This window comes from Saccopteryx bilineata, chromosome 3, assembly GCF_036850765.1.
Source record: "Saccopteryx bilineata isolate mSacBil1 chromosome 3, mSacBil1_pri_phased_curated, whole genome shotgun sequence".
In the NCBI taxonomy this organism is placed as follows: domain Eukaryota; kingdom Metazoa; phylum Chordata; class Mammalia; order Chiroptera; family Emballonuridae; genus Saccopteryx; species Saccopteryx bilineata.
Window position 1 is genome coordinate 85,314,698 of NC_089492.1, and position 121,896 is coordinate 85,436,593.

A 121,896-nucleotide genomic window follows, 5' to 3' on the forward strand; every position below is an offset into this window, starting at 1 on the left:
TGGGCCAACTTTGCTCCAATGGAGCCTCAGCTGCGGGAGGGGAAGAAAGAGACAGAGAGGAAGGAGAGGGGGAAGGGTGGAGAAGCAGATGGGCGCTTCTCCTGTGTGCCCTGGCTGGGAATCGAACCCGGGACTCCTGCATGCCAGGCCGACGCTCTACCACTGAGCCAACCGGCCAGGGCTTAAATTAAATATTTTAATCTCAAATGGACACTCAGCACTTCCTGGCAGTCTTGCTTTCCCTTTCTCCCAATGACTATTCCATTGCTTTTTTGAACTCTTTGAATACCGACTCCAGACCCCTGCTCACTCTCAGCCAGTGATGACCCCTTGCCTCATGCTTCATTGAGGCAATAGAAGCCTCCAGACTTCTTACAACAGAGAAGCTAGATGTCCCCGTTCCTATCAAAAAGCCACTCCTCCTCCTACTGGGCTCTTGGTCGTATTCTTCACCTTCCCATGAGCTTATAGCTTTCTGTTGTCTTTCTCCACCTGCACTTGGAATTAAATTCAAACTCCTTACTTTGGCATTCTGCAAATGTGCTTTGCTATTTCTGATCCAAGGATAGAGGGCAGAGGTGGTTCCTTGTTTCCATAGCCACATCTCCCTCTTGCTGCCCATTTCTCTCTACTGCCCTTCATAGCTACCCTTTTTGTTTGTTTGTTTTTGTTTTTTTTTTTTGTTTTTGACAGATAGGGACAGACAGGAGGGGAGAGAGATGAGAAGCATCTATTCTTCATTGTGGCTCCTTAGTCATTCATTGATTGCTTTCTTATATGTGCCTTGACTGGGGGGAGCCTCCAGCAGAGCGAGTGACCCCTTACTCAAGCCAGCGACCTTGGGGTCATGTCTATGATCCCACTGTCAAGCCAGAGACCCCGCGCTCAAGCCGGCAACCTCGGGTTCCAAACATGGTTCCTCTGTGTCCCAGTCTGATGCCCTATCCACTGTGCCACCACTTGGTCAGGCCATAGCTACCCTTTTTAAAATAGCCAGACTTAAGTCCGCACACAAGTCTGTTGCCCATCTTCTCAGTCATCCTTCATTTCAGTCCAATTCTCCACAGCTACCCCTACCTCGAGTGCACTTGAACCACTCTTGTCAAGGTCACCAGCTACTTTGTGTTGCCAAACCCAGTGGACATGTTTGTGTTTTTATTTCCCTTCAGCTTCCACTGTACCACCCACTCTCTGCAGTTCCCACCTAGTGTTTTTTACTTTCGGGGCCACCTCTCTTTAGTCACCTGATGTTGGATTTCCTTGGTGTCCTTTTCCTTTCTTTCCCTTCCCCAGGTGGTCTCATTTCTTCCTGTGACTAACACCACTCATACGTCAGTGGCTCTCACATTTGTATTTCCAGCCCAGATCTCTCCTCTGAGCCCAGGTACCTATATCCAACTGCCTTTCTTCCTGAGTGCTCTTGAGCAGTGGTCCCCAACCTCCGGGCCGTGGACCGGTACCGGTCTGTGGGCCATTTGGTACTGGTCCGCAGAGAAAGAATAAATAACTTACATTATTTCCATTTTGTTTATATTTAAGTCTGAACGATGTTTTATTTTTTAAAAATGACCAGATTCCCTCTGTTACATCTGTCTAAGATTCACTCTTGACGCTTGTCTTGGTCACGTGATACATTTATCTGTCCCACCCTAGAGGCCGGTCTGAAAATATTTTCTGACATTAAACCCGTCCGTGGCCCAAAAAAGGTTGGGGACCGCTGCTCTTGAGTACATCAGACTAAACATCCTGAAAACTGAACTTTTTTTTTCTTTTTTAGCAAGTGAGAGAGTGACAGAAAGGGAGAGAAATGAGAAGCATAACTCATAGTTGCAGCACCTTAGTTGTTCATTAATTGCTTTCTTATGTGTTCCTTGATTGAGGGGGGGGTCTCCAGCCAAGCCATTGACCCCGTGCTCAAGCTGGTGACCTCAGGGTTTTGAACCTGGGTTCTCAGCATTCCAGGCTGATGCTCTATCCACTGCGCTATTACCTGGTCAGGCTAAAAATCAAGCTTTTGATTACTCCCCTCTTACCTCTTCATCCTCACATTTTCCCATTTAAGTAATTGGCAAACCTGGGAGAAATCTTTTTCTCTCGCCCCCATGTCCAATCCAAATGTAAGTTCAGGCAATTCTACCTCCATATTGCATCCTTAATCACTCTTCTTTTTGCCACCTCTACTCCCACCAGCCTAGTTTGAGCCACCAGCATCCTTACCCAGTCAATATTCCACTTCCAGGCATGTTCCTTTCAGTTCTTTCCTTACACAACAGGACTGGTCTTCACAATGTAAGTAGGTCACTCTGTGTTCTTCAAACTCTTCCTTCCATGGCTTCCCATTACTTTAGGATTAAATCCCAACCCAGGTCTTCCCATGATCTCTCTAATCAGCTTCTTTTGTTCTTGGGCCATGGTTTCATATCTTCCCTTACCCCTCAGAGGTTATAATGTATGTTTCTCTCAAAGTCTTCATCTCTTTTTTCTGTGAGCTCAGACTCCTCTGGTATTATTTTGTTTGTTGAGTTTGGGTCCCTCCTTTCATGATTTTGGCCTTCTTAAACTGGTGACCTTTAGGTTGTGTTCTGTGACTGCTATGTTAAGTCCTTTTTATTGAACTACTTGGTATGGATTCTCTTTATTCATTTACTCTAATGTTTCCATTAATCTGAGAGAGAGAGAAACAGAATCATCAACTCGTTATTTCATTTAGTTGTATACTCATTGATTGCTTCTCATACATACCCTGACCGGAGTCGAACACTTGGCCTCTGGCACGCCGGGTAGACGCTTTATCTACTGAACCACTCGGCCAGGACCTGGATTCTCTTTTCTTGGTTACACCTTGAATAACACTTCTGTAGCCGATTTTATCCTTCAAAATGTTTTTGTGGCCTGACCAGGCAGTGGTGCAGTAAATAGAGCATCAGACTAGAACGCAGAGGACCAGGGTTGAGACCCCAAGGTTGCTGGCTTGAGCACGGGCTCATCTGGTTTGAGCAAGGCTCACCAGCTTGAGCCCAAGGTCACTGGCTTGAGTAAACGGTCCCTCGGTCTGCTTTAGCCCCCCAGTCAAGGCACATATGAGAAAGCAATCAATGAACAACTAAGGTGCTACAACAAAGAATTGATGCTTCTCATCTCTCTCCCTTCTCTCTGTTTGTCCCTGTCTGTCCCTCTCTCTGTCTCTGTCACAAAAATAATGTTTTTGTGGTTTATTTTTATTCTTTGTTCTACTTGTTAGAGGTGTATTATTTTTATTGGTCTTTGATTTAATTTATGGAGCAGCTATACTGTTTTTATTTTACTCTTTTTTTATTAATTTATTTTATGACTCTATGTCATTAGTTTTTTTGTTTTGTCTTTTTTATAGCAAGAGAGAAAAAGACAGATAGGCAGGATGAGAGAGAGAAGAAGTATCAACTCCTAATTGTATCACTGTAGTTGTTCGTTGATTACTTCTGATACTGCCTTGACCTGAGGGCTCCAGCCAAGCCAGTGACCCTGCACTCAAGCCAGATGAACCTAAACTCAAGCCTTGTGACCTTGGGGTTTCAAACCTGGGACCTCAGCGTTCCAGGCCGGCATTCTCTCCACTGTGCTGCCGCCAATCAGGCTCTGTCTCATAAGTTTTGAGGTGTAAATATTATTTTTATTTTTTTCTAAATAGTCTCATTTCAGTTAAGTGTCCTCTTCAACACAAGAGTTAGAAAAGTTTTATTTTTTGTATTTGATTTCTACTTTTGGGAATGTTTTTAAGATTTCTTCCTTTTTATTGTTGTTGGAACTAGGCTTTGACCCAAAGGCTTTGACTCCGTAGCCCAACGGCCCAACACTGGTGCTGAGTTATGCCACTTGGGAGGTCCCACCTTGGCCACTAGTGAGCTCTGGTCACATGTCTGCACCTCTCTGGGCCTAAGGATAACCAAGACAAGGGGATTGTACTAGATACTCTCTCAGAGTCCTTCTAGCGACAAAACAAAAACAAAAAAACCCTTAAAACAAAATAAGTGGTTTTCCAATCGAGGTGGGAAAGACAGAGGGATGTACACAGCACTGTGGGGCCCAGAGGAGGGAGTGACCCATCAGTCTGGAAAGGATTGTGGGTCAGGAAAGGATGCATTTGAGAGTTGGGATTTAAGAGACTCTCCTCGGCCTGACCTGTGGTGCGCAGTGGGATAAAGCGTCGACCTGGAACACTGAGGTCGCCGGTTTGGAACCTTGGGCTTGCCTGGTCAAGGCACTTATGGGAGTTGATGCTTCCTGCTCCTCCCCCTTCTCTCTCTCTCTCTCCCCTCTCTCTAAAAATCAATAAATAAAATATATATAAAAAAAAGAGACTCTCCTCAATGGGCCATTCATTCGTTTCACAAATACTTGGCCCCTCTCTGCTGTTTTCCAGTTTCTGGAGATAGCTGCAGTGAATAAAATGGGCACAGATCCCTGCTTTTGTGGCCCTCAGCACAGTCCAGCAGTCGGGTGGTTTGTGAGGCAGCAGCTGTCTGCACTGCTCCTCACCTGTGTGGCCCGACTCTTTGCTCAGGCACGCCCTCCCGTGGACCTCGACCCTCCCGTGGACCTCGACGGCGTCCTCCGGGTCTTCTAGTTCTGAGAGAGATCCGAAAGCTTCAGAAGAGCACAAACCTATTGTTAAGGAAACTCCCCTTCAGCCGCCTGGTGAGTTCCAGGGGGCCTCCCACCTCCCCCCAGGCAGCCTCCTTTCTTTAAATTTCCCAGGTATTGGGGATCCTGTTGTCTCTTGCCCAAATGGCCAAGGGACCTCTTCTCTAACTTGGTAGGGGATTCTTCATCTTCTAAAACCATGAGTCTGCCAAGGGTACCTCCCATCTCTTCATCCCTCCCCCCCTTTGAAATTGTGTTCTTTGATTATGTAAATAGAAACCCTCTCATCCACCCACCTGCTCTCCCCTGGGAGAGTGCCTCCTCCTCTCGCCACCATCCGTAAGAGACCTAAGCTCCTGGGAGTTGGTACCTGCTGCTAATTAGGTGCTAAAATTAAGAGCCAGGAAGATACGGAAATGAAGATTGATGAAGACTCGTGGAGACAGTCTAATCTTCCCTTGAGTCTCTCTTCCTTTACTCTCTGCTCCTCCCCACCCCTCTTCTCCTTTGCCAAAGCCCATCTCCACTCCTTCACAGGCAAGAGAAATATGTGTTAAATTCACCCGTGGTGTGGACTTCTGTTGGCAAGCCCAGGCTCTATTGGCCCTACAGGAGGTAAGAAGGGGCCACGGTACAGCTGGGTGAGGGCGAGTACCGGAGGAAGGTGTTCTGGGATTCCACAGGGTTGGCCTGGAGTGTCACGCTGAATCCTGCCTCCTTGAAAAGAGCCACAAGAACACCCAGATTTGGAGGCTGGGTCTGGTGTGGCAGTAGCAGAATTCCCAGGCAGTTCAGCCTCATTCTGTGAACAGTCTTTCCTGTAGTCCTTTCAACCCTCGGAGACCAAGTTCGGCAGATCCCCGAGATAAAAGTGGCCAGTGCCCCCTCGCCTAGGTCAGTCTGCTCTGTTTCTGTCCCCAGGCTGCAGAAGCATTTCTGGTTCATCTCTTTGAGGATGCTTATCTCCTCACCCTGCACGCCGGCCGCGTTACTCTCTTCCCGAAGGACGTGCAGCTGGCCCGGAGGATCCGAGGCATCCAGGAAGGGCTCGGCTGAGGCGCTGCCTCCGTAAACCTTTCCTGCCCCGTGGAGTGGGGCCGGGGCATCTTACCTTGCCTTTGTTCTCAAGAAAATGCCTGACTTTGTTTTACCTCGAATATTTGGGTTCATGCCCTTAAGTAATGACCAGACAACTGAAATTTCTGTGAGAGTTAAGCTTCTCCATTTTACAAGGACCAGATGACTTCATTTTGATTAAGGGATGGTATCCTTACTTTTGAAAATGTCTTGTTAGTAAATGTGATTCCTTTTCAAGGATGATACCAGGGACTTTTTCCGGAGCCGGGACCAGATCCGTAGAGGCCAAGCCTTGCTATCTGAGGAGAGGATGCTGTTGCTTTTGTAATTGGTTTTTTTAAGAAGGAGCAGACTGCATGGCTTTCCTCTGCAACAGAAGTAATATATGAGAAAATCTACATGGTTCCAGAGGCCTGAGAATTTTCAGATAAAGAGACTCCAAGGTTGACTTCATGTTGTAAATTATTCATGTGACTGCTTAGTGAATTTTGAAGGAATCCAATTTGCTGATGTTTGCTTATTATTTTAGATCTTTCTATACATTTAAATTTTTACCCTGTGTGAGTTTACCTCTGTTTAACATGTGAGGGAAAAAGTAAGAGAAGAGCACGTCAGTCGATTGCACAGAAGAACCTGGCACATGTAGCCTGCGAGTCTGTCCTTCTGACTCACTTCATTAGTGGCAGCAGCGCGCGCCTTAAGTGGACAGTGCCTGTCAACAAACTAAAGCTTCTCAAAAACTCATTTATGGTGAAAATTAAGAATCTTTTAAGGTTTGATGTTCTGGTTCTTCTTATTAAATTTTTATCAGAATCATTCAGAAATTTTAACTTACAGAATTTTATTTTTCTTTTTTTTAAAGAATTTTATTTGTAAGTCACAGGAGATGAGCCAGGTTTATACTTTAGAATTTTTCATTCCAGGATTTTAAAATGTGTTTACAATGTATTGACAGTTATTTTTGCAAATTCTTGTGGAGAGATAATGAAAATAAAATAATTCTTTACTGAAAAGTTCAAATCCAAGTTGTTATAGCATACATGTATATTTTGTATGTTAACATTAAGTTCTTCTTCACCTGACTAGGCGGTGGCGCAGTGGGATAGAGTGTCGGACTGGGGTGCGGAAGACCCCAGGTTCGAGATCCCAAGGTCTCCAGCTTGAGCGCGGGCTCATCTGGTTTGAGCAAAGCTCACCAGCTTGAGCCCAAGGTCACTGGCTCGAGCAAGGGGTTACTCAGTCTGCTGAAGGCCTGCGATCAAGGCACATATGAGAAAGCAATCAATGAACAACTAAGGTGTTGCAACGCGCAATGAAAAACTAATGATTGATGCTTCTCATCTCAGGTACCTGTCTGAACCTCTCTCTGACTCTCTATCTCTGTGGAAAAAACAAACAAAAAAACCCATTGAGTTCTTCATTTGTACACTGTTTGCAAACAGCAAAAATTTAAACGAGAGAATCGAGGGGTGTGTTTTTGCCTCCAATAGAATAGCATACAAGCAGACCAAAATCTTGCTCTTCTCTGGTAACTGGAAGCACTTTAAGAGATTTCCAGACAGGTGGGAAATGCTAACCAAAGAGTTTTAGAGTCTGTGTCTGGTAGAAATGATGAATGAGGACAGACTAGTCAACTGAATTCAGAGACAGACTAAAGGGAAAGACCAAGTTCTATTGTGGTTTTTTTGTTTATTTGACCTTTTTTTTTTTTTTTTTTTTTTTTAGAGAGAGAGAGAGAGTCAGAAAGAGGGATAGATAGGGACAGACAGACAGGAACAGAGAGATGAGAAGCATCAATCAGTTTTTCGTTGCGGCACCTTAGTTGTTCATTGATTGCTTTCTCATATGTGCCTTGACCACGGGCCTTCAGCAGACCAACTAACCCCTTGCTCAAGCCAGCAACCTTGGGTCCAAGCTGGTGAGCTTTGCTCAAACCAGATGAGCCCGCGCTCAAGCCGGCGACCTCAGGGTCTCTAACCTGGGTCCTCTGCATCCCAGTCTGACGCTCTATCCACTGTGCCACCGCCTGGTCAGGCCAAGTTCAATTGTTTAATACATTTTAACCCTTTTGAAAACCTTGTTTGACCTCAACTCATACTTATGCATACATGCAAATAAAGCTTATCAATCTATGAATATATTTAAGGTTTTTGTCAGTGTGTTATTAATTGGAAGATTATCATCTTCTAGTTTTCTTCAAATTGTTCTAACTGGGACATCACTGTATCCAACACATGTCCACATGTCACATTCAGACACCAGACAGGAGGTTTGTGCCCCTACCTGTACATGGTATTTGTACCTAACATGAGAATAAGTAATTCACATCATGACAGTGTGATATAATATTGTTACAATTCACTGTAAATTTTGAGCACTTACACTGTTGGGTTTTTGTTTTTGTTTATCTTTACTTTCTGAGTGATTCCATCAACATTATCTTCTATCCTTTCCATTCAATTTTTTATTTCTGCTTTTATATTTAAAATATTTTTTGATTGATTTTTAAAGAGAGAGAAACATTGGTTTGCTGTTCCCACTCACGCATTCATTGGGTGACTCCTGCATGTACCCTGACTAGGGATTGAACCTGCAACCCTGGTGTATCAGCACGAAGCTCCAACCAATTGAGTTACCCAGCCAGGGCTCTACTTTCACATTTTTAATATCTTAAGAACTTATTTTTTGAATTTTTTTTTTTTTTTAAAGGGCATTTTAATTTTTATTTATTTAATTATTTATTACAGAGACAGAGAGTAAGTCAGAGAGAGGGATAGACAGGAACTGAGAGAGATGAGAAGCATCAATCATTAGTTTTTCATTGCGCGTTGCAGCACCTTAGTTGTTCATTGATTGCTTTCTCCTATGTGCCTTGACCGTGGGCCTTCAGCAGACCAAGTAACCCCTTGCTGGAGCCAGCGACCTTGGGTCCAAGCTGGTGGGCTTTTCCTCAAACCAGATGAGCCCACACTGAAGCTGGCGAGCTTGGGGTCTCGAACCCGGGTCCTCAGCTCTGCATCCCAGTCCGACGCCCTATCCACTGCGCCACCGCCTGGTCAGGCTGAATTTTTTTTTTTATAGTATCTCAGTCAGTGTTTACTCAGAAAACAGAAACCATCTAGATATTTCAAGCAAAGGAATTTTTTTTTTTACTTTATCTGTTCTTGTTAATTTTTATTATTATTATTCATTTTAGAGAGGGGGGGGGGGAGACAGAGAGAGAAGGGGTGGAGGAGCTGGAAGCATCAACTCCCATATGTGCCTTTACCAGGCAAGCCCAGGGTTTCGAACCGGCGACCTCAGCATTTCTAGGTTGACGCTTTATCCACTGCGCCACCACAGGTCAGGCCTCAAGCAAAGGAATTTAATAGAAGGGCTTTGGTTGCAATGGTATCAGGGGGGCTGGGAGAGCTAAAGGGAAGAGGATGCTCCTCATGGATCAGGAAGCTGCCAGTGCCTGAGGCCCAGTTCACTACTGTTCAGGAAGCACAGCCCCTGCCAGCACTGAGAACTGCACTTGTTGCTCCTGAACAGGAACTCGGGAGGGTGAGCCCCCCCACTCCCCTGACCACCACGGACACTGAGGAAACCCTTTCATCCACTACTGCTGGTGCGGCCAGAGGCACTACCAAACCATAAAAGAAAAATGTCTCTTTTTTTCCTCCCACCTTTAAGGCCTCACCAGCATTCTTCATTGGCAGAACCAAACCAGAAGTAGCTGCAAGGGAGTCTGGGAATAAAATTGACTGCCTTCTAACCTCTTGTTACAGAGAACTTCAAAGGATGAGAATGGAGCTTAGAGCCTATAGAAACAATCTGCACACATCCCAATCTTGTTTCATGGGTATAATATCATTTTAAGGATATAAATTTTTTTTTTTTTTTACAGGGACAGGGAGAGAGAAAGAGGGATAGATAGGGACAGACAGACAGGAACGGAGAGAGATGAGAAGCATCAGTTCTTCATTGCAACACCTTAGTTGTTCATTGATTGCTTTCTCATATGTGCCCTGACAGTGGGCCTTCAGCAGACCGAGTAACCCCTCACTTGAGCCAGCGACCTTGGGTCCAAGCTGGTGAGCTTTTTTTTTTTTTTTTGGCTCAAGCCAGATGAGCCCATGCTCAAGCTGGTGACCTCGGGGTCTCGAACCTGGGTCCTCGGCATCCCAGTCCTACGCTCTATCCACTGCGCCACCGCTTGGTCAGGCTATTATAATTTTTTGATACTGGTGTTTGTTTCTTTTTGCTACATAGTCTGTTTTCTCCAAGTTGACTTATTTTTCCTGTTCTGGCCTCTCACAAGGTTTTCCTTAAGAGTAGAAGACAGAAGAACTATTGGGAAGTTATAAGCATGTTAATGAGACTTGTTGACATGGAACTTCACTCTGGAATGGTCAGGTGGCTCTTCTGTTGGGGGCCCTCTATCCTCAGGCTAGTCTGGTGAGGAGGAGGGAGGCTCAGGACCCTCCAGGAAAAATGGCTAAATGTGTGTGCGTGGATGGGGTGATGCACGTGTATACACACATCCTCTGACCAGTGTTCTGGGAGCTGATGGAAAGGGGACATGACTAATCCTATCCTTATTAGTTCTTACCATTCACTGTTGATCTACAACTCCACTGCTCACCGCCAACTTCCAAGATGGCAAAGACAGCCAGCCATGGACCCAGGAGGAAACCTGAAGGAAAATAAATCTGATGAGATCATTACACTGGCAACATCTGCACAAACATTTCGATTTACTATAGATAACAATTGTATAAAGTAAGAACACATTGATAAAGAACCTTCTATCATAGGTGGTAGCGCAGTGGATAGAGCGTCGGACTGGGATGCGGAGGACCCAGGTTCAAGACCCCGGGGTCGCCAGCTTGAGCGCGGGCTCATCTGGTTTGAGCAAAGCTCACCAGCTTGGACCCAAGGTCGCTGGCTCGAGCAAGGGGTTACTCAGTCTGCTGAGGGCCCGCGGTCAAGGCACATATGAGAAAGCAATCAATGAACAACTAAGGTGTCGCAACGAAAAATTTATGATTGATGCTTCTCATTTCTCTCCCTGTCTGTCCCTGTCTATCTCTGTCTCTGTGGGGGGGGGGGGGGGAGAACCTTCTATCGTCCAAGGGCTTTCATGTGGGCTGATTCTCACCTATTCCTCCTGACAGCTCTGAGAGGCAAGTGTTAGGACTCCCACCTTCCATACGAGGTTATAGGATAACAGTAAAAAGAAACCTGTTCTTTCTTCCATGTCACAGCCCCAAGTTTGAATCCCAACTATCTGTGACCAGGGCAAGTTGCTCATTCCCTCTAAGCCCCAGCTATAGAGTCCACTGTAGACCCTGGGGTCTGGCAAATGGGATGGGAGAACCTCCTCACTGGGTTATTGTGAGGATTGAACTTGGTGACACTGGGTATGTGCCTGGCACCCAATAAGTGGTAGCCACTATTAAGTTACAGTTCCATGGTAATGCCTTCAGGGAGGCTGTGTAGCCACGTGGCAGAGGCAGATCTTGAAAACAGTGCAGACTTAAGTCACAGGAATGGACACTGTTACTAAGCAAGGAGCATGGTCACATAAACAGCATGTTGGCCCTCAAGTCACCTTCACCAGGAGTCCCAGGCCCTGTTCCAGGCTGGTTCCATGATGGCTCAGAGGGGAGCAGTCTTAAGGGTGAAGGCTTAGTAGGGCTCAGGGGTTTCAAGAGATCCTGAAAGGTTGTCACCAGCTTTAAACAAAATGGGTCACCCTCAGTTCCAAAGCAGAGGAACTAATGTACCGTGACATCTTAAAATTATTCGGTGCTCTTCTGCCAAGAAGATCAAAGCACTTCAAAAGAGTTTCCTCTAAATTTTTTTTTTTTTTTTTGCATTTTCTGAAGCTGGAAACAGGGAGAGATAGTCAGACAGACTCCCGCATGCGCCCGACCGGGATCCACCCGGCACGCCCACCAGGGGCAATGCTCTGCCCACCAGGGGGCGATGCTCTGCCCATTCTGGGCGTCGCCATGTTGCGACCAGAGCCACTCTAGCGCCTGAGGCAGAGGCCACAGAGCCATGCCCAGCGCCCGGGCCATCTTTGCTCCAATGGAGCCTTGGCTGCGGGAGGGGAAGAGAGAGACAGAGAGGAAGGCGCGGTGGAGGGGTGGAGAAGCAAATGGGTGCTTCTCCTGTGTGCCCTGGCCGGGAATCGAACCCGGGTCCTCCGCACACTAGGCCGACGCTCTACCGCTGAGCCAACCGGCCAGGGCTAAATTTTTTCAAGAAAGAAGCCTATGCGGAAAAACCCATTTCACCTGTGAGCTACACTTAATATCAGTTACCACTGTAGATATTTAATAATTCTGTATGAGGATATCGCTTTTGCACATAGCCTCAGTGGCTCTCTGGGAAGCAGACAGGTGGGGTTGACCCCATTTTACAGATGGGTAAATGGGAGCCCAGGGAGTTTAGTTTTAGTGCCTTTCTTGAGTTAGGATATTCCTACCATATTGCTGCACATTAGTATTTTCCACCAGGTGTCGAATTCCACAGGCTTCCAAGCAGGGCCAGGTCCCTGGGAGGCCTTTGTATTAAGAAGCTCATGACAATGCCACCAATGCCCCTCTCTCTGAATCTCAAGGAGCGGGTGCCTGAATACAATGAGAAGAGGAAACCAGCCGTGTGCAGTGCTGAGCAGGGTGGGGCTCTTCCAGCTGCAGACTCGGGGGCTCCAGCAAGTCCCCAGCTGTGAGGTGTCCTCTGTGCATTGTCATATTTGCTATTGCCTTCTTCCCCAGGTACCCCTAAGTTCCTCCTGTATTCCCAAACTCTTCTCTTCTCCCTTTCTCCTGGACTCACCTTCTTTAATCCTCTACATGTCATTTCTCCTCATCTACAAACATGGCCTTGTCCTCAAAGCTGGGAAAACTTCCCCCCAACCCTGCTGCCCCTCCTCTCAGTCACCCCTTCCCCCACCTGTCATCTCTCTGACAAGCTTCTCCTGGATTATGCACAGTGGGTGCTGAGTCTACAGGCTGACTTTCACCTTCACCTGGTACTGCAGCTGCTCCCGGACACCCTTCTCGATGGCCCAAGTAGTAGTAACTCCCCCACACTGAGGTCCTCCACTGCAGGCAGGCGCTCAGATGCGTACTGTCATGGATGAGGCAACTGAAGCCCTCGGTACGTGTTGGGCAGATAAAATATATTATGCTCACTTTGTTAAAGATGGCGCTGCCCACATGGAAGCCTGTTGCCCAGGTGATATTAATGTGGGTTGGGGGCGGGCTGTGGGCAGGCAAGATGCTTCTAGCCTGGGGCTTGGTTTTAGGACTAAGCCTTTCCCACCCTTTTTGATGTGGGGTGGTACACTCTCATGAGGAATCCCATTATGCCTCAGATAAGTGACTTTGTATCAGAGACTTCCCTATTTTGTACATTGGATTAAAGGTTTTGGTTTCTACACTATAAAGGGGGGCAGACCGGGAGCTTGCTCTCTCTCAGTTGCTGAGATTAGCATTAGAGAGGAGAGCAGAGAAGGCCACGTGGAGGAGGCCAGCAGAAGCAGCCAAGATGGTGGAGTGTTGAGTGAGAAGCCAGTTTGTGCAGAGTTTGTGCAGGGAGAAGGAAGGAGATGGGAAACAGAGGTGAATAAGGCTGGTGAGCTAGAAACCTTTCATTCTAGGAAACTCGGATAAGTTAGTAGCTTTGTGAGCACTGAATGAGTGGGTTTTGGAGCCCAGTGTGTGTGTGTGTGGTTTTGGTTTCTTTTGTATTTTTCTGAAGTTGGAAACGGGAGGCAGTCAGACAGACTCTTGCATGCACCTGACCGGGATCCACCCGGCATGCCCACCAGGGGGCGATGCTCCACCCATCTGGGACATTGCTCTGTTGCAACCAGAGCCATTCTAGCTCCTGAGGCAGAGGCCATAGAGCTATCCCCAGCACCCAGGCCAACTTTTGCTCTAATAGAGCCTTGGCTGTGGGAGGGGAAGAGAGAGATAGAGAGAAAGGAGAGGGGGAGGGGTGGAGAAGCAAATGGGTGCTTCTCTTGTGTGCCCTGGCCAAGAATCGAACCCGGGACTCCTGCACACCAGACCAACGCTCTACCACTGAGCCAACTGGCCAGGGCCCCAGTGTGTGTTTTTACTTGCCCGCTGGGTGCAAGATAGAATTAAAGATGATGGCCCGTTAATTTTTGGCTCCATTGTTTCTTTACCGACTGTCCCAATCCAATGTGAACCTGCATGGGCCAGGCTGCTGTGATGGTGGCCTTGGATACTGGCTTTACAGTACATGTCTGAGTCAAGCTCCCAACAGTCTGATTTTGAATCCAGTGGCCCCTGCTCTGCCACCGGCCCTCTCCTTTTTGGCTCCTACCTTGTTGCACTGACCTGAATATAGAGGTTTGCTGGCTCACAATTTTTAAATTTTTATTTATTAATTTTAGGGGGGGTGAAGAGAGAGAGAGAGGAACATCCATCTGTTACTGTATGTGCCCCGATCAGGGATCGAACTGGCAACCTCTGCACTTCAGGCAAAATTCTAACCAACAGAGCCATCCTGCCAGAGCTGGCTCACTTTTTTTTTTTGAAGAGAGAGAGAGAGGCAGGAAAGGAGCGAAATAAGAAGCCTCAACTCCTAGTTGCATCACTTTAGTTGATCATTGATTGCTTCTCACACATGCTTTGACCCCGGGGGTGGGGGTGGGGTTCAAGCTGAGCCACCAACACTGGGCTTAAGCCAGCAACCTTAGGCTTCAGGCCAGAGACCTTTGGGCTCAAACCAGTGACTTTGGGGTTTCAAACCTGAGACTTTAGCATCCCAGGTCAACTCTCTATCTACTGCAATACCACTGGTCAGATGGGCTCATAATATTGTTTCATGGTGTTTTTGTTGTTGTTGTTTTTTAACAGAGACAGAGAGGGTAGATAGGCACAGACAGACAGGAATGGAGAGAGATGAGAAGCATCAATCATCAGTTTTTCATTGCGTGTTGCAACACCTTAGCTGTTCATTGATTGCTTTCTCATATGTGCCTTGACCGCGGGCCTTCAGCAGACCAAGTGACCCCTTGCTTGAGCCAATGACCTTGGGCTCAAGCTGGTGAGCTTTTGCTCAAACCAGATGAGCCTGTGCTCAAGCTGGCGACATCGGAGTCTCGAACCTGGGTCTTCCGCATCCCAGTCCAACACTCCATCCACTGTGCCACCGCCTGGTCAAGCTAATATTGTTTCATGTTTTAAGTTGACTTCAAGCTCATCAGCAATGTTGGAAAACACATCCTTCAGAGGGCAGCTCTAGAAGGAATAGGTTGAAATGGCAAAGGAAGGACTGTCTGGGTGCTGTGACTTGGCATAGGCTCTTCCTGAATGTCACTCAAGGTCCCCAGAGTCTGTCCGCCTTCTGGAGGGACTGTGGGGAAGGATGTGCTGGTGAGGGAAGGCTCAGTTTTGCATCAAGCAGTTGGGATTAGGAAGCCTATTTCTGCTACTAAAAGCAGCGTGACTTTCCGGGCAAGTCACTCAACCTCTTTAAGTTCGATCTCTTCATCTGTAAGAAATGAGCAATGCGCCTGACCAGGAGATGGTGCAGTGGATAGAGTGTCGGACTGGGATACGGAGGAACCAGGTTCGAAACTCTGAGGTCAGCAGCTTGAGCGTGGGCTCATACTGGTGTGAGCAAGGCTCACCAGCTTGAGCACAAGGTCGTTGGCTTGAGCAAGGGGTTGGTTACTAGGTCTGCTGTAGCCGGTCAAGGCACAAATGAAAAAGCAATCAATGAACAACTAAGTTGCTGCAACAACTAAGGAGCTGAAACGAAGAATTGATGCTTCTCATCTCTCTCCCTTCCTGTCTGTCCCTCTCTCTGACTCTGTCACAAAAAAAGAAAAGAGCAACACTACCTGCCATGTGGAGTGGTAAGGCTTAAATAACACATTCTAAAAACACCTAGTCTCTCCTCCCTCCCTCTTTTATGGTAACCTTTCGCTTGCACATCATTCAGAAACTTGTTCTTAAGGCAATGTGGAACCCCAGACATTTACTCATAAAAGCCATTAGCCCTGAACTTATTGAAGTCTGGCCCCCAATACCAGCCTGCTTTGCTATCCCTTTTCTCTCCCCACCACCCCCATTCATGGACTTAATTTTCAAGCCATGGTGGTTCCTCAGCTGTCTTCCAAACACCCCTAAACTTTCCCACCCACAAGTTTTTACTTCTTTATCCTAGAATCTCAGACCTCTGCTTAGAGCCATTGGGCAAATCAATATCCAGGTGAAATCCAAATTCGGCTCCTCCATTCCCTGATGATCTGCTCAGAACTGACTTCTCTCTTGTCTGAATTTTCATCCCATCTTATGTAAACTGGTCAGAAGAACTTTACAATAAAAGTCACAACATATTGCCTTTTGTGTCTGTTATAACAGGAATGGCATATTCTTTTAAATTTTTTAGAAAATGTACTGACTTTAGAGAGAAAGAGAGAAAGCCAGAGAGAGACAGAAACATGGGCCTGCTGCTCCACCCACCCACACTTCTACCCGCTGATCCCCGCACGTGCCCTGGCCGGGACAGACCCCACAACCTTTTCGCATGGGGAGGACGCTCCAACCAACTGAGCCACCTGGCCAGGGCAAGAGTGTAATAGTCTTATATCCTTTACACTGTTCCATAACCATTTATCGTTGAAAAGGAATAGTAATAGCTTCATTCGTTGAGTGCAGGTAGTATGCTATGCCCTTTATTTGTATGCATTTCCTCATGTAATTATCACAGCAAGATTAAAAGAATGTATAATTGTCCCCTCATTCTGTGGGGGAGCTAAAACACAGATGTATTAAGTATAACTTTCCAAAGTCAAGTATCCAGAAAGTAGCACAAGGATTCCAACCTAGAAATGTATGACATCAAGTCCTGTGTTCTATTTTCCAGGAGAGAGAGACTAGGTTGTAAATAAGTATAAATAAATAAAGCTAAAATCAACTTCTGAGACATTTGCAACCTCAGGTTTGGGTGCGACTTTCATCAATGTCTCGGTAGACAGATTACTTCAAGGCAGCTCTTTTCTGACCAGAGGAGGTTGGCCCCAGAAAGTAAAGCAGGAATCCAAACGAGTGCCACTAAATGTTGCAGAAAACGTTTGTGGCCACTAGAGGGCGCTCTCCGGTTAGGCAAAAAGTGCTGCATGGAATGTGCAGACAGACGCAACTGCTGCAGTGAGGCACATCTGGACTCCACTCCACCTCTCTAAGGTTCTGTCCATTTTGCCTAAATCCCTGGGTCAGCGCAGAGCTTGGCCAGCGCCTGGAGAAATCCACAGGGAGTGCCCCAACCTGGAGCAGTGGAGAAAAGACGAGCTACTCCCCTCAAGTTTTCACAGCCACACCCCAGGCATGCCTGGGTTAGGGGTGCTATAAGGTGAGGCTTAGGCTCATTTGGGGGCTCCCTGCATCAGTTCACGATCGGGGGTGAGAATAGGGGGAGGGCAGAAAAGTAAACCATAATCCTAAGAGATGTAGAAAGTCAGTGGAGGTCATCCAAAAGTGCATCCCCCAAATGCCAGCCTGGCCCACCTCAAAGGACCGCAAGGGAAGTAGTCCATGGCCACCTCTCTTCGGCGGGTTCTGAGGGTCAGCGCCCATGCAGATTTCGCTGAGGAGGAGGGGGCACCCTCCAGAGTAGCGAAATACCATTTTGTTTGAAAGTATTCCGTTGAGGGATCGATCTCTCGGGGCTGGTCCGCTGCAGCCGAGGAACTCCCTCATCTCCACCCCTTCCCGGGCAGGGCAGCACTTGGGGTTCCTCCCAGATGGAGCTGGAAATAAGGACTCAGCTGCATTTTGACACCATCTCGATAGCAGTGCGTTTGGAATGACATTAAGTGAAAAGAGTCAAATTATTAAACTGTATCTATACTATTATCACAACTACATAAAATAACATGTGAGAAAGACTTGAAGGAGGATCAAGGAGATGGCACGAAAGCGTGATGATCTTCCCCTTTTTTAGATTTGTTGTTTTCCTCTAATTATGTGCACATTAAAAACTTGAAGATAAAAAGTGAAGCAATGTAAATTGAGTTATAAAACATTTCCAGAGGCTTTACCATCGCCTTAATAAGGGGTGTCAGAAATAGGACAGGCAGCTGGATGCGAGAGCTCTGGACAGAGAAGCCCTAGCTCAGTCCATCGAGACTGAACTCGGGTTGGAGCCAGAACAGGGGTAAGATGCGAACGTAGGTGGCCTGGAGTGACTGTCCACTTTGTACGTGAGAACATTTCCCCATAACGACTGCCCCCACCCTCTCCATTCTGGAAGCCTGTCGAGCGCCCACTTCGAAGGCATAGGGTTGGGTCTTGGCGGGAACCAGGAGGCTCTAGTCCGGCCTGCAGAAATGGTCAGGCCCTGCAGCCGCTGGGAAGAGGCACGGGGTATTGTTTCAGCCCCTCGGGTGGGGTCCTCCAGGCGGAGGGGAGGCAATCTGTCCCCGGGACCCGCCGCGTAGCGCTCCCAGGGGACCTGTGCATCAGCGCATCGGAGCGCCAGTGTTGTGTGAACTGTATGGAATCACCATGGAAACCCAGAGGAACGCAGAGAAGGTCACGAGGGGAGTCAGCGGATTCCCGGGCCGCGCCCTCTGTTCTCTCTCGGACCCCGGCCCTGCAGCAGGGCCTGTCGGGAATTGTAGTCCCAAGGCGGTGGAGCGCGGCTCAGAGGATGCAGGGCGCCGCCAGTCCCCGCCTCCTCTTAACCTGCTAGAGGCGAGGTGGAGGACAGTGGGGAGGAGCCGTCGGATCTGTGATTGGCTGAAGCCGCCTCCAGCCACCACCCTCGTCCCCTCCCCCGCTCTCGGCTGGGGACTCCAGCGCCCAGCGCGCCAAGGCTGCTACGGAGCGAGGGCGCGTGCAGCCGCCGCCGCCGCTGCCCCGATCACCCGCAGCGCCGGCACCGCGGCGAGACCTCGGAGAGAGTGACGAACCCACGGAACCTCGCAGCCGCAGCATCCTGGAATAGTGGGTGATGGCGGGACGGGCAGTGGGTTTATTATCCCTGGCATGGGACGTCCATCTGTCGACGTCTGTTTCTCGGAGAGGCGCACAAAAAGGCGGGGTTTGGTGCGCGCCTAGGGCCGGGCTGCGCGGAACGCGATGGGAGGAAGATTTGGGGTTATGGGCGGCTATCCAGGCTAACCGGGGGCCCGAACTCGGACCTCTTTGTAAGCCCCCAGAACGCCGTGCGGCGCCTTGTTCACAGTAGGCGTTTAATGTGTGCTCGTTGGATTGAGTAGAACTGGGCTAAGGAGGCGGCGTGGTTGAAAGGGTTTCACTCCTAGGATACAGTAGGCTCCCAACCTTGCTCCTCCAGGGGCAGTGAAAGGCTGGGAAGCTGGGCGGGGGCTTCTCTGGCTGCGGGCCCGCCCTGCCCGGGTCCCTAGCTCGGCGCTGTCCACAGCCCCCACCCTTCGTCCATCTTAACTCGGGCTGGGATTTGCCGAGCCCGGCCCGGTCCACCCGTCCGGCTAACGGAACGGACGCCCGAGGCGGACCGCCTGCCGTTTCCGAAGCACCTGCTCGAACCACAAAGGCCGCTGCCCAGCCCCAAAGCGGGGCGCCTAGCTGGGTCCCTTCTCTTGAGCCCCAGCGCGGGAGCCCTGCCCGCAGCATCGAGCTTGGCGGGCGAGAGACCGCGACGCCCCAGGTCTGGGTCGGGGGCAGGCTTCCGAGCTGGAGAGGAGCTGGGATGGGGAGGGTTTGGGGCGAGGCCACCGTTTGAGCAAAGATGGGGAGATGGGGAAGCTGGGTGGGAACAGGTGCCTGGGGCTGGGAGGAGGGGGAAGGGAGACTAGGGTTTGGGGAGGGAAGAGATGGGGGCGGAGGGAGGGTCTAAGGAGGGAGTTTGCTTGTTGCAGGTGGCGCGAGGAGAGGCTGAGGCTGATGAAAAATAATAAGGCTGCGAGGGGCGATGCTGGAGGGTGGAGACCGCAGGTTTCAGGAGGGTAGACGCAAGGGAGGAGGAGGTTCGTGCGGCACGGAGGAAGGAGGTCTCCGGAGAAAGGGAGGGCAGGCTCTTGGGAGGCGGGCTCGGGCCTGAGGACCGTCCGCTCTAGGCGTGGGGCCTGGAGATCCAGGTGGCCGGCTGGGCGTGGCTCTTGGACCCCGCGACCGACGCGGATCTGGGACCGGAGTGGTCTGCTCTCGAAAGGAGCTTTGTCTCCTGGCTTATCACAAGCTCGTGGGGACCCAGGGTTTTGTGATAGTCCGCAGCGCCGCAGGCACACCCTTTTCTTGGTGGAGCTTAAATGCTTGGTCCAGTGGCAGATGCTGCCAGGGAGGCGGGATGGTGGCCGTCTCCCGCCGGAGAGGCCAGGAGAACAATAGCCGGCGCTGGTCTCCGCCCGACGACGAACTACGGCCTCCCGGAACTCGTGTGCAGTTTTCTGGTGCAGAAAATGCTCCCGAAGCAATCTCAGGGCACGTGCTCACGTTGGGGTTTGTGTTGGGGAACCCAGCCCCGGCGTTAATGCCGTGTGGGAGTCAAGCGGCCCCCCAGACTGTGGGGCGGTGGGCAGACAGCCGCCGCTCCTGGCTTTTAGTGCCTTCTGGTTGCGGCGCTGCCGCCTGCCCCACGCTGTTTACCAGCGGCCGAGATGTGGCCTGGCGACTCGACTGTGACCTGGAGATCGTCTCGGTGCAAAGCGAGCTCTCTGAGCCTTTGGCTTTGTCTGCGGAGGCAGCCACGTCGAATGGCTGCTGTGTATTTATAGAGGAAGCAATCGAGGCTGGTGGGGATCGTGCTAAAATCTGGAGAAGCTGTTATGGAGATTACCCGCCAAGGGTTGGGCTCCTGGTCTTAGAGCCTGCACCCAGGGGACCAGTGTTCCTCTTTGCCAGAGACCACACCCAAGCCAGTACCTCCATCCTTTGCAGATTTCGCCTGTATTGTCTGCTGACCTAAGACAGGGACCGCTCTGTGATAGGAGGTGGCTGCTTGCCCATGGGAAAGCAGATGAACAGCAGTGGAAACACAAAACAAGGATTCAACAGAGCTTTCCATGCCCTCATAGTCTTGCTCCCTGTCTATAAGCTCCTTTCGTGTCAAGCTGCAGCATCTTGACCTGTGAAATGACAGCCAAAAGCCAGAATTCTGTTTTTATAGGTTTTCTTTGATCATCGTTTAGCTGATATTAAAGGTGACTCTTTAGCATAAAGTTTTTAATTATAAATTGTCATTTATTAAAATAGAAGGAGCAAAGCAAAAGCATTTTTATTCCAGAGTGGAGGAAGCTTGGCTAAATGACAGCAACATAGGGACTAATTGATGTGACTTATGTTTACCATTAAGTTATCTGATGAGTCTTTTGGCTCTCTTAACCTAGCTTTGAAACCTCAAAATTTTCTTTCTTAACCAGGTTGATGCATAAGGAGAGGGGCTGTGATGTGACTGTTGTCTCTTGCTTGTAATGTATGGTAGTTGGCAATGTGAAGGTCTGGGTGGCCACAGGACAGCAGCAGTAGGCTATATCTTGCTAGTTTAAAAGGATGATGCTTTGAGGAAGTGGCTCTTAGAATTTACAAAACTAGTCTGAAGGACTATCTGGAATATTGCTCACTGTATGTTTTTAACTAAATAAATCAATCTACCTATCTCCAGAGTAAGTGAAAACCAGGTATCCCAATATTAGAAAACCAGAAATCTGACGCTGAAGGTTTTTCTTGTAGAAAAGAGCAAATGAGAAATATTTTTATGTCATTGCCCAAGGAGAAAAGTTTTTTGGGGGGTGTTTTCTTGTTTTATTCATTTTGAAATAATTTTATGGATTTATTTAGGGGTGTAATCATATTAAGGCACTGTGTGTACATCCCACTCAATCTTTTCCTCATGGTGGAAGTTCATAGATGAGGATGACCAGCCCATGCCTACAGGGTAGATGAGAGAAAGCAGCATTCCCCTCCCACCTCCTGTGACAATGCTTGGGAGACCTGGCCCAGAGGGGAGAGGCAGGTGGCCTTAGAAAGGACTTCATGTGCCCAGAATTCTGGGGTGCCATTCCTAATTCCCTTCTCCAAGAACCTGGAGACATTGGTTAGATATACAGAAGATGTTCGGGGGACACGAAGGCTAGGCTGTTTCAGCATAGCCTCTCCAGGATACAGGTGTAACCAGGGTAGTTTCAATATTCTCAATGCATTGCATGTTTTCACCTCTAGAAACAGTTACCCAGCAAGGCAAGTTTACACATTGGCCAGGATTAAGTTAGGGGACTTGATGTAAGCTTCCTCTGTGGTACCCACCCCCCACTTCTCTCAGTCCTCCTTCTGCCTTGGACATCTGAGAATTTCCCTCTCCTTGATAATAGCTCCTCCAACCCAGGATTCAGTGTGATCCTGCATTAGCTTTGGGAGGCCAAAGACCATCACAGCTGTGGACAAATCCCTGGGGTAAATTAGGATTTACTGCAGATTGAGAGCCAGAGAAGTAGGTATTGTTAGAAAAGAGTGTCTAAGATCAAGTTTATCTTTCTGGGATAGAACTGGATCCTGTGCATACATTTTTGTATTCTGAACTATAAGAAAATATTTCAGAATAGTCTTCTAAGGCTTACTTCACAGGATCCCATAGGAGAACAATAATACAGAAAATCTTTGTCAGTATGAAAACCTGTATGAAGAAGTTGGTATCAATGAAATCAAATGAGAATAACAAATAAGAAGGTGTTTGATTTTGATTTTATTGCACTGCTAGCAAATAAATGAGAAATCATCTCAAGATTGCTTTGCCTTAAATTTTTTATGTGAAGATGAAAGGTTCAAATATGATGGTATGAATCTTTAATGAACTTTAATGTTTATGTATAAAAGCCAGACACATTATATACTTTAACAAAAGAAATTCATGGTGGATTATTATTTATGATTTGTTCTATTTCAATTTTTAAAACTCATTCAAAGTAAGTTAACTTAACCATAGTATTCCCTGAGCCCCTCGTGCCCTCCCATCAAACACAGCTGAGTGTGGTGCTTGTTCCTGGGCCTCCTTCCCCCTGAGCCCGCTCCTCACATCCAGGTTCAGAAGCAGTGTGCGCAGGACAGAGAAAGGGTCTGAGCTGGAAAGCCTGGGATCAGATGCCTACTCTGACACTTTCAGTCTGTTTATTCTTAGGCGAGTTACTTCTCTCTCAGAGACTGGGTTTCCTTTTCTGTACAATGGAGATTATATGAGTTAATATATGTACTGCACTGAGGGCAGCATCTGGTACTTAGTAAGTGCTCAGTTAATTTTAGTTATCACCATCAGCACCATCATCACACTCTTTCCCCAGGATGTGTGCTCACAAAAACAACATTTGGATTCCCCATTTAATCTTTCATCCCAAGGGACCAGGCAGGCCGCCCGTGTGTATCAATTGTGGGAACAGAGGGAATGATTAGGACCCCTTTCCAAAGCTCCCACTTTTGCAAATACAGTGTGTCCGTAAAGTCATGGTGCACTTTTGACCCGTCACAGGAAAGCAACAAAAGACAGTAGAAATGTGAAATCTGCACCAAATAAAAGGAAAACTCTCCCAGTTTCATACCTATTCAGTGCAGTTCAATGTGGGCTTACACACAGATTTTTTTAGGGCTCCTTAGGTAGCTATCCCGTATAGCCTCTACAGACTCGTCACTGACTGATGGCCTACCAGAACGGGGTTTCTCCACCAAACTGCCGGTTTCCTTCAACTGCTTATCCCACCAAGTAATGTTATTCCTATGTGGTGGTGCTTCATTATAGATGCGCTGATATTCATGTTGCACTTTCACGGATTCGAATTTAGCGAGCCACAGAACACACTGAACTTTCCTTTGTACCGTCCACATCTTGACTGGCATAACCGTGGGCTGCTCCGCTGTATACACGGTGTTACATCATCATCTGCGCATGCGCACATGCTGCCACATCATCCTACAGAAACTGGGAGGGTTTTCCTTATATTTGGTGCAGATTTCACATTTCTATCGTCTTTTGTTGCTTTCCTGTGACCGGTCAAAAGTGCACCATGACTTTATGGACACACTATAGTAGAAATGGCTCTCTGCTGAGTCTGAGCCTCTTAAAGCACAGCTGTTTACAGCAGCTGAGAACTTGCAGAGTTAAGAATGTTCCAGCAGTGCTCTGATCCTAGCTTTGCTGAATTATCCCCATGCTTCGAATTGGCCTGGTGTCTCACCCTGCTCCTGCATCACCTAAATGGACAGGCACCTGTGGCTGGTGAGGTGCTATTTGTTCTGAGGCTGTTCTGTTCTTGGTGTGGGAAAAAGTGATTATATTTGGTTGATGGCAAATATTTGGGAATAAAAACATCTCAAGTTTTCCAGCTGAGAAGTAAACTTGTGACCACAGAATTACTTATTTAACAAATACCTTAGAAGTACTCTGTGTGTGCTAGGTGTTGTTCTAGTTCCTATGAGTCAAGTATAGATATTATCCCCATTTTACAGATGAAGCAGAAGACACCCAGCTAGAGAAGTGGCAGAGCCAAGCTTCAAACCCAGGAGTCTGCTCAGAGTCTGTGTAAGTTAGGGTTCTCTAGAGAAGCAGCCAATAAGGGTCAGCTTGTGTGATTATGGGGCTGCCAAGTACAATCTGTGTAGGGCAGGCAGGCAGGTTGTAGATACTCAGGCAGGAGGTGATGCTGAGGTCTTTTTTTTTTTAAAGATTTTATTTATTGATTTTAGAGAGAGAAAAGGAGGGAAAGAGCAGGAAGCATCAACTCATAGTTGCTTCTTATATGTGCCTTGACCAGACCAGCCTGGGGTTTCGAACCGGCAACCTCTGCATTATGCACTGAGCAACCGCAGGTCAGGCAGCCCATATCTTGGAACATGTTTATACGACTTAGTTGTCTGGTGTCATTTTTTTTTTTTACAGAGACAGAGAGAGAGTCAGAGAGAGGGATAGATAGTAAGAGACAGACAGGAACGGAGAGAGATGAGAAGCATCAATCATCAGTTTTTCGTTGCGACACCTTAGTTGTTCATTGACTGCTTTCTCATATGTGCCTTGACCGTGGGCTTTCAGCAGACCGAGTAACTCCTTGCTGGAGCCAGCGACCTTGAGTTCAAGCTGGTGAGCTTTTTTGCTTGAGCCAGATGAGTCTGCACTCATGCTGGCGACCTCGGGGTCTCGAACCTGGGTCCTTCCACATCCTAGTCCGACGCTCTATCCACTGTGCCACCGCCTGGTCAGGCGATTCTGAGGTCTTATAAGAGAATTTTTTCTTCTGCAGGGAAACCTCAGTTTTTCTCTTATGGCCTTCCAGCTCATTGTATGAGGCCCATCCATATTATCAAGGAAAATCTCCTTTACTTAAAGTCAACTGATTGTAGATGTTAACCACATTTATAAAATACATTCACAGCAAGTTAGAGATGAGTGTTTGAATAGCTGGCTACTAGAGCTTAGTCAAGTGGATGCAGGAAAGGGTCCATGCTGTTCAACACTACCTCAGGTGAAGAACCATACATGTTGGGTATAAGATAAACTAAAGATAATGGTGCTCCTCACCTAATTTAAAATAAAATTTGAACCTCTTTTTTTTTTCTTATTCATGAAGCTTCTAGTACAAAATATTGCTCCAAGTAAGTGTTCAATAGGTAATAATGAAAGAATGAGCAATTGAATGATTTAGATGATATTTTACAAGGTTTTCCAACCATTGAGATCTCTGGCTCCCCACTTAGATTTAAAATTATTTTGCCTAAAGTGATGTACAGATTTTATGAATGACTGATTTACTTGAAAAATGGGAGACTATCTGCATTTTGAATTGAGCATTGTGTTACTCCTCACGCCCCCACATCTGTCCATTTTCATTGGCTCAGCAATGTTTTTTAGGTCTGTCACTGCCTCGACTCCTTGTGAATGTGTCTCCCACACTTTAGCAGTGCCTAGCACTCAGTCACACCATCTTTGTGTCACTTAAGTGTCCACTTACAGACAGTCCCTTTGTTGATCTCAGTCTGCCATGGGCTCGCTCTCATTTCTCAGGCCTTGGGTCTTTATTCATCCTGCTTTTGTCTGGTCCTGTCCCGCCCTTTGTCCTTCTGCAGAGCATGATCCACTATTCATGGAGCAGTCGTTCCTTTCCTATTTTTACCACTTCAACCACTTGTGTTGCTGTGGATTGATGTGTTCACTTTGTTATAAAAATTCAAACATAGCCCCTAGTTTTTTCATTTAATATCCTTTTGCTCCTGGTTCCAACACATAAAACTCAGCTTTAATGCAGTCACTTGGATTGTTCTAAATTTGCCATATTACCAATCTGTAGGCAATAGACATACATAACATGGTGACTGGGGGGGAGGATGGGTGAGAGTGTGTTTTTAAAATAGTTAGAAAAAAGTTTTTAGGGAGGGAGGACATGGGAGGGAGGGAGGGAGAGAGTTAGGGGGAGGGGGAGGGGCACAGAGAACTAGATAGAGGGTGGCGGAGGACAATCTGACTTTGGACGAGGGGTACGCAACATAATTTAATGACAAAATAACCTAGACATGTTTTCTTTGAATATATGTACCCTGATTTATTAATGTCATCCCATTACCATTAATAAAAATTTATTTAAAAAAAAAAAAGAAAAAAAAAAGAAAAAACTTTTTAGTGGTGTATAACACATACAGAGAAGTGTACAAAATATATAAATGTATAACGTAATAAATTTTTGAAAACACATCTATATGATCAGTACCAATCAAGAAACAGATTACCGTACTGAGAAACAGCACTCAGAGTCCCCTTAATTTCCCTCCCAGCCATTTCTCTTCTCCACAGTCACTAACCACTATCCTGACTTCTTACAGCATAGATCCGCTTTGCCCATTTTTGGACGTTTTATAATCATAGAATCTTTCAGAAGTGGCTTTTTTTTTTTCCTCGCAGTATTACATTTGTTGCATTTAATTTGCTCATTTTCATTGCTATATAGCGTTTCATAATGTAAATGTACCACAGTTTATTTATCCGCTATATAGCGTTTCATAATGTAAATGTACCACAATTTATTTATCCACTATGTTGTTAATGGATATTTGGGTAGTTTCCAGTTTCGGGTTATCGTAAACAGTGCTATTGTGAACATTCTGATACGTGTCTTTTGGTGAACATATGTGTGCAACTGTTGGGTATTAGTTAGAAATGGAAATGCTCAGTAAATAGTAATATTAATGTTGAAATTTTTTAAAGAAAAGACACTGCAGTGTGCGATGCAACTATTTTTAGAAACCCTAAAGGCTAGTAAAGTGTGTGGCTTTATATCAGAGGTTGGTTACCCACTCTTACTCTTAAAGGTTTTCTTTTTTTTTTTTTTTTTTTTTTAGAGGCAGAGATAGATAGGGACAGACAGACAGGAACAGAGAGAGATGAGAAGCATCAATCATCAGTTTCTCGTTGCGCCTTGCGACTTCTTAGTTGTTCATTGATTGCTTTCTCACACGTGCCTTGACCACGGGCCTTCAGCAGACCGAGTAACCCCTTGCTGGAGCCAGGGACCTTGGGTCCAAGCTGGCGAGCTCTTTGCTCAAGCCAGATGAGCCCGCGCGCGACCTCTGGGGTCTCGAACCTGGGTACTTCCGCATCCCAGTCCGACGCTCTATCCACTGCGCCACCGCCTGGTCAGGCCCCACTCTTACTCTTAAGCAAAAATATAGAACTTTAAGCTACAGCAATTTCCTTATTCCTATTTCTTAAGGAAGAGAGGAGAATCTGATTACAGTTGCAACGTGGGACTAAAGATCATTCCAGAGATGCTCTGTCAACCATGAACAGGATTAACAAGTGGTTTCTATTCTGCTAACTCTTTTGTATTTCTTATATTGGGTCAAATAGCAATATTGAATTTTATTATTTCTGTGGCCTAAAAAAGTCCTCAAACATATCAGCTTGGAATAACAAAGTTCTTATTTCATTTTTTTAAATTTATTGATTTTAGAGAGGAAGAGAGAGAGAAACATTGATTTGTGGTTCCACTTATTTATGTGTTCACTGTGGATTCTTTTATGTGCCCTGACCTGCAACCTTGGCGTATGGGGACAGTGCCCTAACCAACTGAGCTACCCGGGCAGAATAAGCTCATACTTCTTAGTTGGTAATATGAATTATAGCATACATCCCATTTTTTATTCTGTTTATTTCATTGATTTTAGAGAGAAAGAAAGGGAGAGAGAGAGACAGGAATATCTGTGTTCCTGTGTGTGCCCTGACTGGGTATCTACCTCTGCGCTTCAGGGTGGTCCTAGTCTAGCCAACCGAGCTACCTGGCCAGGGCTAGCATATGTCCCATTATTTTGTGGCTTTCTAAAAATAGACATGATTTTGCAACTGGATTAAAATAGGAAAGAGTTCTGCAGCTACTGAAAAACAATACAGATGGCACAAAGATATTCACAGTCGACTTCAGACTGGATAAGAGGCAAATCCATCTCCTCTTCATGGCTGGGCTTCACTGTTGGCCCAGGAGAGGTGGCGATGATACACATGGCCAGTGTGGGTCAAGGGCAGCCAGTTAGGTACTGTATTTTTTGCTCCATACGATACACTTTCCCCCCCCAAAAGTGGAGGGGGAAATGCCCGTGCATCTTATGTAGCAAATGTTCAATTTTTTTAAATTTATTCATTTTAGAGAGGAGAGGGAGAGAGAGAGAGAGAGAAAGAGAGAGAGAGAGAGAGAGAAGGGGGGGAGGAGCTGGAACCATCAACTCCCATATGTGCCTTGACCAGGAAAGCCCAGGGTTTCGAACCAGCGACCTCAGCATTTCCAGGTCGACGCTTTATCCACTGCGCCACCACAGGCCAGGCCGAGCGAATGTTCATTTTTTTTTAGCTGCTATGGGGCGTTGCACTGGTAAACATATGTAGAATGAGCGCCAGAGGGAGTGTAATCATACCCACCACAGCTGCGTGCGGAACCCCGGCATCTGCTGAGTGATCTCCTGGTTCTGGTTTCCACAGTTGCATGCAGCGCATAAGGGAAGGTGAGCAACGTTGTGTGGGCGCATTCATCTGGCATCATCTAGGGCAGACGTGAGAGGCGTGCTGCAGAGGTGGAGGGCTGTGCTGCAGCTGCTGGAGCTCTGTGTGAATTGCTGATGTCACTCACTTGCTGCTCTATTAGTGCTTGACCAGTTTAGAGCACATGTTAGCAAAACCACTAAAAAAAACTTTCAAGGAGTGAAGACTCATCTAGCTGTAATTCCTGGGGGTCTTACCAGCCAGTTGCAACCTCTCAATGTTTTCATCAACAAACCATTTAAAGTCTTTATGCGAGAAGAGTGGAACAAATGGATGGCTGCTGGTAATCATGATCTGACAGCAACTGGACAAATGAAGAGACCCTCTATCACTCAAGTTTGTGAATAGGTGAAAACATCATGGCAGTCAGTGAGGAATGAAACCATGGTACGGTCATTCAAAACATGTTATTAGCAATGCCTTATGGCACTGAAGACGGTATCATATATGAAAATAGCAGAGAAAGTGATACTAGTGATTGTGAGCAACTGAGCTTCTTAAATTCTGACACTAGCGATGATGAGTTCCTGGGGTTCCCAGACAACTCAAAGAGTATTTGAACATTAAAGTCTCTTCTCATTTGTTAATAACAGTACTAATGGTTGTTAATACTGCTGTTGAGTTTACATTGTTGACATATAGTTGTATATTTTATTAAATATTTTAACACACCATTTGGTTCAGAATATTTTTTCTTATTTTCCTCCTTAAAACCCTAGGTGTGTCTTATGGTCAGGTGCATCTTATGGAGCGAAAAACACGGTATAATTATAGGATGATGATAATGAAATATGTGTCACCAGGGGAACATGACAAGGCAGTCATGAATTCCTGACTTAGCTGATTTTTCCTTATGTGACCCATTCACAGCCCATGTTGTTCCTGAGAAAGATTTTTTTCCTGTCACATGTCCTTCCATGATTGATATCGGTCTTCAAACAAGCAGGCAAGATCAAGTTTATCATTGCTTTAAAACCTAAATTTATTGCTTGAACTCTGAGTTCCTTGAGCATTTAAATAGTTCATATCTTTTATAATATAGGACTTAATGTATAATATATTATAATATTTAACCAATTATAAAACTACCTAGGGACCATTTTGCTAATACAGCTTGAGTGATTTTTTGCTTTTTCCATCAAACCCATGTTCCTATGTTCAGATGATTTTTACAGATCCACTTCCAGAAACGGCTCCAGGTTTTTGGCATCCAACCTCCATTTACACTGGTTCAGTTCAGCTGCTGGCCAGGAGCAGTGGGGACAGTCTTGACACTGCTGCCCATACCTGTGTCCCAGCACCCCCCTTGGGGACCTGTTTCTTGATTTGTGGACTAGGCTGGAGTTCCCATTCTTTCCGTTTACTGCTTCTTGAAGGTGGCCCTGTGGTCTGAAGCACCCTGATGCAAGTTTGGAATGTCTTTGAAGCCTTATTAACAGCTTTATTGAGATATAATTTACATTCTATAGAGTCACCCATGTAAAGTGTTCAATTCCATGGTTTTTAGTATATTCATGCAGTTGTAGAACCATTGCCATAACTTTAATTTTAGCACATTTTCTCACCCTCAAAAGAAACCTATTACCCTTTGACAGTCACTCCTCATTTCTTCTCCACCCTCCCACCTACCCTCCAGCTCCTGGTGACAACTAATCTACTTTCTCTGTAGATCTGCATGTTCTGGACATTCATACAAAGGGAATCATATGTGGCCTTTTGTGATTGTTGAAGCCTCATTTTTTTTAAATGAATTTTTTTTCCTATTTATTTTTTATTTTTTTATTTATTTTATTTTTTTTACAGAGACAGAGAGTGAGTTAGAGAGAGGGATAGACAAGGACAGACAGTCAAGAACGGAGAGAGATGAGAAGCATCAATCATTAGTTTTTTATTGCATGTTGCAACACCTTAGTTGTTCATTGATTGCTTTCTCATATGTGCCTTGACCGTGAGCCTTCAGCAGACCAAGTAGCCCCTTGTTGGAGCCAGCAACCTTGGGTTCAAGCTGGTGGACTTTTGCTCAAACCAGATAAGCCCGCGCTCAAGCTGGCGACCTCGGAGTCTCAAACCTGGGTCCTTTGCATCCCAGTCTAACGCTCTATCCACTGCTCCACCGCTTGGTCAGGTGAAGCCTCTTTTTTTTTTTTTTTTTTTTGTATTTTTCTGAAGCTGGAAACGGGGAGAGACAGTCAGACAGACTCCCGCATGTGCCCCACGGGGATCCACCCGGCACGCCCACCAGGGGCGACGCTCTGCCCCTCTGGGGCATCGCTCTGCCGCGACCAGAGCCACTCTAGCGCCTGGGGCAGAGGCCAAGGAGCCATCCCCAGCGCCCGGGCCATCTTTGCTCCAATGGAGCCTTGGCTGCGGGAGGGGAAGAGAGAGACAGAGAGGAAGGAGGGGGGGGGTGGAGAAGCAAATGATACTTCTCCTATGTGCCCTGGCCAGGAATCGAACCCGGGTCCCCAGCACTCCAGGCCGACGCTCTACTGCTGAGCCGACTGGCCAGGGCTGCCTCATTTTTTAATATTAAAAAACTAACGCAGTGTCTACACTCTGATTCACAATTTACCCTTTTGTTTTGATACAGAGTTATAAAGAATTTAGGGAATTATATGTAGTTAAAATGTTTAACTCGCCTGACCTGTGGTGGTGCAGTGGATAAAGCGTCGACCTGGAATGCTGAGGTCGCCAGCTCAAAACCCTGGGCTTGCCTGGTCAAGGCACATATGGGAATTGAAGCTTCCTGCTCCTCTCCTCCTTCTCTCTCTCTCTCTCTCTCTCTCTCTCTTCCTCTCTCCTCTAAAATGAATGAATAAATAAAAATAATTAGAAAAAAAAATGTTTAACTCCACCAAAATGCTGCAGGAAGAGGGACCCTGTCTGCGCTCCAGGGCTAATGGTATGCCATGCTCTTTGGGCTCCAGTCTGAAAGGGCAGATCTAGACAATTCTGACAGCTTTTAGAAGTCTTTATCCAGAGCAGGTAAAAATCCAAAAGTAAGATTATTTGAATAGATGATTAAAGAGGAAGGTAATTAACATTCTCGGAGCATCTATCGCTAGCCAGGCACCCTGCTAAGTATAGTGAGAAGAAGGTGAAGGGAGGCACCAGCCTTGAAGACTGTCAGTGAGGTGGCAGGTGGGGCCACGGGGTGAGAGCCTAATCCTGGCCTTTGGGTACATCAAAGGCCTTTCCTGACAAGGTGTTCATCAGGATTGGGGAAGAGGGCATTCAGGCAGCGAGGTGGGTATAAAACTGCAGGGTGGACCAAGGATGAGGTTGACAGATGCCAGACTGGAAAGGCTTGGGCAGCAGGGGGAGAGGGACAGACTGAAGGTGGGTAGGGACAACTGAGCATTTGCCCTCCCCCCCCCATGCTACCATCTCTCCCTGGCTCTTCCCCTTTGGAGGAGGGGGTCTGTGCTCAGGGGATTAACAAGGATGGGGCCCGAGAAGGTGGAAAATGAAGAGACCTTGTCTATCTGTGGGAATTTACACACTCACTAATTCCCCCAGGGCCTCAGCAATTTTTTCTTTCCTGGTAAAAATTGGTGACAATACAGTAAAATGATCTTTCAAAATATACTGCTCACAAAAATTGGGGGATATTTCAAAATGAACATGAAGCTATAAAATGTCCCCTTGTTTTTGTGAACAGTATTTATGTAGCTTAGTGTATGTGTGTGCTTAAGAAAATCCTGTGCATAAATGCAGTATGCCTTTTCTTTTTTAAAGCTTGTATTCAGATAACGATTCTCATTCCTCCTTTCTTTGAGAACCTTTGCTTCTGTCCTTCATGCTTCAAATTGCCAGTGAATAGCACAGAAAATTCAATCTTTTCTCCTAATTGCAGAATCCTCTATTCTCAACTAAGATGTGTAGCTAGGTTTTTGTTTTAGTTTTTAAGTTTATGGTGAACTTGGAGTAATCAGAGCATATTTTATTGTATAAAAATGTATCATAATGGGTACGGCCCATGAGAAAGATTTTATAAGTATAGAGACCGTCAAGAACCTGGAATACATAGCTCAGGGCTTTTCTCTTTGTCTTTTTCAACTCCTAAGGAGTAGTCAACTAATTGAACATTCACAGGGCCCTGTGCCCAACCCAGAATGAACACAGCTGTTCACAGAATCCTCCCCCTCTGGCAGGCATGGCCTGGAATGCTAGCAGAGGGAGAGACTTGAGATTCTGAAGGCAGGGATTCTGCGGCACTTGTCTGAAGCCCCCCATCCAGGACAGTGAGGGGCACCCAGGGGAGAAGGACACATGGGTTGACTGGATAGAAGATAAATGCCCTGTGACCATAAAATGAGAGTACAGTCCAGAGGAGCAAAACCTGGGTGCAGATCTTGCCTTTCATAATACAAAAACATCTATGTAATCCTGATACGTTACCTAACCACTCTGATCCTCATTGTCCTCGTCCATCGCAGGGTTGCTTTGTAAGGGTTAGAAATAGGAACGTGCCTGACCAGGCAGTGGCGCAGTGGATAGAGCGTTGGACTGGGATGCAGAAGACCCAGGTTCGAGACCACGAGGTCGCCAGCTTGAGCGCGGGCTCATCTGGCTTGAGCAAAAAGCTCACCAGCTTGAGCCCAAGGTCGCTGGCTCAAGCAAGAGGTTACTCTATCTGCTGGGGGCCCGCGGTCAAGGCACATATGAGAAAGCAATCAATGAACAACTAAGGTGTCGCAATGAAAAACTGATGACTGATGCTTCTCATCTCTCTCTGTTCCTGTCTGCCCCTGTCTATCCCTCTCTCTGACTCTCTCTCTGTCCCTGTAAAAAAAAAAAAAAAAGAAGAAGAAAAAAAGAAATAGGAACGTGCATGGCACGTGATAAGGGCTCAGTAAGTTTGGCCTTTAAGGACGGGTAGGTACTTTTTGCCTTGGTGTTTGTTTTTTCCCCTGCCTTTGCTTTTATATTCACTGAAAAATTTAAACAATGTTAAATGTGTAAAAAAGAAAGTAAAAGTCACCTGAAATCCCACTACCCTAAGATAGCCACCATTTGTATATTTGTATTTTGGTGACCTTAGATGCATCTAATTATGCACACACACATGTGCGCACACACACAACGCGCAACTCTGTGCTGTTTTTTAATTGTTGTCATTTTTCCTTTCTTTTTAAAAAATTGGACGTTTTCCCCTTTCTCTCATTTCCTTTCCACTCTTCCAACTCTATACCACCTTCTCACCCCCAGGTTAACCATGTAAACAGGGGTGTTTTCACCCACATTTAATTTCATGTGCATTATTGTGTATAAACACACATCCACAGATGCCTTTTTGTCCTTGTTCATTTGACCAGAATGGGATCCTTGTATGTCTGTGTATAGATGTCATGAATATATGTATTGGATTTCTATTTTGGTAAAATCTATCATCTCTAAAGTTATTTTTTTATTGTACCTTGGAAGAAACTTTAAGCCAGTTGGTATAGATCTTTTAAAAAATTGTATAATATTCTATGGCATGTGATATCATGACATAATAAAAAATATATAGTCTACATTCCCAGTTCTTGGCAGAGCTCCTAAAATACTTGTAATCTCCTGAGTGATTAGGAAGAGAGGAGTGTCTTTTCTTATTCATAATAAGTTTTTTTTTTTTCATAATAAGTTTTTTTTAACCATATCTGAATTTATGCTAATAAGGTAATTCTTGGAGGATGGGAGCTGGTTACCAAAGGAACCAACTTGGTGATTAGAGGGTTGGAACTTTCAGCTCCACTCCCCACGTCCGACCCCACCTCTGGGGAGGGGCAAGGAGCTGGAGGTTGAGTTAATCACCAGTGGCCAATGATTCAATCAGCCATGCCCGTAATGGACCTCCATAAAAACTCTAAGGGGTTGGTAGCACTTCCAGGTTGGTGACCCCAGGAAGGTGCTGAGAGGGTGGTGCACCCAAAGAGGGCATAGTTCCACGTCCCTTCCCCAACCCTTGCCCTATGCATCTCTTCCATTGGGCTGTCCCTGAGTTTCATCCAGTAATAATAAGTAAAGAGTTTCTCAGCTTTGTGAGCCATTCTAGCAAATTATCAAACTCAAGGGAGGGGACAAGGGAGCCTGTGATGTATAGTTGTTTGGTAGGTCAAGTGACAACCTGGGACATGTGATTGGTACTTGCAGTGAGAGCAGTCTTGAAGACTCAGCCTTTTGGCTGGGAGGATCTGAACCAGCTCAAGGTGGTTAGTGTCGGAAGTGTTGTGAATAAACGCTTCTCCTTTAGACAGTACCACAGGGTTTTCACCCATCCCCTGTGAGGGCTACTCGGTGTGTTTCCAGTGCTTTGGGTTTTGGCCATACCAGCAGTGCTGCAGTGAACTCTGTACATGGCCTCTTATGTCCCGTTTATCAATTTTATCTTTTAGTGTTCATGCTTTTCTTGTCCTAACCCAAGGTCCTAAAGACTTTCTCCTATGTTTTCTTCTAGAAGTTGAGAGTTTAGCTTTTCTGATTAGGGCTATTATCTATTCTGAGTTCACTTTTCCCCCACATTTCCCCCACATCCATTTCCTGAAAAGATTACCCTTTTTCATTGAATGACTTTCACACTTTTATCAAAAATTAATAATATGTATAGGTCTATTTCTAGACTCTCTTTTGTATCTCCATGTGTTTGTTCTTAAATCAATACCACATTGTCTTGATTACTGTAGTTTTATAGAAAGCCATGCAATCAGGTAGTGTAAGTCTTCCAATTTTGTTCTTTTTCAAAACTGGTTTTCCTGTTCTAGGTCCTATTCATTTTTATATAAATTTTGAATCAGCTTATCAATATCTATAAAAAAGGCTATTAGGATTTTGATTGAAGTCGTGTTGAATTTCTAGATCAAGTGGGGAGAATTGACATCTTAATGTTGAGTTTTCCAACCCATGAACACTGTATTTTATTTATTTTTTCTCTAACTTCTTTCAACAATTTTGTGTAGTTTTCATTATATAGGTTTTGTACATATTTTGTTAAATTCATCATGGGTTTTAAAAATATATATTTTTATTTATTGATTTTAGTGAGAGAGAAAGGGGGGGAGAGAGAGAGAGAGAGAGAGAGAGAGAGAGAGAGAGAGAGAGAGAGATATAGGAACATAGATCTGTTTCTGTACGTGCCCTGACCAGGGATCAAACCAGCAACCTCTGTGCTTTGGGCCCATGCTCTAAGCTGTTCGGCTAGGGCAAATTCATTGTGTTTTTGATGCTGTTGTGAAATACACGTATTTTAATATTGTAAGCTGCCTCATTCTGCCAGTTCTCAGAAGAGCAATGGGTCACAGTGAACTGCAACAGAATCAGGCAGACTGGGAAGGGCTAGGACTGGGCGAGGTGAGGGGACAACTGTGTAGTCACAGGAACTGGAGGAATTCATTCCATAAGACAAAGGAACCCAGGACAGCAGACTCCAGCTGGCAGGGAACCCGGCAGGTAGAGTGCGGGACAGGGGTGTGGGCACAGGTGGTGAGAGGAGGCAGTTGACATCAGGAGAGTGTGCCGAAGGGGGAGTGGCCTCAGACCCCGATGGGCGGGCCTCAGTTCCCCAGAGAAGGCCACAGGCAGCAGCAAGGAAAGGTGTGCCAGCCCACTGAGAATGATATGGAGGGTAGGCCCTTTACCAAACGGGACTTGGGAACAGGGGATCAGGTACTGCTGTAGAATCTGGGGTCTGACCCTCAGCAGCAGAGGAGTTGGAGCATGGTCAGGGCTTGTCCGGCACCAGGCGTCCTGACCTCAGTGTGCTGGACTCTATTCTTTAGATTTGCCTCCAGGGACTGGTCCTTGGCCTGGGCTGGGGTTGGGAAGGAGGCCACCAGACACTCAAAACCAAAAGAATCTGGCCAACCCTTTTGGGAAGGAGAAAGGAATAAATTGTATTTATAACAGTAATTAGGTGTCTGTCATCAGTTCCAGCTCCACCCAGCAGGAGCAGGTGAGGGGGAAATGCTGGCATTCATGATAAATTAGATGGGCAGATAGTCAGACTTACCATTACTCCCCTTGTTTTCCAGAGGTGGAGAATTACTCATCTCTTTTGTTGACAGTTACTCAGCAGGTGCTGCACAGCCCGGCCAGGACTCTAAGGAAAGGCTCATTACCTCTTTTTATTTAAGTGAATGAAGGTATCCCCATTTTTTCAGACTTAACTGTCAAAAAAAAAGCCTTTGAACCCTATATAATTAATTGCTTCATCTTTCCAACTATTCATTCAAGGAAAGCAGCAGCCAGATGGGCCAAATTAAAGGGGGTGTTCTGCTCTTAATTTGCAGCCATTTGAGAGATGCTGCCTTGTCTGGGGCCCCGGCGAATAGAATGGAGGAAGGGGGCCCATTGCTATTGCCTGAGGAGGTGGCTCTGTCATTTGCTTTCCTCACTGAAGGTGATGTCCCTCGTGCTGGCTTGCTCCCAGGGTGGGAGGTAGGGTGCCTTCAGCTGAGGTCGGGGACACTGGAAGAGGAGCCAGGTGGAGACCAAGCTTGATGAGCTTTGTTTCTGAAGGGCCAATGAGACGTCCAAGTAGCAAGTGAGATCCAGTTGGCCATTCGATGTGCAGATTAATGGTGGAGATGTTAACCTGCTAGTGAATTACCTGTCCTGGCACAGACTTTCTCTGAGTCTGCCCTACTGCTACTGCCCCCTGGACCAGGGCAGTTGTTGATTCCACAGTTGGTTTATTATAAATTTTTTTATATATAAAAAATATTTTTACAATTAAATAGTATAGAGAGATCAAATCTTGCTATGATGCTTTTTCTGAGACAACCGCAGTTAATAATTTAGTGAATAACCTTCCCAGTGTTTTATGCAAAGAACTCGTTTATATTTCAATGAGTTTTCATAGATATATATGAATATATATATAAACACACAAATAGATACGCATACCATAGGTCCTGTTCTGTCTCACTTTATACTGTATCATGATTAGCCTCCCATGTCAGTACTTAAGAGATCTATCTATCAATACATAATCCCTTTCCATGACTGCCTGGCCTTCTGTTATGTGACTATAGCATTATTCATTTAAACAGTTCTCATCTTGACAGTCCTTAAGCTTGTTCTCAAAAATATTTGCTATTATAAACAACAATGCAACAAAATACCCACATAACACATTTGTGTGCAATGGTCCAATTATTTCCTTAGGAGAAACTCTTAGATGTGAATGCACATTTTAAGTTTTCATATATTCAATAGATTTTCAGATTTCCTTCTGGTAAGGTTGTACCAGGTCCAACTCCTGCTGACAGTGAGAGTGCATGCTTTTCTCCTTGTTCTGGGCATTGTTCCCTGTCCTCTGTGCCATTATGATAGGTGAAAAATGTAATCTCATTGTTTTCTTTCCAATTTCTTTATTAATAAAGATGAACCTCTTTTCATTTGCTTATTACCTCATTATGTCCTCTTCACCCCAAATAGAAACCCCACCCTGTGGCTTTTCTATTTGAATCCTTTGCCTATTTTTTTCTATTGAAATATTTATTTGTCTTTTAAGATGTGTAAGTACTGTATAAGTGCTCTTGCATATTACAGATACTATATTAATCCTCAGATATATGTTTCAAACACATCATAACCCATTTTTACTCATATTTTCAATTTAATTAATTGTGTTTACATAGATTCTAGGATTGCCCTGAATGCATTTTCCCTCCCCCTTATTCCCCTCAACATCTCCCTTGCCCCCCTCCTTACAGCGCCCTCCCCCCTTCCCTTCAGGTTTATCCCATCCTGTCATCCCCATTTCCTCTGTCCTCTTTTCCTCTGTTCCCTTTGATCCCTCCTCTATCTCAATTCCGTTCCTCAGTTCTCATTGTTCCTTGGGTTCCTCAAATGAGTGAGGTCATATGATATTTTTCTTTCTCTACCTGACTTATTTCACGTAACATAATAGTTTCCAGGTCCATCCATGTTGTTGCAAAAGGTAAGATTTCCTTCTTTTTCATGGCCCCATAGTATACCATTGTATATATGTACCACAGCTTTTTAATCCACTTGTCCACTGACGGACACTGGGGTGTTTCCAGATCTTCGCTATTGTGAACAATGCTGCCATAAACATGGGGGTGCACTTCTTTTTATCAGTCAGTGATATGGTGTTCTTGGGGTATATTCCTAAAAGTGGGATGGCTGGGTCAAAAGGCAGATCCGTTTATAATTTTTTGAGGAATCTCCATACTGTTTTCCACAGTGGCTGCACAAGTCTGCATTCCCACCAGCAGTGCAGGAGGGTTCCCTTTTCTCCACATCCTCGCCAGCACCTATACTGTGTTGTTTTGTTAAATGAGCGCCATTCTGACTAGTGTGAGGTGGTATCTCATTGTGGTTTAATTTGCATTTCTCTAATGATTAGTGATGTTGAACATTTTTTCATCTGTCTATTGGCCATCTGTATGTCCTCTTTGGAGACGTATCTATTCATTTCTTTTCCCCATTTTTTGATTGGATTGTTTGTCTTCCTGGTGTTGAGTTTTACAAGTTCTTTATAAATTTTGGTTATTAACCTCGTATCAGACATATTGTCGAATATGTTCTCCCAGAGTGTGGTTTGTCTTTTTATTCTGTTTATATTGTCTGTAGCTGTACAAAAGTTTTTTAGTTTGATATAGTCCCATTTGTTTATTCTGTCTTTTATTTTACTTGCCCGTGGAGATAAATCAGCAAATATATTGCTGCGAGAGATGTCGGAGACCTTACTCCCTATGTTTTCTTCTAAGATGCTTATGGTTTTAAGACTTACATTTAAGTCTTTTATCCATTTTGAGTTTATTTTTGTGAATGGTGTAAATTGGTGGTCTAGTTTCATTTTTTTGCAGGTAGTTGTCCAATTTCCCCAGCACCATTTATTAATGAGACTGTCTTTACTCCATTGTATGCTCTTACCTCCTTTGTCAAATATCAATTGGTCATAAAGAAGTGGGTTTATTTCTGTGTTTTCTGTTCTGTTCCATTGATTTATATGCCTGTTCTTATGCCAGTACCAAGCTGTTTGGAGTACAATGGCCTTGTAGTATAACTTGATATCAGAAAGTGTGATATCTCCCACTTTATTCTCCTTTTTCAAGATTTGCTGAGGCTATTCCTGTTCTTTTTGGGTTTCATATAAATTTTTGGAATATGTGTTCTCTATTTTTGAAGTATGTCATTGGTATTGCATTGAATTTATAGATTGCTTTGGTTAATATAGACATTTTAATGATGTTTATTCTTCCTAACCACTAACACGGTATATGCTTCCACTAGTTTGTATCTTCCTTGATTTTTTTATTAATGTTTTATAATTTTCTGAGTGCAAGTCTCTAACCTCCTTGGTTAAATTTACTCCTAGGTACTTTATTTTTTTTGTTGCAATAGTGAAGGGGATTGTTTCCTTAATTTCTCTTTCAGACGGTTTCATTGTTGGTGTATAAAAATGCCTCTTGGCCCTGGCCGGTTGGCTCGGTGGTAGAGCGTCGGCCTGGCGTGCAGAAGTCCCGGGTTCGATTCCTGGCCGGGGCACACAGGGGAGGTGCCCATCTGCTTCTCCACCCCTCCCCCTCTCCTTCCTCTCTGTCTCTTTCTTCCCCTCCCGCAGCCGAGGCTCCATTGGAGCAAAGATGGCACGGGCGCTGGGGATGTCTCCTTGGCCTCTGCCCCAGGCGCTAGAGTGGCTCTGGTCACAACAGAGCGACGCCCCGGAGGGGCAGAGCATCGCCCTCTGGTGGGCAGAGCGTCGCCCCCTGGTGGGCGTGCCGGGTGGATCCCGGTTGGGCGCATGCGGGAGTCTGTCTGACTTGTCTCTCCCCGTTTCCAGCTTCAGAAAAATACAAAAAAAAAAATGCCTCTGATTTCTGTGTATTAATTTTATACCCTTCCACTTTGCTGAACTCATTTATCAGATTCAGTAGTTTTTTGACTGAGACTTTAGGGTGTTCTATACGTACAGTATCATATCATCTGCAAATAATGATAGTTTTACTTCTTTTCCGGTTTGGATGCCTTTTTATTTCTTCTTCCTGTCTGATTGCTGTGGCTAGGACTTCCAGTACTATGTTGAATAAGAGTGGTGAAAGGGGGCACTCCTGCCTTGTTCCTGATCTTACGGGAATTGCTTTTAATTTTTGCCCATTGAGTATGATGTTGGCTGTGGGTTTGTCATAGATGGCCTTTATCATGTTGAGGTATGTTCCCTGTATTCCCACTTTGCTGAGAGTTTTGATCATAAATAGGTGCTGGATTTTATCAAATGCTTTTTATGCATCTATTGAAATTATCATGTTCTTTTCCTCCTTCCTTTTGTTTATGCGATGAATCACATTGATTGATTTATGAATATTCTACCATCCTTGCCTCCCCAGAATGAATCCCACTTGATCATGATGTATGGTTTTTTTCATGTATTGCTGGATCTGGTTTGCTAATATTTTGTTGAGGATTTTAGCATCTAAGTTCATCAGGGATATTGGCCTATAATTTTCTTTCTTTGTGTTGTCTTTGCCTGGTTTTGGAATCAGAATTATGCTCGCCTCATAAAAGGAGCTTGGACGTCTTCCTTCCTCTTGAATTTTTTGAAATAGCTTGAGAAGGATAGGAGTTAGTTCTTTGAATATTTGGTAGAATTCCCCTGTGAAGCCATCCAGGCCAGGGCTTTTGTTTATTGGGAGTTTTTTGATAACTATTTCGATCTCATTTGTTGTATTTGGTCTGTTTAGGTTTTCTGATTCTTCCAGATTGATTTTTAAAAGATTATATGTTTCAAGGAATTTGTCCACTTCACCTAGGTTGTCTAATTTTTTGGCATACAGTTCTTCATAGTATTTTCTTACAATATTTTGTCTTTCTGTTGTGTCAGTTGTTATTTCTCCACTCTCATTTCTAATTTTATTTATTTGAGTCCACTCTCTTTTTTTCTTGGTGAGTCTGGTTAAGGGTTCATCGACCTTGTTTACCCTTTCAACAAACCAGCTCCTGGTTTCATTGATCCTCTGTATTGTTTCTTTAGCCTCTATGTCATTTATTTCTGCTCTGATCTTTATTATTTCCTTCCTTCTACTACCTCTGGACTTTACTTGCTGTTCTTTTTCTAGTTCTTTTAGATGCAGGGTTAAGTTATTTATTTGAGCTTTTTCTAGCTTCTTAAAGTATGCCTGTAGTGCTATGAACTCCCCCCCCAGTACTGCTTTTGCTGTGTCCCATAAATTTTGAGTTGTTGTATGCTCATTATCATTCATTTCTAGGAATTTTTAAATTTCTTCTTTGATCTCATTGTTAATCCATTTATTATTTAATAACATGCTATTTAGTGTCCATGTGTTTGAGAATTTTTCAGTTTTTCTGTTATGGTTGATTTCTAGTTTCATGCCATTGTTATCAGAGAAAGTGCTTGCTATGATTTTAATCTTCTTAAATTTGTTGAGACCACTTTTGTGCCCTAACATGTGGTCTATCCTAGAGAATGTACCATGAGCACTTGAAAAAAATGTATATTCTGCTGCTTTAGGGTGAAAGGTTCTGAAGATATCTATTAAATCGAGTTGATCTAGTATGTCCTTTAAGTCTGCTGTTTCTTTGTTAATTTTCTTTCTTGAGGATCTGTTTAGTGATGTTAGTGGGGTATTGAAATCCCCTACTATTATAGTATTGCTGTTGATCTCGCCCTTTATATCCATCAAAGTCTGCTTTATATATTTAGTTGCTCCTATATTAGGTGTGTAGATATTTATAATGGTTATATCCTCCTTTTGGATTGCTCCCTTTATCATTATGTAGTGACCTTTTTTTATCTCTTACTATAGGCTTTGTTTTAAAGTCTCTTTGGTCTGATATAATTATTGCTACCTCTGCTTTTTTTTTCATTTCCATTTGCATGAAATATTTTTTTTCCATCCTTTTACCTCCAGTCTATGTGTATCTTTTGTTTTGAGGTGTGTCTCTTGTAGACAACATATGTATGGGTCCTGTTTTCTTATCCATGCAGCTACCCTATGTCTTTTGATTGGATCATTTAATCCATTTACATTTAAGGTATTATTGCTATGTAGTTATTTATTGCCATTTTATTCTTGAAATCTTTACTCCTCTTTTACTATATTCTTTTCCCTTTTTGTTCTGTTTACAACAGGCCCCTTAACATTTCTTGCAGCATTGGTTTGGTTGTAAGGAATTCCTTGAGTTTTTTGTTATTTTTTTTTTGTCTGGGAACCTTTTTATTTCTCCTTCAATTTTAAATGATAGCCTTGCTGGATAAAGAAGTCTTGGTTGTAGGCTCTTGTTCTGTATTACTTTGAATATTTCTTGCCTTTCCCTTCTGGCCTCAAGTGTTTCTGTTGAGAAGTCTGAAGTCATCCTTATGGGGGCTCCTTTGTAGGTGATGGCCTTTTTTTCTCTAGCAGCTCTTAATATTTTCTCTATATCACTTAGCTCTGGTATTTTAATTATGATGTATCTTGGTGTAGATTTCTTTGGGTTTCTCTTTAATGGAGTTTTCTGTGCTTCTTGAACTTCTGTGACTTTTCCCTGCATCAATTTAGGGAAGTTTTCAGCTCTGATTTCATTGAACAAGGTCTCTATCCCTTGTTTTTTCTCTTCTTCTTCAGGAACCCCTATGATGCGGATGTTGTTTCTCTTTAGGTTGTCACAGAGCTCTCTTAGAGTTTCCTCAGATTTTTTCAGCCTCTTTTGTTTTTGCTGCTTTGCTTCTGTGTTTTCGTTTATCTTGTCTTCTAAATTGCTGATTCGATCCTCTGTTTCATCCAGACTACACTGTTAATTGCTTCTAGTGTAGTCTTATTTCTGATATTGTATTTGTCATTTCCGACTGGTTCTTTTTTATTATTTCAATGTCCTTTTTGATGCTTGTAATCTCTTTATTTATGTGCTCATTGTGTCCATTTATTGTTGTTCTAAGATCTTTCAGAATTCTAATAATCCTTAGTTTAAACTCTGCATCTGATAGTTGGTTATTTCCATATCACTCAGTTCATTTTCTGGAGGTTTCTCTTGTTAATTCATTTGGATTGCATTTCTCTTTCTTCTCATTATGTCTGTGTGTTTGGGTGTGTTGTTTGTAGAGCTAGTTGAGTCTAGGGTTGGTGTTATCTGCCTCCAATTTTCAGTTGTATTATTTCTAGGTCTTCTTGGGTTGGCATCAGCTGTTGTTTGTAATCCACTGTTGGATTTGGTTTTTCTAGTAGAGCCACTTTGAAGTCTTGATTTGTTTGTTTTCTTTTCAGTTTTCTTAACTCAGTGGTAGTCTTGTTTACTGTTTACTCATTTTTACTAAAAGTAGCTTGTGGTATCTTTTGTTATATACCAGGGTTTTTTTTTTGTTTGTGTTTTTTTTTTTTTCTTTTTTTCTTTTTTTTTTTTTTTTCATTTTTCTGAAGCTGGAAACGGGGAGAGACAGTCAGACAGACTCCCGCATGCGCCCGACCAGGATCCACCCGGCACGCCCACCATGGGGCAACGCTCTGCCCATCCTGGGCGTCGCCATGTTGCGACCAGAGCCACTCTAGCGCCTGAGGAAGAGGCCACAGAGCCATCCCCAGCGCCCGGGCCATCTTTGCTCCAATGGAGCCTTGGCTGCGGGAGGGGAAGAGAGAGACAGAGAGGAAAGCGCGGCAGAGGGGTGGAGAAGCAAATGGGCGCTTCTCCTGTGTGCCCTGGCCGGGAATCGAACCTGGGTCCTCCGCACGCTAGGCTGACGCTCTACCGCTGAGCCAACCGGCCAGGGCCATGTGTTGTTGTTTTTTTAAGTTGAATTTTTATTTTTTTTTTTGTATTTTCGGAAGCTGGAAACGGGGAGAGACAGTCAGACAGACTCCCACATGCGCCCGACCGGGATCCACCCGGCACGCCCACCAGGAGCAACGCTCTGCCCACCAGGGGGTGATGCTCTGCCCCTCCAGGGCGTCGCTCTGCCGCGACCAGAGCCACTCTAGCGCCTGGGGCAGAGGCCAAGGAGCCATCCCCAGCGCCCGGGCCATCCTCGCTCCAATGGAGCCTCGGCTGCGGGAAGGGAAGAGAGAGACAGAGAGGAAGGGGGAGTGGAGAAGCAAATGGGCGCTTCTCCTATGTGCCCTGGCCGGGAATCGAACCCGGGACCTCTGCACGCCAGGCCAACGCTCTACCGCTGAGCCAACCGGCCAGGGCATATCACAGTTTTTCATTGTAGTATAGTCACCTCTAAATCAGTCTTCCTTTATTTCTGGTTTTGGATTATGCTAAGGATAGCTTACCCCAGCCAGAATTTATAAATGTATCTTTCTGTGTGTTTTTTGTTTTGTTTTGTACAGTAAGAGAGAAAAAGAGACAGGAAGGGACAGAGATGAGAAGCATCAACTTGTTGTAGCACTTTAGTTGTTCATTGATTGCTTTCTCATATGTGCCTTGACCCGGGGTAGCGGTTGGGGGCTCCAGCTGACCCTATGACCCCTTGCTGAAGCCAGCGACCATGGGATCATGTTTACAATCCCACACTCAAGCCAGTGACCCGGCATTCAAGCCAGCAAGCCCGTGCTCAAGCTGGGTGCGCCTACACTCAAGCCAGAACCTCAGAGTTTCAATCCTGGGTCCTCAGCATCCCAGGTCAACACTCTATCCACTGCGCCACTGCCTGGTCAGGCTCTGTGTTTACTTTTGTACTTTATACTTTCAATCTTTACCTAAAAGGCAAATCTAATGGGGTCATTTCTTTGCTTGCCCTACTAGCAAGCATTCCAGCTACACTTAGCATCTAGTCCACACTCTCAGCATGTTCCACGGGTTGTGGGTGGTTTGACCCCTACTTGCTCTCCACCCTCATATGTCAAATACACCAGCCATCCTAAATGCTCGAGGTGGATCGCACTGCTGGCTTCTGTCTAGCATACCCTCATTTGGGTTCTCCCCCACCTCCTGGTGAACTCCTAATCAACCCTCAAGACTCGCCTCAAAGGTGCTTTCTCTGAGCAGTCCTCCATCTCACTCAGTGACCAGTGCCTTCCTCCTGCTCCTCCAGGTACCCGGGTTCTGACACAGCCCTCCTCTTCACGTATATTGAAATGTTTGTTTATGCATTTCTTTCCCCTTCAAACTTGTGAGCTCCTGGTAGTTGGTGCAGCTTCTGGCTTAGTGTTAAACCTATAGGAGGTGACAAGCCTGCCTCTGTGATCTGATTTACATCTTAGCAAGCTTAATATGCTAACAGTGTAGTGGCTTGGAGACCCATTTGGAGTACCCAGGTAATAGTGATGTCATAGTTCAGGTAGAAGCTAAAGGCCTGAACAGAGGCTTTGATAAGGAACAGATTTGGTAGGTAGAATGGACAGTACCTGAGTATTTTGTTTGAAATGTCTCCTAAATGTTCAACACCTGAGTAAGGCAAAATGTTAGCCCATCAGCCTGGTCCAGACCTTCTGATTCTGATATTATTTGGTGTTTAGAATTACCCCTACTTCTGTTTTTTTCCCATAAAGCTGGGTGACATTGGGAAATCATCACCTCCATATGTCCAGTGGAAATAGCGTTATCACCTCCAAGGGCAGTTGTGCAGTAATTTCAATGAAATGCCATGTGTTAAGAGCCTTCATGGCCCCTGACACATAGGAACACTCAGTAGGTGCTCTGCGGTCACCCCCTTACGTTGGCTGATTGGGTCAGTTACCATCTTCTTACTAATCTAAAGGATTCCTGGAGAGAGAAGCTGACCTCAGGTTCTTTTTTTTTTTTTTTTTGTATTTTTTTTTTTCTGAAGCTGGAAACGGGGAGAGACAGTCAGACAGACTCCCGCATGCGCCCGACCGGGATCCACCCGACACGCCCACCAGGGGCGACGCTCTGCCCACCAGGGGGCGATGCTCTGCCCCTCCGGGGCGTCGCTCTGCCGCGACCAGAGCCACTCTAGCGCCTGGGGCAGAGGCCAAGGAGCCATCCCCAGCGCCCGGGCCATCTTTGCTCCAATGGAGCCTTGGCTGCGGGAGGGGAAGAGAGAGACAGAGAGGAAGGAGGGGGGGGTGGGGGTGGAGAAGCAAATGGCCGCTTCTCCTATGTGCCCTGGCCGGAATCGAACCCGGGTCCCCCACACGCCAGGCCGACGCTCTACCGCTGAGCCAAACCGGCCAGGGCCCTGACCTCAGTTTTATTATTGGGTTTCCACAGACCGCAGGCGCCCTGACAGCTGGCCTCCATCTGTCCACACCAGTCTCCGCTCTGCCCGGTGTGCCCATGCCGCCATTCTTCCTGCCGTCCCCAGTCTGCCTTCCTTTCCCTCCAGAGAAGCTCCAGCATTCAGTCCTTTCCCAGCTCTGCTCCTGCCTTCTAATCTAGGGCACCTTCTAATTAACCACCACATCCTCATACCTGAGTTACCGCGGTCGCTGCTCTCCTGGCCTGCAGTCAGCCTGGGCCAGGTAAAGAAGCAGGAAGACCAGCCCCCACATCATGTCTCCTCCTCCTCCTCCCCTCACTGTGAATGCTCCAGGCTGTCCCATGCCTCCGGATCTCATTCAGAGGCCTGAGCCCCTCTCTGTGCTCCTTGACTTCATACCCTGACTCTCCAAGCTGCTTCCTCATCACAGTCTGACCCTCCGCTCAAGGCCATTTATATATATATAATTAGTCTGCTGGCTGTCATTTATATATATAATTAGTTTGCTGGCTGTCCTCAACCCATACCTGCTTGCCTCTTTTTCTTGTCTTTTTTTCTCTCCCAGAGAATGCCTGCTTTGTTTCTCTGCCCCAGGCTTTGCACCAAACACTCCCCAGCCGGCTGGAGTAGCCCTCCTTCCCATTACTTCCAGCCCCTTACTGTGGCTGACACACACAGTGTTTTCACACCGCTGTCTCATTGATCAAGCCTCCTGCCTTCCTTCAGTCAACATTTAAGGAGGCCCCTCTGAGTGCCAAGCCCTCTGAAGGAGGAAATAAGGTCTGGGCTTTGCTCTCAAGGAGTTCTAGTCTAGTAGTATGAATTCCAGCCCACAGTTTCCTCAGCCATCACCTGGGATAATGATGTCTACTTCGTAAGGTTGTTGTAAGGCTTACATGAAATTGTGTGTGAGCCCAACACATAAGACTAGTGGCGAGGATATGCTGATGGCACCCGTTTTGCTCTGAGAAGTCTTGGAGTAGTTAAGGAACTTTGGTGCTCAAGGCACTGCTCTACCCATCACCCACTCGGTTTCCTCCTCAGAGCCCCCTTGCATCCTCTGTGTCCGTCCCCCCCACTCCTGCCTACCGCTCTCTCAAGCATGCCTCTGCAATGCAAACACCATCAGGTTAGTGGCAGCACTGAGCCAGTTGAGGGCACTTGGTTATTTTCACCCATAGTCCTCTCTTTAAGTCTTCTTTGAGTGCCCACTTGCTCCACTTGGCACGGTACTTTCTGCATGAGCTCAGCTGTCTCACTCATGTGAGTTCGTCTTCTGCAAGAAAATGACTGGGTCGCCTGACCAGGCGGCACAGTGAATAGAGCGTCGGACTGGGACTCGGAGGACTCAGGTTCAAGACCTCGAGGTTGCTGGCTTGAGCGTGGGCTTACCAGCTTGAGCCCAAGGTCACTGGCTCGAGCAAGGGGTCACTCGGTCTGCTGTAACCCCCCCCCCCCCATTAAGGCACATATGAGAAAGCAATCAATGAACAACTAAGGTGCCACAATGAAGAATTAATGCTTCTTATCTCTCTCCCTTCTTGTCTGTCTGTCCCTATCTGTCCCTCTGTCTGACTCTGTCTCTGTCAAAAAAAAAAGAAAATGACCGGGTCCACCGTGTCTCACCCGTGTTCTTGCTGCCCATCGCCTCGAAACTAGGTTCCCTTAATCATGTATTCCCACAGGCACTGATTGGATTTGCTTCTCAGACTCCAGGAATTCTGGATTGGAGTGAAAATACCCGTTTACCTCAGGGATGGAGGAGTGCCAGGTCCATGAGAAGCTGGCAAGAGCAGGCACAGAAGCAGGATGTCACTGATTGGGCAGAAGCACCATTGGTATAAAGTCAATGACAGATATAAGCATTGCATTTGGGAGAGAGAGCTAGAAGCACGTTTTAAGTACATAGTGGATTTTGTGGAACCTCTTTGAAGGAATCTTACATCACAGAGAAAAATGTCTGTGCCCTTCTGAAATCTATTTGAGTCAAAATAAGGAAGAAGACTGATTTGTCCTAAAGCCCAGTCCTTTTAAGAAGTCTTCCAGAAGGTAGCCGATGAAGTCATGACTTCCTAAAAAGAAGGGAAAGTTTTCACCTTATCTCAATTTTTTTTCAAACATATAAACATGTGTATGTGGTTTTAAATTACCATATCTTTTTATTATAAAATCAATGTAATCTTACATAGTAAGTTTGAATAATAGAAGGGGAAAATTTCCTATGATCCCATAACACAAACTTTCTTTGTTTTCACCTGGTCTGTTTTTTGTGTGCATATTTTTATATCATTGTAACAGTGCTTGACATATTATTTTTGTTTACTGGTATGCTGTTCTTTTTTTTTAAGATCTTATTCATTTTAGAGAGGAGAGAGAGAGAGAGAAGGGGGGAGGAAGCATCAACTCCCATATGTGCTTTGACCAGGCAAGTCCTGGATTTTTTTTTCTTTTTCTTTTTTTTTTTATATATTTTTCTGAAGCTGGATACGGGGAGGCAGTCAGACAGACGGCATGTGCCCGACCAGGATCCACCCAGCATGCCCACCAGGGGGCGATGCTCTGCCCATCTGGGGCGTCACTCTGTTGCAACCAGAGCCATTCTAGCGCCTGAAGCAGAGGCCATAGAGCCATCCTCAGTGCCCAGGCCAACTTAGCTCCAATGGAGCCTTGGCTGCGGGAGGGGAAGAGAGAGACAGAGAGGAAGGAGAGGGGGAGGAGTGGAGAAGCAGATGGGCGCTTCTCCTGTGTGCCTTGGCTGGGAATCGAACCCGGGACTCCTGCACGCCAGGCCGACGCTCTACCACTGAGCCAACCGGCCAGGGCTAAGCCCCAGATTTTGAACTGGCGACCTCAGCGTTCCAGGTCAATACTTTATCCACTGTGCCACCACAGGTTGGGCTTTTTTTAGTTGTTGTTTTTATCTTAGAAAGGGAGAGAGAGAGAAACATTGATTTGTTATTTTACTTATTTATACAGTTATTGATTGTCTCTTGTACGTGTCCTGACCAGGGATGGAGCCCACAACCTTGGCATATTGGGATGACGCTGTTAAACAACTGAGCTATCCAGCCGGGGCCTGTTTTTCTTTTTAATTTTTAAATGTTTTATGGGATACATACAGAAAAGCGCAAAAATATATATGTAGAGTATAAAGAATAATTTAAAGTTACCTGTGTAACTCAACTCCCCCTGCACCCCAGGTAAAAGACTAGATCGAGTATACGCAGCTTTCAGGAGCCTTCCCCCACGGGCACCCCTCTCAGCTCAGCCCCACCGTGCCCCCCAGTGATAACCGTATCCTGACTTTTCTGAAAATCACTGCCTTGGTTTTTCTTCCTGGTTCTACTTAAGCAGTGTAATTCGCTTTTGCCCGATTTTGAATGTTATGTGAATGGAATCAGACCGTATTTACTAATTTGTGTCCTGCTGCTTTCCCTCGGTTGTTTGCGAGATGTTGTCTATGGCTGTATGTAGTCCCTACTCATTTTCATTTTAGAAAAAAAAGTAGAAGTTTTCTTCTCCCGCTCAATTTCTTTCCTAAATCTAGAAAGAAGCCCAAGTTTACAGGCAGCCCAGGTGTGCGGTACTTCCATCCTCAGGGAAACTCATTCTTGCCCCTGGAGCTGCCTTTCCGCACCCGCTCCTGAGGATGCAGGCTGCAGGCTGAGCAGAGCCGTTGGCCGTCTTCTGGCCTGGGTGGCGTTCTAGGAAACAGCCCCTCTGGGTCACTGACAGCCCTGGAGCGGCAGCTGCTGCCCTTACAAGGGAGATGATGGAATTCCTTCTGGGCCTGGAGACAGCTGGTGGGAGGGAGAAAGCACAGCAGGCCGAGGCATCTGCCAGGGGGTCTGCTAGGGGGAGGGTCAGCCAGGGGGAGGGCAGTGATGGAGGCTGTAGTCATGAGGGCCTGGTGTTCCCTGGCTCAGGCTTCAGTCGGGAGTCACACCTCCCTCTGCCCTGCGTCAGAGCCCTAGAGCAGCTGGGCTCAGGGAAGGAGGACTGAGCTCACACTTATAGCTCTTCGCTGGTGCTCGGCTTCCCTGAGCCTCGAATGAAAAGGCTCCTGGCCTCCCTGAGTGAGTGGGCACCTAAAAGGAGCGAGGTTGTTGCCCAGATGCCAAAGACCGAGCGTGTGTGGGCTCTGTCAACACACAGAGAAGTCTGTCCACACTCTCGGCTTTGTCTTCCAACAATTACCCCGTTTCTCTTATCACTAATCTGCTTGAACAAGTGGTCTGTAGCTCCACTTCTTACCACCCTCTCCTGGCTAATCCTTTGGAATTTGGCTTTTGCCCCCTACACATGGGTGGTGTTTGCTCAGTAAGCCCAGCCACACTGGGCCAGGCCAGGTCAGATGAAGCCACGAGATTAAAGCCTCTTACTTGGTCTTAGCCTGTTAAGGACTCATTCTTGCCAGACTTACCGGTATATCACCTGCCCAGAGGCCAGGCTCATCTCTGGGCTTCACTGTGGCTGTTCCTTTGTCCTAAGCTTGTTTTCACGTTTTCTCAGAAGCAAGCCCTCGTTCACCGTGTGCGTGTTGGCGCCCATCACATGGACAGATGGACGTGTTCACCTCCTTTCCTGTAACTGTCCTGAAGACGCTGCCCAGGGCCTGGGCTGTTGCCTGTAGTCTCACCCTCTCCTGACCTGTTGGGTCTCATCCTACTTTCTCTGCTGTGAGGCAATAAAGGCTGTGAGGCCTTCCAGACTCAGATGCTTTATGGGTCTTCCACAGATAGTTCCCAATTGCAAGCACCTTGGGCCAGCCCTCACCTGGCACCCGGGGGCTCCATTCTTCCCAGCCCTGGGTGAATGGAAACAGGACCTGTGGGACATTAGAGGCCTCCTGGCTAGCCAGTTAGGTGCAGAAATAGGTTACAGCTACCAGAGGAAGGGTTCAGTATGTCTCAGGGTGAGTGTGACATCGGCCACTGCCTCTCTGCCCTCTGTGTGCTACTCCTCAGCCTGACTGGCCCTTCTTCCTGTCCTGGTTCCTAGTCTCCAGGTCCCCTCTTGTCCATGGAGATGCCCAAGCCCCAGATGAGAGATGGGCCTTCCCCAGTTCTCCTCCACAGCCAGTTTCTACTTACAGAATACTTCAAAATGTTTTGCACAAAACTTCCAGGTGACCAAAATCAGACCCACCACTTCCACCAGCCCTGCTGGACACTGACACTGACCCTGACCCAAGCTGGAGAGGAATCCAGAAGAGCTGGGACTCTGGGAATTTCTGGGTGGTTGATTGGGAAAGGTGCAGTTGGTTTGGACAGGTTGGGTGGTGAGTTCATAGGTGTTTGTATCATTCTTTATACCTTACACGTATAATATAAATATCATTAAATCTACTCAAGAGTTGATAAGCCTGACCGGGCAGTGGCGCATTGGCTAGAGCATCGGATTGGGATGCAGAGGACCCAGGTTTGAAACCCCAAGGTCACTGGCTTGAGCATAGGGTCACTGGCTTGAGCCCAAGGTTGCTGGCTTAAGCAAGGGGTCACTAGCTCTGCTGAACCGCCCCCCCCCCCCCAGTCAAGGCACATATGAGAGGAGCAATCAATGAACAACTAAGGTGCTGCAACAAAGAATTGATGCTTCTCATCTCTCTCCCTTCCTGTCTGTCTGTCCCTATCTGCCCCTCTCTCTGTCTGTCACATGCACACACACACAAAAAAAGAGTTGATAAAGCTAGTTATGAAATAATTATAAAATTATACTGTGCCTTAATATTAAGATAGTCTAGAGCTTTACTATTAAGAAAGCTATTTACTATTTTTAAAATTAAATTTATTGGCTTAAACCCTTGGTTATTTCCCTCTCACTTCAAAGTTCTCTTTTTGGCTTTTGTGTTCTGTTGAACCTTTAATGTGTTCTCATTTTTCAGCTCAGAGAGGCTCCCTCTCCCGAACCACCCCGGACACTGCAGGTGTAAGCACCGCCGCCCCTGTAGAGACTGCTCACCCATCGCTTCGCTTCTTTCCCAGGTGCTGATCTGAGGAAGAAAAGTAGCTGCCGGTTTTCATTGTCTTTGCCAAACCACCGCTGCTGCTTGCCCTTTGATCCTTTAACAAATGTCATCTGCTTGGAGCAAGAGAAAAGCCATGCCATTCAGTGTGTCCCCAGTGACCCAGGCTGGCTTCACTACCCCTCCAGTTACTACCCCAGGCTACCATTAGGATTGGCTTAAATGCCACAGGTCCTTTGTGTCACAGGGCAGTTGTGTAGCCCTCATCTTCTGCGTTCCTTGATATCAAAGTGACCACTTGTCTGTAAAATCACATTGTCTATGGATTCTACAAAAAGATGAAATGTGAGACTTAAACCAATGCCTACTAAAAAAGAGGAAATATATGTCTGAAACCAATCCCTATCAAATTAATTTGAAGGTCATTATGTAAGAAGGTCTTTATGCAAGAAGGTCTTTTGCACCATTCTGGCCCCGCATGTCTGCGCCAAGCCCCCAATTCCCCTGGCGCCTGGGCTGCTGGCAGGACAGACTGTGCGGCTCTCCTTGTCTTGCACCTCCCTGCAGGCACCGGGGAACTGTGGCAGGTGATGACAGAATCAGGCAATCCCAAAACACAGTGTTGGGGTTGTCATTTTCTTGGCAGGGCTAACACTGCGCGCCTTCTAGGACTATCGGGTGTGTGCATTTCATGAACAAGAAGCAGCAGCTGCCATAACCTTGACTCCCCTCAGCGGGATGCCCCTGTGCCGTTCTGCCTTGGGTTCTGCCTTGGGTTCTGCCTTGGAACAGCTCAGCAGCAGTAAAAAAGGCAGGAGGGTTGGGCGGTGCGGGAAATTTTCTGTTATCCAGCAGGTCAGTTATTGGATAGCAGATAGCAATAACTGTTACTTATTTAAACAGGAAGAGGCTTTCTGATGAAAGACTGCACTCCCAGGTTATAGTGTTATCCCCCACCCCCCACCCCGAAGTCTCTTTCCCCAGCTTGTACATCATCTAATGTATCACGGCTTCAGGAGCACAAGAAACCCTTGCCACAGAATCAGGAAATTGGGGGATACAGGATGTGTACATTTGGGTAAATCTTGGCATATCAAATGTATCCACCATCTTGTTATGGAAGGCATCAGTGCTTCCCTGAATAACTTGTAAAAATTTTAAGAGCTTTATATTTGCAGCATAATACCACCACCCTGTTAGTCCTAGGATGGCTCCCTTTGATTCAAGGTCACTGTTGGTGAAATCTAACAGACTGAAGGGTAGACTTGATGAAACTATATGGCTCTAGAATTCCTTATCTCTTACTTATTTTTTTCTAACAGCATTTAGTTATCTGGCATACTTTCCATTTCTGCCTGGGAGGACAGACAGGGGATTTGGATTCTTTCATTTACCTAGGCAAAATAGCTGGATGAACAAAGTTTTTGGTTAAACAAGTAGGAATGTGGGATACAGCCAGAAGTCTTTAAAGGAGGTGACATTATTTTAGGACCCAGTTATTATGATGATTTGATTATAATGTTCATTTCTGTCTAATGTGATGTCTTAGTCAGCTTAAGCTGCTATAATAATACCATAACTGTTTGGCTTGAACAACAGAAACTCATTCCTCACAATTCTGAAGGCTGGGCTGTCCAGGATCAAGGTGCCAACCAGTTTAATTCCTGGTGAGATCTTTCTTGCTTGCTTGTAGTCGGTCATCTTCTCTGTGTCCTCATATGGTGGACAGAGAAAGAGATCTCATGTCTCTTTGTATAAGGGCATTTATGGGGGCTCCACCGTCATGACTTAAATACCTCCCAAACATCCCATCTCCAAATATCATCACACTGGGATTAGGGCTTCAACATATGAATGTGAGGGGGACATAAACATTCTGTCTGTTGCATCAAGTTAGCCAGTGGACCAATATCACATTTTGGAATAAAAAGGGTAATTGGAAGCATCATAAATTAGTAAAACTGACACTGACCCTCTCTAGATCATGACCACTGACTAGAACATTCTTTGAATATGCTGTCCCAACCAGAGCAGAGGGAAAGACAGTAGCTTGCGCAGTGCTTAAGAGCAGATACTTTAACAATTGTGCTCAAGTTCTTTTCCTTTGTGGGAACTCTTTTAAGAGGTCCAAGGTATCTCCCCACCCACCTCACTCTGTTATGTTCACACACTTGGACACGCAGACAGCAGGCATGCTGTGGAAAAAGATGCCAGTAGCATCTTTCCTTTTTTTGTGTAGCAAAGATTAGCAGAGAAAATCGTAGGAATGAAGTGTGAATGAGGTTACTGGAGGAGGTGAGAAACATAATGACTGTCAACAGCAAGGGGGCTTAAACAGCAGAAATTTATTTTCTCACAGTTCCGGAGGCTGAAAGTCTGAATCAGGGTGCTGTGGTCTTGTTCTGGTGAGGATTCGTTTCCTGGCTGGTAGATGGCCATCTTGTCTTCTCTCTGTATCCACACATGGCCTTTTGTGCATGCTCATGGTGCACAGGGGTGGGAGGGGCAGGAGAGAGAGCACTCTGGTGTCTCTACTTATGAGGATACCAATCCTGTCTCATCAGGGCCTCACCCTTATGACCTTGTTTAACCTTAAAAACTTCCTTAGAAACCGCAGCTCCAAATACAGCCATACTGGACATTTGGGAGGACACAGTCAGTTCATAATAGCTTTGAAGACAACCATGTGGCTTTCAGTCCCTACTCTGTTATAAACTAGTTGTGTGACTTTGAGGAAGTTCATTAGCTTTTAAAAATATGGATACATGGGATAGATGGTGACAGAGAGACTTGACTTGGGGTGGTGAACACATAATGCAATATGATGTATTATGGAATTGTGCATCCATATAATTGGATACCTGTATAATTTTATTAACCAATGTGAACCCAGTAAATTTAATAAAAATTTTAAAATATTTTCTGGTGACCCAACCTGAACCAAATAAATCTGAATCTCTAGGGGTGGGGCTCAAGCATAGGTACTCTTCAAAAGCTCCTTAGATGAGCTTATTATGTGCACGCAGCTGAGGTAGTGGACTTTTTGAGACAAATAGAGGAGGGTAAACAGAAGCAAAATCCGTCTGAAGAATGATATGAATTAAACAGCTGTGAGGCTTGGAGGATTTGGCTCTCTGAGACACGCCCCAGGAGCCTCTGATGTCTTCAGGACCATGTGGTACGGAGGGACATTGGTCATCCAAGGCATCTGGGTTTGACTCAGCTACTTAGTAGCCATACATTCCTTACTCAGCAGTTTCAGCCTTCTCAGCTGTAAAATGCCAATCCTCAGGTTTTCTCTGGAATAAAATGAGATAGTAGATATGGAAAGGCTGTAGAACCCACATGGCATTTCAAGAAGGCAAATATTGATGTGTCCTTGGGCCCCAGCTTCACCCTGATGGCCACTGCGTCTTGGTTCCCAATAAGTCCGGCTGTGAGGTCAGCGACCCCAGCTGGCTGTAGGACCAGCGCCCTCAGGCTGTGGAGAAACTTCCTCCTCATCCCTACTCACTTAACTCTGCCCGTAGAGTGTGGGCTCTGATGGGAAAGGGTGCGAGCTTGGTGACAGTGGGAAGGGACTTTGACCTTGACCAGTGTCCCCTTCTCATCTTCCATAGGAACATGCTTGCCAATTCAGCCAGTGTGCGGATTCTCATCAAGGGAGGCAAGGTGGTGAATGATGACTGCACCCATGAGGCTGATGTCTACATTGAGAATGGCATCATCCAGCAGGTGGGCCGTGAGCTCATGATCCCCGGAGGGGCCAAGGTGATTGATGCCACTGGGAAACTGGTGATCCCCGGAGGCATCGACACCAGCACCCACTTCCACCAGACCTTCATGAACGCCACGTGTGTGGATGACTTCTACCACGGGACCAAGGTAATGATCCTCTTTGTTCAAAGTGCCTTCTGCTTTGGCTTATTCTGTTTCTGGGGCTGCTCCAGATTAGACCCCTGTGAACAAGGTGCTCCCACTGTATTGCTAATAGGAAAAGGGTGCTCTCAATGGGGTCACTGTGCCAGCTAAAACTGGAAGTTCCAGGCTAGGTGTCATGGATTTCCGTGATTATGGAAAAGGGTATATATGTATATTTAGGCCTGTTTTGCTGATTACATTGCTTATCGATGTACCCAAGCTGGGAACTGGCTTTATATTTTTATGTCATATAATATAGACCTAGAGGAAGAAGAGAATTAGCAGGTGTTTGTTTTTGTGCTTTAATGTGGTGGGGGACTAGAGGTTGATCTGATGAACTCCTTTATGAAAAACTAAATTAATTCCCTAAAGATTGTGAAAAATAGGTGTGCTGCTTCTAGATTACTTCAGTGGCAGAAAATATGAAACAGACATAGCTAGCTATCTTTTATTACCTCTCCTAGCTTGTTCATTATTTAAAAAAAATTTTTTTTTATTTATTCATTTTAGAGAGGGGAGAGAGAGAGAGAGAGAGAAAGGGGGGAGGAGCAGGAAGCATCAACTCCCATATGTGCCTTGACCAGGCAAGTGCAGGGTTTCGAACCGGTGACCTCAGTGTTCCAGGTTGAAGCTTTATCCACTGCACCACCACAGGTCAGGCAAACTTGTTCATTATTTTTAAAAACAGCTTGAGAAATTCTGGTAGTGGGTCCTCTTTCAGAAGGAGTTATCATGGACAACATTTAAGTTATTGAACTGAGGCTCAACTACTGGGAATGTATGTTTCTGAATACAAAATACAAAAATTCAGACCTGTGAAACTAATGAATTAGGAGGAAATTAGATTTTGCAAAAGGAACCACAAGTGGGCTGTTTTGCCTTTCCACTGTGCTCCAGAACCTCTGCCTTTGCCGTCACCTCTCCACATTGTAATTATCTGTCACATTCCAGCCTGTCTTTGGACACCAGATGATGGGCTTCTTAAAGGGCATATTCTGCTTTCCCAGAGCCTGGCAATGACCTGAAACTACAGTAGGTACCCAGGAAAGGTTTGTTGAATGAATGAGTGAATGATGCTTACCCGTGTGGGCCTCCATACCCAGCTACATATCAGAGTCACCTATGAAGATTTTTAAAATACAGAATTGAATCAAAATTTCAAAGGCGATGAGCCCCTGACCTTGGCAGCAGCATCTTGTCCTGTCTGATTTACAGAGGACTTGGCCTGTAATACTTCCTGGGCAAGAAGGATCCACCAGCTCTTGTAACTGCAGTCCTCTGTCCTATTTTAGCCCATAGCCTCAAATACTCCACGGGCCTGTTCTGCCTGGAGCTCTCAGGGAGCCCTTTCCCCCTGGGATCCATCTTCCTGGGGGCACAGGTGTTCCTGCTGCCAGGCAGCCACTGACAAGGCTCCCTAAACCTACCCTGAAGAGCCCAGATGGGGCTGCTGGTCTTGGAACCACAGCTGTATGGGCTGGCCCACCACAGGTAGATGGCCATTAAAGTTTCCCAGAAGCTATGCCCCTTCCTAATCCAGGAGCAACAGACCAACCCCTGGAAGGCTGTGCTGAGGCCAGGATGCTCCCAAGCTTAATACCTTGGCATCTGAGGCCGCCCCTGCCCATTCTAGCTGAGCCCAGGGAAGACAGGTGATGCTTGGCTGAGGGGATGGGAGCCCCATCCTCATAAACTTGCAGGGTCCTCTTGGCATCAGGCCCTTTCTGAAGTGAGTAAGCCTGTCCAGTTCACCATCCCATGCACTTGGGCCAGGCGAGGCCTGGGTTGTTTGTGGTTATTGTTGTTATTTTTCTTGAAGTACAGCATACATGCCAAGAAGTGCACAAATATTAAGTGTACAGAATTATCACCGCTGAGCACACCCTGGTGACTAGCACCCAGATTGAGACACCAAACAGTGCCAGCCCCTCCGTGTGCCCCATCCTGGTCAGAAATCCTCACCAAAGATAACCGCTATCCCGACTTCTAATACCATAAGTTGCTGTTTTTTTCTAATGATAGCTAAGTTGAAATATATTTCACATACAATATAATTCACTATTTAAATTGTAGAAATCAATGATTTTTAATATATTCACCATAAGTTGGTTTTGACTAAGTAAATGAAATCAGGCAGTGTGTACCTTTGTGTTGCCTTCCTTTGCTCAACAGTATTTGTGAAATTCACCTAAGCTGTTATGTATCATTTACTTTCTTTGCTTTATAGTATTCCACTGTATTTTATACCACATATAGCCCTTACTCATTCTGCTATCAGTGGGCATTTGGGTAGTTGCTAGTTTGAAGCTATGACAAACACTGTTGCTGTGAGTGTTCTCATATATGTCTTTTTTTTTTTTTTTTTTTTTTTTTTTGTATTTCTCTGAATCTGGAAACGGGGAGAGACAGTCAGACAGACTCCCGCATGCGCCCGACCGGGATCCACCCAGCACGCCCACCAGGGGGCGACGCTTTGCCCCTCTGGGACATCGCTCTGTCGCGACCAGAGCCACTCTAGCGCCTGGGGCAGAGGCCAAGGAGCCATCCCCAGCGCCCGGGTCATCTTTGCTCCAACGGAGCCTTGGCTGCGGGAGGGGAAGAGAGAGACAGAGAGGAAGGAGAGGGGGAGGGATGGAGAAGCAGATGGGCGCTTCTCCTGTGTGCCCTGGCCGGGAATCGAACCCGGGACCTCTGCACGCCAGGCCAATGCTCTACCACTGAGCCAACCAGCCAGGGCTCATATATGTCTTTTGGCAGATGTGTATGCACCCATTTCTGTTGGGCATATTCCTAGGAGTGGAATTGCTAGGCCATAGGGTACATATGTTCCGCTTTAGGAAATACTCCTAAATCATTTTCCAAACTGATTGTAACAATGTATACTCCCAGCAGTCATGTCAGAGAGGTCCCAGTATTTACCATCAACATAATGATGATACCCACACACTGGTCCCTGTTGGGGTACCTTCTGTAGCACGCTCAGACCTTGCACCAAAACTTGTAGCTTTCTGGTAACTTTCCCCACTTGGGAGACCTTAGTCCAGGGCCAGATGCCACACTGTCACTATTCTGTCTACCAGTCTCGGAAGGCAAGCTGGCCTTCTTTGTCTTATTTTGCACACTGTCATCTGCCTGGGCCTCATTAGTCAGGAGTGACAGCTTTTCCCCTGAGAGCCTTCAGCTCTTTATAGCCACTGAAGACCTCTGCACATGCATCTCTGTGCAAGGTGGTGGGGAACTCTTGATCTTTTCCAGGCCTCTCATCCACAGGAGCAGCTGCCTCTGGAAAACACATAAAAGCCCCTGTGTGATGAAAGGCCCAGCCCTCCCAGTTCCCGCAGACCCAGGCTACTCCGACACACCCCACCCGTGTTAGGACGTAGTTGTGGGGAATTAAGGGCCCAGAGACCCCAAGCTGCCCTGCTTGCTGCTCTTCCTTAAACAGACCCTTTGGTTATATCCATCCCCTGGGCAAGATCGCACCTTGTTCTTGTGCCCCGGATCAAATTGAACTCTGTTTCTTTTTTTTTTTTTAATTATTTATTCATTTTAGAGGAGAGAGAGAGAGAGAGAGAGAGAGAGAGAGAGAGAAGGGGGGAGGAGCAGGAAGCATCAACTCCCATATGTGCCATGACCAGTCAAGCCCAGGGTTTTGAACCGGCGACCTCAGCATCCTAGGTCGACGCTTGATCCACTGTGCCACCACAGGTCAGGCGAGCTCTGTTTCATAACGTAGCCATGACCCAGTCGTCCCTGGGCCCCTTCAGTAGACCCTTCCCAGAGTCTTGCCTGTGGCCTCCCATCCCCCTAAGGACTGGCTTCCTGCCCCTCCCTTCCAGGATTTCCCCTCCACATTTGTGCTTCTACTGCTGGATAGTTTGGCTTCCTCTTTCCTCTAGTTCCTGACAGTCTCCTGAGGACAGAAAATGCTCCCCGGTTGCAAAGCTGCTCCCCGGGACGTGTGGGTTTAATTATTCACACGGCCGTGGCTCTCACAGAGTCTGCACCCTGATAGATTGTCTCTGACCTACTTAGTACCTTCTAAGAAAGGTAGCAGTGGATTCATCTGAAGCACCTGGGTGTATAATGGAGTAATAATTGCAAGGAAAAGCTCACCCAAGTGATTAGCCTAGAGAAAAAGAGAGATCAGGTTGTGTCTTTTTGTTCTTGTCTGACAGATCCGTGGAGCCTTTAACTCTGCACCCCCTACGCTCTTGCGGGCTTGTCTGTTTGGCAGCAGCAGCCATGGCTTTGGAAAATAGGACTGTGGAAAGCCTGGCCCATCCAGGAGCATCTGGGTCTCTATTGTACCGGGTCTAAAGGGATTTCTCTAGCACTGCTTTAACACTCACTCCGCCTGCTTTGCCTCTGTTGGAGCTGGGGCAGGCTCTGCCTGGCTCCACTGGCTCCTAGTCTGATGCTCACAGCTGGTCACTTGATCCTCGCCTCAACCCACACCCTTCCAACCTTTAGACCCCGCCCTCCCGGAGGCCCAGTACCTGGGTTTCCAGAGGTGCCAGGACTACTTATTAATATTGCAGACTGCACTGAAGTCAGAGGTTCTCTTCTGTGGGGAGGTGAGGAGATGGGGGAGGAGAGAGAACTGGTAATGCCAACCGGCATTAGTAAAGTTCTAGAATTCCAGGTGGGTCGGTGGGTCTTTTTTTTTTTTTTTTTAAGTGGGTCTTTTATTATTCTGCTTAACTTGTAAGTTATATTTATTTTTTGGTATATATCTACTATTGCATAATAAAGAATGTTAGTGCACCCACCAATGGCTCTCAGTGGCCAGGTGGGAATATCGGAATCAGGCTTTTTAGACCACAGCACAACCCCTTCACTGAGACGCTGCTGGAGGGGGCAGGCCTGGACAGTGGAAACAAGCTTCCTAGATGCCTCTTCTGCCTCCTGCTCCTCCAAAAACATGTTAATAACCACTGTCGAGGCCAATGGTTTTCAAGCCTTGGCAGCAAATTACATTTAGAACAATTTGGGGGATTTAAAATTTAAATGATACTAGCCCTGGCTGGATAGCTTAGTTGGTTAGAGCATAGAGGTTGCTGGTTTGGTCCCCGGTCAGGGCACATACAGGAACAATTTGATGTTCCTGTGTGTGTCTCTCTCTCTCCCTCCCTTCCTCTCTCACTGAAATCAATCAATAAGAAAAAATATTTAAAAGTAAATAAATAAATAAAATTAAATGATACTAGTGTCCACACCCCACTCCAGACCAATGAAATCAATGTTTCTAGGTCTGCCTCTCCCCCATCAGTATTTTTTTATTTTATTTTACTTTATTATTATTTTTTTTTACAGAGACATTGAGAAGGATAGATAGGGACAGACAGACAGGAACAGAGAGAGATGAGAAGCATCAATCATCAGTTTTTCGTTGCGACACCTTAGTTGCTCATTGATTGCTTTCTCATATGTGCCTTGACCATGAGCCCTCAGCAGACTGAGTAACCTCTTGCTCAAGCCAGCGACCTTGGTTCCAAGCTTTGCTCAAACCAGATGAGCCTGTGCTCAAGCTGGCGACCTTGGGTCTTGAACCTGGGTCCTCCGCATCCCAGTCCGACGCTCTATCCACTGTGCCACCGCCTGGTCAGGCCCCCATCAGTATTTTTAAAGCATCTCTGGTGATTCTAACACTGGCAGGCACATTATTAAGGAACTCTCCCAACTATTCTAAATGGCACATTGTCCTGGCTATTACATCTGTCACCCAGCTGACCCTCGCCTACGTCCCAGTGCTGACATATGAATACCTTTTGAAAGCTTGGGGCTGCCTTGCCCTTGCCAGTCTTGTTTGTTTGCTTGTCTCCTTTTTACCTTCCAGGGTCCCATCTTCGGAATCCCAAACCCCACCCTGTATTTCTAAGTTTCCCTAGCCCTGTGTTCTGCCCTCCTGTCTATACCCCATAGAAACGATCAGTGAGAGAAGTTGGCCATGGTAGAGGTGTCATCAAACAGAAGTCTGGCTGGGTCTCTCCCTCTTCCTTGCAGGCCCAGAGACTCCCTTTTGTCTGTGCCAGAGCCATCTGGTCACAGAGACAGCCTCCTACTAACTCAAAATCAGTAGCAGCAGGACATCTATTCTTGCAGTCAACCTACAGTGGAAGCTAAATTCTAACCAGAAGGTTTCATTAGCCAGCATGAAGGTCCAGTGGCGTAAGTAAGCTAGGATGGCCTGTCACATCCCAGCCCCTGTGGAAGGTCCTGAGACTCCTTCTCCTACTGCAGAGGACTGGACCCTACCTGGCTGATTCCTGAGTTACAACAGACTGCAACACAAATGAATTTCCTTGGGTGTCCCACCTGCCAACATTCTTACCAAGGCTCCCATTTATCCATTGGGCAGGCTGTGAGCTATTTGCCTTTGAAAGTTGCTTTCTTGGAATGAAAACATTAGATGCTTCTCATTTCCTTTCTTATAGCTTGACTCCAGTATTCTGTTTAATTCTGACTAAAATGTCTTTTTGGTCTTTTATAAAGTTCTGCAATAACATTTCCTATATGATCTTGCTTATTAATTGATGTTCCCAAGTTCACGTAGGTCTGTAAAAAGCTGGAAGGGACCTTAGAATCTAGCCCCACCCTCCCATTAACAAGAGGATGAATGAGTTGCCCCAAATCCCAGAGGTAGTTGGACCAGAATGCAAGTTCCTCAGTCTGAGGCCCTTTTTACCACATTGCTCAGGGGCTCCTGAAACCCGAGAGCTGGACTATCACCCCTTTCAAACAGTCTGTGACTTCCTGATGGGTTTCACACAGTTTCCTTGACGCTGTGGCTCTGAACTTGCCTGGACCAGAGGAAAGTGGCACAGAGCTGACTTGCACCTGGCAGACAGTGGAGTGAGCTCTCTGCCTCCCTGAGACAGCGCTTTATAAAACACCACTTGTCCCTGGAGGAGTAACATTGATGTCAGTGCCTTAGAGCCAACAGCTTTACCATTTACAAGTGATTGTGGTGAGGATTAATGAGGTGATGCATGAGCAACACTTCACACAGTCCCCGACACACAGTACGAGGTTTTTTTGTTTGTTTGTTTTTTTCGAAGCTGGAACCGGGAAGAGACAGTCAGACAGACTCCCGCATGCGCCCGACCAGGATCCACCCGGCATGCCCACCAGGGGCGATGCTCTGCCCACCAGGGGGAGATGCTCTGCCCCTCCGGGGGGTCGCTCTGCCGCGACCAGAGCCACTCTAGCGCCTGGGGCAGAGGCCAAGGAGCCATCCCCAGCGCCCGGGCCATCTTTGCTCCAATGGAGCTTTGGCTGCGGGAGGGGAAGAGAGAGACAGAGAGGAAGGGGGGGGTGGAGAAGCAAATGGGCGCTTCTCCTATGTGCCCTGGCCGGGAATCGAACTCGGGTCCCCCGCACGCCAGGCCGACGCTCTACCGCTGAACCAACTGGCCAGGGCCCACAGTACGAGTTTGATAAATGTTGGTCCTCAGGCCGTGACTACCTGCTTCCACCCAAGCCTGGCTTTGGCTCTCTCTCTTCCAGTCTCTTAGGTGACTCAATCCACCCACTTTGACTTTGTGACGAAGTCAACAAAGCTGTCCATCTAGTGCTTGTGCCGCCTGTGTGCCTGGGCCTGCTGCTGCCACACTGTGCCCGTTCTTCCTGCTGAGCTGCTGCCCTCTGGCCTGGCTGTGCTGGTTGGATCAGCAGAGCTGGGTTCCTCTTCCCTTGGTCTTCTCTGACTCATCCACAGTCGCACTAGAACTTCGTGGGTGCTTCGTGATGTGCCCTCCCTCCCCAGCCACCTGGAGGACATCCCTTCTTCTACCTCTTCTGGTCACAGCTCATGCCCTCACAGGGGTTGTATTAATTTTCTACTATTTTGTAACTAATAACCATGAATTTAGCAATTTAAAACAATACCCATTTATGCGTTCACAATTCTGTAGGTCCAAAGTCTGGTTGCAGTGTGACTAGGTTCTCTGCTCAAGGATGCAATCAAGGTGTCAACTGGGCTGTGTTCTCATCCAGAGTTCAGGGTCTTCTGCTAATTTCTTGTGATCATAGCCAAATTCAGTTTTTTGCAGTTCAAAGACTCAAGGGCCCGAATCCTTGCTGGCGATCAGCTAGGGGCTGATCTCCACTCCTAGAGGCTGTCAGTGTTGCTTGCTATGTGGCCCCTGCATCTTCAAAGCTAGCAACACAGACTCTCACTTTGAATCCCTCTCACACTTCAGATCCCTCTAGAATCTCTTCTACCAGGAAGAACGTGTCCCTTTAAGAGCTCACCTGATTAGCTCAGGCCCACTGAGATAATCTTTTCTATAAGTCAACTGTGTCATATAACATAACTTAATTATGGGTATGGCACTCCATCTATTCACAGGGTCCCCCCCACTCTGAATAGGGGGAAATTGTACAGCGTGTAGGTCACCGGGAGTCATCTGCCTACTCTATGGTAGTCACATATCGTACAAAAACGTGGCCATCCTATAGACTTTGTGCTGGTACATCTCCATGTCATCAATTTTACTTAAACTCTATAAACCTTTTTAAGATTCCACATTTATAGTTTTTTTTCATCAAAAGCCACCTTGGCCATCCTTTACTTCACAGTTTTCTGTGCCTCATGTCATGTCCCTGCTTGAGAACCTGCATGGCTCCCCATTGACTTAGACATCAGGTTTGGACTTCTGGATCTTCAACTCTGTCTGACCTTGTATTCCCATCTATTCCTCATTCCCAGCTGCTCCCCAGCCTGTGCCCATCCATCTGGAAGACGGCTTTCTCCACACCTCCCTGTGAACATCCATGTCCCCCCACCATCCCTCCCCACCCACCCACAGAACCCGTCCTTCAGGGCCTACCCCGCTCCTGCCACATTCCTCCTTCTGATCATTCAAGTCCAGAATCCTCGCCAGCTGAAACAGTTTGTCATCCTGGGGCTTTCAAATTGTTTTCTGTACTGTTTATCTCTCAGCTAGATTGAAGACTCTTTGAAATGCACAACTGAGTGGAACAAGAAATGAATGCTTCCATTCCCCCTCCGCTTTCTCCCCCTTCCTCTCTCTGTCTCTCTAAACATCAGTGAAAGTTAAGCCCTGGCTGGACAGCTCCATTGGTTGGAGTGTCCTCTGGAGTGCACAGGTAGCTGGTTCGATTCCCCAGTCAGGGCACATAAAGGAGCAGCTCGATGTTCCTGCCTCTCTCTCTCTCCCTACCTCTTTCTCTTAAAAAAAAAAAAAAAAAAGACTCTTTGAGGGGCAAAAACTACAATTAGTAATTAACTCATGAGTCACCTCACCATAGAATTCACATAGTTCTAAACTTAAAGTAAACATTCAAGAAATAAACAGACGTCAGCATAGCATGGTATTTTTTTAAAAATACTTTATTGATATTACAGAGACAGGAGAGAAATGGGAGCATGGAATGGGAAGTAACAACTCATAGTTGCTTCATGTTAGTTGTTCATTGCTTGCTTGCTGTATGTGCCTTGACCAGGGAAGCCCAGGGTTTCAAACCGGCAACCTTGGCATTCCAGGCCAAAGGTTTATCCACTGCGCCACCACAGGCCAGGCGGCATAGCATGGTATTTATGAACATAGACTAAAGGAGGCAGCCGGAGTTTGAATTTCAGCTCTATATTTACTAGCTATGTGATTTGGATAAGTCCATCTCTATGTCCCCTAATGCAGTGGTCCCCAAACCCCGGGCCGCGGACCGGTACCGGTCCGTGGGCCATTTGGTACCGGTCTGCAGAGAAAGAATAAATAACTTACATTATTTCATTTTATTTATATTTAAGTCTGAACGATGTTTTATTTTTAAAAAATGACCAGATTCTCTCTGTTACATCCGTCTAAGACTCACTCTTGACGCTTGTCTCGGTCACGTAATACATTTATCCATCCCACCCTAAAGGCCGGTCCGTGAAAATATTTTCTGACATTAAACCGGTCCGTGGTCCAAAAAAGGTTGGGGACCACTGCCCTAATGTTATTCTCCAAAAAATAGAGATTATAATAGTACTGTATGAATTTGAGCAATAATTTTTAAGGAACTTAAAATAGTCTCAGGTGCTTACTAAGCACAAATGTGAGTGTTTAGTAAAAAAATAGATTTTTTCTGATCAAGGACCAACTTCAATCCACTTGTACATTTTCTTCATGAGTATATGTATTACACTGTTAAGCATCAAATAGGAACTAAAAGTTGGATTCCATTTTAACTCTTAAGGTTGTTTTAGATTTCAAATGGAGTTTAATAGTAATGATGGTGAATTCTAGTTAGTTTTCTTTCAGTCTCCTAAAAGCAGAACTAGCCAGTCATAAGCTCTGCAGGCATCAGGAGCTATTTAAAGATGCCCTGCTTCAAGTCAGTTACCTTGCTTAACAGGACCTTGCTGCCAACTTTCATTCTACATCCACATTAATTGACAGGCCAAAAAGTAGGCCAGGTTGACCCTTCTTAGAACAAATGGAAGAGAGGAGATCTATCGTTTCTTATAAATTCTCACATCTAGTATTGGAAAAAATCTCCCATGGTGTCCAAGCAGCTCTTCAATTCTTATAATAAAGAGTATTTGCAAAGAATTTATCTACAGAGGGATTATTTGCAAAGAATTTATCTACAGAGGGATTATTTAAATAATCTTTAAAACCTTTGATTCAAAAATAGAAATGAACGCACCCTCTGTGATAGAGCCCAAGCGTCTTGGAAACCTTTTATACTTCATACAAGAAGTTCTGCTTTTATACTCCCATCATTTGAGGTTTAAAAAAAAGAAAAGAAGAACGAAAACACTTACCGTATATTTCATTGATGCGTAGAGTACATGACTGATATATTTTGATATATTTTTTCCTTTTTTTTAAAATTTTCTTAAAGCTTGCATTTTAAAAACATCTCAAGAAATATTTGACTACAGCCTTACGGAAAGCTTCAAAAGTCTCAATTGGAAATATCTCTTCTCTCAGACCACACTGAGGTTTGCCTTATTCCTGTGCTGAACATACCGGTTTAAAATGGTTCATTAACAGGTGGAAATGTATCTTTGCCCCCGGGTATTTCCTGCCTCCCTGTTCCCTTGGTTGTCACTGTAGCCAATCATGCTTTTTCCTCCTTCTGATTCTTTTTGTTGTTAATTAAAAATTAGGAGCTATAGAATCCTTAATTAGAGATTATATGAAGATAAAACTATAGGCCAACAATAGTGAGAACGTTCTCATTAACCAGTATTTATCTCTCATGCTACACACCCACATTTGCACACTTACACTTACACGTTTGCACACTCACTCACTTATACACAGACTTTTAGAGCTGGAAGTACCATTAGAGATTAATGAATCCAACCTCTAATCCATAAATAACTCTCCTGTTTAGATTTAATCTCTACAATATTTCTAGTTAATATTTAAAAATAAAATTTGCCTGACCTGTGGTGGCGCAGTGGGTAAAAACCTTGACCTGGAACACTGAGGTCACTGGTTCAAAACCCCGGGCTTCCCTGCTCAAGGCACATATAGGAGTTGATGCTTTCTGCTCCTCCCTCCCTTCTCTCTCTCTCTCTCTCTGTCTCCTCTCTCTAAAATGAATAAATAAAATCTTAAAAAAAAATCTCTTAAAAAAAATAATAAAATAAAATTTAACTTGATATATGTTGGGGAATTCTATTCTTGGAAGAGTATGTGTAGAATAAAGAAGGTCATGATTAAGTAACCTAGGAAGCCACCTTTTTTTTAAAAAAATCTGTTACTTTTTTTTCCCCCAGCAACATATGATATAATTGATATACAATAAGCTGCTCATGTTTAGTGTATAGTTTGATATGTTTTGACATGTACACACTGGGAAGCCATCACCAGTAATATAATAAGCATATCCATCACCCCCAAAAGTTTGTGTCCCGTGTAATCCTTTCCCTCCCACGTAACCACTGGTCTGTTTTCTGTCGCTAGATTAGTTTGGAATTTCTTGCATTTTCATGTAAATGAAGTAATAATACAGTATGTATCCCGCCTGACCAGGCGTGGTGCAGTGGATAGAGTGTCGGACTGGGACACGGAGGACCCAAGTTCGAGACCCCAAGGTCGCTAGCTTGAGCGCGGGCTCAGCTGGTTTGAGCAAAAGCTCACCAGCTTGAGTCCAAGGTGGCTGGCTCAAGCAAGGGGTTACTCGGTCTGCTGAAGGCCCATGGTCAAGGCACATATGAGAAAGCAATCAATGAACAACTAAGGTGTTGCAACGGGCAACGAAAAACTAATGATTGATGCTTCTCATCTCTTCACTCCTGTCTGTCTGTCTCTGTCTATCCCTCTCTCTGACTCTCTCTTTCTGTCTCTGTAAAAAAAATAAAATAAAAAAATAAAAAAAAAATACAGTATGTATCCCTTGTTTGGTCTGGTCTCTTTCTCTTTCACTCAGTGTTAAGTTTCTGGCTATAACAGATGAAGCTGCTCTGAGCATCTGTGTACAAGAGTTTGTGTGTACTTAGGCTTGCTTCTCCCTTGCATAATTACCTAGATGTGGAATGCTAGGGCATATGGTAGGGTAGGGGTATGTATGTTTAGCTTTTTAGGATATTGCCAAACTGGTTTCCAAAGTGACTGTAACATTTTATATTCCTTCCAGGCTCCATATCGTTGTCATCACTTACTATGATCAGTCTTTTTCATTTTAGCCATGCTAACAGGTATGTGTAGTGGTGTCTTGTGGTTTTAGTCTACATTTCCCTGGTGGCTAATGTTGAATGTCTTTATATGTGCCTTCTATGTATCTGTGGTGAAGTGTTCACATTTAAAATATTTTTTTCTTTGTTGATGTTTTAAATGTCTTGTTAGTCTTGTTTTTATTGGATTGTCAGAGTTATTTATTCTAGTTATAAGTCATTTGTTGGGCATATGTTTTGCAAGTATTTTCTCCTGGTCCATGACTTACCTCTTTGTTTTCTTAACAGTGTCATTTATTTTATTTTATTTTGAGAGAGAGAGAAAGAAAGGGACAAGCAGAAAGGGAGAGATGAGAAGCATCAGTTCTTTGTTGTGACCCCCTAGTTGTTCATTGATTGCTTTCTCATATGTGCCTTGACCAGGGGCTCCAGCCAACCCAGTGACCCCTTGCTCAAGCCAGTGACCTTGAGTTTCTTTTTTTTTATTTTTTTTATGACCTTGAGTTTCAAGCCAGCAACCTTTGGGCTCAAGCCAGCGACCATAGGGTCATGTCTATGATCCCATGCTCAAGCCAGCAACCCTGTGCTCAAGCTGGTGAACCCGCACTCAAGCTGGATGAGACAGACTACACTCAAGCCGGCGACCTCAAGGTTCAAACCTGGGTCCTCAGCATCCCATGGGTCGGGAACCTATGGCTTGCGAGCCAGATGTGGCTCTTTTGATGGCTGTGTCTGGCTCGCAGACAAATCTTTAATAAAAAAAAAAATAACATTAAAAATATAAAACATTCTCATGTATATAATATTACAATCCATTCATTTCCTACCGCTCACATTCATGGTTGCAGGTGGCTGGAGCCAATCACAGCTGTCTTCCGGGACAACACCAAATTTTTATTGGATAATGTGTAACGTACACAGGTCATTGTATGGCTCTCACAGAATTATATTTTAAAATATGTAGCGTTTATGGCTCTCTCAGCCAAAAAGTTTTCCGACCCCTGCTTTATCCACTGTTACACTGCCTGGTCAGGCTTAACAGTGTCTTTTAAAGAGGAAAAGTTTTTAATTTTCAAATTTAATTTATTTGTTTTTATAGTTCATTTTTTTGTGCTGTAATCAAGAAATTTTGGGGAAATCCAAGGTCACTAAAATTTTTCCTATTAGAAGTTTTATAATCTTAGCGCTTACATTTAAGTCTATGATCCATTTTAAGCTAGTCTTTGTATGTGGCATATGGTAAGGTTCAGGTTTTTTTGTAAAAAGTTTTCCAATTGTTCCAGCACCATTTGTTGAAAAGATTATCCCTTGTCAAAAATCAGTTAGTTGACCATATACATGTGGGTCTATTACTGGACTCCCTACTCTGTTCTTTTGATCTATTTGTCTGTCTTTACACCAATACCCACTGTCTTGATTATCTCAGCTTTACAATAAGACTTGCAAGCAAATAGTATAAGTTCTGCAACTTTGTTCTTCTTTTTCAAAGTTGTTTTGGCTATTCTGTGCAAGCAAATTTTCTAGTGCAAGCTATAAACCAAAAACTTAAGAGAACTGTAAACTGAGTGTATTAACCAGGAACTTGATAAAAAAAAAGGAATCTTCTTAGGTGTCGGGGTTCAGATGAGGTCCATGAAGATGTGGTCCTCTCTGACGCTGGGCTGCATGTTGATGTAGATGTGTTGTCTTCACATGATCCATATCTGAGTGGATGGTAAATTGTGCTAGCGTCATGGGAAGAGTTCATTCTGCTCCCTCCTTGCCTTCCACTTAGAGTCAGTGGAGAATAGGCGTGGACCGGGGAGTTCTGAGCAGGCTAGATTAAGATAAAACTTTCGTGGAGTGAAGTTCTAACCACTGGGCTGTTTCCACCCTCTTCTTTGCCTTCTGTCCGGTTCCCATTCTTCTTGTATCCTTTGTTAGCAACAGGCCTAAGCTTTAGCCTCTCTTTTCTGGTGTGGTGGCCTGACCCTCACTTTGCCAGGCTTATGACACACTGGGACTCGTGTTGGGAGAGCACTCTGACTTTGAATCTCTAAGCCCTAGACTTAGTGGCCCTTTGAAGAGGGTGTTTTCCTGCTGTGTGGAGAACAGAGCTTGTTGAGCTCCTGAGAGGTTCCAGGGTCCCAGACCTCCAGGTGGCACCTGGCTGTGCATGGCTGTCCAAGGGACCTGCTCTTTAGCTTCCATCTCCTGCCCCTATTAAAGGGGTGATGAGCTCCCGGCCTGGACCGCAGGCCGACTTGTCAGAGCACTTCTTTCTCCACTGTACACTTACTCGGATCTTTAAAACCCCCCTCGGGCAGGTCTTATTTTCCTTCCTTTCCAGGTGGTTGAGGAAGCTGAGTGTCAAGGAAGTGAAATAACTTGCCAGGCTAATAAGTGCAGGGACAGGTCTGCCTGACCCACTTCGACTCCAGCCCCCATTCCTCCAGGCCAGGATCCAGGGAGGCCTCAGGGCAGCCTCCCTCAGCTATTTGATGGCACCCGTTGTCGCTTAGCTTTGGGACCGAAATGAGGACTCTCAGAGGGAAGAAAAGCAAACGGGGTTACATGTGGTTGACTCCTGGATCGTTGATAAATCCTTCCCCTCTGGCATCTGTGGGCAGCCTGGACTTTTCATGGAGGTGATCGTGGCCTGCTTGCCTATAAACTTTCCCACTTGGGGTCTCACGGGGATGTTGCTAAGGAGGAGGGTGACAAAGGGCCCTTCTGTGCACCTCTATATTAGAATGGTTCCCTGGGCCCCTAGGCTTCTCAGGAGCTGGCAGCCACGTTTTCTCTGCCACATAACTCCCTTTGAGGATCATCTCCAGTCTCCATGGTAACTGCATGTCGGTAGGCAGCCGGCTCTGTACTGTGTGGCTTTGTATTAAACACAATGAATTTAAATTGGATGCTCGGCAGTGAGCATAATCATTCTGGATTGGAGAGCCGCCTGGAGCTCCTCATTTCATAATTTTTGATATTGGCACAATTCTCAGTTTTAGCCCTGTAATTTGAGCCCACGCCACACCTACCCCTCTGTTTCTAAACTACAGCGAGGTTGGGGGGTTTCTCCCTCCTTTGACAGAGGAATCTTGGATCCAGGAGCCCCTCGGTCAGGCAGGGGCTATGGAGCTCCAGACGGGGCAACATGTGATGAAAAGGGAACCTGGGGCTCTAGCGTCTGATGGACCCGTACTCAGTCTGGATGTCTGATTTCTTCTCAGCCTCAGTTTTCTTACCTGTAAAATGGGAGAGTAAGCAGTACCCCACAGAATCATATTTTTATAAAAATTTTATTGTAATCAAATATATATAAAATTTACTATTTTAATCATTTTAAGTATACAATTCATTGACATGAAGTACATTCACAATGTTGTCACCATAATAATTCACTCCAAAACTTATTCGTTTCCCCAACTGAAATGCCTTACCTATTAAATACTAACTTCCCACTCCCACCTCCTCCTCCTGGCAATTGCCACTCCATTTTCTGTCTCTGTGAATTTGACAGCTGTAGATATCTCAAGTAAGTAGAATCATATAGTATTTGTCCATTTGTGACTGGCTTATTTCATTTAGGTTAATGTCCTCAAGGTTCACCCATGCTATAGCCTGTGTCAAGATTTCCTCCCCCCTTTTTTTTTAAAGGTTTATTTATTTATTTATTCATTCATTTTGGGGGGGGAGAGAGAGAAAGAGAGAGAGAGAGAGAGAAGGGGGAGGAGCAGGAAGCATCAACTCCCATATGTGCCTTGACCAGGCAAGCCAGGGTTTTGAACCGGCAACCTCAGTGTTTCCAGGTTGACGCTTTATCCACTGCGCCACCACAGGTCAGGCGCCCTCCCCTTTTTAAATTAATTAATTTATTGCATTTTTTCGAAGCTAGGAACAGGGAGGCAGTCAGACAGACTCCCGCATGCGCCCGACCAGGATCCACCTGGCATGCCCACCAGGGGGCGATGCTCTGCCCTTCTGGGGTGTTGCTCTGTTGCATCCAGAGCCATTCTAATGCCTGAGGCAGAGGCCACAGAGCCATCCTCAGCGCCCGAGCCATCTTTGCTCCAATGGAACCTCCACTGCAGGAGGGGAAGAGAGAGACAGAGAGGAAGGAGAGGGGGAGAGGTGGAGAAGCAGATGGGCGCTTCTCCTGTGTGCCCTGGCCAGGAATCGAACCCGGACTCCTGCATGCCAGGCTGACGCTCTACCACTGAGCCAACCGGCCAGGGCCAAGATTTCCTCCCTTTTAAAGGCTGTATAATATTCCATTGTACACACACACACACACACACATTTTGTTTATCCATTGAGGGACACCTGGATTGTTTCCATCTTTAGACTATTTTGAATAATGCTGATATGAACATGGGTGTGCAAATATCCAAGCCCTTGCTTCCAGTTAGTCATTTTGAGGTTCAAATTAGATAATACAGTGTGTCCGTAAAGTCATGGTGCACTTTTGACCGGTCACAGGAAAGCAACAAAAGACGATAGAAATGTGAAATCTGCACCAAATAAAAGGAAAACCCTCCCAGTTTCTGTAGGATGATGTGGCAGCATGTGTGCATGCACAGATGATGACGTAACACCGTGTATACAGCGAAGCAGCCCACGGCCATGCCAGTCGAGATGTGGACAGTACAGAGGAAAGTTCAGTGTGTTCTGTGGCTCGCTAAATTCGAATCGGTGACCAAAGTGCAACGTGAATATCGGCGCGTTTATAACAAAGTGCCACCACATAGGAATAACATTACTCGGTGGGATAAGTGGTTGAAGGAAACTGGCAGTTTGGTGGAGAAACCCCGTTCTGGTAGACCATCAGTCAGTGACGAGTCTGTAGAGGCTATACGGGATAGCTACCTAAGGAGCCCTAAAAAATCTGTGCATGAGCCCACATCAAACTGCACTGAATAGGTATGAAACTGGGAGAGTTTTCCTTTTATTTGGTGCAGATTTCACATTTCTATCATCTTTTGTTGCTTTCCTGTGACCGGTCAAAAGTGCACTATGACTTTACGGACACACTAGATGTTAAGAACATTGCATATAGTAGGCCATAAGTAAATATGAGTTTCTCTCCTGAAAGTGAGTTCAGCACAGGAGTTCACTGCCACAGTGGCCCCCTGGCTTCTGTGAGAAGAGTGTCACTTTTTGCTACAGGCAGCTTTAGTGTCCGGGGACATTCAAGTCTGCCATGTCTGGGAATGAACACAATTTATTCCAGTTTAAAGAGACTGTCATAAGCATGGAAACGTACTTTAAGTCTCACAGTAAAAACCATGCATGTTTAACATTTCTCCCATCAGTTGGCATTCATGTATTTCTAGTTCCAAAATGAGGAATGCTGATGCATATACTTCCTTATCAGTTTTCTATTTTAAGTACACCCTCTGGGAGACCCCGGAGCTGGGGTGGGATCCCCTCAGGCTGTGAGGTTTTGTGCTTTAGTTACTATTTGCAGTATCTGATCTGTTCTCAGTATTATAGAAGAGTATGGGATTTGGAGTAAAAATTCCTAGGTCCTAATCTCAACTCATCTCTGAAATGAGATGATGAAACATGTGTCATACATGGTGTTTGCGAAAATTAGATGAGAGAGGTAAGGTGCTATGCAAATGACACATACTGGAGCCTTCATGCAATGAGGGAGAAAGGGAACAGGCCCTTGGGCGGGTTTGCAGCCCTCCAGAAGATTGCCTGTGGGTCTAGATTCATCCAAAAGTTTCTGCAGTGAGGGTGACTCCCCTGCCACCTCGGCCCCTCCCAGGGTGAGCTTCCTGGATCCCAGGAGCCATCCTTCCCTGTGGGGCCTCTGAAATTAGCCTTTCTCGGCTGGGCAGGAGTTCTGTCTCCAGCAGCCTGAGCTGCTGCTTAAGCAGCCACGAGAGAGCCAGCTCCTATTTGTATTTTGGAATTTGTGACAGAGGGAAAGGGGACAGGAGCTCTTGTGACCCCTGCATGACCCAGCTGCTCCGTGCAGCATGGCAGCAGGGCCTGCTCTTTATTGATGAGGCTGAAGGGAGGAGGGGCAACAGGGACTTCGCACGAAGCTCAGAGCTCAGACCTTCCTCACTTCTCGGAGTGCGGCTGCTCGTAGTGTGGTTGGCACCCAGGGTCTGCCAGTTGGGTGTGGGCAGGCGGGCTTCAATCAGGGCTTTCTGAGCACATATGCTCACTGTCCCTGAGACCCAGAGCTGTCCTGGGTTATTCTCCTGTAGGGAAGGGGTCCTTGGGTTTCCTGGGAGGACCTGCACTTTAACTCTAGAACAGCTCGCCTCTTCTGGGAGCCAATGAGCCAGAGTTTCTTGCCTTGTTAGGAGGGTTTGCTTGGCTTCTGTAACCCCATCAAGCCTGGCCTTCCTCCTACCTCTTGGCTGGTCTTTCCCAGTTTCTTCCTGGTTTTATCTTCCTTAATCCTCCCAATGTGGCTGCCTCTCAGTGTCCTATCCCAATCTCTTCTCCTTTTACCTACCTCTCTACCTAATCTGGACTGATGACTCTTATATGTATAGCTGCAGCCTAGACAGCTCTGTGTATGTCTACCTCCAAACTCAACACATCCACCAGAACCCCATTTCTCTCCCAGGGAACCCTCCTGGGAATGGCACGCCATCCCCCCAAGCCAATGCTCACTCACCCAAGAGCGCCGGACTGCAGTGATACAGCCAGAACTTGTATCCAGGTCTCTAGGCTCCGGAGTTCAGGCTTCTCCCACCAGCGCCTCCTGCCTCCATATATCAGAGACCAGACTACACTTCTAGCTAACTTAAAATGCAAGTATTGCTCTAAGCCCCAGCCAAACTCTGGGCCTGCCCTGGGACCCATCCCCATTTTTTGGCTATGCTGGACCTCCACTGGAGCCCTTTGTCGACCACCCCCACCCGTGGTTCATACTCCCTCAGCACCCAGCCTGCGTTCTCTGCCTCTGCTCCAGGTTTTATAGAATTGGCCCATTACAACAGCATGTACACTCCAGCCCTCTTTTATTGATTCTGTAGTGCCTCTCCTGTACGGTTTTCCCAGACCTCATCTGGGCTCAGAGCAACACTCCTGATTTCCCCCAAACCTCCAGGATATTAACATTACTTCCTGTTTTGTTAAGAAGTTTGGGAACAAGGGACTGAGTACCCATATGTCTCCTCTAGGCCCCCTCCGATCATCTTTCCTTATTCACCCCCCTCTTGAATGGATGGGGAGAGGTGTCCCTCCCAGCCTAATAGATATGAATATCAACTCTCAGATTCCTCATCAGAAGAATAGATATAATAATGCATCTATTGTACAGGGCTGTTGTGAAAATTGAACATGCACAGAATAAGTACTCAGTGAATGTCAGTTATAATTAGCGATTGTCATCTCCACTTGAATGTCCCTCAATCAGCTCTATCTTTTTTTCTTTATTTTTCTTTTTTTTTTTTGTATTTTTCTGAGGTTGGAAACGGGGAGGCAGTCAGACAGACTCCTGCATGCGTCCGACCGAGATCCACCCGGCATGCCCACCAGGGGGCGATGCTCTGCCCATCTGGGGTATCGCTCTGCCGCAATCAGAGCCATTCTAGTGCCTGAGGCAGAGGCCACAGAGCCATCCTCAGCGCCCGGGCAAACTTTGCTCCAATGGAGCCTTGGCTGCGGGAGGGGAAGAGAGAGACAGAGAGGAAGGAGAGGGGGAGTGGTGGAGAAGCAGATGGGCGCTTCTCCTGTGTGCCCTGACCAGGAATCGAATCCGGACTCCCGCACACCAGGCCGACACTCTACCACTGAGCCAACTGGCCAGGGCCAATCAGCTCTATCTTAAGATGCCTAATAATTTTCTTTCCTCCTAATTTTTTTTAAATTTTTTTACAGAGACAGAGAGAAAGTCAGAGTGAGGGACAGACAGGGATAGACAGACAGGAACGGAGAGATGAGAAGCATCAGTCATTAGTTTTTCGTTGCACATTGCAACACCTTAGTTATTCATTGATTGCTTTCTCATATGTGCCTTGACCATGGGCCTTCAGCAGACCGAGTAACCCCTCACTTGAGCCAGCGACCTTGGGTCCAAACTGGTGAGCTTTTGCTCGAACCAGATGAGCCTGAGCTCAAGCTGGCAACCTCGGGGTCTCGAACCTGGGTCCTCAGCATCCTAGTTCGACACTCTACCCACTGCGCCACCACTTGGTCAGGCTTTCCTCCTAAATTTGATTGTTTCTCTCCCAATACTATTTTTTTCAGTCGCACAAGCATAAAACTTTCCTCTTTTTTTTTTTTTTTTGACAGAGACAGGGACAGACAGACAGGAAGGGAGATGAGGAAGCATCAATTCTTTGTTGCGACGCCTTAGTTGTTCATTGATTGCTTTCTCATATGTGCCTTGACGGGGGGGGGGGGGGGCTACAGCAGAGTGAATGACCCGTTGCCCAAGCCAATGACCTTGGGCCCAAGCCAGCAACCATGGGGTCATGTCTATGATCCCACGCTCAAGCCAGTGACCCTGCGCTCAAGCCAGTGACCTTGGGGTTTCAAACCTGAGTTCTGTGCATCTCAGTCCAATGATCTATCCACTGAGCCACCACCTGGCCAATCTTCCCCCATTATTTATATTACCTCGTCTTCTGTCATCAAACCTTGCTTCTTCCAAGAAATGGGTTTCACACATGTCCCTCTGTCTCTCCCTGGGATTCAGGCCCATCATTTCAGCCCTGCAGCTGAGCTTGTGTTCCACAACTAATGCTCCAAAGGGATTCTCACATCTTCCTCTGCCTGGAAGCCTACTGTGACTACTGATGATGTGTCCAGGGATGGGTGTGGCCAGAGTCCTTCTAAACCCCACACTCCCTGAGCCCCCTCGTGACCGTCGCCTCCTTAGTTGTTCATTGATTGCTTTCTCATATGTGCCTTGGTGAGGCACAGTTTGCTCAACTTTGCCAACCGGATGGAATCCAGGTTCATCAGGTTTCACACAGTTTGATCCTAACCTGCCTCGACCAAAACCCAGCAGGTCTGTTCTCATCCTGCAGCTGTGCCCCCGACTCTCCCACCTCCTGTCCTAGCCCACTGTGTCAATCATACCCACCACTTAGCTCTCGGCCTGCCTGTCCTAAGGTGTCCTGCCCCTCCTCTGCTCTTCCTTTGAACTTGAGGCTGCCATCATCATCGAGGACTATTATCTTGGATGCCTTGTGCTCTCACTTTATTTTGAAGTCGTTTCTATAAAAAGGAACATGTTTCTTGTCCTGTTTGCTAACCAGGCTCTTAAGCTCCCTTAAGGTGCTTACATTTCTCGCTGCTTCTGGAGCATTCGATACACATAACAGCCAGCCATTGGTGCTACCTACAAATTATGCTTATTTATTAGCTGTGTCATCATAGTACTATAAGTCACTAGTATTTGTCAGGCTCCTACCACGTGCAGGCTTTATGTGCATTACCTCCTTCAATTCTCGTAGTAACGTGATGAGGAATGTATTATTATCCCATTTTACAAGTCAGGAAATGAAGCTCAAAGAGATTAAATAGCTTGCCCAAGGTCTTACAGCAAAGAAGTGATGGAGGTGGGATTTAAACCTAATTCTGCCAGCCTTAAAGTCTGATTCTTGCCACTATGCTATTTTGCCTTTAAATATATAATGTGCCTTTAAATGACAGGAAGAGTAAGTGCGGGAAAATGTCCCTTCCTCAAAGTGTATTGTGGGTTAAATGTTGCCTGTTTCCTCTGTAGAAAGTTCAAAGAGTGAAGAACTGTGAGTTTTAGAAATGGTAATGCTTACAGTGGGGGCATTGCCAGGTCAGGACCTTGCCCTGGATGATGTGGTAGAGGCTATGTACCCTAAGAGTGGAAAGTAAAAGGAAGTTTAGGGGTTCATGAGTTGCAAATGCACAATTTGGAGAAAACAAGTCAGCTGCAGAATGAGTTAAACACGGCTGCAAATTATATAATAGATCAAGAAAATGTTGGAGCCTGACCAGGCGGTGGTGCAGTGGATAGTGTCAGACTGGGACACAGAGGACCTAGGTCCTCCAGCTTGAGTACAGGCTCATCTGTACTCAAGGTCGCCAGCTTGAGAACAGGCTCATCTGGTTTGAGCAAGGCTCACCAGGTTGAGCCTGAGGTCACTGGCTTGAAGCCTATGGATGCTGACTTGAGCAAGGGGTCACTGGCTCAGCTGGAACCCCTGAACAAGGCCCATATGAGAAGCAATCAATGAACAACTAAAGTGCTACAACTACAAGTTGATGCTTCTGATCTCTCTCCCTTCCTATCTCTTTATCTCTCTCTCTCTCTGTCTCTCTCTCTCTCTCTCACACACACACACACACACACACACACACACACAAAACACTGGCTTTCCAGAGGGTCAGTAAGGAGCCAACAGACCCCTGAAGGTAAAGGACATTACTCAGAGCAAGAAAAAAACCACTGAGCTGTTTATATTTTTTTGAAGATGGAAGATAATTTTAATGTGAAAAGAAAATGAAGTGGTTCAGGAATTCCAAGGGAAGTAGATTCATCTGAACAAATGATGGCTTTTCCAGAAGCATTCATAAATGTTTGCATGGCACTTAGTTTGCAAAGCCTGTCCATTATTTGTTAGTCTGCTCCCAGCGCTCTGGTGCTCCCTCTTTAGAGACCAAGTTGCCCTTAACATATACATCTGCGTGGTAGCAGATCCTGCTTTTCTAATTGCAATCACCTTTCCCCAAACACACCCCTTTTCTGTGCACAAGTATGAGAATGTGCTCCAGGAAGGCCCTCCCCCAACCCCAGTGAAATACCCCACGGGTTAGTTCTGGCCCCAGTGCCCTCTCAACAGCACAGCGCAAACTTTGTGCCTTAACCTATTGGTTCTTGGCCTTGGAGCAAGAGAACCAAACCTTTTTCTTTTGGGGAGGATGGGGTGCAGTGGGATATAAAGAGAAATACCACTGCTGCTGGGAACTCCGCAAACAACGGGAGCTGCAACAGTGTAGAACAGGGGTCCCCAAACTTTTTACACAGGGGGCCAGTTCACTGACCCTCAGACCGTTGGAGGGCTGGACTATAAAAAAAACCATGAACAAATCCCTATGCACACTGCACATATCTTATTTTAAAGTAAAAAAAGCAAAACGGGAACAAATACAATATTTAAAATAAAGAACAAGTAGATTTAAATCAACAAACTGACCAGTATTTCAGTGGGAACTATGCTTCTCTCACTGACCACCAATGAAAGAGGTGGCCCTTCCGGAAGTGCGGCGGGGGCAGGATAAATGGCCTCAGGGGGCCGTAGTTTGGGGACCCCTGGTATAGAAGATGGTAGGAGAGAGACTCCAGAGATCTTTGTTGTGAGAAAGCTGGGAAGAGTCATTACATTGTTTTCTCCGACATCATGATATCAGCATGTACATCATATGTGGAATTTCTTTCCAACTTGTGAGCAGATCCACAGTCACCATGGAGACCCTGTGTATCCCACAGTGGGTCTGATAGCTTCCAGAGCATAAAGATGGAGTTTGTAACACGTTCAGGCTGCATTCAGTACAGGTTCCTGCTAAGTATGTGCCTGGAAACTATGTCATAAAATGAATTTACCATTAAGTATATTAAGTTTTCTTAGGGAGGAAATAGAGACAATATTACTGGGTGTCAAATAAATCTAGATTTAGCCAGCAGTACATCATAAATATCAAAAACAAAATAAAGGAACCCTTTGAAATGGTAAAATTGTGCTTCCTTTCCTGCTGAATGTGTATAATGATGCTATGTTTGTTGGTTAAACAAATGGTCCTAATGTCCATATTAGCTTAATAGTGAGAAATGTCAAGTCCCACATTCACAATAAAAATGAATACCACAGACACAATAGGGAATGCTGGGCTGGACAGCAGTTTGTGTGAAAAAACATTAACAGGTTGGGTGGGTGAATGGGTCATTCTGGTCAGCCACCAGGCTCAGGAGGCCCTAGTGAGTTAGCTCGCTGTTCCAAGACCATGGCCGGTATAATTGGAGATGTGCATGTGCCATGAAGCTGCAATTCCACTTCCTGCCAACATAGCTCTGAATTTGGAACCACTCCTGTGTACTTGAGAAAGTTACAGCCCTGGCCAGCTAGCTCAGTTGGTTAGAACATTGTCCCTATACACCAGGGGTCCCCAAACTTTTTACACAGGGGGCCAGTTCACTGTCTCTCAGATCGTTGGAGGGCCGGACTATAAAAAAAACTATGAACAAATTCCTATGCACACTGCACATATCTTATTTTAAAGTAAAAAAACAAAACGGGAACAAATACAATATTTAAAATAAAGAACAAGTAAATTTAAATCAACAAACTGACCAATATTTCAATGGGAACTATGCTCCTCTCACTGACCACCACTGAAAGAGGTACCCTTCCAGAAGTGCGGCGGGGCGGATAAATGGCCTCAGGGGGCCGCATGTGGCCCGCCGGCCGTAGTTTGGGGACCCCTGCTATACACCATGGTTGCAGGTTCAATTAATTCCCAGTCAGGGCACCTAATCAACCAGTGAATGCAAAAATAAGTAGAACAGCAAATTGATGTTTCTCTCTCTAAGTCAAGAAATTAAAAAAAAATTTTTGAAGAGAATGTTTAAGCACTGTGTGTAGCAGTAAATGTCACAAACTCAAAAATGAATACATACCTGGAGGAGTGTTCATACAATGAGTTAAAATGAATGAGCCCTAGCTGGATAGCTTGGTTGGTTTGAGCATCATCCCGATACACAAAAACTGCAGGTTCGATCCCGGGTCAGGACACATACAGGAACAGATCGATATTTCTCTCCCTCTCTCTCCCCCCCTTCCTCCCTCTCTAAAATCAATAGTTTTAAAAAGTAAAATAAAATGAGTGAAATAAATCTACATAAATAAATTGTAATGATGTTGAATTAAAAAAGCAAGTCACAAAAGGATATGGACAATACAATACTATTGCATATGTTTTTTAAATTTATAAAACAAATATAGTAAAAACATAAAACATGGATTGGAAAAATTTTTATCAGCCTCAAGGGAAAGGCATGGGAATAGGGTAGTGGACTTCAGTCATACTAGGAATATTTCATTTCTTTTTTTTTTTTTTAAAGAAAGTATGTAAGGTGCCCTGGCCGGTTGGCTCAGCGGTAGAGTGTCGGCCTGGCGTGCGGGGGACCCGGGTTCGATTCCCGGCCAGGGCACATAGGAGAGGCGCCCATTTGCTTCTCCACCACCCCCCCTTCCTCTCTGCCTCTCTCTTCCCCTCCCGCAGCCAAGGCTCCATTGGAGCAAAGATGGTCCGGGCGCTGGGGATGGCTCCTTGGCCTCTGCCCCAGGCGCTAGAGTGGCTCTGGTCCCGGCAGAGTGATGCCCCGGAGGGGCAGAGCATCGCCCCCTGGTGGGCATGCCGGGTGGATCCCGGTCGGGCGCATGCGGGAGTCTGTCCGACTGTCTCTCCCCGTTTCCAGCTTCAGAAAAATACAAAAAAATAAAAATAAAAAAAAATAAAGAAAGTATGTAAGGTAAATGCAGTAAAAATGTTGACCTCTGTTTTACTTGACTAGTGGCCTTGTGGATGGATATGTGTTGTTTTGTTTTCTGTACTGTTACTATATGGTTGAAACATTTTACAACTTTAAAAGAAAAGTATTTTAAACATATAAGCATGGTTAACTAAATTTAGTTTCAGTTTCTTCTAAATTTACTTTAAAATGTGTATTATAAAAGTTTATTAAATATTTTAAAATTTAATATTAAATATTTAAAAATTAATATTCTATTAAATAAATTTCAGAAAATAAATTACTTAGTTTCATCACTCAAAAATGGTCATTGTTAATGTTTTGGCATATTCTATTTTTTTTTTCTTTGGGGGGGGTGTTTAAACATAGTTCCAAGCATCTTGGACACACATATTGAATTCTGCCTTCTTCACCCATCCTGATATAACATCACCCTTTTCCATGTTTTGACTTAGTTAGCTTCCATGAACATCATTTCAGTTGACTTCCATTGAAAATCTTCTCCGGCTTGTCTAATCAATGCCATTTTTGCATAAAAACAGTATGAACATTCAGCAGTCATGTATTCCTAAACATAATCCTTTTGAAAGTATGAGGAACAGGATTGAGTCATGCTCAGCTGTTGATGTCTATAGGGCTGTTCTGTGGGGATGACAGTAAAAAGGACTGTCACTTCTGTGCTATCACATTCCCAAGGAGACTGAGCTTGTCAGCATTCATCCCGTGGGTAGAAACTGTACATATGTAAAAAGCCAGCTCTGTGAGTCTCTTGCCTGAGAGTATACAAGTGCTCAAACATGCTACTGGAGGTGTATTTGCTGATTCCATTAACTCTTAGTTTGTGGCCTGGATAACAGCAGAAATAATTATTCCCGATATTTCTGTGCACCCTCCCAGCATGTGGATAGATGCTCTGCTGTCCATTTCCATCTGATCCTCTCTGGCCCTAGTGAGGTGCGGAGCAGGCGCAGTTGCCCCTGGATTACAAAAGTAAGTGGGGAAGTCAGGACCACCATCTGATGCTCCCGATTCCTTCCAGAACCCTTTTAGTGACCATTCTTAGACCAGGCAAGAGGGGTTATGTCTGCCCAGAGCGCGCTGTCCCCCCAGGCTATACCCTGGGTCCCTGGAATTCCCTGGAGGACCCGAGCTCTTCCAGGTTCTACACAAACCTGAATTGGTCCTCCTGGAGGCCAGACCCCCAGCATGTGCCCACCTAGACCCAAAGGCAGGATTTGCAGGGGTTGAGAAGAGCTGAGACCTGTTGACTGCAGGATGAATAAAATCATGGGTGGGGGGTGTGGGCTGGGGGCAGGTGCGGAGGCCAAAGGCCAGCATCCCTTACAGTGTAATTCAGAACTGCAGTTGTCTCTGAGAATTGTAAATTCAGGCCTGACCTTGGTCATTATAATAATATGCTTGTCCAAGTAGGAGGACAGACTGTATTCTGTGTAATAGTGTGTTGGCTAGATCTGTAACTTAACTATTTAAAGATGTGGTACGTGGACCAAGTTCGGACCCACAGATTTTAAGGACAGTCTTATCACACTTGTTTCCAGGTTCCCTCTTTTCTATCAAGGCTACCATCACACTGGGGTGGGGGTGGGAGTGTGCAACGGAAAGCAGTCTGGAACCACAGGAAAGAAACAGTTTGGTAGTGTGTAAAATCCCAATATATCAGACACCCCCATGTCCACGTGTAAAAGCAAGAAATGCATTTCAGGACAAAATACATAGAGTACAACCACCCTCTGTGAGGATGAATCAACCTGGCACAATCCAGCTAAATCAGAAATAGAAGCCTGCTAGTAAAGCTACAATCTGCTGCTTTTCCCTTCTGCCCGCCACACTTTCTCCATGTGTACTGCAGAACTGCACCCTCTAGTGGTCGCTTGAAGCTATGCAAGAAGTCAGGCACCTGGGTTTCCCATGACAACAGGTCCACCACAATCAGCATGGAAAATCAATGTTGCAAAAATTTCATTTTAATTGTTGTTTGGTCGCTGAGCTAATTTTCTTTTGGATCCTTACTTTCCCAGCAATATTTCTGATTTGTGATTAAGGGTTTAATTGCAGAGAGAATGAAATCTTTAAGATGATTTCATTGTGCTGTTTGCCTCTCTGACAGAAAACAGAGACAAAACAGCTAGCCTGACCAGGCGGTGGCGCAGTGGATAGAATATCGGACTGGGATGCCAAAGACCCAGGTTCAAGAACCCGAGGTCACCAGCTTGAGTGCAGGCTCATCTGGTTTGAGCAAAGCTCACCAGCTTGGACCCAAGGTCACTGGCTCAAGCAAGAGGTCACTCAGTCTGCTGAAGGCCCGCGGTCAAGACACATATGAGAAAGCAATCAATGAACAACTAAGGTGTCGCAACAAAAAACTGATGATTAATGCTTCTCATCTCTCTCCGTTCCTATCTGTCTATCCCTCTCTTTGACTCTCTCTCTCTCTCTGTAAAAAAAAAACACAAAAAAAACAAACAACAAAAAAAAAACCCAGCTAAGTTCTGAATGATTAAACACACCCCCAGACAAGACTTTACAGAGTCTGTTTTGTAAGTGATGCTTCACTTGACTTTCACAACTATCCAGGAAGGAAGCTATACCCATCATCTAGGTAAAGAATCTGCATCTCAGAGCGGTTAAGTAACCTGGCTGAGGGTATCCAGTTGGGAGGTGGCAGAGTGGGGGCTGAAACTTGGGTCTGACTCTAAATCTCTGTAAGGACCCAAATAGAAGAACTTTTTACTCATCAGAGAAAAAGAGAGTCACGTTATATCATCAGAGCCCTCACAAAGTCTCTCATATTATGAAGTCCTATCTCAATGATTTTAATTGTAATAAAGTTTTGTTTGGGAACAACACATTATCCTGGAACAGCCTTTGGTCAGTACCGGTTTTGAAAGTTCACTGAACTCGCCTGACCAAATTTGGTTTTAAAAAGGGTATGTGTGTGTGTATGGGGGGAGTGGGAGATCTTTTATGCAGATGTAGTAATTATTCCTGGAAGTATACTTTGTGATTGCAAATAAGGCTTTTAAAAGATATTTCTTTTAAAGTGATATGTTGTGGAGGTTATGAATAGGATAATTTTTCACTGATAAATTATATAGGGACCTAAGAAGTGCTCTACCTCAAACAGATAGAGGGACATAAAGTCAATATGTTTAGTAAACTGAAGACAGACCCTGATGTTGAAGATGCATATGAAACTTTGAATAGGATTGTTTTATGAAATGCGAGAGAATAAAACAAAACAACATATTCAAATTAACATGTTATTTATTATGATTTAAATATATTTGTGCAACTAAACTAATAAATATTATAAATACTTGATCAGCATTTGTATTATATCATATATGATGTCACATTATTGTAGCTATTTGATTGTGTCATCTGTATATTCAAATTGGCCAAAAATTGTGGGAGGGGATCTTCTAATTGGGAAATAGGGGTTGGCCTGAGGATTGAGTAACACACTCAGTGGTTTTCCAAAGCGCCGAGCTGCAACCCATGATGAAGAAGAAGCTGGTTTGTATGCTGGCTCCACAGCAATGACGGTTACACACTGACCCTGTGGCTTCAGACAGCTTACAGTGTCACAGACATTGTGCATTTGAGCCTCACAGTCTCTTGGGAGCTAGGGTCTGTGGTTGTCCTGCAGGTCCACCTGAGGACCCCATGCCTCCCCCTGTCAGAGACTTGGGTGCGGGAACATATGTGACGAGACTGCTTTTCCCGGCTTCCTCAGGCAGCACTAGTTGGAGGGACAACCATGATCATCGGCCACGTCCTGCCTGACAAGGAGACCTCCCTCGTTGATGCCTACGAGAAGTGCCGGGGTCTGGCCGACCCAAAGGTCTGCTGTGACTACGCCCTCCATGTGGGGATCACCTGGTGGGCACCCAAGGTAACAGTGAGTCCTGAAGAACAAATGCTCTTGTAGGCAGAGGGACTATTTGGTGGGAGCCAGCTGGGATGTGGTACTCCCCTGCAGGTGTGGGACACCCCTCCTACCACCATCCCAACTCCATCAAATGCCAAAAGATCAAACATTTCTGGTTCCATAAGATAGTAGGTGGGTCTAGGGCGGGAGGCCTGGGGAGCGCTGGCCCCTTGCTCTGGCCCCGAGGCCTTCAGCATCTCCTGGTACTTAACGTTAGGTACCTCTGCCACCTGCTAATTTAGCAACGGTCGGACTCCAAGGGTCTTATTGTTTTTGAGTTGAGAATGACAACAGTGAGCTGAGGTCTTGGGATGAAGAGTCCTGTCCTAGGTCAGTGCTGTCTGGTTTGAATGAACTAGATACTTCTTTCCTACAGGGACCCCACTCCTGCCCTGAGAGCCCTGAGGCTGCTCCTGGTGTGTGGCTGGGGCTTGCTCCCACTGCGCCCTTTCTCAGTGCAGCCTGTGCCCCAGGGCCCCAGCTACTGTTGTCCTGCTACCCGGGGCCCCGGGCCGGCGCTCACTCCCCTCCCTTTGCAGACATATGGGCATGGAAACTTTGCTTCATTTCTGGAGTTTTACTACTTAGCACCCCAGGGAAGCAACCTGGATATTCGTTCTTTCATCAGTTATTTAGTAATCATCATGTGTCAGTACTTGGGTGCAGTCATAAGAGATAACAAGCATTAAGAAATTTTTTCAGTTCTTTAGCTGTGGTCCCTAGTTTAAAGGGCCTGACTCCTTTCTGAGATGGTAATTAAAAACATGACTGGCCCTGGCCGGTTGGCTCAGTGGTAGAGCGTCAGCCTGGTGTGCAGGAGTCCCGGGTTCGATTCCCAGCCAGGGCACACAGGAGAAGCACCCATCTGCTTCTCCACCCCTCCCCCTCTCCTTCCTCTCTGTCTCTCTCTTCCCCTCCCGCAGCCAAGGCTCTGTTGGGGCAAAGTTGGCCCGGGCGATGGCTCTATGGCCTCTGCCTCAGGTGCTAGAATGGCTCTGGTTGCAACAGAGCAACGCCCCGGATGGGCAGAGCGTCGCCCCCTGGTGGGCGTGCCGGGTGGATCCCGGTCGGGCGCATGCGGGAGTCTGTCTGACTGCCTCCCCATTTCCAACTTCAGAAAAATACAAAAAAAAACCCCAAAAAACCATGACTATATTTCTGCCCTCGGGTGTGAATCCCTTCATTATTCTCAACCTGGTGCTTTTGGAACGCCTTGGAGCCCAAAACCTCCCTCCATGAGCACCTCCACTCCTGGTACCAGATTAAAGGTGCAGACACACTGAATGTCAACCATCCCTTAATTTAGATGGGGGTTTTGTCCATTTTAGACACCGTCCTGGATGGGCGACCTCTACACCCAAGGCTTTCTCTATTCCCTCTCCCAGTGTTGGCCCAGAACAGAGGGCCCAGTCAAAGTCTCAGCAACAGTGACGCCAGGCCCGCCATGCTTGCAGGTTGTGAGAACTTTCATGCATCTGGAATTTTAAATTCATTTTTTCTAATGATTAAATTTTTTCCCTATTTATAGATTTTTAAATTAGAAAAGAAAAAAGAACCATAATCTGGTCACCCCAATACAATCAATATTTGTGCTTTTTAATTTATATTATTATTATTATTATTATTATTATTATTATTATTCCTTCTTTTCCGAGTGAGAGGAGGGGAGATAGAGAGACAGACTCCAGCATGTGCCCTGACTGGGATCTATCCAGCAACTCCCGTCTGGGGCCAGTGCACTTGAACCAACTGAGCCGTGGCTGTGGGAGGGGAAAAGGGAAAGAGAGAGAGAGAAAGGAGGAGGGTAGAGAAGCAGATGGTCACTTCTCCTGTGTGCCCTGACTGGGAATCTAACCCGGGACTTCCACATGCTGGGCTGACACTCTACCACTGAACCAACTGGCCAGGGCTCACAATCAATATTTGTTATTTAGCTTATTTTCTTCCAATCTTTATTTTATATGTGCTTTTTTCATAGTAACTCATTTGTTGAAAGGTGAGCATTTCTATTTGACTGCATGGTCTTCATGACCACCATTGCATCGGCCACCTAAGACTGTCAAACAGATGAACCTCAATTTACTTTCTTCTCGTCACACCAGTGTTGCTTCCCTTGTGTCCTACTATAAATAATGCTGGACAAATCTCCTTATTCACATAGCTTTGTTCCTAAATTAGATTTTACCCAGGGTTAGATTTTCCTCTGAATTTTTGGCATTACTGTGCCTTTTTTTGTAACACCACTTCCATTTGGGGGGAATAGGCCATAGGAATAAAATTTGTTAGTGCATTTACCAGTAAGCTGATTTGAGTCAGAAACACAGGATGAGCTTTTGTGGTAGGAGAAACACGCCTAGAATATAACAGTACAGTTCCCATATTTGTGTCATGCTTGGGGAAAATTTTAAAAGTACATCTTCATTCACTTGCTCACAATGGCCTGGGAGGTGGGAGGGAAGGGAGTTGCTGTGACGTTGTGGGAGGTCATATGGTGACTTCTCGTTGTGGGAGGTCATATGGTGACTTCTCGACTGAGCCACATCCCCTCCAGCCCAGCCAGCATCCGCCAGTCAACCTCTCAAACAGCCGTTCTCATGTGGCACTGCCTTTGCATTTTACTCTTCAGGTGAAAGCAGAAATGGAGACCCTGGTGAGAGAGAAGGGTGTCAACTCGTTTCAGATGTTCATGACCTACAAGGACTTGTATATGCTTCGGGACAGTGAGCTGTACCAAGTGTTGCACGCCTGCAAAGACATCGGGGCGATAGCCCGAGTCCATGCTGAAAATGGGGAGCTCGTGGCCGAGGCAAGGCTGTAGAGAATGTGGGGGAAGGGAGGGGGGCAGGGCGCCGATAGAGGCAGTTCTCAGGCTGATTCCTGACCACTCGTTTCTATCCCACACGTTCAAACAAAACAAGTTGTAAAAGAAAGTGAGATATGAACACCCCAGATGAAAAACCTTTGACAGAAATTTCCAACTTTTCTGCTGTCTATAAAAAACAAATCTCCTTTTATAGTCCAGAAGGGTTTCTAAGTCTTACGTGATGTCTTAATTCTAATGCTGTATTTAAATTCCATTGTAGCAAAGGAATTTGGAACAGCTCTAAGAAAATATTTTAATGAGATTGCCAGCATGGAAATTCCGACATTCAGATCAATAAAGAGTTCTGGTCTTTGGTATCCCAGGCCTGCTCTCTGGTTATGGAACTATATTTCAAACAGGATATTTTCTAAATCTTTTTGTTTAATTGAGATATTTTCCATTATTATGAAGTGAGACTTGGGAGAGCCTTCCTGAAAGGGAGTCCTGTACTTACTCTGCCCTCTTCAGAGGATGAGTGTTACAGATCTGAGAGGAGAGCAAGCCCTAGGTTGGGCTGTGTCCAGCATATTTTACTGTCCCTTGGGTTCAGTATTTTTTTGTATCTGTATGATTCTCTCAATTTTCTTTTTTTTTTTTGCTACTATTCAGGGTGCTAAGGAGGCTCTAGATTTGGGTATCACAGGCCCAGAAGGAATTGAGATCAGTCGTCCAGAAGAGGTGAGGAAGACTCCTGTGTGTCCTTTGTCAACTTTTTTCCTGACACAGACTCTTTAGGACAGAAGAGACACCAAAAAATGTATAAGTTGTATTGTATCACTTTCTCCGTGGATGAAGCTCCCACGCGGAGGCTTCTCGGGGAACCCTTCCTCCAGGCTGAGGCCGACTTGACCTCCTTTGACTCTGATTGCGAGGGTCCGAGGGAGACAGTGAGCACACCAGGGGTCGCTTTACCCAAAATTGAATCAGGATTTAAAAGAGAGGCTAAAATGGTGTGTTTAAGCAGATGTTCGAAGAAATTTCAGACTATAAGCCAGTGACTCAGTGTTTGAGGGATGAGATCCCTTTGAGTATCTGAGGGAAACTGTGGCCTCTTCCCACCGAAACAAGAGGCCCATGTTCTTTCCCCCTTGTTACCTTATTACTCACTGAGATGCTAATTGAGAGCCCTGCTCTCCCTCTGCCTCTGGTTCCACGCTTGTATAGTTTTGCAGGACGTCAATATAAATCCCCCAGGGTCCCCCTGATAAAGAATTCTGCTCTAGAGAGAGCACATTAGACAAATAATGCCTTCTTGCCCTATGACCCTGCTCAGGCATCCCTGGCCATTTGTGAGGGGAAAGCTATTTCCATTTCTTCAAAGCCTTAAGGACAGAGTGGTGGTTGGATATCCACGAGGGACTGACGGGGAGGCCTTGAAGGATGAGGAACTGGAGACAGAGTGAGATAGTATTTCCATCAGATAGGAACCAAGTCGGCCCACGGTGGGTGAGTGTGGAGGTGGGGCCCTGCCTTACTCCCCCACCACCACTACGGGCCTGCCCCTGTCAGAGTCCTTCAATAGAGCTCCTGTTTTGACACCTAAGAATTGGTCCAGAAAGATGCACCAGATTCAGCAAAGTAAATACCGTGCCTTGAGAACTGGGATGGGTGGGGGTGAGCACAGGAGTGGCCTTTGTTGAGTTATCTGAGCAGAAGGGCAAAGCTTTGACTGTAGTGGTAGCAATAGCAAAAATTGCCATCATCCTCATCTGTTGGTTAAAGGGGAGGGTCCTGGGTCTGCGCCAGGGGTGATTTTACTCCCCAGAAGACATCTGGCAATATCTAAGAGATATTTTTGATTATCTCAAGTGAGGGGTGGGATGTTCCTGGCATCTAGTACGATCTAAGATCCCATCGTCCCCAGACAGCTCCCTACCACAAGGAGTTATCTGACCCAAAATGTCAATAATACTGAGGTTCAGAAACCATGATCTGGTTTCATTTCCAGCTTGAAATCAATCAGTATTGCTCCTCTGCTACAATGCAGAGGAGGCTGTGGAGAGAATACACTAGAAAACAGGGAGTGATATAACTCCAGGTTTTCATTTGCTTTTGTTTTGTGGCCTTTTAATCAAGCCCTAAGTGACATCCAGCAAGGTGTGCCTGGTATGCCAAGTCCTAGGGTTCTCACAGGGTGAGCAGACACGGTTGGAGCTTGGTGCTAAGCCAACCTGTGGGTGCAGTTAGCCCCTCTGGCTGTATCAGACAGTCCGGCAAGCTTGCTATGAGGTGGACCTCGGGCATATGTGGGCTTGCTTGGGGAAGATGGTGAAGCTTGTTTCCCTCCTGCCCTTTGTTTCTAACAGCTGGAAGCTGAAGCCACTCACCGAGTTATCACCATTGCAAACAGGGTAAGTAGACCCCTCTTCCCCAGCTTGCCCTAAGTCCATTCACAGATTTCAGATCAGAAACCAACCTGTACAGTGGAGTCCCATTCTGCTCTGGGTGCCAGCGTCATGCCTGGCTCATAAGAGCCCACCACCGCTGAATGAATGCTGTTACTCCCACAGACCTGGCTGGGGCCCCCTGGCCAGCCCCTCTCCATTCCACCCCACTGAGCCTGGCTTCATTACTCACGTGGGAAAGGCTCCAGGGAGGCAGTGCGAGGTTGGACACCACAGACCCTCGCTGCCCCTGGGATGTGCTGCTGGTAAAGGAATAGGTGGACACTTTGCTTAGAGAACCACAATCTAAATCTGCCTCTGGGCCACTCGTAACCTTTTCTGGGTGTGGTTCAGGGCAAAGCCCTCTCAGGGTTGGGGTATTGACTCACATGGTGGTGGGACCCACCAAGAGATACAGGGCCTTTATTAAATACAAGCTTTCAATCATATGCAAGTCACTCAACCACCCTGATATACTATTTTATTCCCTAAAATTAGAATTATAATTTCACTCACTTTTCCCAGGTGCTTTTGAGAATCAAAGGAGTCAGGGAAGGAGAAGCACTTTCTAAACAGCAGGGCACCGTATGAAGGCCACTTCCTTTTCTAACATCATTGGTTTGGTTTGTTCAGAGAATCTAAGTGACCTCCTCTCGAGCACCAGTGTTCTAAGTGCGGCCGCTGGACCAGCAGCCGCAGCATTGCTCGTTAGAGATAGGAACATGGAAGTGCAAATCCTGGGGCCCATGGAGACCCACTGAATCAGAAACTGGGGTGATGCCCAGCCATCTGTGCTTTAACAAGCCCGCTGATGATTCCAGGGGCGCTAATGCTTGAGACCCTCTCCTCAGAGAAGACCCTGGCTACCAGGAAGGGTATAAGCTCAAGGGTGTGCTGTCAGGAATAATACCAGGGGGAGACCGAGCAATGGAAGCCCAGCCGATCTCAGAATTAGCAAACTTGTGCCAAGTAATCAAACATCGGGCCAGCTCCTAAACTCTGTCCTAATTTGATAAGCAAGGAAGGCATCAGAATTACCTTTGGGAAAACACAGCCTCCCATTAGCAGCTTATAAGTCTGGGGGCAGGCTAAAGACATTATTTTTCTGTCATAACAATCATGTTATCAATTACTTCCTGATGGAAAGTTACCCCAGAATAAGGAAAGATCTGAATAACCAAAGGGCAAGCTCCTTGTTTTTTAGCTCCAACATGTTTTTTAGCTCCAACATATGCCTGGAGACGTTAAGCCAGGGATCATGGTCACAGCTCCTTAGAAGAAAAGCTAAATCAACATTACAATCCAGGTGTCGACTGTAGATTGGTCCTGTCTGGCATAGACTCTGAACTCTGTGTACTGATAAAGCAGCCCTCAGAGGGCAGGCATTGTAATTTTAAATATGGAGTATAATCTACAACTGTCTCTTAAGTCATCACATTCCTGAACATGAAATTAAAATCGTCGTAAAATGTTTTAGGTTATAAATAGCCTTTTGTCATTGGTGAAAAAGGTGAGGCTCAGCTCTCGACATCTCGCCCCACGTTCCCCTGTTGGGTGCAGGTGGCAGGCGCTGCTTGCCTCTCCTTATCCATGCACTTCTCCTGCAGCTTGTGTTCCGGTTGCCAGTCCTGCACCCATAGCGTGAGACTGGCACTCTGAGGGTGGGGCTGAGCAAGATAGCCGGAGGGGCCAGGGCCAGGCCTGATCTGGCTGGGGTGATGCAGGTGCTTGTTAGGTTTATGGGGTTGATGCTGTCTCTTTCCCACCATGTTTTCATGTTTAGACTCACTGTCCAATCTACTTGGTCAATGTGTCCAGCATCTCGGCCGGTGATGTCATTGCTACTGCTAAGATGCAAGGTGAGTCCCTGAGCTGGGTGGACAGGGCACTTGTGGTGGGACCACCCGCTCCGCGCTCTGCGGCCCCGGCTCCTGAGGCCCGGCCCTGCACCAGCCCTTCCTCCACTCCACCTGTCTTCCCCAGTAGCACCCGGCTCTAGCCTAGGTTTGGCCCATTAGGATCAGACTGTTCCTCTGTACATTTATATGTATAACAGCTTTCTAGAAGTGTCTGTCACTTCTGAGTCTGGCAAAAATTTTCAAGTTTTCAGTTGACTCATTAATTGGTATCTTTTTGGCCTCTTGGGATTTACTAGTGGTTGCTTTGGTAACTAACATGAAATCCTGGACCAGTTCCAATGGACATTTCCGGGGATGTCTGGGACATCCCTAGAGGAATAACAGCTTGTGGGCCCAACTTCCCGTACAGCCACCTGCAGTGCTATGTACGAGCCCTGGGCACCTGCTGTGACTCCTGTTGCTGAGCACCTGGCAACTCCTGAAGGCTTTGTACGTACTTATAGTGCCAGCCTGGCTCAGGGTGCCATGAGGTCCTGGAAGCAGGAGAAACAAAGTCATGGTCATAAACCTGGGGATGTAAAGCAGGAGCAAGGGCTTCTAGCCTTTCCACCGTTCTGTCCCCTGACAGTCCCACCTCCGTCTCCCTGCCCTCCAGCCCCTGCTACGGATCCCGCCCCGGCGATTCTCCCAAGAGCCCTCATACCTCCTGTGTGTCCAGAAAACGGTCCAGACTGCCCTTTGTGTGGTGTTCACAGCCCTACACCCTCCTGTCAGCACCCTGCCGCACTGTACTCCAGCCAAGCTCTGCTTGAAGCGGCATTGGTGCTGCCTTGCCTCGGTAGCTTTGCCCTCTGTCCCCCTTGCCTGGAGTCAGCGTGGGGATAGGAAGCACTCAGACCTTGAACCCAGCTGTCCCTCAGACACCTGAGGGAGCTTAAGCATGTCCCTTTCTCTCTCTGACTTCACCTCCATCACCTGTCATAAAAAGCCCAGACCAATGATCTCTCAGGTTCAATGGCTTCCTAGTTATGGCTTGACCCTTCTCCTTCTTCCAGGGAAGGTTGTGCTGGCCGAGACCACCACTGCGCATGCCACGCTGACAGGCTTACACTACTACCATCAGGACTGGTCCCATGCGGCCGCCTACGTCACAGTGCCTCCCCTGAGACTAGACACCAACACCTCAACCTACCTCATGAGCCTGCTGGCCAAGTAAGACACTTCAGCAGGACCATCGTGGCCCCAGTAACTCATGTGTCACTAACTCAGTGCGTGCCATTCCAGGAGTTTGTAGATCCTTAAGGTGATGTCATTGAGGCCCCAAATCTGACCTACTTTGATTTCATCATGCCCACAGGGTGACTTTGCTTTGTTACCTTCTTCAGAGCTTATCAGTTAACTGCCATCCATTGGGCCCCATGACCACTTGACTTGGAGTGAGAGCTTCTGAGGTGTAAGAGTAAAGGCATCTATAAAACTGTGAAAGTGGTCATTCAGAATTTCAGAGGACATCGGTATCTTACACTTCAGACTGCTGGTCGCTGGAGGATGTGGCCTCTGACTTAAGCAAGAATATATGTGGTCCTCTCTGTCTCTTCTTTTCCTTTACCTCTCCCTCTTCTCGGGGTTTCACATGTGATTTTCTCTCCGCTTTTCTCCCTTCTTTCACCTTTTCCCTTTCTCTTCTGCACTTCTCCCTCAATCCCCTCATACTCTCTCTCCAGACCTCCTTTCATCCAGCTTCTCTTTTTTCTAACACTGCTTTTGCCCAGTTGATGCTAAACTAAAGGAAATGGCTTAATAAACTGTCTGAATTTAGTGGGACACAAACGTGAAAAGATTTTGTTTTGTCCCAATAACTGCTCACAACTTCTTACTTTGCTCTGGTGACATTCTGGGTAGAGGCCATTGCTTTCTCCCTTTTGGTTATTAAATTCCAGTTCAGTTTAAAAGTCAGTCTCTTCCCCTCCCTAACCCCAGCCCAGGAAAGGAGTTGGGGGGAAGATTAGGAGTAAATGGGGTGGTGATTTGTCTCCACACCCACACACACATCTGTACTCCTGCATTGCTGCACTTTAGGCTAAAAGTAACTGGCCTTTGGGATGCTCCTTGTGCATGGTGCATGCGCAGTGTGGGCTCCCTTGTGCTGCCCCACATAATCCCCCAATATAGGAGATGGATTCCACCTTGGCCTCTTCTACCTGCACCTTTCCAGCTTCTAGAACTAGCAGTGTCCCTGTGAACAAGGACCCTGGCATGGCAGGGTCTGGGCCTCAGAGGAAGCTCACACAGCTTTGCTACTCCCTTCAGTGGGGGGGGGGGGAGAGGCTGTCACCACACCACAGATCTCACCCGGGGGCTCAGCGGCAGGTCCACCCATTCAACCTCCCAGGCACATGCACACTACTGTTACCTCTGTGCTCCACAGAGAACCGCTTGAAAATGTGCCCTCCTTGACTTCGGGGTAGACTGGTGGGGGAGAGGGTTGGGAAGTCACTCTCCCCATGGAAAGAAGAGGAGAAAGACTACAGGACTTACTATTCCACTGACACCTCAGTCTCCCTCCTTGTCTTCTGCTTTTATAGGCTTGGGCATGGGGTGGGGACACATGTCTTCTAGGCTGATGGTGGGGGTAGTTGAGAGAAGTGACCAGCTGCAACTGAAAGTGGCTGTCTTTAGATAATGGAGCACTTATTTTATAGTGTCCTGCAACAACTAGAAAATTCCCACTCAGCATCCTGCCATGTTAACAACCTAAGGAAGAGAATGGAGTGTGGTGCTTCCCAAACACGACCGGTGTGCAGTCAGTAGGGTCCCAGGATGGAGGTGGCCCCTGGAGATGGAGGTGACACAGTGGCTGTCCCATAATTTTGTTGTGATACCAAAGAGCAGAAGCTCTTAAACAGATTTAAATAAATTGAGAGAATAAGAAAGGATGAAGGGAGAAATAAATGCTAGATTAGCTATGACTTTTAAAAATGCTTTTTGGCCTGACCTGTGGTGGCACAGTGGATAAAACCTCGATCTGGAAATGCTGAGGTTGCCGGTTCAAACCCCTGGGCTTGCCTCGTCAAGGCACATATGGGAGTTGATGCTTCCTGCTCCTCTCACCTTGTGTCTCCCTTCTCTCTCTCTCTCAAATTAATTAATTAATTAAAAATGCTTTTTGTTAGGAAAAACCATTATTATCAACACAACAAAAACAAGCCTCAAGAACAATCTCTGCTTGCCACAAAGTTATTGAAAGAGTAAAAAGGTAGTAAATGCTCCCACCCACCCAGATTATAGTGCCCAAACCCACACCAATGCAGTCAGAGGAAAAGAGTATTAATTGAATAAGTTAAGTTTTTATACCTAGCCTGTTTTTTCAAATTTATTTAAATCATTGAAATTCTATTTATTTGAATTGCAATTTCATGTGAGCTATTATGAGACTAGTTGGAATCCCTTTTCTAATCAGTGCATATGATGAATGTATGCAATTTTATAGAATTTGGAGCATAGTTTTAACGTTTTAGTTATTTATAGAAACTTATGATTACTGTTATTTTGTTTTTGTTGATGATAATTGATATTACACAAAACACTTGATAGAAAGCACAGACACCAAGTACATTCCTGTAAGAAAATATGAGCTATGCCCTGGCTGGGTGGTTCAGTGGATAGAGCATCAACCTGGTGTGCCAGAAGTCATTGGTTCGACCCCCAGTCAGGGCACATAGGAGAGGCAATCAATGAGTGCACAAGTAATGAAACTGCTAAGTGGATCAAGTTGATGCTTCTCTATCTCCCTCCCCCCACCTATCAATGGAAAAATTAAAGAAAAACATATATATGTATATATATGAGCTGCTTCTTAATTTTTAGTATATGATTTTTTAGGATAGATCAAGGTAAAATATACAATCTCTAAATGTAATGATTTGTCCTTTATTTAAAATCTGACTTTTTAAAAGAGATCAGATTCTTTTTTTCATTTGAACATATAAAATTTTGCTTAACAAAGCTGGTTATGTTTTAAACTTGAAAGAGAAGGGATCGGTATTTCATACTCCCAGATTCAGGGCAGCACTGGGAGACCTCAGAAGCCCTTCTGGAAAGTGATCACACACACTCATACCAGCCCAGGGGCACCCTAAAAAGAAAGATGGGTGCTCAATAAGACTTGACTGTTAAAGAATGAGAGTTGAGCTAGTTGCTCATGGAGTCACTGATCCTCAGCCCATGACACTTACGGGCACCTCTTCTGATGTGAGCCTTGCCCCAGTGTCTGGAGGACCCCCGAGGAGAAAGTGAAGTCCTAAAGATTCCGCTCAGCTCTGATGGGTTCCTGCAGCCCAGGGAGCCCTCAAGGACCCTTGAGAAAACCCTCTGCTCAGTGAAAGAGTCCTTCCTGCAGGCTCCGAGAAGGCCCAGAGCAATGTCTTTGGCCTGGGGAGGTACCAGCCCATGCCTCAGAAAGACCTAAGTCATCTCACTGTGGATTTGGCCACAGATATCAGTTATTTGGCAAGAGCTGTGATGATGAGCCCTGCCAGACCCCCAGTGGAGAAAGCCTTCTATCCAGCCTGACCTGGAACACCTGACAGCCTTAAGAATATGCCTCTTCAAGCCTGACCTGTGGTGGTGCAGTGGATAGAGCATTGACCTGGAATGCTGAGGTCGTGGGTTCAAAACCCTGGGCTTGCCCGGTCAAGGCACATACAAGAAGCAACTACTACAATTTAGTGCTTCCTGCTCTTCTCCCCACCCCCTTTCTCTCTCTCTTAAAATAATATATATATATGTGCCTCTTTACCATGGGAAATAATACCTTCTGCTCCCAGATTCCCCCCCTTTTAAAATATTTTATTTTTTAAAGATTTTATTTATTCATTTGAGAGAGGAGAGAGAGAGAGAGAGAGAGAGAGAGAGAGAGAGAAGGGAGACACAAGGGGGAGGAGCAGGAAGCATCAACTCCCAACTCCCATATATGCCTTGACTGGGCAAGCCCAGGGTTCTGAACCGGCGACCTCAGTGTTCCAGGTTGAGGCTTTATCCACTGCGCCACCACGGGTCAGGCCCAGATTCCCCTTCTTAAGGGCATCTTAGGTGGCCTGCCCATAAGTAATATTAGACTCTCAGGTCCCCAGTGTGTGTGCCAGCAGTTGTCCCCTCTCCTACATAACCCCATCATGCTCCATTCAGGCCCATCCCTGGGTGTGTTCTCCTGAGGTTCTCCTGGCCCCGGATGACAGGAATTCTCTCTCCCTTGCCCCTCACCATTTCTGAGGCCAACAGAGATCTCTGGACACGGGCCAGCTGTCTGCTTCCCTCATTAGGCAGGATTGGCCACCATGCACACTCTCACCATCATGGCCCCGAGTTCTTAGCTAGCTCAAGAGCCCGGCCATGCCTTAGCCACCTGCCACCTTGCATGGAGGCAACCTCAGTAACTGTCTGAGGATAATGGTCATGGAGGCGGCGACAATGAACCAGTTGACTTGCATGCCATTGCTGGCTGATTAAGGCAAATTTTTCTTCTGTCTTGTCCCTCCTTTTCCCTTCTGGGCCATTAGAGCCTTCATATCCAAGGAAGGCTTTGGCTTTAAGTTATTTGCAAAGCTTAACATTGAACCTGTGTGTTTTACCAAGCACATGCTGTTGCCAGCAGGGACTGGTAAGGGTTGAGGAAGGGGAGGAGAGGGAGTTCGCTATGGTTCTGAGGTAGTGAAACCACCTCCACCCTCAACTCCAGCTAAATCTTAAGTTCAGTTTTTCTCTACCCACTATCTTAACTCTCAAAAGCCAACATCCCAAAGACTTTGCATGTCTCCTGTGACACTGACAGTCTGTGCCACATTCAGTACCTATTTCTATTCTGCAGATGAGTAAAACTGAGGTTGTCACAGTTTTAGTCACTCGTTATTGAGTCAGATAGCTACTAAATAGCAGAGGCAAGACTGAAGTTGGCTTTGCCTGGTTCTTAAGCAAAGACTTTTTCCCTGTACCTGTCACCACCCTCTGGGACCCTGGCCTTCTTCCCTTTACTGGTCACATCCTTTTCTCTACCCAGTGATACTCTGAACATTGTGGCATCAGATCACCGGCCTTTCACCACAAAGCAGAAAGCTATGGGCAAGGAGGACTTCACCAAGATCCCGCATGGAGTGAGCGGCGTGCAGGACCGCATGAGCGTGGTCTGGGAGAGAGGAGTGGTACGTTCTGGGAGCCCCTCCCCACGCAGGTTCAAGTGAGAGTCTCGCCCTCAGGAGGGCTAGGTCAACCAAAGCTGGTTTCACTCAAAAACAGAATCAAAAAGATCTTTTTTCCTCATCAGAACGGTCATGAGGCCTAGAATAAAAATTTTGAAAATACAGAAAAGTATTAGAAAAAATTTTTTCCATAATTCCATACCGAGAAATTAAAGTTCATAATTTAGTATGTGTCTTCCTAGTTCTATGATGTACATTATTTTAATAACTGGGTTCATCCCTTTTTTTTCCATATGACATATCTTGAGTGTCTTCATATATCAGTAAAAATTAATTAAAAACATCTTTTTTAATGGCTAAATAATATTTTCTCTAATGGAAATACCATACTTCATTTAATCCTTTCCCAGTGTTTGGAACTTTCAGCTGTTTCAAGTTTTGGCATTAATCCTGATGTTGCAGAGAATCTCTGTGTTCCTGAGCATGTGCCAACATTTCCAACTATTTCCTGAGGACAGATTCTAGAAGTGGATTTCTGGGCCAAAGAATAGAAACATTTTAAGGCCCTTGATATATCAATTACTTTTCAATAAAGGTAGGGACTGGGACTTTATTAGAATCAAGTTCTACCCCTGAAGAATAAGTATTGTTGGTCTTAACCTATCTATGCAACATAGAGTATGAGCCCAGGGAGGTTTGACATCCTCAAGACTAAGCCACCAGCTCAGGAAGGACCCATGAGCTGGCTCAGGAGTCCTCTTTGGAGAAAGTCCAAGGTGCTGTCATGGGTGGGTGGGTGGGGCCATAAGGTGCTTTTCTAGAAGACTGAGTTGTCTCTATGGATGAGAAAAACTCCTGAGCCATCCACAGTAGGCACATGTGCAGACTTTTTTTATTTTATTTTATTTTTTCATTTTTAGAGAGGAGAGAGAGAGGGAGAGAGAAAGACAGAGAGAGAGAAGGGGGGAGGAGCTGGAAGCATCAACTCCCATATGTGCCTTGACAAGGCAAGCCCAGGGTTTCGAACCGGCGACCTCAGCATTTCCAGGTCGACGCTTGATCCACTGTGCCACCACAGGTCAGGCCACATGTGCAGACTTGATTTTACAACCAGGAGCTAGATTTACACCAGGTAGCAGCCTTTTGGAACAAAGGTCCACTCAAAATTGTTGCTGGATGAAGGAGAATGAAGTCAGCAAGTGCCTGGAATCAAGCCACGCAGGTGGGCTCATCTGAAATGGTGCCTATGGTATTGTCCGCCTCGGCACCATTGTCTTGACCAACTAAAAGGCCACAGACCAGAGCCAAGGATGACTAGGGGTTGGAAGCACACATGGGCCTATTTGACTTGACACTTCTTTCAGGTTGGAGGAAAGATGGATGAGAACCGTTTTGTGGCCGTCACCAGTTCCAATGCAGCAAAGATTCTCAACCTGTATCCTCGCAAGGGCCGCATCATCCCGGGAGCCGATGCCGACGTGGTGGTGTGGGACCCGGAAGCCACAAAGTAAAACCTGCTGCTGCTCTCCCAGGCTAGGGGACATGGGATTTTAAGGAACTTGTATTACAGAACTCCAAAAGCATATCAGCTTTGCACTGTTTCTAGCATAGAGAAGTGGGGCCCTGAGGTGTGTTCACTTTAACACATAGCGGAGGGCTTCCCATAGTCCGAGCTCTGGGAACCCAGCGTGACAGCTCCGCCTGCACAACACTTGACAGCTGCTTCACAGCAGTGATCCCATTTGATTTGGCTCAGCCCTGAGAAGCGCTCAAGCCGGGAGTTTTAGTTCCCTTTTATTATTGAAGAAACTTAGACCAGACATTGGAGGGACGCCCCACATCACACAGCTGGTAAGTGGCTGAACTGGACCCGCGGCCCAGCCCTCAGCGCCAGGCTCTTCCATCCTCTGCTTCTCTTGCTGAGAGTGTGGTTCCGGGAGCACACGGCGCTGGACACCCACAGCGCTAATGACCACAAAGTGAATAAGTGAAGAGTGTCAGGAGTGATCATGCCACAGGATGTAGAGCATCATTGTTACTCGGAGATTTGAGCAGGGGAGATGGGAATCATTTTTTTAATATTACATTTTATTCAGTCAACAAATACAGGGATGGGCAAAAGTAGAATAATAACAAATAATACCATAATTAGTAAATAAATAATAATACAAGAATATACCATATTTTCTGTACTCACATCTGTAAACTTACTTTTGCCCTCCACACCAGCCTTTAGGAATCACTCCTTCCTTCGGAGAGTCACCCCTTCCCTCTGATCATCTCCCCTTCCCTCTGAGAGTCACCCCTTCCCTCTGATCGTCTCCCCTTCCCTCTGAGAGTCACCCCTTCCCTCTGAGCTTCACCCCTTCCCTCTGAGCATCTCCCCTTCCCTCTGAGAGTCACCCCTTCCCTCTGATCGTCTCCCCTTCCCTCTGAGAGTCACCCCTTCCCTCTGAGCATCTCCCCTTCCCTCTGAGAGTCACCCCTTCCCTCTGAGCATCTCCCCTTCCCTCTGAGAGTCACCCCTTCCCTCTGAGCTTCACCCCTTCCCTCTGACCATCTCCCCTTCCCTCTGAGAGTCACCCCTTCCCTCTGAGCATCTCCCCTTCCCTCTGAGAGACACCCCTTCCCTCTGAGCATCTCCCCTTCCCTCTGAGAGTCACCCCTTCCCTCTGAGCTTCACCCCTTCCCTCTGAGCTTCACCCCTTCCCTCTGAGAGTCACCCCTTCTCTCTGAGCGTCACCCCTTCCCTCTGAGCTTCACCCCTTCCCTCTGAGCGTCTCCCCTTCCCTCTGAGAGTCACCCCTTCCCTCTGAGAGTCATCCCTTCCCTCTGAGCTTCACCCCTTCCCTCTGAGCATCTCCTCTCCCCTCTGAGCTTCACCTCTTCCCTCTGAGCATCTCCGCTTCCCTCTGAGAGTTACCCCTTCCCTCTGAGCATCTCTCTTTCCCTCTGAGCATCACCCCTTCCCTCTGAGCATCACCTCTTCCCTCTGAGCATCTCCCCTTCCCTCTGAGAGTCACCCCTTCCCTGTGAGCTTCACCCCTTCCCTCTGAGCATCTCCCCTTCCCTTTGAGAGTCACCCCTTCCCTCTGAGAGTCACCCCTTCCCTCTGAGCGTCTCCCCTTCCCTCTGAGCTTTACCCCTTCCCTCTGAGCATCTCCCCTTCCCTCTGATTGTCTCCACTTCCCGAGAGTCACCCCTTCCCTCTGAGCATCACCCCTTCCCTCTGAGCTTCACCCCTTCCCTCTGAGCATCTCCCCTCTGAGAGTCACCCCTTCCCTCTGAGAGTCACCCCTTCCCCCTGATCGTCTCCCCTTCCCTCTGAGCATCTCCCCTTCCCACTGACCATCACCCCTTCCCTCTGAGCATCTCCCCTTCCCTCTGACCGTCACCCCTTCCCTCTGAGCATCTCCCCTTCCCTCTGAGCATCACCCCTTCCCTCTGAGCATCACCCCTTCCCTCTGAGCGTCTCCCCTTCCCTCTGAGCATCTCCCGTTCCCTCTGAGAGTCACCTCTTCCCTCTGATTGTCTCCCCTTCCCGAGAGTCACCCCTTCCCTCTGAGCATCACCCCTTCCCTCTGAGCTTCACCCCTTCCCTCTGAGCATCTCCCCTCTGAGAGTCACCCCTTCCCTCTGAGAGTCACCCCTTCCCCCTGATCGTCTCCCCTTCCCTCTGAGCATCTCCCCTTCCCTCTGACCATCACCCCTTCCCTCTGAGCATCTCCCCTTCCCTCTGACCGTCACCCCTTCCCTCTGAGTGTCTCCCCTTCCCTCTGAGTGTCTCCCCTTCCCTCTGAGAGTTACCCCTTCCCTCTGAGCATCTCTCCATCCCTCTGATCATCTCCCCTTCCCTCTGAGCGTCTCCCCTTCCCTCTGAGAGTTACCCCTTCCCTCTGAGCATCTCCCCTTCCCTCTGAGCATCTCTGCTTCCCTCTGAGCGTCTCCCCTTCCCTCTGAGCGTCTCCCCTTCCCTCTGAGAGTTACCCCTTCCCTCTGAGCATCTCTCCTTCCCTCTGAGCGTCTCCGCTTCCCTCTGAGCATCTCCCCTTCCCTCTGAGCATCTCCCCTTCCCTCTGACTGTCACCCCTTCCCTCTGAGCATCTCCCCTTCCCTCTGAGCATCTCCCCTTCCCTCTGAGCGTCTCCGCTTCCCTCTGAGCGTCTCCCCTTCCCTCTGAGAGTTACCCCTTCCCTCTGAGCATCTCTCCTTCCCTCTGAGCGTCTCCGCTTCCCTCTGAGCATCTCCCCTTCCCTCTGAGCATCTCCCCTTCCCTCTGACTGTCACCCCTTCCCTCTGAGCATCTCCCCTTCCCTCTGAGCATCTCCCTTTCCCTCTGAGCATGTCCCCTTCCCTCTGAGCATCTCCCCTTCCCTCTGAGCGTCTCCCCTTCCCTCTGAGCGTCTCCCCTTCCTTCTGAGCGTCTCCCCTTCCCTCTGAGCGTCTCCCCTTCCCTCTGAGAGTCACCCCTTCCCTCTGAGAGTCACCCCTTCCCTCTGAGAGTTACCCCTTCCCTCTGAGCATCTCCCCTTCCCTCTGAGCATCTCCCCTTCCCTCTGAGCGTCTCCCCTTCCCTCTGAGCGTCTCCCCTTCCCTCTGAGCGTCTCCCCTTCCCTCTGAGCGTCTCCCCTTCCCTCTGAGAGTCACCCCTTCCCTCTGAGAGTTACCCCTTCCCTCTGAGCATCTCTCCTTCCCTCTGAGCATCTCCCCTTCCCTCTGAGCGTCTCCCCTTCCCTCTGAGCATCTCCCCTTCCCTCTGAGAGTTACCCCTTCCCTCTGAGCATCTCTCCTTCCCTCTGAGAGTCACCCCTTCCCTCTGAGCGTCTCCCCTTCCCTCTGAGCGTCTCCCCTTCCCTCTGAGAGTTACCCCTTCCCTCTGAGCATCTCTCCTTCCCTCTGAGCGTCTCCGCTTCCCTCTGAGCATCTCCCCTTCCCTCTGAGCGTCTCCCCTTCCCTCTGAGAGTTACCCCTTCCCTCTGAGCATCTCTCCTTCCCTCTGAGCGTCTCCGCTTCCCTCTGAGCATCTCCCCTTCCCTCTGACTGTCACCCCTTCCCTCTGAGCATCACTCCTTCCCTCTGAGCATCTCCCCTTCCCTCTGAGCATCTCCCTTTCCCTCTGAGCATGTCCCCTTCCCTCTGAGCATGTCCCCTTCCCTCTGAGCATCTCCCCTTCCCTCTGAGCATCTCCCTTTCCCTCTGAGCATGTCCCCTTCCCTCTGAGCATCTTTCCTTCCCTCTGAGCATCTCCCTTTCCCTCTGAGCATCTCCCCTTCCCTCTGAGCATCTCCCCTTCCCTCTGAGCATCTCCCCTTCCCTCTGACCGTCACCCCTTCCCTCTGAGCATCACTCCTTCCCTCTGAGCATCTCCCCTTCCCTCTGAGCATCTCCCTTTCCCTCTGAGCATGTCCCCTTCCCTCTGAGCATCTCCCCTTCCCTCTGAGCATCTCCCCTTCCCTCTGAGCATCTCCCCTTCCCTCTGAGCATGTCCCCTTCCCTCTGAGCATCTCCCCTTCCCTCTGAGCATCTCCCTTTCCCTCTGAGCATCTCCCCTTCCCTCTGAGCATCTCCCCTTCCCTCTGAGAGTCACCCCTTCCCTCTGAGCATTTCCCCTTCCCTCTGAGCATCTCCCCTTCCCTCTGAGCATCTCCCCTTCCCTCTGAGAGTCACCCCTTCCCTCTGAGCATTTCCCCTTCCCTCTGAGCTTCACCCCTTCCCTCTGAGCAGCTCCCCTTCCCTCTGAGCAGCTCCCCTTCCCTTTGAGCGTCTCCCTTTCCCTCTGAGCATCTTCTGTTACCATTGAGCTGTGGTATCTTTATCTCTTCTCAGAGCTTTTTCTCCCACCACTCTCTCCCCACCAGGACCATCTCAGCCAGCACCCAGGTGCAGGGAGGAGACTTCAACCTGTATGAGAACATGCGCTGCCATGGCCTGCCGCTGGTCACCATCAGCCGGGGGCGGGTCGTGTATGAGAACGGTGTCTTCATGTGCGCTGAGGGCACTGGCAAATTCTGTCCCCTGAGATCCTTCCCAGACACTGTCTACAAGAAACTGGTCCAGAGAGAAAAGGTAAGGTGAGGGAGAGGAAGATGTGTGGGAAGAGGTTGAAGACCATGTTAGGGGCATCTCATGTGATGGTTTTAAATCTCAAAGATGTTCTTACTCTATTTTCCCACTGAAACCTATTGCCTGTAGTGGTCACTTTGGAAACAAGAAATAGTAGAAAAGAAGCACCTATAACAAAGTAAAATGTATTAGGAAGGGTCCCCAATTCCCCTGGAGCTGAGGGAATACTACAAGCTGCTCAGCACTGTCCCGACATCCGATCTGGGAGGATTCTTACTATCCATCAGGGCAAGGGATCCCTGTCTTGGCTGGAGTTGCTGTTCCTCTGAAATCTTCCCCTTCCCCAGTAGGCTGTGTGGGCTTTGCTGAGTCTGGTTCCCTCAAAAACTTAAATGGTCAGACCAGGTCTGGAATAGTTCATATTTCAAAGTTCACACCCAGTTCTCGGACTCCATAAAGAACCTTGGGTGTATTCTGTCCTCTCGGTAGACACATTCACTCAAGAGAAGGCTAGTTACTCCCTCATTGGGGATTGCTGTAGACCTCTGAGAGCTACCCTAGACAACCTGGCCTGAATCCTCCCTGACAGCTCCAGGTGCTGGGACCTGCAGCCCCGGCTTCTGGTTGGAGGTCCCAAGTCCTCAGAAAAGAACAAACCTGACAAACCGACAGCTGAAAGCATCCTGCTCTTTCCCCTCCCCTTCCTCTGGCCTAAGGCAATATTACTGTGGCTTCAAACTGCTCCTGCCTAGGTATTTCCAGATGCTGTCTAACAGGGTGGGTGTTCTTAGATCATAAGTGAGGGCCTAGGAGTCCCAACCCTCACTGGTGTAACCATTCCTGCCCAGGTTCTGGGGTGCCACTGGTGTAATTATGGTACACTTAAGAGATAGCAGTCCTGCCTGACCAGGCGGTGGCACTGTGGATAGAGCGTCGGACTGGGATGCAGAGGACCTAGGTTCAAAACCCTGAGATTGCCAGCTTGAGTGCGGACTCACCAGCTTGAGGGTAGGGTCGCTGGCTTGAGCGTGGGATCATAGACATGACCCCAAGGTCGCTGGCTTGAGCAAGGGTTCACTCGCTGTGCTGTAGCCCCCCAGTTAAGGCACATATGAGAACGCAATCAATGAACAACTAAGGAGCTGTTCAAGGAACAACGAAGAATTGATGCTTTTCATCTCTCTCTTCCTGTCTACCTGTCCCAATCTGTTCCTCTCTCTGACTCTTGTCAAAAAAAAAAAGAGATATAAGTTCTTTTAAAAATATATTTAAAAGTTTTCTCACCTAGCTTCTCTCGTGTCCTATTTGTACCTTTTGCCCAATCCCTCCCAGTCCTCTCTACACAGCAGGTGTTACTCTGTCCTCTGGAGGTAGTAGCAGTGAAGGTTTCTGGGTGAATCAGGGCAACTCCGCAGTCTTGCCTTAGCCGCTTTGCTACCCAGGGAGGGAGGCCCAGTAAAATAGTTTGTGTGCTTTAGCAAGAGGCTCTTAGCAGCTCAGGGCGTACAGTTTCTGGGCCCCTTCCAGGTGATCTGTCCACCCCTCAGAGGTCTACAGCAATCCCCAATGAGGGAGTAACTAGCCTTCTCTTGAGTGAATGTGTCTACCGAGAGGACAGAATACACCCAAGGTTCTTTATGGAGTCCGAGAACTGGGTGTGAACTTTGAAATATGAACTATTCCAGACCTGGTCTGACCATTTAAGTTTTTGAGGGAACCAGACTCAACCAGACTCAGAGAGACCACATTGTGATCACTCTCCCAGATCCGCATCAGCTTCCAGCCTCAGGTTCTGTGCTCTCCACTCCTGACCGGCTCCGACTTCCAATAGGGGACCAGGGATTTAAAGGACCTTAGCTGAAAATAGACTCAGCTGCTATATCACTGAACTCTGGAAATCTGCTTAATAATATCTAAGGAATAGGCCTTTTAAGAGCTGTCTCTGGCTTGGTACACTTGCCATCAAGTGGTCCCGTGACCTTCCTTCACCCAAACTTTTTTATGATCTTAGTTCTCTAGTCATTTATGCAAAAGTCAAGCTCCTTTTGTCAGTTCCCTTGGCCTTCCTGGTTTGTGCCACCCTTGTTCCCTCCTCCTGGAACCACCCAAAGGCTTTCAAGAGAAGCTTCTTCAGCCTGACCTGTGGTGATGCAGTGGGATAAAGTGTCAACCTGGAACACTGAGGTTGCCGGTTCGAAACCTTGGGCTTGCCTGGTCAAGGCACATATGGGAGTTGATGCTTCCTGCTCCTCCCCATTTCTCTCTCTCTCTCCCCTCTCTCTAAAAATCAATAAATAAATATTAAAAAAAAAAAAAGAGAAGCTTCTTCAGACTTTGCCCTCCCGTTTTCTGAACACTCTCCACGCCTGCTGGCCTGTGGACCCCAGCCCTGGGATGACCCAGAACCGGAAGGAAGAAAGCTTCCATTGGGTGGGATGGTGGGCAGGTTGGCCTTCACGCTCTTTCAAGGTCCCATAACTGGGGCTTCATTTCACCCTGAGCCTGGTCCTCAGTGGAGCCCCTCTGCCACGGGCTCCTTCACAAGAACCACAACTTTATTTCGTAAACTGGTCCTGCTCTACTGTGCCGACAGCGAGTGTGTGCTGGGGCAGGGAAATGCTAGAGTCAGATAATGCTGGTTTCCATTGCCCATCTTTGATTACCAGAAAGCATTTTAAATGATCAGTCAAACAGGGTGTCCTGAGTTTGAAAAGGCACAAGGGGGAAACATGGGCATGTCTGTGACCGCTGAGTTCTTGATTCATAGGCTTGGGGAACTTGAGGTGCTGCCATTGCTCGGTTCCCTCCACTCCTGATTAAGTAAGGGTACCGGAGACTGATATTTGAAAAACAATTATCTGCCTGGCCTGTGGTGGTGCAGTGGATAAAGCACCGACCTGGAACACTGAGGTCGCCAGTTTGAAACCTTGGGCTTGCCTGGTCAGGGCACATGGAAGTTGATGCTTCCTGCTCCTCCCACCTTCTCTCTCAGTCTTTCCCTTCTCTAAAATGAGTAAATGGCCTTACCCATGATGGTGTAGTAGATGGGGCATTGATTTGGAATGCTGATGTTGCCAGTTTGAGACCCCAGGCTTGCCTGGTCAAGGCACATGTGAGAAGCAACTTTGAGTTGCTTAATGCTCCTCTCCCCTGCCTTTCTCTTTCTCTCTCTCTCTCTCTCTCTCTCTCTCTCTCCTCTCTCTTAAAAAAATAATTAAAATAAAATGAATAAATAAAAAGAAAAACAATCATCTAAAGCATAAAAGTAAACAGGTCATATTAATACCTGGTACTCACTAGGATTCACCCAGGGCCTCTGCTTATAAGTAACAAAACAGGGACTGGAACCTAGGCATCTGTTTGCAGAATATAGGCTCTTAATTCTATGGCCTTTGTGAGTACAAAATTAACTAGATCTGCTACCTGAAGATTCTCATCTACAAATTGACTGTATTTAATAGCCGCTGTCCCCACAAAGTTGTCAGATCACAGTAAAAGGCTTGGTAGCTGGGCAAGTAAAGGGAATGACATTGCTCCATGTGAGGGGTGCCCTGTAAGATTGACTATCCTGGAAGTCTATCTGCTACCTTGGGAAGGATTCCACCAATATTAAGGGGGAGCCAGTGGGCATTTCCTTTATACATGCACACATGCATTATTTAGGAACTACAAAAAAAGAATTCTCCACCCCTTGTACTCAAGGTATTGATAGGTTTTGACACAGTAATTTGGGTCCTGAGCAAAATGGCAGCCTCTGGAGTCCTGTCAGCCGTCAAGGAGGCTCTGGCGGTGGTGGTGTCTGGGCTCTGATGGTGTCTTTTCCCCTTTCCTCTTCCACCTTTCACTAGACCTTAAAGGTTAAGGGAGTGGACCGCACTCCCTACCTGGGGGATGTAGCTGTCGTTGTACATCCTGGGAAAAAAGAGATGGGAACGCCGCTCGCAGACACTCCTACCCGACCCGTTACCCGGCACGGGGGCATGAGGGACCTTCATGAATCCAGCTTCAGCCTCTCGGGTAAGAGCAAGGACCACTTGGACCAGCGGTTCTCAACCTGTGGGTCGCGACCCCGGCAGGGGTCAAACGACCAAAACACAGGGGTCACCTAATGTATTTCCGATGGCTTTAGGCGACCCCTGTGTTTTGGTCGTTCGACCCCCGCCGGGGTCGCGACTCACAGGTTGAGAACCGCTGACTTGGACCGACGCCTGCATCTCCACCAGAGTGGGGTGGTGGGAGGAGGACCGAAGGACCAGGAGGCCCAGCCAGGCAGGGGATTTATGCTGCTTCCCCCTCATCTTCGTCCTTCCTCCCCTGTTGCTTGTCCAGTAATGAGTGCTAGGTTCAAATATCAGGGGGCTGGAGGGCTCTCCTGGTCCCTAGACACCACCCTAACAGGCCATAGACTGCAGTAGAATCTCCGCATGTTTTCTGGTTTTGGCCCTTTGACCAAACAGGGCTGTGCCCACACGTGGCACCCCAGAGAAGAACCAGGATCAGGAAGGTTAATCCTCTCTGCCACATGGGACTGTTCCCCCATTCTCCTTGCTTTCCCCACCCCCACTTTTCTCCAGCCTCTCTGAAAGACCTGGTGTTTCCCTTATTCTCCCTCCCCTACTTTGTCCCCATTTTGCCCCTCCGCCTTTTTTTGCTAGGGATTGGATTATAGGTAATACAATATATAATACATGGAGCTGTGTCTGCTCAGGAAAATGATTAACAACTCGTATCCCAGGTGTTCAGCAGTAAAGTGGGGGTAAGAAGGTCACCACCACCTAAATGGCAACCTTCAGTGAAGAAGGAGCAGAGAGAGGCTGTACCATGCTGGTTCTGCAGGCAGCTCTGCTGAAAACTGAGAGCACTGGAAAGGGGCGGGGCAGGGTGGGGGCGAGGGCGGGCCCTCCCTCCCTCCCCCTCCCATGCCCCTCCCTCCCCCTTCCCAGAACAGTCTTCTTGCCTTGCCTGAAGTGCAGACCTAGCACAGGTCTGCCAAGTGCTGTGCTGGACCCGAAACAGCGAGAGAAACAAGACCCTTCCTCACAGAGCGTGGCGTTACTGCAGGACATGAGACCTGCGCACTTACCCTCCTAACGTGAGGCACAGAGCTAAACCACAGGGAAGGCAACGGAGCAGGGCTGCCCTCGGAGCGTCCTCTGTGCCCAGCCATGGCTGGGGCAGCTCGAGACAGAAGTCACGTGATTCCTATTGGAGAACTTGATAGTTTATGGAGAGAAGCCCTCTCACCACTCCCTTTCCTCTTATTACCGAGGTAACTGCTCCAATCCTGAGGGCCACTGCGGCTCCCACCAGCAGCAGGACATGAGTGCAAGGAGTCAGAAAAGGATCCCATGGTGTGGTGTCCATGGGCACTTGGCCTTGCCAATCTAAGAAGTGTGGATTCCCCTGGCTCCCAGGCATGGCCCCCATAACCCTGCGGCCGCCGGGCGTTGGCTTCTTCAGCTCCCATCCAAGTCTCGGGGCAGAGCCAAGACTGGACAGAACTCTCAGACTCGGCCAGCATCAAGCAGCCTCCCACCTTCCCTCTGTCCCAAACCTTGTTTGTTCTAGATGGGACAGGCTGAAGACTGTGCCACTGCACTCCCTGGGCTACCAGGCCTCCTTTTCTAACGAAGTCTTGCGACCTTGGGGCTGTAGTTCTTTTGACTTTTCATAAACAGTGGAGCCCCTTTCCCTTCTTTCTCTCATACTCACTAAGGCATATGGACAAAGTCCCACTTGCTAATAGGCCAATCTAGGGGGTCCTCAGGCTATGACAGTCTCGACATATGACGTTTGAGTTTGACGCTCCCATAAAAACTTCAGTGTTTCAGCTTACACTGTTAGCATTGTACTTAGGACTATGTGGGCAAACTAGTTTGGTTGTGTGCCGTGGAAGAATATGCAGTAACCCCATATGGGTGAGGGAATTGGCACACTCCCTCATGCTGACCTGTGCTATTTTGATTTTTTAAAATTGTGTGTGTGTGTGACAGAGACAGAGAGAGGGACAGATACAGATAGAGAGGAAGGGAAAGAGATAAGAAGCATCAGTTCTTCCTTGTGGCACCTTATTCTAATATGTGCCGGGGGGGGGGGCTACAATAGAGCTAGTGACCCCTTGTTCAAGCCAGTAACCTTGGACTTCAAGCCAATGACCTTTGGGCTCAAGCCACGCTCAAGCCAGAGACCCCGCAGACCCCATGCTGAAGCTGGATGAGCCTGTGTTCAAGTTGGCGACCTCAGGGTTTCAAACCTGGATCCTCCGCATCCCAGTCCAACACTCTATCCACTGTGCCACCACCTGGTCAGGCTTACCTATGCCATTTTGGAGTGTTAAAAGTGCAAGTGTTCTGTTTGTGTTAGGCTAGGGAGTGTTTCAACTTACACTAGAATTTGGGTTACATCACTGTCATAAGAACGGAACTGTGTTGTAATCTGAGGGCCCCCTATACAGAGTCTGAGTTCCCGTCAAGAGACTGCACGGGAACAGTGAAGGTGGCATAGTAGGGCAATTAATCATGGTGGTTCTGAATCAGGAAAACCTGGGTTCAAATCCAGACCCTGCTACTTACTGTATAATATTGGGCAAGTACTGAACTTCCCTGAGCCTGTTTGCTTATCTGTGAAATGGGATGGAGTTGTCATGAGATTGAAGGAAATCACACACAGGGAGGGCCGAACGGCCTCTTCCAGTAGCGGTGGCCCTGCTTTTGCGACCCAGCGGGAGCAGCCCAGCTCACCCTCTGCTTCCTTCCTGCAGGTTCTCAGATCGACGACCATGTCCCAAAGCGAGCCTCGGCTCGGATCCTCGCACCCCCCGGAGGCAGGTCCAGTGGCATCTGGTAAAGGCACTGACCAGGCCCCCCCCAAGTGAGGATGCACCGCTGCCATCAGCCCACACGCCCTCCAGCCGCGGCTGCAGGGACAGGAGAGGCTGGGCTAGGCAGCTTACCACCTAAGGGGCCCCAGGACCTGGGAGCCCTCCCCATGTCTGACACGTGATTCACTGTGCTTCGAGCCGACCCTACCAGGCACTTTGAGATGTGTTCCTCCTGCTGCAGTCCTTTCCTGCCCTGGCCTCATGGGGTCCAGGAAGCCCACACTATGCACAGAGCCCAACGCATAGAACCCGGCCCAGCCCCTCCTCTCAGACCTGCCTCCACGTGCTGGCTTCGGGCAAGCCCAGACTTGAGTGCCCTGCCCCTGGCTGAGCGGCCAGTTGTCCAGAGCACTTTAGCAGATGTATTTTAAAAGGACTCCCTTCCCCATCCCCTTAGGCCCTGTGGTCACCTTTCTCAAGTTAGACAGGTGTTAGCTGCCCAGCCATGTCCAAACTATCCCGTCTTTCCTGCCTCAGCTCTGGCCCCGCGTGGATATGGTTGGGGCACTCTGGGTGTGGGTGTGGTTGGGACACTGCGCCCTTTGCCAGCTTCTTCCTCTTCCCACCCCGCCCTCTGGGAGTCACGCCCAGAGGGCTAGCTGCGCAGGGACGCAAAGCTGGTGCCAGGTGCGTGTACATGATTTTGTTTTGCACGTTTGGTTTGCGCAGTGGTTTGGTTTGACTTGTTTGTGCATCCTGTGAAAACGGTGCTTTGTGTCACTAGCATAGCATAGAAACAGGAATAGTTGTGGACCTTAGGAGATGCTGCACTCGACACCAACCGGACAGCCTCGGGCACTGGTCGGGGTGCTGGACTTACAGGCCCTTCTTCTCCCTACATGGAGTCTTCCAGGCTGCCACAGCCCTGTCCCAGGCCCTCTTCCCTTCCCTTACCCTCCTGCTCTAGTTCCCTACATCCTGAGAGGGTGCGCAGGATGCTGGCCCTGGAGACCTTTGGGGAGCAAGGTGGCCTTTTCCCTGTGGCTGGCCCTCATTACTTCCAGCAATAACAGCCCGAAACACCCAGCTTCTTGTCAACTCCCCCTGCTGGACAGAGGCCTGGTTGCTCCTCCTGTGTGATTGGCAAGACACCTGATGCCTGCTAAGAGAGGGGGAGTGGAACTAGGGGGAGAGGGCTAGCTAGGTCCCAGGGAAGGAGATCAGGCCAGCAGGACTTGACTGTAGAGCCCATCTTGCTGCACAGGGGCTCTTGTCTCCTGTGGTCAGCCCCATGTGCTCGCCTGCTCTGGCCTCCATCTCCTCCCACATTCAGTTGGGCCCTCCCTGCCTCTGAACCTCCAGGAGGTTTCCATAGGAACACTAGAGCCTGGGTGACCTCCATCCACCTTGAGTGACCTGGGAAGTGACCCAGCTGCCTGCTCTTGTCAAGCCTTGTCTTCCGTTGGGGACAAGATTTCATGTTGCACATTCAGTATGAGTGCCCCAGACTGCACGTGGCTCCTTGGTCTTGGGCTACGGTCATACCCTATACATTTCTTTAATGTTCTTCATGTTTTCAAAGCACTTCCACATACAGGCTCTCAATTGCTTCTCACAATACAGCATGCATTATTCTCCCCATTTCAAAGATGAAGCCTAGAAAGTGTAGGTGTTCTGTCCCAAGAAGTGCCCATGACTACCCTTAAGAGCTTGGCTGTCTACCCCAGTTATGAAAAGGAAGAGTGGAGTGATGTTCCTTGTTGATCCCACTGAGAGTTTAACCAGTTAGAAGATTTACTCCCCCGGTAGGCATTTTGCTTTGTTTTGCACAGGTAGGTAGATTTTTTGTCATAAAGTAATGCATATTCACTGTTGGGGCCCGAACTAGTTACAGGTTGGGGTTTGCCCTATGGTTTGAGCTGCCTCCACATCCTCTCTTGTCCCTTTCATGCTCATCTTCCTCACTTAGGGGCCGAAATGACAGAGACTGACCCACCCAGGGAGCAGAGGCAGCAAAGGCACTCATGGAGGGTGACAGCCGTGGGGACGAGACTAGGGATCTGGGATTGGGAAACCTTGACACTGGCCGCTTGGTACAGTGCACATCATCTTTATCTCTTTAGCCCTTGCTGGGTCATGGGCCTTAGGCAGATGCCAAAGAGCCAAGCAGTGATGGTGGCCCGTGGGCAGAGTGTCCCTGCTTGGGCCAGGAAAGCTTTACCTCTCTGAGTGCCTCCGCCTGAGAGCTGTGTGGCCTGGGGGCCTGGAGACCACACCCTGGAGCGGTTCACAGTAGGCCCTCCATGTCATCACCCCCCCCCCATCCTTACATAGACCCCACCCTTGCCCAGGAGGTTCAAGAAACCAAATAGATGGCCAGCCCCCACCACCTGCTCCTCGCCTCTGTGCAGGGCTCCAGCCTGCACCATCACCAACCCCACTGGCTCCTGCTTGGATTGAAAAGGGTCTCTTGTTGCCCTGAATGCAGCTCTCAAACTGGTCTTGTACTTGCTGAATAAATACTGTTGTTCTTGCCTTAGCTGCTCTCTAGGTTTGTGGGGTTAAGTTACAGAAAATTGTGCTACTGTGTGTGTGTGTGCGCGCGCGCGTGTGTGTGTGTGTGTAGTGCTAGGAGTCCACAGTAAGTCTCTGTCAAGCCAATGCCGTGATGAGGGCTTTTCCAGTACTGACCCAGAAATCACAGAACCCACGCAGAAACCCAAACCCTCTCCAGCTGTTCAGGCGGCAGGCTCAGCCTGGGGTCGGGATGGAGCCTCCAGCACTCAAGTGACTTCCTCACTCCTCTGTAAAAGTCATGGTGCTAAGATTGTGTCAGCCCCAAAACAACTCATGGTCCTGTGCTTTGACCACCCATATGAGGCAAAAACAAAACAGCTCGACACATTGTGTTCTGGTGCAGGTTTGTATTAAACTGTAGCTACTTCTCACTTGGTCTCAGTTGTGTTTCTTCAAAGAAGGGGCTTGGCAGATGACCTCTTCTGAGTACTGGGTAAAGCTCAAGTTGCTAAGAAGACTCAACTTTGGTTCCCACTCATGTTGGCAGGTGGCAGCTCACCGGGGGGCCTGAGCTGGGTGTGCAGATAGAAAATGTTGAGAGATGGGAACCTTGGTGGCTTAACAGCTAGCAGTCAGCTCTGTCTCCTGGTGGCAATAATACTAAGGTTTGTAGTACCAGATTTCCCAGGACAAGGTTGCTGAGTAGCAGAAGCATTAGATATAAAAGGAGGAAAAACAGCCTTCCCCTACCTCCCCTTTGTTACCTATTTTGTTGGCTACCGTTTCGGAAACCCTCTTCGCAGCATGGAACCCTTAGCTGCTGGAACTAGGGCTTCATAAAAATCACATGACAAAGGCTGTCCCAAGGCCAGTGTGTCTGAAGGGTCTTCGAGCTGTTCTCCGGCTCCCCAGAGCCTCCCTTTTGGATTGGCCAACTATACCCACACACCCCATCCACCGGCACCAAGATTCCTCTGCCTCCTCTCCAGATCTCAGCCAGATGCTTGGAGAAATTATCTGCTCAGACAATTTCACACTAAAGAGTGCTTGAAATTGTTGCTTCCAGTACTAGGAAGTCACTTGATATTTCTTAGCCCCCAAAGACAATACCCTAATGAGGGGATTTTAGATGGCCTAGGGAAATGGTTGGCAGCCGGGGAACTTTCTCAGCTCCCACCAAATAAGCAACTCCTGCAAATCAGGCAGGCTATGACCAAAGGAATACCTGAGCACTGCAGTTAGGGCAGAGGACTTGGTTGTAATAAAATGAACTGTGTGCACAAGTGCTGATGGGGATTCTGAGCCAGATGGCAACACCATCACCTGGTTTGCAGATGCTGAGTTCCTAGGATGGTACTGGGCCAAAGTGTGTTACCCTGTCTTTCCATAACATGGGAGCACACTAGAATGTGATTAACTGCCCAAAATCCATTGTGTTTGGATGAAAAAATGACATGACCACACATTTGGCAGGCCATATGCATGGTCTCAGGCAGTTTAGAGAGAAAAAAAAGATACCAAGGAAGACACTGGGTGCCTTTGTATGCATGTAGTCGTGAAGAAAGTCCACAGACTAAAAATAAGGCCTGATCAATTATAAGAATCTGCATTTGGGGAAACCTGAACCAGCCAGCAGCTAGGCAGCCATCAGACCCAATTTTTTCACTCAGAATTACAATTTGACTTGTATATACAGGTCGAACCTCACGCTACGTGGGGAGACCCTATAGTCCTAAGTTAGTAACAGGATATTTAATAGTGTTGCTGACAGCATGCTTGACTTTTCCAGTAAAGCATTAAAAGATCTAACATTTTGTTGACACTTGATACTGTCTTATGATGGAAATTGAGTTCTTCATTTTCTTCCCCTTGTGTATTTACAAAGCACACATTTATACCTGGAGGATTCCTGTCCTGGTTTAAATCTGTTGTCCCAGGATAATCATTAACAGTGCTGCCTTTCACTTTCAGATATGTCCTGGTTTAGATAATAAATTATATGGTCACCTTAAGTGTGCCTATATAGTCATTAGACTGTTAATATGATTGCCCAGAGTAAAAAGTTTTCATCACTGAGAGATGTGGGGCAGTGTATGGTGGGAGGTGGAGAAAAATGGGTCTTTCTGGAGTGCATGGGGACAAGGGTTTCCTGTGACCAGCCCTGAGTCTCCACACAGCTCTTGGAGGCTTCTTGAGATCTCAGTGGCTGTGGAGGCAGCCGAGTGACGAAGGCCTGGGAGCACTTTACTAAGCTTTTCGGTTTATAGACCATATTCCATTAAAAATGGTAAGTCCACCAAATTTTCTCATTTATTTTTTTTTTCTTTTCTTTTTTTTTTTTTTTTGCATTTTTCTGAAGCTGGAAACAGGGAGAGACAGTCTGACAGACTCCCACATGCGCCCGACCGGGATCCACCCGGCACGCCCACCAGGGGGCGACGCTCTGCCCACCAGGGGGCGATGCTCTGCCCATCCTGGGCGTCGCCATGTTGCGACCAGAGCCACTCTAGCGCCTGAGGCAGAGGCCACAGAGCCATCCCCAGCGCCCGGGCCATTCCTGCTCCAATGGAGCCTTGGCTGCGGGAGGGGAAGAGAGACAGAGAGGAAAGCGCGGCGGAGGGGTGGAGAAGCAAATGGGCGCTTCTCCTGTGTGCCCTGGCCGGGAATCGAACCCGGGTCCTCCGCACGCTAGGCCGACGCTCTACCACTGAGCCAACCGGCCAGGGCTCTCATTTATTTTTAAGGGAGTTTTGATCCATGTAATAAACTTAATTAAATACCTTAAATATTAAACTACATTTAAAATTCTATTTCCTTTTTGAGTATCTTTCCTGAGTACTAAATAATTATTACCAATCCAATAAATTAAGCTTATAAATATAGTGAGCTTTGAGGTGTATTGATGTTTCACTGCTAAGCATAATCTTAGATTTCCACTTAAAATCATAAGTCTTAAGTTACACATTTAAAATTAGTCATGAGGCAAGGGGATTTCAAGATGGCAGCAGAGTAGGTAGACATACAAACTGCCACCTCCCAGGACCAAACTGGATTACAAATTTAAGAACAATCATTGTGAAAAACCAACTTTGGACTAAAAGAAACAGGACTCAAAAACCAAGGAGCACAGAAGAAACCACACAAAGACTGGTAGGAAATGTGGGGATGCGGTGGGGTTCCCCCACTCCCAGAAGCAAGGGGAAGCTGAGGGTCCAGAGGGGAGAGAGACCCTGAGAGGCGTGGTTCCTCAGTCCCAGGACCGGAGCCCCAGCCTAGAGAGCCAGAGACTGGAAGACAGCCTGACAGCATTGAGTGGGGAGAAGAGCGGGATTTCTATCTGCAAGAAATGGCTTGCAGCCTGACCTGTGGTGGAGCAGTGGATAAAGCGTCGACCTGGAAATGCTGAGGTCGCAGGTTCGAAACCCTGGGCTTGCCTGGTCAAGGCACATATGGGAGTTGATGCTTCCAACTCCTCCCCCCTCCTCTCTCTCTCCCTCTCTCTCTCTCTCTCTCTCCCTCTCTCTCTCCTCTCTAAAAATGAATAAATAAAATAAAATAAAAAATTAAAAAAAAAAAAATGGCTTGCAAAGAAGTTGCAGCCTTAAAAGGCCCACACAGAAAATCTCACAGCAACTTACCTGGGGCTTCGGGGAAAAGGAGAGCTGAGAAGACTGGTCTTGTGTGAGGAGAGTGGGGTGATGGAGGCACAGGGACACAAACAGTGATTGGGAGAATACCTGTGCCAAGTAATTCTCCAATACTGAGGCCACCATAGACAGGGGGAGGGGCACTCCCTCTGTCCAGCACAAGCCTAGCATAAGGCAAATTGACCCACCTCCAGGAAGCTCTCCAGTTCCAATCAGTGCGGAAGGCCATTTGGAAAGAAGGAAGTAAAGGGAAGGGGCAGTGACTCAGGTTTCTGGGGAGACCTGAGCTATACCTCCTTCTGATATGGAGAATGCGCCCCACCCCCAGAGAGTAACTGGGTAGACCATACCTTCTGGGTCTCAGAGGTCACACCCACCGCATTCCTGTGGGCTTACCATATAGAAAAAAAGAAAAGAAAAAAAGGCCTGGATAGAGTTTCAACTGAGGCCAAAGAGCAAGATACGCCTACTACCCCAGTCCTAAACACAAAAGTTCCCAGCTGGGCTCAGCAAACAAACAGCAGGGAAATTAAGACTTAAGCAGCTCAACTTGTTAAGGAGAATTAAAATCCAAGCAACCAGCAGAGGCTGAGGGATAAAGCCCTGGAGGAGGGGCCACACTCCATATACCAACCTCAGCTGCCCAACCTCAACCAGCTTGCAAACTGCACACAGAAAAAAATGGGAAGGAAGACAGAGAAATGTAATCCATATGAATCAACAAGAGAAATTCCCAGAAAAAGAACTGAATGAGATGGAAGTAACCAAATTACCAGATTCAGAGTTTAAAATAATGATTGTTAGGATGCTTAAGGATCTTAAAGCCACAATGGATGGTCTTAATGAGCACCTAAGTAAAGAAATTGCAAGCATCAAAAAGGACATTGAGATCATTAAAAAGAATCAATCAGAAATGACAATTACAATATCAGAAATGAAGACTACACTAGAAGGAATCAACAGCAGGTTGGATGAAGCAGAGAATTGAATCAATGAATTAAAGGACAAGATAAAAACACAGAAACAGCAGCAAAAAATAAAAAAAGAGGCTCAAAAACTCTGAGGAAAGTATAAGAGAATTCTGTGACTATATGAAGAGAAATAACATCCGCATCATAGGAGTTCCTGAAGGAAAAGAGAAAGAACAAGGGATAGAGAACCATTTTGAAGAAATCATAGCTGAAAATTTTCCTAAATTGAAAAGGAAAATGTCACACAAGTTCAAGAAGCACAAAGACTTTGGTAAAGAGGAACCCAATGAGGCCTACATCAAGACACATCATAATTAAAATACCAAAGTTAAGAGATAAAGAAAAACTACTAAAAGCAGCAAGAGAAAAGAGAAAAGCATGGTTCTGTTGGCAAGGGTGGAAGCTGGCTGGCCACAACTGAGGCCAAGGTGTGAGCTCTGTCTTGCACAGCTGGGGAGGAGAGGATGTGCAAAAGTGATCAAACCCAGCTATGGGCCGCCTGTAATCCAGCCTGTGGGGGAAGGGCAGGAGCCCTGGAAGGGGCAGAGACCCACCCTTGAACAAGGGTGCAGGAGTGCAGCCTTGCCCGACCTGTGGGAACTGAGGCTTGTGGCCTGACGCAGGAGCCAGCTCCTCCCGTGGGGGTGGAACAAAAGCCCAGAACAGGCAGAGTCCCAAGAATGAGCATGGGCATGCAGCCCCACCAGGCCCATGGAGCCAAGGCTTGCAGCTGTCCCACGAGCAGGCTCCTCCTGCAGGGGTGGGGCGAAAGCTCGGAATCAGGCTCAGACCCACAGCTTAGCAAAGATGCTCACCCCTGCCCTCAGGGCCAAGCATAACCTCACCCGTGGGGGCGGGGTGAAGGCCAAGGCCACCAAGGCTTGTACACCCAAGCACGTGATCACAGCCCCTCCAGTAAAGGAGAGGCAGAAACCACAGAAACAGCCTCAGTGGGCTGGCACCAGCAATGCCCATACCCAAACACCCTAGGCAGCAGCAGCAGAGGGGGTGGTGGGCCTGCAGACAAACCACACCTAGGGAACACAGAGGCCACACCCAGTGGACTCCAGTGGCCAAAACCTTCTTTTACACAGAAAAAAATGAGAAAGCAGAGAAATGCAACACAAATGAATCAAGAGAAATCCCCAGAAAAGAACCTGAATGAGTCAGATACAACCAAATTACCAGATGCAGAGTTTAAAATAATGATTGTTAGGATGCTCAAAGATCTTAGAACAACAATAGATGGTCATTACAAACACCTAAATAAAGAGATAGCAAATATAAAAAGGGACATTGAAATAATAAAAGAGAATCAGTCAGAAATGACAAATACAATATCAGAAATGAAGAATACAATGGAAGGAATTAAAAGCAGGACAGATGAAGCTGAGAATCAAATCATCGAGTTAGAGGACAAGATAAATGAAGGCATGGAAACAGAGCAGAAAAAAGAAAAGATTCAAAAAGTCTGAGGAAACTCTAAGAGAGCTCTGTGACAACATGAAGAGAAATAACATCTGCATCATAGGGGTTCCTGAAGATGAAGAGAAAGAACAAGGGATAGAGACTTTGTTCAAACATATCATAGCTGAAAACTTCCCTAAATTAAGGCAGGAAAACATCTCACAAGTTCAAAAAGCACAGAGAACTCCATTAAAGAGAAACCCAAAGAAATTACACCAAGACACATCATAATTAAAATACCAAAGCTAAGTGATAAAGAGAAAATATTAAAAGCTACTAGAGAAAAAAAAAACTATCACCTACAAAGGAGCCCCAAAAAGGATGACTTTCGACTTCTCAACAT

The 121,896-nt window shown here is 46.8% G+C and overlaps 2 protein-coding genes and 1 non-coding gene across 4 annotated transcripts in view; 2 read left to right on the plus strand and 1 right to left on the minus strand.

The window, feature by feature from the left end:
* CENPA (centromere protein A) overlaps nucleotides 1-7,794 on the plus strand; it is a 10,910-nt gene extending 3,116 nt beyond the window's left edge. Inside the window, exons 2-4 of the mRNA XM_066264712.1 lie at nucleotides 4,541-4,674; nucleotides 5,158-5,235; nucleotides 5,542-7,794. Of these exons, the coding sequence (XP_066120809.1) occupies nucleotides 4,541-4,674; nucleotides 5,158-5,235; nucleotides 5,542-5,676 (347 nt within the window). The 3' untranslated portion in view covers nucleotides 5,677-7,794. The remainder of the gene's footprint in view (nucleotides 1-4,540; nucleotides 4,675-5,157; nucleotides 5,236-5,541) is intronic.
* A 4,069-nt stretch (nucleotides 7,795-11,863) lies between these two features.
* On the minus strand, nucleotides 11,864-11,939 carry TRNAT-AGU (transfer RNA threonine (anticodon AGU)). The gene has a single exon. It is a non-coding gene; the product is annotated as a tRNA-Thr (tRNA).
* Nucleotides 11,940-18,568: 6,629 nt separating this feature from the next.
* Nucleotides 18,569-115,899, plus strand: DPYSL5 (dihydropyrimidinase like 5). 2 transcript variants are annotated; one of them, XM_066266716.1, is made up of 14 exons: nucleotides 18,575-18,683; nucleotides 52,707-52,806; nucleotides 56,408-56,672; nucleotides 86,574-86,732; nucleotides 89,395-89,574; nucleotides 90,241-90,309; nucleotides 91,938-91,982; nucleotides 93,799-93,874; nucleotides 94,930-95,086; nucleotides 99,930-100,071; nucleotides 101,433-101,575; nucleotides 105,927-106,134; nucleotides 109,980-110,148; nucleotides 112,892-115,899. In XM_066266716.1, exons 3-14 carry the CDS (start codon nucleotides 56,412-56,414, stop codon nucleotides 112,975-112,977), a joined length of 1,695 nt encoding a protein of 564 aa, XP_066122813.1. In that variant the 5' UTR covers nucleotides 18,575-18,683; nucleotides 52,707-52,806; nucleotides 56,408-56,411; the 3' UTR covers nucleotides 112,978-115,899. The 2 variants fall into 2 exon arrangements, with proteins under 2 accessions (XP_066122812.1, XP_066122813.1); XM_066266715.1 differs by lacking the exon at nucleotides 52,707-52,806 and having other exon boundaries at nucleotides 18,569-18,683.
* Nucleotides 115,900-121,896: the final 5,997 nt, after the last annotated feature.

Bases quoted from the DNA above. Each gene is read 5' to 3' on its own strand.
- DPYSL5 (XM_066266715.1), top strand. From the start codon at position 56,412: ATGCTTGCCAATTCAGCCAGTGTGCGGATTCTCATCAAGGGAGGCAAG. The intron at 86,733-89,394 runs GTAACAGTGAGT...TTTACTCTTCAG, and splicing joins TCACCTGGTGGGCACCCAAG to GTGAAAGCAGAAATGGAGAC. The intron at 90,310-91,937 runs GTGAGGAAGACT...TGTTTCTAACAG, and splicing joins AGATCAGTCGTCCAGAAGAG to CTGGAAGCTGAAGCCACTCA.